General features: G+C 47.8%; 2 protein-coding genes and 1 long non-coding RNA gene across 5 annotated transcripts; 1 reads left to right on the forward strand and 2 right to left on the reverse strand.

Annotated features, from left to right (window-relative positions):
• The first annotated feature begins 15278 nt into the window (after positions 1-15278).
• APPBP2 (amyloid beta precursor protein binding protein 2) lies at positions 15279-56285 on the forward strand. 3 transcript variants are annotated; one of them, XM_068123956.2, is made up of 13 exons: positions 15288-15755; positions 32964-33052; positions 37336-37487; positions 37669-37792; positions 37969-38137; positions 41439-41528; positions 41683-41750; positions 41831-41936; positions 49997-50121; positions 50249-50334; positions 52496-52686; positions 53054-53219; positions 53325-56285. In XM_068123956.2, exons 1-13 carry the CDS (start codon positions 15618-15620, stop codon positions 53552-53554), a joined length of 1734 nt encoding a protein of 577 aa, XP_067980057.1. In that variant the 5' UTR covers positions 15288-15617; the 3' UTR covers positions 53555-56285. The 3 variants fall into 3 exon arrangements, with proteins under 3 accessions (XP_067980059.1, XP_067980057.1, XP_067980058.1); XM_068123957.2 differs by having other exon boundaries at positions 15371-15755; positions 37302-37487; XM_068123958.2 differs by lacking the exon at positions 37336-37487 and having other exon boundaries at positions 15279-15755.
• On the reverse strand, positions 54734-63852 carry RPL23A (ribosomal protein L23a). The gene is made up of 5 exons (XM_068123961.2): positions 63731-63852; positions 60689-60869; positions 56168-56344; positions 55694-55763; positions 54734-54788 (listed from the first exon to the last, which is right to left on the reverse strand). The coding sequence occupies exons 1-5, from the start codon at positions 63837-63839 to the stop codon at positions 54774-54776; spliced, it is 552 nt and encodes a 183-aa protein (XP_067980062.2). The 5' UTR covers positions 63840-63852; the 3' UTR covers positions 54734-54773.
• A 57840-nt stretch (positions 63853-121692) lies between these two features.
• LOC144893135 (uncharacterized) lies at positions 121693-127235 on the reverse strand. The gene is made up of 3 exons (XR_013624202.1): positions 127136-127235; positions 126813-126834; positions 121693-121815 (listed from the first exon to the last, which is right to left on the reverse strand). It is a non-coding gene; the product is annotated as an uncharacterized LOC144893135 (long non-coding RNA).
• Between the last annotated feature and the right edge of the window lie 16944 nt (positions 127236-144179).

A 144179-nucleotide genomic window follows, 5' to 3' on the forward strand; every position in this document is an offset into this window, starting at 1 on the left:
CCACCGAACACTTTGGCACACATTCGTTGGTAGCACACCTCACCAACACACCTCTTCGCACCCCCTCCTCTGTCACCTCCTCTGTGACAACCACAGGTGTGCTCTCATTCGCACACCCAACCACGTGCCTCACCACCAACTCCAGCGTGCATTCCCACTCACGCTCTACCATTCCAGGTGCGCATCCTTCCATCCCAGGTGTACATCCTCGCTCACCTGTCACAACCAACTCACTCTCCTTGTCACTCTCACTACTCTCACCTCCATTCTTGACAGCGCACTCACCCTTACTCTTGACAGCGCACTCTTTCCCCATGCACCTGTCCGTCACACACCTTTCTCGCGCACACTCCTGCGCACACTCTCCCGTCACACCCTCTGTAACACTTACCACACCGCGCTTCCATGTGCTCCCTCGCACACACGCTACGACCGACTCACTCTCGCCAGCACCCTCACTCCTTGGCACACACTTTTTTCCTCACACACCCCAGAGTCGGACTTTCTCGCACACCTCCTTTTTCGCACACCAGACCTGTCGCACACTTCACCCACGGCCTCTCACGAACACCCGGGTCCATCTCGACCCCCAAGCTTCTTAAATCCCCTGGCGCATCATACGCACGACCATATTGGTCACCACTTACACCGGGTCCTCTTCCTCTTCGCTTCTCCTCCATCACCTGCGAATCCCTCATCCGGTTAATGAGCACATCATCACGATCCAAACACAGACTTTGGACCAATTCTTTTATCTCCTCTTTTATTTCTTTCTTATCCTCTCTCCGTCGCTTTTTAATTTCGCTCACCCCCTCTTCCACTTCTTCTAATTTCTGCTTCACCTCCTTCATCTCCTCGTGCGCCCCTTTAAGTTCTTCCTCTAACTCCACTTTATTTTTTTCTATGTGCTCCCGCACCTCCCGCTCTTTAACCTCCATCACCTCTACCACTTTGTTCATTTTTCTCGTCAAGTCCTCATGTACCGTCTGACACTCTTTTTTAATTTCCCCTACGTCCTTTTTTATCTCTTTCTGCGTCGATTTTAAACCTCCTAATACCGCAGTGTTCCTTTGAACCTGCTCCACTAACTCCGTCTGTCCCACCGTCAGCTGTTCTACTCCCAGCGTCAACTCCTCTATACCACTTTGCAATTTTACAGTCCCCTTTCTCACCTCCTTCTCCATGCGCTCCTTACAGTGCCTCACCTCCTCGCGCACTCCTCCGACCTCCTCACTCACACCTCTTCTGATCTCCTCTCCCATCACTTGCATCTCCTGCCCAGATGCCACCCTCATCTGCTCCATTTCCTCCCTGTGAGCATCCAGTTTAGTTTCTACCCCCATTCTGACCCCCTCTATCTGCTGCCCCATTTGGTTAACTTCCCTTTCCGCTTGGTCCCTCATGTCCCTCAATTTGCCTTCCATCCTGTTTTCTAACCCCTCTAACCCATTTTTCACTCCCTCTATCTGATTCTCCTGGGCAGCCATTCTATTTTCTACCCCCATTAACCCATTTTTCACCTCTTTTATCCCGTTGTCTAACCCCTCAAATTTGTCGTCTAACTTCCCAAATTTCTTGTCTAAACCCTTAAAATTATTGTCTAACCCCTCAAATTTGTCGTCTAACTTCCCAAATTTCTTGTCTAAACCCTTAAAATTATTGTCTAACCCCTCACCGGTACCCCTCGCTTCGTCCCTCATTACCCCCATTTGGTTTCCCATTACCCCCAATTGGCCCTCCAATCGCTCACTCTGAGCCCTCATTTGCTCGCTATTCTGGGCCATAAGGGCCTTCATTTGTATGAAAAAAAGGTCCAAATTTACCAGCGGCGCCACTACGGTCGCGGGCGTGGACGCCGTGGCCACCTCGTGCGCGACAACGCTATTTTGCGACCCTGCCGCCCTCACTGCTTCGCTCTCCTCCTGTCCCTCATGTCCCTCAATTTGGTCCTGGACCGACCCTGCCTCACTCTCCCCTACCGGACCCCAGCTGTCTTGATCCGCCATAGCGCGACTTTCAAAATTCGGGTTTTTATTTCCGTAAAACAAATCAAATTTCGCCGTTATAATTTCGAGCGCGGGAAACGCGCTCCGGATCGAATTCTACATCCCCAACACCAATTGTTACCCTAGTGGTACAATTGGTGTTCCAAAATTTGGGCCTAATAAATTTAGTCCCAGGTCCGAATTCCACTCCTCGACACCAATTGTTACAGACGCGGTTGTGGATGTTGGTTCACCGAGCGGTTTGGTATGACCGCGCCTGCACGTTTACCCGATTATGCTCGAACGTTGACTAAGTCGCGCTATGCTAAATCAATGATGGAAAAGACACAACGGCTGGATTAAAATGACACGACACCAAGGGTTCAGTTCTCAAGACCTCCGGAGGAGGTTATATTAGGGCGGAAGGTCAGATTACAACGACAAGAGGGACAGCATAGGAAGACAGGCACTTAGACACAGTCTTATCTAGCCCCGACAGACGACAGATAAACGGGACAAAAACTGACACACGGGGATTGATGGCAAGGAGGGGCAGGTCTTCGATGGCTCAAGGTGCACCTTGGCTCAGGGGCAAAATCGACCCGGTCCAGTCCAAGATGCGGGAGGTCTCACTCAGCGCTCGGAGATGGTGACTTGTCTGCTCAAGCTGGGGGCGCATCTCACGTCACGTCCGGCAAGTGGCTGCGTATATCCGGCGGGGAGGGACACGCCCTCGGCTAGTTAGCTCCGCCCCAGATGGAATCGGTCCGCCCTTCTTATTGGGTGCGGGGGGGTTACTGGCTCCGCCCCTGACGAGGAGCTGACAGCCAGCCCCTTCGTGGTAACCCCGTGGAGCGCATGGGCAATGGCGGCTAACCACGCCGGTGTGAGGACGCACACTCCCCGCACGCCGCGCCGCGCCCCTCTGTTGTTGTAGTTGTTGTTGTAGTTGTTGTTGTAGTTGTTGTTGTAGTTGTTGTTGTAGTTGTTGTTGTTTCATGGGGAAGATGGGAGGAGGTGTGGGGAGGTCCTAAACTCACTACTGGTGCCATACAATCACATTCTGGTGCAACGAAGAGTCAGAATTAATGGAAACGAGTCCTTAACTGACATAGACTAAGAATAACTAGCAAGATGTCCTATAGTTGTCTACGTGAGATGCGGTGAACCTGGGCACGACATTTAATGGGGGAAAAAGGGGAAGGTCGGTTCTACAGAGTGTTATTTACAGGCAATGGGACTAGGGAATGGGGGATTGGGGATAGTTGGGGAGTATTGGGGAAATAGGGGAGTATTTACAAGCGGATATTGAGGCCAAGTCCCATATCCGCAACATTGCACCCTTCTCTACCCTCGGGGCGTCCCGACCCGATAAATTTTTACCTATTTTAGTGTGGCACTCAGATGTAGTTCCCTCTACTATTAACTCTACCCTGAGTGCGACAGTTTTACAGATGTTCACAAATGAGTAAATATGTCCCCCTGCGACGTTGCACCCTTCTCCTCACAGAAACATACCCACAGGATAACCGAATTGCGGAAAGAATTCGCAAACTAAACATACAGCCGGTAGGGAGCATTATTTACACAAGACTACGCTGATATTTACACTACGATCCAGGACCTGTTTTTGGAGGAACACATGCAGATGTTATGCATAGAGAGAGCACGCATGCCAGCATCGATACACCAACCCACGAGTGCTCTGTGGCCTTATGGCCTTTAATAATGTGCAGAGCACCCCTTCCAAGCATCAAAAGCACCACCCCATAACACAGTCAGCACCATCCGGTGCACCAATAAAGTGTTTATAAATCACCGGTGGTGTCGCAGCCGGCCGATGTTCTGCCGCTGGTCTTGCCTTCGTGTGGTGCACTTGGTGTTCTTGCCTCTTTCAAAAAAAATAAAGAAAGGCGCCAACCGCGTCCATTTCTCTATTGTGGCCGTCAGGGGGCCAACTGTTAGTGGTTCACCTTGTATGGCATAGGTGCCACGTTGACCCATAGGTCCATCCACGGGTGGTGCTTGGCCGCAAAAGAACTGCGGTCCATTGTGGGTGGCCACCAACATTGCGGTCCATATGGTGTATCGATCCAGGCAGCAAGCAGCGAAAGTGCAGGCCCACAACTGCGTAGCCAGCACCTCTCTCTCCTCTCTCTCTACCCCAAAGCCAGATCCTCGGAGGTGGGAGACAAAAGAAGCAGACAAGTGAGTAAGGTGGTAAGGGCGCAAAAGTGCACGCAATGTAAGGTAATGCACACTGGGGGCACATGGGAACCAGGTGAGACAGGTACGTTCCTACCGTACGCTCCCCCCCCCCCCCCCCCACCAGGTAACCTACATGGCCCCTCCCTTACCCCTTACTGTATCCACAAAACACAACACTACCCATAAACATCTATTTTACAAATCAACAAACATCCCTACTGTCTTCCCCGTTCCTCCCATAAACCAAATTCGTCTTCTCTCCCTCCTCAATCAAATTTGCCATTTTCAACTCCCATCAAAATTTGCCATCTCCAACTGAACATCAAAATTTGCCATTACCAATTCATAATCCGTCCCTCCTAAGGAGGGAGAGATGGAATCACCCCAATGTCTCATCCACGTCGTGATGCGTCTCACAAATCCAACAGCAATTCTCATTTCCTGCACCAAAACAAAGAAAACACAGGTGTGGAGTCATCATCATCACCACAGGTAAGTGGCTGCGTATGGTGCGACAGGTTCATCAATCCTAACTATTTCCTAAATGACTTTAACAACTTTACATTACCCGGGGTCTTTCTCCGGCCAAACCATTGGCCCTCTTACACTATGGGTTCTAAAAACCAATTCCCATTGGCCAAACTGTGGTGCTTTTCAATTTGGGGTCTCACTCCCCCGATTCATCTCCCGGTGCCCTCGCACAATTTCTGGGCTGTGGCGTGTACCTCTCCCAGTGGGTCTACCCACCTGCACACCTCCACCACTGCAGTTGCCTCCGAGCTTACCTGCTCCTTACCCTAACCTAACTACCTGGGGAAGGCCCTCTGGCGCTCTCCCCACTCGGTGCCCTCTCTGGCACTGGGCTACCCGATCCACACCCGGGATCCTCAGGCACCCACCCACAACTCTACCGGCTCCCAGAGCCCACCTGCGGCCTCACCTGGCCGACATCCTCACAGTGGTGGAGTGCCCAACCAACTACACGCACTAACAGGCTACACGCCCAGCCATTTCCACAACACTAATGCACCCATCCACAGTACCATTCTGCAACCGCACCACAAATGCCAATATCCAACCACAATTTACCTGTACCCTCTACCTAACACTTACACTACCCGCCCCGGGTATCCGTGATGGGGGTCCACTCTTCCCCCATTCACACCTTCGCACCATGCACACCACTCCGTACCACTTACTCCAACTCTCTCCACACACCTGTACTTGCACACCTGTGCTCTCACACCTGGTGCCGCCTGCACCCTTCTCTCCCCAAGCGCATTCGCGCTGATCCACAACACTCATTACTCACACACTGCTCCACACACCTGTCCAGTTGCACACCTGTGCAATCACACCTGTTCAATTCTCACACACACGGCATCATCTCATCTAACTACTCCCCTCTGAAACTTGCGCTTCCCAGTCGTCCCTTTAAACTATTGCGCTCCCACGTCATTATCATCCACACTAATCTACCTGCGTCCCCACTACAGGTATCAGTCACTAACTAAACTTAACGTCACCTAATGTCATCTTCGCTAGATCCCTACAATATAACCTAACCCACCCGGGCTAGTTTTCACTGCCATACACCCCATAAGCTATTGCTCCTTTGCCCCCACTATGGGAAGGGTGGCAGGGATGCCCCCCTTACCCACCGGGCCCATCGCTCACTACCAATTTTGCACATCAAATTTCAACAAATCAAAAATTTGCCAATCACTGCCCATCATCTGCCAATCACTACTGCCAATCCCTTGCCAATCATCAAATTTTGTTTTTCTCTAATTTCGGGGCCAAAACACTATCCTCATCACACAGTCTACTCACTACTGCCTCTCGGTGCGCCAATTCCTGTCCAAAGCCAGGCTTCGTAAAGCCAAGCCATGAATGCGGGTTGTTCTGTGCCAGCGGCTGGATACGTCCGGCACTCGGTGCAGGGACGGGGGCTTACCCGGGCCGAGATCCCACGCACCATCTCGGCGTGGAGCCATCCAATGTCCCGATCTCGACCTGCCGGAATGCCTCAACAAAAAGTGGTCGCCATGACGACCCTTTCTATCGGGCTGCCCGCTCCGCCTAGTGGAGCACGGACGCGGCCGTTCAAAGCGAGGCCCAGCACGCACCGAGGGCCTGATTCGGCTAAAAGTCGCTCTTACCTTTAACCCGGTTACCGTCGATGCTTCACCTGGATGCTTACACCCCGCAGCCCGTTCCTTGCTCACACATCCAGCCGTGCCCATGCTCCTCGTACCTTTCCTTACACACCCAGGTACCCTCATTCCACTCACAGCCTTGGTCACACACCTGACCACCGAACACTTTGGCACACATTCGTTGGTAGCACACCTCACCAACACACCTCTTCGCACCCCCTCCTCTGTCACCTCCTCTGTGACAACCACAGGTGTGCTCTCATTCGCACACCCAACCACGTGCCTCACCACCAACTCCAGCGTGCATTCCCACTCACGCTCTACCATTCCAGGTGCGCATCCTTCCATCCCAGGTGTACATCCTCGCTCACCTGTCACAACCAACTCACTCTCCTTGTCACTCTCACTACTCTCACCTCCATTCTTGACAGCGCACTCACCCTTACTCTTGACAGCGCACTCTTTCCCCATGCACCTGTCCGTCACACACCTTTCTCGCGCACACTCCTGCGCACACTCTCCCGTCACACCCTCTGTAACACTTACCACACCGCGCTTCCATGTGCTCCCTCGCACACACGCTACGACCGACTCACTCTCGCCAGCACCCTCACTCCTTGGCACACACTTTTTTCCTCACACACCCCAGAGTCGGACTTTCTCGCACACCTCCTTTTTCGCACACCAGACCTGTCGCACACTTCACCCACGGCCTCTCACGAACACCCGGGTCCATCTCGACCCCCAAGCTTCTTAAATCCCCTGGCGCATCATACGCACGACCATATTGGTCACCACTTACACCGGGTCCTCTTCCTCTTCGCTTCTCCTCCATCACCTGCGAATCCCTCATCCGGTTAATGAGCACATCATCACGATCCAAACACAGACTTTGGACCAATTCTTTTATCTCCTCTTTTATTTCTTTCTTATCCTCTCTCCGTCGCTTTTTAATTTCGCTCACCCCCTCTTCCACTTCTTCTAATTTCTGCTTCACCTCCTTCATCTCCTCGTGCGCCCCTTTAAGTTCTTCCTCTAACTCCACTTTATTTTTTTCTATGTGCTCCCGCACCTCCCGCTCTTTAACCTCCATCACCTCTACCACTTTGTTCATTTTTCTCGTCAAGTCCTCATGTACCGTCTGACACTCTTTTTTAATTTCCCCTACGTCCTTTTTTATCTCTTTCTGCGTCGATTTTAAACCTCCTAATACCGCAGTGTTCCTTTGAACCTGCTCCACTAACTCCGTCTGTCCCACCGTCAGCTGTTCTACTCCCAGCGTCAACTCCTCTATACCACTTTGCAATTTTACAGTCCCCTTTCTCACCTCCTTCTCCATGCGCTCCTTACAGTGCCTCACCTCCTCGCGCACTCCTCCGACCTCCTCACTCACACCTCTTCTGATCTCCTCTCCCATCACTTGCATCTCCTGCCCAGATGCCACCCTCATCTGCTCCATTTCCTCCCTGTGAGCATCCAGTTTAGTTTCTACCCCCATTCTGACCCCCTCTATCTGCTGCCCCATTTGGTTAACTTCCCTTTCCGCTTGGTCCCTCATGTCCCTCAATTTGCCTTCCATCCTGTTTTCTAACCCCTCTAACCCATTTTTCACTCCCTCTATCTGATTCTCCTGGGCAGCCATTCTATTTTCTACCCCCATTAACCCATTTTTCACCTCTTTTATCCCGTTGTCTAACCCCTCAAATTTGTCGTCTAACTTCCCAAATTTCTTGTCTAAACCCTTAAAATTATTGTCTAACCCCTCAAATTTGTCGTCTAACTTCCCAAATTTCTTGTCTAAACCCTTAAAATTATTGTCTAACCCCTCACCGGTACCCCTCGCTTCGTCCCTCATTACCCCCATTTGGTTTCCCATTACCCCCAATTGGCCCTCCAATCGCTCACTCTGAGCCCTCATTTCCTACCTCATTTGCTCGCTATTCTGGGCCATAAGGGCCTTCATTTGTATGAAAAAAAGGTCCAAATTTACCAGCGGCGCCACTACGGTCGCGGGCGTGGACGCCGTGGCCACCTCGTGCGCGACAACGCTATTTTGCGACCCTGCCGCCCTCACTGCTTCGCTCTCCTCCTGTCCCTCATGTCCCTCAATTTGGTCCTGGACCGACCCTGCCTCACTCTCCCCTACCGGACCCCAGCTGTCTTGATCCGCCATAGCGCGACTTTCAAAATTCGGGTTTTTATTTCCGTAAAACGAATCAAATTTCGCCGTTATAATTTCGAGCGCGGGAAACGCGCTCCGGATCGAATTCTACATCCCCAACACCAATTGTTACCCTAGTGGTACAATTGGTGTTCCAAAATTTGGGCCTAATAAATTTAGTCCCAGGTCCGAATTCCACTCCTCGACACCAATTGTTACAGACGCGGTTGTGGATGTTGGTTCACCGAGCGGTTTGGTATGACCGCGCCTGCACGTTTAACCGATTATGCTCGAACGTTGACTAAGTCGCGCTATGCTAAATCAATGATGGAAAAGACACAACGGCTGGATTAAAATGACACGACACCAAGGGTTCAGTTCTCAAGACCTCCGGAGGAGGTTATATTAGGGCGGAAGGTCAGATTACAACGACAAGAGGGACAGCATAGGAAGACAGGCACTTAGACACAGTCTTATCTAGCCCCGACAGACGACAGATAAACGGGACAAAAACTGACTCACACGGGGATTGATGGCAAGGAGGGGCAGGTCTTCGATGGCTCAAGGTGCACCTTGGCTCAGGGGCAAAATCGACCCGGTCCAGTCCAAGATGCGGGAGGTCTCACTCAGCGCTCGGAGATGGTGACTTGTCTGCTCAAGCTGGGGGCGCATCTCACGTCACGTCCGGCAAGTGGCTGCGTATATCCGGCGGGGAGGGACACGCCCTCGGCTAGTTAGCTCCGCCCCAGATGGAATCGGTCCGCCCTTCTTATTGGGTGCGGGGGGGTTACTGGCTCCGCCCCTGACGAGGAGCTGACAGCCAGCCCCTTCGTGGTAACCCCGTGGAGCGCATGGGCAATGGCGGCTAACCACGCCGGTGTGAGGACGCACACTCCCCGCACGCCGCGCCGCGCCCCTCTGTTGTTGTAGTTGTTGTTGTAGTTGTTGTTGTAGTTGTTGTTGTAGTTGTTGTTGTAGTTGTTGTTGTTTCATGGGGAAGATGGGAGGAGGTGTGGGGAGGTCCTAAACTCACTACTGGTGCCATACAATCACATTCTGGTGCAACGAAGAGTCAGAATTAATGGAAACGAGTCCTTAACTGACATAGACTAAGAATAACTAGCAAGATGTCCTATAGTTGTCTACGTGAGATGCGGTGAACCTGGGCACGACATTTAATGGGGGAAAAAGGGGAAGGTCGGTTCTACAGAGTGTTATTTACAGGCAATGGGACTAGGGAATGGGGGATTGGGGATAGTTGGGGAGTATTGGGGAAATAGGGGAGTATTTACAAGCGGATATTGAGGCCAAGTCCCATATCCGCAACAATATATATTGTTACGGATCTCGGTTTTGGCACTCCCCTTACCGAGGGGGGTTTAATCCCCTCGTCTATCACACTGGCCGTCCGAGTCCTGGAGCTATGACGTCACTTCCGGTCTGTGGCGAGTAGGGTTGTAAGCCCAATCCGTCTTACTACCTAATTACCACCACCGGCCGTAAGCGAGGAAATGAGCTCCGCCCGAGCCGCGGCTGTAATGGATACGCCGAGCGAAGCGAGCTGCGACTCGGGCCGTTAACAAGAGACTAAACCCGATTATAGTGGTTGGCCGAATCGTGCCACAGGTACTCAATTGGAAGAAACGATGGAGGCGATCGAATGAGAGGAAACCAGAGTAAGGGAAGAACAAAGAGTGGGTTTATTAATTATATACAAAAAACCAAAAGAAGAGGAAATGAAAGCAATATACAGAGAAAAAGGACACAGGGAAAGCTTAACTATACAGTCTTACAACCCTGGACAAACAAACAGACTTACACGGATAGGGACTGGCAGGAAGGGATGGCTGGAAGGGGGAGAAGGTCCAAGCAGATGGCAGGGCAGGAAGGTCCGGGCAGATGCGCAACGTCGAGGTCCGCTCCAGTCCATGCTCCGGGCTTGAGGCGAAACCCGGCGGCAGCTGCACGTATGGTTTCACGCGGTCGGACAATGCGTATATACTGCGGTATTGTCGTCGTCAATGGACCCACTCTCCTGCCTTACGATTCGTCGTGTTCTCATCTGGTACCTCGTACTTCGGACCTTCGCACTCATCTCTCGAAGCAGTCCCTCGCAGCCGCTTTTATAGGGCGTTGCTGTATCCAGCTGCCGGCTCCTATGACACGCCTACCGGTCGACTCACCTCGGCCGTGGTTGGCCGGGGAGGGCTCGCTGGCTCCACCTCTGATGGTGAGTTGATGTGCCACACCTTGTTCTTGTGTCCCGCCCCCTTTTTCCTCGGCCTGAGACCGCATGTTCAATGGCGGCTTGGGGCCATCAAACAAACCAAGACAAGGGGCAGCGAACGCTGCCTTACCGCTACTGCACTTTGAAGAGAGGGAGATGATTGGGGAAATTGAAGGGGCCTATCTTATTTGATTAATGCAACGTAGATTCAACTATTGGGAACAGATCCTTAACTAAAACACATAATAATGAGATAACTACAGAGAGGTCCTATGGTGATCTACGTGTTGTATATGGACTAACGAGGGTGCGATCTTTAATATTTGCCAAATAATGGGGATATTTACAAGGGATTATTTATAAGGGAACATTTACCAAAATTTACACAGTGAAGGTTCTAAAAACCATAACAGTATATATACACACATATACATATTGTGTCTGTTGTGAACAATGTTAAAATAATAGTCAACTTCATGAATCACTCGTACAGCCTTAATCTCATATAAACTGCATTTGCATTTTATGACCGAGGGGTGCCTGGCGTCTTGTCTCCATCCCTGCAGGCAGCGCGACCCTATTATTTGCCATATACAGTTGTAAATGGAATTTATATACAAGCACTCTCAATTTTACCACTAAAGACAAGAATTTAGAGTCTATGGATATATTTGTGTAGTATAAAATGTATAAACTTATATGTATCATGGTAAATAGTTTAAATTTCTCGCTGTTGTAATGGTGACATAAAAAAACCCAATTCTACCCAATGCCAGTGATAACTTGCCTCCTGAAGACAACTTTTAACTACTGGATGGAAGTCATAAAAAAAAATTGTACATGAGGTGAGTAGGTCTGACTTGTACACACACGATTTTGACTGGAATAAATTTGTAGCCCAGGTTGTGGCTCAAGGAAATCACTCGGTTCACAAATACATTTTACACTTCCACAGAAAATTACTGCGACATTTATTGCGAAGGCCTTGATTAAATATTTCACCCTGGTTGGCCTACCTCAGGTCATCCAGTCTGATCAGGGTTCCAACTTCATGTCAAAGCTTTTTCAGCAAGTGGTACACCTGTTGGGAGTGAAGTAAGTGAGGTCGAGTACTTACCATCCCGAGAGCCAAGGGTTCTTGGAAAGGTTTCACCAGACATTAAAGAATATTTCCCGTGAAAATAGGTTTCCCGTGAAAGGGATTGCCCACGACATCGTCATATATTGCGAGTGCAATCAAACCTGCGTCTCAGGTTTTATCACCAAGTGTGCATCATTGTTGGAGGGAGCCAGGGCCTCCATTACAGGCCTATACACCATTTTGTCCTCAAAAAAGAAGAGGCTGTCCGCTTGATGCATTTTGTTTTGGTCATTGGGATTCCCATATAGACCTCACCGTGGGGATTTCCGTTGGTTTACCTATCGGCTCAATCCCCATATCGACCTCTCACCTCGTAACTCCTCATCCACAGCCACGCCAATACCTGCCTGTGGTTTAGCTGTTCTGCACGATTTCAACCTTCACCGCGTGTGGAGATTCGTGCACGGACTTTGGGGAATGTTACATTCCACTCACGTTTGTCGTATCATGAGTTCCTTGCTTTGAGAGCATTGGGGAATGATGGTACTGAAGGAGCTGTGCTCCTACGCGAGTCGAAAGGATTGACGCGACAAAAGACGGGAATTCGTCCGAGTTTCTTTATTGAGCAAAACCAAAACTCGGGTACTCTGAAAAGCCCGTTTATCAGGCAGCAATATATATATGCAATCAAACACGTCATGCCGGAGCGTTTGCCCGGGAAAGGCGAGACTGGGCATGCCCGGGAAAGGCGAGACCGGGCGTGCCTGGGCGGCCTGGGCGAGCCCGGGAAAGGCGAGTGGGCATGCCCGGGAAAGGCGAGACCGGGCGTGCCCGGGCGGCCTGGGCAAGCCCGGGAAAGGCGAGTGGGCATGCCCGGGAAAGGCGAGACCGGGCGTGCCCGGGCGGCCTGGGCGAGCCCGGGAAAGGCGAGTCCGGGCATGCCCGGGAAAGGCGCGTCTGGGCATGTCCGGGCAGCCTGGGCGAGCCCGGTACAGTGATCGCTCCCTGGTTGCGTCTTCGGCAGGTGTAAGGCGATTGTGTATGCTCAGCGGCAACCGCTACAGTACCATCATATGTATTGTTCATTTGATGCAAGTGATATTTTCCTGGTACTTTCTTGAATAGTGTTATTATTGTGTATGTGATAGTTCTTAATACAATTACTTGTTTTTTTTCCACAAGTGCATTGATGTAGTTTTACCATGGTTTATTAGAACACTCAAAATAACAAATCTTTCTGCCGTGTTCCCACTCGAGACTCTGAGGTGCACCGTAACCGGGGTTTGGGGATGTAATACGTAACACTTAGTATAGGTATGTATAATGATGTAAATATTAACTGATTAGACTTTGGGGTCAAAGGTCAAAGTCTGTAATAGGTCTATAACTTGAGAATGGCTGACATGATCCAATTCAAACTTGGTACAGATATGTATAATGATGTAAAGATTAACTGTTAATTGTGGGGCCAATAGGCCAAAGGTCAGAGGTCATGTCAGATAAAAATGTGATAACTTGAGAACAGCTAAATGGATGTAAAGCAAACTTGGTGCAGGTATTATAATGATGTAATAATGTGGGCGGAGGCATATCGGTCAGTGTCGTGACGTCGAAGAGTGTCGTTCTAGTTGAATTTTGAATTTTTGGGGTTAAATAAGTTTCTGGTACATGGTATTTTGTATTCCACATCAATTGGCAATCAGCACAATGATCTAAATGGTAATAATGAGTTTAAGTAAATAATCTATCTTCCGATAGTCACGTGGTGATTGTGATTGGTTAAATAGTAAATGTTATTTCACATTTTCCAATCAACAATATCGAGCCTAACCCCAAGAAGGTGGTGTGCTCTGTGTGTGTGTGTGTCTGTATGTGTGTGTCTGTATGTGTGGGTGTATGTATATGTGTGTGTGGGTGTATGTGTGTGTGTTTTGTGTGTGTGTGTGTGTGTGTTTGTGTGTGTGTGTGTCTGTATGTGAGTGGGTGCATGTGTGTGTGTTTTGAGTGTGTGCATGTGTGTGTGTATCTGTATGTGTGTGTTTTGTGTGTGTGTATTTGTATGTGTGCGGGCTGTGTGTGTGTGTGTGTGTGTGTGTGTGTGTCTGTGTGTGTGTGTGTCTGTATGTGTGTGTGTGTTTGTCTGTATGTGTGTTTGTGCGTGCTGTGTGTGTGTGTCTGTTGTGTGTGTGTGTGTTTGTGCGTGCTGTGTGTGTGTCTGTTGTGTGTGTGTTTGTGTTTGTGCGTGCTGTGTGTGTGTGTTCTTGTGTTTGTGTGTGTGTGTGTGTGTGTGTGTACATGTGCACCCGGTAGCACATTTTTCGTTGTTATTTCCACAAATGAATAATCGAGTGTCCATGTTGGCATTTTCTCCATCATCAATTCCAGCAGCTTGTGTTGTGACAGCCGAGCTCGTCCCGTAGATCCCTTCCCGTCCCATGGATCCCTTCCCGGAGCTGGAGCTCGTCCCGTAGATCCCTTCCCGGAACTGGAGCTCCCCTTGCTGGCAGTAACAGGTCCATTGAAGGTGTCCAAATACGGTCCTGACACGATGGGCATTCACTCGCTTTGTCTGTGTAAACATGTCATTTATGGGCGAGCGGGACGAACACTAATCGGCACCTGGCGGCGACTACAAGGTCGATTTGGGGTCCACTGAGACCGACATCATGAATTCATATTGATAACCGTTATTATACTTATTGACACTTAAATCGGCGGACAGTCTCACATGGAATAATGGTGGACGTGCTGGAGCTGGAGAGATATCAGTAAACACGACGAAGGGGTTAAAGGGACAGCGGAGAGATAAGGACAAAAACAAGAGGCGTGTTGTGTGTGCGAGGAGGAGGAAGGGGAGGAGGAGGAAGGGGAGGAGGGGAAGGGGAGGCGGAGGAGAGGAAGAGGGGGAGAAGAGGGGGGGGAGGAGAAGAGGGGGGGGGAGGAGAAGAGGGGGGGGGAGGAGAAGAGGGGGGGGAGGAGAAGAGGGGGGGAGGAGAAGAGGGGGGGAGGAGAAGAGGGGGGGGAGGAGAAGAGGGGGGGGAGAGGAGAAGAGGGGGAGGGGGAGGAGAAGAGGGGGGAGGGGGAGGAGAAGAGGGGGAGGGGAGGGGGAGGAGAAGAGGGGGAGGGGGAGGGGGAGGAGAAGAGGGGGAGGGGGAGGGGGAGGAGAAGAGGGGGAGGGGGAGGGGGAGGAGAAGAGGGGAGGGGGAGGGGGAGGAGAAGGGAGGGGGAGGAGAAGAGGGGGAGGGGAGGGGAGGAGAAGGGGAGGGGGAGGAGAAGAGGGGGGGGAGGAGAAGAGGGGGGGAGGAGAAGAGGGGGGGAGGGGAAAAGAGGGGGGGGAAGAGGGGGGAGGGGAAGAGAGGGGGGGAGGGGAAGAGAGGGGGGGGAGGGGAAGAGAGGGGGGAGGGGAAGAGAGGGGGGGAGGGGAAGAGAGGGGGGGAGGGGAAGAGAGGGGGGGAGGGGAAGAGAGGGGTGGAGGGGAGGAGAGGGGTGGAGGAGGAGGGGTTTGGGGAAAATTGATGGGGGAGGAGGAGGGGTTTGGGGAAAATTGATGGGGAGGGTGGTGGGTGGGAGACGAGGGACGGTTACCTTGATCGTGTACGTGTTTAACATGGTCAGTACGTGAGGACGCGCAAACTGGAGGGACGACGGGAGGTTAACGGGAAAGAGGCGGTTGTCGGCTGGAGGTGATTGGGAAAGAGGAGGTTGTCGGCTTGAAGTGATTGGGAAAGAGGAGGTTGTCGTGACGGAGAGAACGGAAAAGAGGAGAAAAGGGGCGATCTTCGGTGCTCCGGTGATTATGGCGGCAGCGGATCTCCAGTGGGTTCCCGAGACTTTGTACATCACCGCCATCTCGGCTCTTGTGGACGGCTATGAGACGTCTCGGAGGGATGTCCGCACTTTACCAGACAACATACAATTCGACGTGTACTACAAGGTACGGACACATAACAAGGCCCCAGGCTGCTAAACTAGTACTAGTAGGCCTGGCGTTAGCCGTCGTTTATAACACTTTGTATTTGTACATGTATGTAGTGTACCTCATTTGTATTTGTACATGCATGCATATACTGTACCTCATTTGTATTTGTACTTGTATGTACTGTACTTCATTTGTATATATGCATGTATGTAGTGTACCTCATTTGTATTTGTACATGCATGTACTGTACTTCATTTGTATTTGTACATGTATGTACTGTACTTCATTTGTATTTGTACATGCATGTACTGCACTTCATTTGTATTTGTACATGTATGTACTGTACTTCATTTGTATTTGTACATGTATATTGTATGTACTGTACTTCATTTGTATTTGTACATGTATGTACTGTACTTCATTGTAAGTAGTTTTCTAACACCACAAGCGGGTTTGAGATTGGGGTCCGTCTGGGGTCCATCTGTGCACCTTGTTACCCCGAGCAGGTTTGGTGGTGTTCATCTGTGCACCTTGTTACCCCGAGCAGGTTTAGTGGTGTTCACCTGTGCACCTTGTTACCCCCGAGTAGGTTTGGTGGTGTTCACCTGTACACCTTGTTACCCCCGACCCGAGTAGGTTTGGTGGTGTTCACCTGTGCACCTTGTTACCCCTGAGTAGGTTTGGTGGTGTTCACCTGTGCACCTTGTTACCCCCGAGCAGGTTTGGTGGTGTTCACCTGTGCACCTTGTTACCCCGAGCAGGTTTGGTGGTGTTCATCTGTGCACCTTGTTACCCCAAGCAGGTTTGGTGGTGTTCATCTGTGCACCTTGTTACCCCCGAGCAGGTTTGGTGGTGTTCATCTGTGCACCTTGTTACCCCAAGCAGGTTTGGTGGTGTTCATCTGTGCACCTTGTTACCCCCGAGCAGCTTTGGTGGTGTTCATCTGTGCACCTTGTTACCCCCGAGCAGGTTTGGTGGGGTTCACCTGTGTACCTTGTTACCCCCGAGCAGGTTTGGTGGTGTTCACCTGTGCAACTTGTTACCCCCGAGTAGGTTTGGTGGTGTTCATCTGTGCACATTGTTACCCCCAAGTAGGTTTGGTGGTGTTCATCTGTGCACCTTGTTACCCCCGGGTAGGTTTGGTGGTGTGCACCTGGTTACCCCCGAGTAGGTTTGGTGGTGTTCACCTGTGCACCTTGTTACCCCCGAGCAGGTTTGGTGGTGTTCACCTTTGCACCTTGTTACCCCTGAGCAGGTTTTGTGGTGTTCACCTGTGCACCATGTTACCCCCGAGCAGGTTTGGTGGTGTTCACCTGTGCACCTTGTTACCCCTGAGCAGGTTTGGTGGTGTTCACCTGTGCACCATGTTACCCCCGAGCAGGTTTGGTGGTGTTCACCTGTGCACCTTGTTACCCCTGAGCAGGTTTGGTGGTGTTCACCTGTGCACCATGTTACCCCCGAGCAGGTTTGGTGGTCACCTGTGCACCTTGTTACCCCAAGCAGGTTTGGTGGTGTTCATCTGTGCACCTTGTTACCCCCGAGCAGGTTTGGTGGTGTTCACCTGTGCAACTTGTTACCCCCGAGTAGGTTTGGTGGTGTTCATTTGTGCACATTGTTACCCTCGAGTAGGTTTGGTGGTGTTCATCTGTGCACCTTGTTACCCCCGAGTAGGTTTGGTGGTGTTCACCTGTGCACCTGGTTACCCCCGAGTAGGTTTGGTGGTGTTCACCTGTGCACCTTGTTACCCCCGAGCAGGTTTGGTGGTGTTCACCTTTGCACCTTGTTACCCCTGAGCAGGTTTGGTGGTGTTCACCTGTGCACCATGTTACCCCCGAGCAGGTTTGGTGGTGTTCACCTGTGCACCTTGTTACCCCCGAGCAGGTTTGGTGGTGTTCACCTTTGCACCTTGTTACCCCTGAGCAGGTTTGGTGGTGTTCACCTGTGCACCATGTTACCCCCGAGCAGGTTTGGTGGTGTTCACCTGTGCACCTTGTTACCCCTGAGCAGGTTTGGTGGTGTTCACCTGTGCACCATGTTACCCCCGAGCAGGTTTGGTGGTGTTCACCTGTGCACCTTGTTACCCCTGAGCAGGTTTGGTGGTGTTCACCTGTGCACCATGTTACCCCCGAGCAGGTTTGGTGGTCACCTGTGCACCTTGTTACCCCAAGCAGGTTTGGTGGTGTTCATCTGTGCACCTTGTTACCCCCGAGCAGGTTTGGTGGTGTTCACCTGTGCAACTTGTTACCCCCGAGTAGGTTTGGTGGTGTTCATTTGTGCACATTGTTACCCTCGAGTAGGTTTGGTGGTGTTCATCTGTGCACCTTGTTACCCCCGAGTAGGTTTGGTGGTGTTCACCTGTGCACCTGGTTACCCCCGAGTAGGTTTGGTGGTGTTCACCTGTGCACCTTGTTACCCCCGAGCAGGTTTGGTGGTGTTCACCTTTGCACCTTGTTACCCCTGAGCAGGTTTGGTGGTGTTCACCTGTGCACCATGTTACCCCCGAGCAGGTTTGGTGGTGTTCACCTGTGCACCTTGTTACCCCCGAGCAGGTTTGGTGGTGTTCACCTTTGCACCTTGTTACCCCTGAGCAGGTTTGGTGGTGTTCACCTGTGCACCATGTTACCCCCGAGCAGGTTTGGTGGTGTTCACCTGTGCACCTTGTTACCCCTGAGCAGGTTACCCCCCCCCCCCCCCCCCCCAAAGTCAGCCCTGCCGCGTGTACACACACACACCCATACCCATACTCATACACATACACATACATATATATACACACACCCACACACACACACACACACACACACACACACACACACACACACACACACACACACACACACACACACACACACACGTGTGCGATTGTGTTGTTTGCTTCACATAATGTCCAAATATGTGCAAGAAACATTCAGCAGATATAAATCGTCCACGTCTAGCTCGCACACCTTGTCATTCACTGTAAACACACATGTCACGTACGATTCTGAATTTCGTTTAAAATCGTTTTTGTACATGGCAATGATTGATCAATTGATCGACCATCATGATCGGTGTTCAAAGCAACTCGGCGTTTCTGCCTTCCATCAATAACGTTGTTACCGTCGTGATTGCATAACTCGATGTGATCTCTCTCCCGTATTAGTTGTTGCTTCATCGCTTTGTTATTGAGACAATCGTCACTGCGCAACGGAAGCTTGTGGACAAGTCACCATTCATTCTCTGTTGTAAAAACATCTCGGTTATTCGGCAACATTTGCTTTTGGGAATCTTGTTCTCATTTTGGAGACTTTCAAATGCGCAATGTCTCGAGGTTGATGTGTACGTAATATTGTGTGTTCCTATAACAAGGGCTGGTAGGGCCAGTGGAGCGCCCTGCGAGTGGTAGGGCCAGTGGAGCGCCCTGCGAGTGGTAGGGCCAGTGGAGCGCCCCTGCGAGTGGTAGGGCCAGAGGAGCGACCCTGCGAGTGGTAGGGCCAGTGGAGTGCCCCTGTGAGTGGTAGGGCCAGTGGAGTGCCCCTGCGAGTGGTAGGGCCAGTGGAGCGCCCCTGCGAGTGGTTGTGCCAGTGGAGCGTCCTGGTGAATGGTAGGGCCAGTGGAGTGCCCCAGCAAGTGGTAGGGCCAGTGGAGTGCCCCGGCGAGTGGTATGGCGAGTAGAGTTTTTAATTAATTATGGGTCATTCTTATCTAATCATTGTATCAATTGTATCATTTAAGTTGTATCATTCTAATGTTTGTATCATTCTTATGTTTAAGTTGTATCATTCTTATGTTATCTAATTCTTATCTAATTGTGGTTATCTAATCTCTCATTTGGAGGAAAATGCTGCCGAGGCTGTAATCTTATGGCATTACTGCAGTGAGTCTTAAAGATGCAAAGTAGGCTTCCCATACAGCTCCCAAGGTGAACCCATACAAGGTTCCAAACTCAACTCGATCCATTAAATTCCAAGGTCCACCAGTGATTGAACTGACACGGAAATTCTGGCCAAGTGGGGAATTTTTCTGGGTGTCCAATTTGCAGACGGAACATCTGGCTTCATAATCCCCTCCGAAGGAAGAAAATGCTGCTTCTGTGCATATTTCAAGAGTTATCTGTGGATGTTCTATTTAGAGGTTACTCCGATTACCTTATTTGTGCCAGTACTCAAAAAAGTATTTGACTTTGTTGACTCCTAGATGCCTCCTCCCCGATCGAAGTGTCAAATGTGAAGTTGCAGAAGGAAAAGTGTGATATTTACATCATATGATGACCTTACCGAGTTGACACATTACGTAGCCAAAATTGAGTGATCCAGGGTTGTTTTCCTGCTTGAGTTTGTTGGTTATCTTTCTTCTGCTGCAGTTTCCAGTTCATCCTGTACTCGCCAAGGGATGATGGGGAAAGGCTTGAGAAGAGTTTAAATAATCTAACGATGGCACTCTCCACTATAGATTTTGAGGATCATTGAAAAGTCGAACACTTATGGGTGGGGGAAGTTGCAAGTGACCTGATTGGCGGAGTCCTTTCAAAGAGAAGCCATTGAAAAGTAATGCAGGTACAACTTGAGATTGGAAAGGTTGGTTTGTGATTTGGGATTGAAGAAAGGGTAGGACTATATAGTCTACTTGCCAGCAATGTGAACCCGGAAATGTTGAGTACCCCAAAGTTTTCAGTTAGAAATGTACAGTATGGGTCCCCAGCACTTAGAAACTGCCGGATGCTAACTTGCATATGTTGGGCAATTAGCAAAATTAGTATTAATAGCATTAACCCTATCTAACATAGGCCTGGGACACTGAAATTTCTGTTCTCTCTATTGCTCCACTTTTATTCACAGGTATTAGAGGTAACAAAGGCAAGTACCATACCAAACTAGAATAATATGACTATGGGTAAATAATATCCTCAAAATTAATACACAAGTATACCCAAAATTATCAGAGCTGAAAAATATGTGCACTAGTTACACAACATAAAACTTCCATCAAGAAAGAGCGTTTTGCACTTCTACTACTCTGCACTGTTATAAAGCATATCCTCATCATAAAACTCATCCTCATCCTCATCGTCTTCATCCTCTTCTCCTGACTCTACATTCTTGTCATATTGCTCTTCTTGCTGTGAGTGTGTGAGTGTGTTGCAACATCTACTATCAGAGCCTTTGCAGAAGCAGTAGCTGGTACAGGCCAGGCCGGCAGCTATGCAGCTGCACTTTGCTGTTAAACAGGGCTTTAACCCAGCTTTGCAGCTACAGCTGATCATTTCCAACACGGCAGGAGGAGCAACGGGGCTTGCATCCAGGATGGGCATGATGACTTCCTCTCCCTTCTCGCCTTCCTTCTTATTCTATCCAAACTCTGTTATGTCCACAGCTGGTGGGTCAGGGCAGTCTGCTGCTTTCCAAAGCAGCACCTGTAGATGGGCACGCCGTCCATGGAGGAGAGCGTTGCGCTCTGTAGGAGGCAGTGTCTTCAGTGCTGGGGGGGTTTTGCGCTTTCGGTAGATGTCATATCTGGCGACGTTCAGAGATGCCGACTCCCTCTCGTTGTACAGAGCCAGGAAGAAACCACTCACTGCCTCTGTAATCTGTAAATCAGTAGCTCCCTCCTCTCCGATGAAGTGAAGCAGGTCACCAGGTACTACTCTCATGGCCTTGAGTGCGGACACCTTCCCTTTCCCCGTGGGATAGGAGGTGGTGTCACATCCGGAGAGAGCATGCATAGCCAGGATGGAGCGACACTGCTCACTGAGATTCTCTACTGTCGAATTGATGTTGAGAATAGTGCCATCCCATCTCTCCATCTGCAGGTTACATGTGATACCCACCTTCCAGCACCAATAGACCATGAGTACGAAAACATCAGTGTCGTCGCTGAGAATGCGGACAGTTTCAGCTCCGCGACTGGCTGCATCCAACATGTATGAGATGAGGGAGACGTCAGCCTCATCATGAGTGACAATACTGTCTGCTTTGCTGACCATCTTGATGTGATCTCCTATGCTGTGTGTGCACAGGAGCTCACACAGTCTCCGTTTGTTTGTCTTGTTCTTCATCACTTTGTCGCGGCTAGGTAGAGGGGTTGTCAGTGAGAGTCGGTACTCTGTTGAGCTCTCCCCAGCTCTTCTCTGCCTCTCGTGGTCTTTGGCAGAGACTTGCTCATACCGGTCAAAGATGACAAATGTTTCGGTGATGTAGCGATTAAGCCGGCGCCCCATGCTGGCTGCGAGGTCAGCCACAGTGCCTGACGATGGCCACACCACGTGGTAGATGAGCTGCGATGCATCAACGAGTACAACATGTGGTGGGTGGGGATTGGGGGCAAGGATTCCAAGACGCTGGACGATCACAGACTTGTTACCCTTCCTGAGGCATCCATACTCATCGATGATGGATGCAGGGACCGGGCCGAGCTCGTAGTCAAAGAGGGCAGAGAGCTCCATTCTTCTCTTGCTGCCCACCACCAGCAGCCGAGCAAACAGCGCCTCAAGGTCACATATGATCTTCGCATTGACCTTCACTCTTTTTTTGGTGAATGTCATTGTCACCACCTTATTTGAGATGGGTGCATGAAATCTCTCAGGAAGTGATGAAGAGAACAGTGTGCTCATGTCCTGTCCGATCTTCAATGCATCTTGCACATTCACCTTTTCATCTGCCACCTGGCCATTTATGATATGGTGGAGGGTCGCGGTCTCTATGGTGAGTGGATGGGAGTTTTCCTGTAGCACTCTCAGGATTTTAGCCCGGTCCTCCGCGTCCAATTCCCGCCGTCCTTTACCCTCTTCTTTGTGTCTGTTGGGCTTCATTGTCTTATCCGGTGCTTCAGCATCGTCGTAAATCTCATCCAATGACTTGGAGAGATAGGAGCAGATGCCGAAAGATTGGATCCACACGGCGACCTGCTCAGGGTTGGTGGAGATGCCCTTCATGCCTCCAACTCATTTCCCTTGCTTGATGCATGTCTGCTCCCCAAACATGTCTCCACTCACTGCAGCTGCACCATCAGAGTGGCGGCACACATGGCTTCCAGTGTAAAGGTCATCCTTGGCAGTAGCAGGAAGGGACTGCATGTCGCGCAGATGCCATGTGATCCATCTTGCGTAGTGGTGATGACCGGCAGCAAAGAAATAGGGCAGCATCTCTTCAAGGCAGTGTTGTTGCAGCATCCAATCACCCTCTCTTTCTGCTTGCCAGAACCTGTGAGCTATTAGGGTAGGGGTGATGAAACAATCCACCCATAACCGGACTAAAAATTAATCTAAATACTCAATATCTCAAAAACGATAGCAGCTAGCGAGATGGGGCTTAGTGCGTTGAACGTGCCAGGTTACGATCTGTTCAAATAAACACCAACATTGAAACTGTAGCTCAACATGAGAGTAGGGGCACTAACCGCGCAAAAAAATGTTGGGTGAAAAAAAATCCACGGCTTTTACATCCCTTTTTCACATGAAATTTTGATTGCAGGAAATTTTTATAAGAACACTCACGGAAAGCATATCTGTCTAAGTGTATTATGTCCAAATTTCATACAGATCCTTCAAATAGTTTGCTCACACGAAGCATTCAAACGGAGCAATAGAGCGAAACAGAAATTTCAGTGTCCCAGGCCTATGTTAGATAGGGTTAATGCTATTAATGCTAATTTTGCTAATTGCCCAACATATGCTAGTTAGCATCCGGCAGTTTCTAAGTGCTGGGGACCCATACTGTACATTTCTAACTTAAAACGTTGGGGTACTCAACATTTCCGGGTTCACAAGAGGGCTCTATAGGCTTGGCAAGTAGACTAATATCACATATACAGTGAGTGCCCTCCATAAGTACTGGAGTTAAATTTGTTATTATTGCTATATACTCAAGAGATTTGGATTCGAGATCAAAATATTAATACAAGGCAAGAGTACAGAAGGTCAGCTTTTATTTCTTGGCATTTCTATGTATACATGTTTTACCGTTGTAGAACAATAACACTTTAAATGTTCAGTTCCCCCATTTTAGGTAAGCACAAGTATAGGAACAGACCAAGTTAAAGTAAATTAAAGTCGTGCAATAGTTAGTATTTGGTTACGTATCCCTTACATGCAATAACTGTATTGAGCCCGTGACCCATCAACATCACTAAACTCTTCGTATCTTCCTTTGAGATGCTTTACCAAGCCTTACTGCAGCCATTTTCAGTTGTTGTTTGTTTTGGGGGTTTCTGACTTTAGTCTCCTCCAGCAAGTGAAATGCTCCATTTGATTAAAATCAGGAGATTGACTTGTCCGGTATAAAATCTTCCACTTTTTCACCTGATGAACTCCTTGGTTGTGTTGGCCGTGTGTTTTGGGTTGTTGTCTTGCTGCATGAGGAAGCGCTGCCTAATTCGTTTGGAGGCATTTTCTTGTACATACAATATGCATTTTAAAGGCCATTTTCCCTACTAGAGCGGGGGTCATGGGGACCGCAACAAAACCTTGTTTCAACAAAACCTTGTTTCGCGAACGACGCGCGAGGTTCCCAAAATGGCGGACGGCTCTTACTCGAGCCGCAGCCTCTAGACGAGGATTCTCCGGAATCTCACGCCTGTACCTGACTTCGCAGGCTTTTTCACTACTCCAGCGATAACACCGATCGCACGATTCTCCTTTCAAGGACTCAAAGTTCACTCGCGATGTACGCTCGACCACGCTAGGTACGGAGCTTCTACAAACGCGTCTTTCCAATTCCTCCTCTTCCCCTCTTCTTCGTCGTCTTCCGGCTTCCTGTCTCTTTTTCATGAGCGCTGTTAACCTTGTAACCACAATAACCATTTCCCTTAAACAACAATAACCATAATACTTAGAACCAACAATAATAATAATAATAACAACAATAATAATTAGTGCCGAATCCGTAACACTTTGCATGGCTGGCCTTGTGGTAGAGGTAAAACTTAGGAAAAGGTCACAGAGGGAATATCACGTCCTGGGGAAAACTAACGTTTCCCTACTTAAATACATCGAGATGTCTCCACGCGTCCACGGTCCATGCTATACCTATACAATCCTATCTGTACTATGGGATTTCATCATCTACCCCCACAAATGTAACACTACTATTCTATCAGGTTTGGTTACAGGCATAGCCGAGATATGACTAATTACCCATGATGGTGTAGAAAGACAGATACACGCAGAGACAGACAGACTGTCTCATTCTAATACTTCGCTAACCCCCTCCAGAACAAAGGTATAAATTGATTCTTCGCCTGAAGATCTGTCACCATATTATTAGCTCTCCAATAGAAAGGGCCCCCATGTGAGGTTTGCAGGGGGCCACCCACATACCCAGCGGAGGCTGTGCCCCGGGCTTATCTGGAAACGTCATGTGAATCAATTGTTGGCTCGCGGTTCCGGTCATTCATACACAACCAATTCCGTTCTGCTGTGTGATGTGTCCTCATCCATTGAGGTGACCACGTTTCCACCAGCTGCCCATCCATCTGTGGAGCCGGATGTTCATGGCAGTGAGAGTAGTGTGATGTTCCTCTCGTTTCGGTTGAGCCTAGTTTGGTGTCTGGTGGGGAGCCGTCATCTGTTTGCAATTCCTCACCGTTGCCGGTCGTGCCCACGGCTCAATGCCCGCGTGTTTCTTCTCGACACATTGTGCGACCAGCATATTTGAAGGACTATGTGACTTAAGGGGGAGGAGTGTAGTGCTGTGAGCGGGGCTGAGCGAGGCTTGTGTTGCCGTTGCCTGGAATAAAGATGGTGCTTGATCCGATCTGCATGTCCGCATCTTCATAACAAAGACACTACAGGACACGTGAACCCGGCGACCTCCTCATGCCGCTCGCCCAGAGCACACCTCGGCCCTCGCACAGAGCACACCTCGGACACGCGAGCCCGGCAACCTCCTCGTGCCACTCGCCCAGAGCACACCACGGACATGCGAGCCTGGTTGACGACGAGAGCGGTTTTTTTTTTTGGTTTTTTTTTTTGTCTACTGAATCGAGGCTCGTGAAAGATGAAAAAGCAATGGCCTATCCTTGCAGAACCGGGCATCTTGACCCAGAGCCGGTCATGGTGTCGTCACCACTCTAAGTTGTCTTACTAAATGTTGACGATGACTCCACACGAGATCCGAAGTTTGATAATTTACATAGGAATCGCAAACCAAAAGGGGGGTTACTAAATGGTGAACTTTGATTGGTGCAGATTGTTAAACACGTCTGTAACGGAAGTGACAGCTTTACTTGTGGTGGGGGGGGGGGGGAGGGGCTTGTGTTTTCTTATTCTGCTCAGTTCACCTGGAAATGCTCCGTTTGCTAATGCACTGTATTTTTAACAGTGCCATGTGCGTTTGCTAATGTACTGTGTTTTTATCACATGCCATGTGCGTTTGCTAAAGTACTAAGTTTTTATCACGTGCCATGTGCGTTTGCTAAAGTACTGTGTTTTTATCACGTGCCATGTGCGTTTGCTAATGTACTGTGTTTTTATCACGTGCCATGTGCGTTTGCTAATGTAGTGTTTTGATCACGTGCCATGTGCGTTTGCTAATGCACTGTATTTTTAACACGTGGCGTGTGCGTTTGCTAATGTACTGTATTTTCATCACGTGCCATGTGCATTTGCTAATGTACTGTGTTTTTATCACGTGCCATGTGCGTTTGCTAAAGTACTGTTGCGGATTTGGGGGTCGGCGCTCCTCTTATCAAGGGGGGGGGGGGGGTTAATCCCCCTGTCTCTTAAGCTGGCCGTCCCCCCCAATCCTGGAAATTATAACGCTCCTCCGCGGTCGAGATTGGCCAGGGTGATTGGTCAATGGAGTCCCAAATACCTGAGTGCCAATCCGACCGCAAAGCAGGGAGATAACTCCCGCTCGGACCACGGACAAGATGGAAATTGCCGAGCGGTTTAGCAATCCGAAGCCCGAGCCATTAACCAAAAAGTCTAAACCCGATCAAAGCGGTTCCTATCGTGCCACAGGTACTCAATGGAGAAAAGACAAAGAGGATCGGAATAGAGGAAACCAAAAGGTAAAGGGAAGAACAAATAAGATTTATTAATTATGTACAATAACCCAAGAAAGAGGAAACGAAAGGGGAAGGATGTACAAGAAGAAGAGCAAAAGGACACAGGGCAAGCTTATCTATACAGTCTTACTTAACCCCAGGACAAAACAGACAGACTTACACGGGAGGGTAGTGGTAGGAGGAGAAGGGTCCAGGCAGATGGTAGGTGTCAAGGTCCGGCTCCGGGTGTTGACTCGTACCGCGGCAAAGAACGGCCGGCAGCTTCGCGTGGCGTGACTGCACGACCGGACCTTTTAGACATAGCGGGGGACTGGGATGCTGCGTACGTAATATGTGCGCCTGCTGCCTCTCTCTCTCTCTCTCTCTCTCTCTCTCTCTGTCTCTCTGTCTCTCTGTCTCTCTGTCTCTCTGTCTCTCTGTCTCTCTCTCCATACGCGCCTTTCAAACGAGATCATTAATCACCAGGTGCGCTCCGCACATTCCGTACCAGTCGAGCTCTCCCCGCGCAGTCCTCTCGGCAGTCTTTTCACAATGGCCTCCCCTCGCGCAGTGCTTACACGATGGCCTCCCCTCGCGCAGTCCTTACACAATGGCCTCCCCTCACGCAGTCCTTACACAATGGCCTCCCCCCGCGCAGTCCTTACACAATGGCCTCCCCTCGCTCAGTCCTTACACAATGGCCTCCCCTTGCGCAGTCCTTTCAATAATCGAGCTCCCTCGCGGTCCTTAATCAATAATGGCTCCCTGCGCAGTTCTTCAGAGGGCTTTTCGTGCTTGCTTATATGGGCAAGCCCAGCGAACCCCCTGGAAGCTCCAGCCACGCCCTTGCCAGGTCATCCCACCTCAGCCCTGATAGGTTCGCGAGGGCTCACCGGCCCCGCCCTCGATGGCTCATTGACGAGGCCACACCTCTTCTCGTGGCTCTGCCCCCATCTTTCCTCAAGCCGATCGCATGTTCAATGGCGTTTGGAGCGTGGCAGCGAACGCTGCTGGCAAGCGACGGCGCGTAATAGAATTGGGAGGGACAGGCCCCGACTGTAGGGGCGCGTACTGGCGTAGCTTGGAGAGAGAGCGGCTGGCAAAGAGGCGAATGGGGCCTATCTTATTTAATTAATGCAACGCAGATTAAACTATTGGGAACAGAGCCTTAACTAAACACAGACTAGGGAAATAACTAAAAGTTCCTATGGTGTCCTACGTGATGCTTGTGGACTAACTCGGGGTGCGACCTTATTAAATGAAGACAATTATTTACAAGAATTATTATTTACAAGTGAGGGGTTCTCAAAACCGCAACAGTACTGTGTTTTTATCACGTGCCATGTGCGTTTGCTAAAGTACTGTGTTTTTATCACGTGCCATTTTGCGTTTGCTAAAGTACTGTGTTTTTATCACGTGCCATGTGCGTTTGCTAATGTTGTGTTTTGATCACGTGCCATGTGCGTTTGCTAATGCACTGTATTTTTAACACGTGCCATGTGCGTTTGCTAATGAACTGTATTTTTAACATATGCCATGTGCGTTTGCTAATGTACTGTATTTTTAACACGTGCCATGTGCGTTTGCGAATGTACTGTATTTTCATCATGTGCCATGTGCATTTGCTTATGTACTGTATTTTTATCACGTGCCATGTGCATTTGCTAATGTACTGTATTTTTAACACGTGCCATGTGCGTTTGCTAATGTACTGTATTTTTAACACGTGGCATGTGCGTTTGCTAATGTACTGTATTTTCATCACGTGCCATGTGCATTTGCTAATGCACTGTATTTTTATCACGTGCCATGTGCGTTTGTTAATGTAGTCTTTTGATCACGTGCCATGTGCGTTTGCTAATGCACTGTATTTTTAACACGTGGCATGTGCGTTTGCTAATGTACTGCATTTTCATCATGTGCATTTGCTAATGTACTGTATTTTTAACACGTGCCATGTGCATTTGCTAATGTACTGTATTTTCATCACTTGTCATGTGCGTTTGCTAATGTACGGTATTTCATCACGTGGCTTGTGCGTTTGCTAATGTACGGTATTTCATCACGTGCCATGTGCGTTTGCTAATGTACTGTATTTTTAACACTTGCCATGTGCGCTTGCTAATGCACTGTATTTTTATCACGTGCCTTGTGCGTTTGCCAAAGTACTGTGTTTTTATCACGTGCCATATGCGTTTGCTAAAGTACTGTGTTTTTATCACGTGCCATGTGCGTTTGCTAAAGTACTGTTGCGGATTCGGGGGTCGACGCTCCCCTTATCAAGGGGGGGGGTTAATCCCCTTGTCTCTTAAGCTGGCCGTCCCCCTCCCCCCTCCCCCCCCCCCGATCCTGGAAATTATAACGCTCCTCCGCGGTCGAGATTGGCCAGGGTGATTGGTCAATGGAGTCCCAAATACCTGAGTGCCAATCCGACCGCAAAGCAAGGAGATAACTCCCGCTCGGACCGCGGACAAGATGGAAATTGCCGAGCGGTTTAGCAATCCGAAGCCCGAGCCATTAACCAAAAAGTCTAAACCCGATCAAAGCGGTTCCTATCGTGCCACAGGTACTCAATGGAGAAAAGACAAAGACGATCGGAATAGAGGAAACCAAAAGGTAAAGGGAAGAACAAATAAGATTTATTAATTATGTACAATAACGCAAGAAAGAGGAAACGAAAGGGGAAGGATGTACAAGAAGAAGAGCAAAAGGACACAGGGCAAGCTTATCTATACAGTCTTACTTAACCCCAGGACAAAACAGACAGACTTACATGGGAGGGTAGTGGTAGGAGGAGAAGGGTCCAGGCAGATGGTAGGTGTCGAGGTCCGGCTCCGGGTGTTGACTCGTACCGCGGCAAAGAACGGCCGGCAGCTTCGCGTGGCGTGACTGCACGACCGGACCTTTTAGACATAGCGGGGGACTGGGATGCTGCGTACGTAATATGTGCGCCTGCTGTCTCTCTCTCTCTCTGTCTGTCTCTCTCTGTCTGTCTCTCTCTGTCTCTCTCTCATATCACCAGGTGCGCTCCGCACATTCCTTACCAGTCGAGCTCTCCCCGCGCAGTCCTCTCGCCAGTCTTTTCACAATGGCCTCCCCTCGCGCAGTGCTTGCACAATGGCCTCCCCTCGCGCAGTCCTTTCAATAATCGAGCTCCCTCGCGGTCCTTAATCAATAATGGCTCCCTGCGCAGTTCTTCAGAGGGCTTTTCGTGCTTGCTTATATGGGCAAGCCCAGCGAACCCCCTGGAAGCTCCAGCCACGCCCTTACCAGGCCATCCCACCTCAGCCCTGATAGGTTCGCGAGGGCTCACCGGCCCCGCCCTCGATGGCTCATGGACGAGGCCACACCTCTTCTCGTGGCTCTGCCCCCATCTTTCCTCAAGCCGACCGCATGTTCAATGGCGTTTGGAGCGAGGCAGCGAACGCTGCTGGCAAGCGACGGCACATAATAGAATTGGGAGGGACAAGCCCCGACTGTAGGGGCGCGTACTGGCGTAGCTTGGAGAGAGAGCGGCTGACAAAGAGGCGAATGGGGCCTATATTATTTAATTAATGCAATGCAGGTTAAACTATTGGGAACAGAGCCTTAACTAAACACAGAGTAGGGAAATAAGTAAAAGTTCGGATGGTGTCCTACGTGTTGCTTGTGGACGAACTAGGGGTGCGACCTTATTAAATGAAGAGATTTATTTACAAGAATTATTATTTACAAGTGAGGGGTTCTCAAAACCGCAACAGTACTGTGTTTTTATCACGTGCCATGTGCGTTTGCTAAAGTACTGTGTTTTTATCACGTGCCATTTTGCGTTTGCTAAAGTACTGTGTTTTTATCACGTGCCATGTGCGTTTGCTAATGTAGTGTTTTGATCACGTACTATGTGCGTTTGCTAATGCACTGTATTTTTAACACGTGCCATGTGCGTTTGCTAATGTACTGTATTTTTAACATGTGCCATGTGCGTTTGCTAATGTACTGTATTTTTAACACGTGCCATGTGCGTTTGCGAATGTACTGTATTTTCATCACGTGCCATGTGCATTTGCTTATGTACTGTATTTTTATCACGTGCCACGTGCATTTGCTAATGTACTGTATTTTTAACACGTGCCATGTGCGTTTGCTAATGTACTGTATTTTTAACACGTGCCATGTGCGTTTGCTAATGTACTGTATTTTCATCACGTGCCATGTGCATTTGCTAATGTACTGTATTTTTATCACGTGGCTTGTGTGTTTGCTAATGTACTGTATTTTTATCATGTGCCATGTGCGTTTGCTAAAGTTCTGTATTTTTTATCACGTGCCAGTCGTGCCATGTGCATTTGCTAATGTATTGTATTTTTAACACGTGCCATGTGCATTTGCTAATGTACTGTATTTTTATCACGTGCCATTTGCGTTTGCTAATGTACTGTGTTTTTATCACGTGCCATGTGCGTTTGCTAATGTACTGTGTTTTTATCACGTGCCATGTGCGTTTGCTAATGGACTGTTTTTATCACGTGCCATGTGCGTTTGCTAATGGACTGTATTTTTAACACGTGCCATGTGCATTTGCTGATGTATTGTATTTTTAACACGTGCCATGTGCAGTTGCTAATGTACTGTGTTTTTATCACATGCCATGTGCGTTTGCTAATGTACTGTGTTTTTATCACGTGCCATGTGCATTTGCTAATGTACTGTATTTTGATCACGTGCCATTTGTTACGGATTCGTAACTTCCGTTATTGGGGTTTTCACCCACTTGACGTAGTTCTGATCTTATGTACTATTATTATCTTCAAAAGGGTTATTGTGGTTAAAAGGTTAAAAAGCGCTCATGATAAAAATGATACCGGAAATCGGACAGTGCACCGGAAGAGGTAGAGCGAAGAAGAAGAGGGCGTGAGGCAGAGGTGAAACGACGGGTTTTGTAAAAGCTCCGTACCTAGCGTGGTCGAGCGTACATGGGGAGTGAACTCTGAGTCCTTGAAGGGAATCTCGTGCGATTGGTGTTATCGCTGTAGTTGTGGAAAAGCCTGCGAAGCCAGGTACAGGTGTGAGATTCCGGAGAATCTTCGCCTCGAGGCTGCGGCTCGAGGAAGAGCCGTCCGCCATTTCGGGGACATCTCGCGTCGTTCGCGGAACCTTGTTTAGCCGCCTCCGCTGGTCCCGCCCTCCGGTGGTTTGCCGAGGATGTGTGTGCGCGACAGCGGCCTTTGAAGAATAAGGTGCGGTTCACGACTGCACGGTGTATGTGCACATTTGGATTGCGTCTTTGGGATTCCTCATTCCACCACCAATTGGGGTTGGCTGGGACCACGTGACGGTCCCCGCCTTGCCTACATCTCCTTACCCGCCTCATCGCCTCTTCGCCGGGAGCATCTTTGTGTTCTAGAGACATTGAGAAGGGCTCTGTTTCAGTCCCTGGGGGGGTGCCGTGAGTTTGAGCTAGGTTACCATCTTAAGATCTTGATTGAATGGTTGATTGCCACCATTGTTGTATGGTTCTTCTTGCGTGCTTTTAATATATTATTTGTTCGTTGACAACCATTGGTGTGGTTTCCTTATTGATTTGATTTTTTCATTTGATGGTTTCATGTATGGTTTCATTAGTGACTAATTTTGAAACTGAATAACTATTCTTTCTGCCGCGACTCCTCTCGGGGTTCGGTCGTATACCGAAACCAGAAGGTCGGGGAGGAACACGTAACACATTTGCGTTTGCTAATGTACTGTGTTTTTATCACGTGCCATGTGCGTTTGCTAATGTACTGTGTTTTTATCACGTGCCATGTGCGTTTGCTAATGTACTGTGTTTTTATCACGTGCCATGTGCGTTTGCTAATGTACTGTATTTTTATCACGTGCCATGTGCGTTTGCTAATGTACTGTGTTTTTATCACGTGCCATGTGCGTTTGCTAATGTACTGTGTTTTTATCACGTGCCATGTGCGTTTGCTAATGTACTGTATTTTTATCACGTGCCATGTGCGTTTGCTAATGTACTGTATTTTTATCACGTGCCATGTGCGTTTGCTAATGTACTGTGTTTTTATCACGTGCCATGTGCGTTTGCTAATGTACTGTGTTTTTATCACGTGCCATGTGTGTTTGCTGATGTACTGTATTTTTAACACATGCCATGTGCGTTTGCTGATGTACTGTATTTTTAATACGTGCCATGTGCGTTTGCTAATGTCCTGTATTTTTAACACATGCCATGTGCGTTTGCTGATGTACTGTATTTTTAACACGTGCCATGTGTGTGCGTAGTTGTACCAACAGGGGAGGTTATGCCAGCTTGGTGGGGAGTTCTGTGATTTGGACGTGTTTGCCAAGGTGTTGCGTGCCCTCGACAAGCGGTGAGTTAATTGCTGTATTGACGCGTTCAGAATAAACCATATGGAATCTGTTGATGAATAATTATTTTGTGCTTGATATTGTAGAACAAACATTGTACATAATTATTGCATCGTGGATTAATTCCCTTTTCATACTACATGGTATTCATAGAATATTTACCCTGTGCAGTCAACTTGGTGCGAGCCAACTCTTCTGTTTTTCAAGGGCTTATTTTTGATCCAATATGGCTGCCAGACCACGTGAGCGATGACATCCTCCATTTATGTTCTGCAATATAATTATTGTGTGGATCACGCTCAATAAATTTTAAACTGATCAGACTAAGCGTTGCCCTGTCGAATTTTGACGTCATAATTACGGCACCAATGACGTCACCGTTAACAACACTTATTCCCCATGTGGTTTTTTTTTTGTTTTGTTTTTTGGATACAAGATCGAGGCTCGTGTAAGAACTAACATTGAATACATAAAACATATAACAAAGCAAGTGGGAGACAAGATTGGGAGAGAGGGGGAAGCACAGAGGTACAACAGTGGAGAACAAAGACATTGACAGATCTGTGGAAGAGAGAAGGTTGATGGCGGGGGGGGGGGGGGGGGGGGCAATTCACGGTATAAAGCAAATTAACACTACTACTAGGAATTTCAGGAAAGAAGCTCTCGGGATTCAAAGAGGCGGATTTGGGGTGTTTTAACGGGGGTAGAAAACATCAAGGTTTTGGATGGGGGAGAGATGGTGTAAGGTGATGTAAGAGATGGTGGTGAAAAGCTGTTTTGAAGACCTCGAGGGAGGCGTGGGATTGAAGAGAGTGTGGGAGTTTGTTCCAGAGGCGGGAGAAAAGAGGAATGAAAGAGTGAAGGTGAGCAGAGAGTCTTTATTTTGGCAGTTTCACCATAAGAGGGTTGCTGGCAGATCTTGTGCGACCTGTAGGAGTATTTGGGAGACAGAGCATAGACAGGGCTGGGGAGCTAGTCGGTAGAAGATAGAAAGACCTGCCTGTGGTGAGCGAGTGAAATGCCCTCAGAATCAGCTTCATCACAGGAGATACCATTGATTCTGAAAGCTTTGATTTCTGCAGCATGAAGACGAGCTATGTGTGAGGCAGGTGCACGTGCCATGTGCGTTTACAGCGTGAAGCCGAGCTAGGTGTGAGGCAGGTGCACCAGCCCAGAGGGGAGAGCAGTATTCCCTTGAGCTGCGGATGAAAGCTTTAAGCTTTGTATGTGGTGAGGAGCTCAGAGGAGCCAAGGAAGGACTTCACACAACGGAGGATGCCCAGTTGGTGACTGGCTTTGGAAGTCGGCGATTGACTGAAATACAATGAGCCACGTTTCAATTTTTTCCATGGAGCCGTTTTGGAGATATAGAGGTGCAACGTTTTTTGATTTTTCCAAGATGGCGCCTGTACCACGTGGCCTATAACGTCATAATTATCATTAAAATATTATACAGGAGGAAGCACTCCCATGGTGAAAGCTGTGTCCATCACATCAAGAATTGCAGAGAAAAAACATTCATACTGATCGAATCAAGCATTGTACTTGTCGAATTATGACGTCATAATTAAGGTACCATGATATCATTAACATATCCCATTCCCCATGTGGATTACTTCACAATGAGCCTTGTTTAAACTTTTTTCCATTGAGCGGTTTGGGAGATATAGAGGTGTAACGTTTTTTCCAAGATGGCATCCATACCATGTGACCTCTGACGTCGTAAACGAAAAAAAATTCTACAGGCAAGGCATTCCTATGGTAAAATTTTATGTCAATCGGACCAACCTTTACCTAGAAAATGAATTTTAAAGATCCAGCCACACGCCACACGTATGTATGCAACCGAATGCCTAACCTTGCTTTTCGCTTCACAAGCGCAGGGTAAAAAAAACAAAAACAAAAAAACTAGAACGGCACTCTGTATAGGGCTCACACCTCCATCAGGTTGAAGAGTTTACGTTTTGTATCACACTCGTCGTCCGGATTTGCATTCGTACCTGAACCAAAATCTAATCAACTTGTTCTTTTCACTGAACCAACTCATCCATCAAGTTTGTCATCCACAACCATTTTTTGTTCGTCCACAACCATTTTTTTTCGTCCACAACCATTTTTTCCCATCCACAACCATTTCAAATGTCGTGTTATATATCGTTTTTTGGCCCTATCTCTCAATTGTGAACAATCACTCGGAGAATTAAAACAACTAGCAACGGTACCCGCCCTACGTGCGGGGCTTCAATTGGAAAGCCCAAATGAAAAGGCAAAATATCAGAAATTGAAGGCTTTTTTTATTTTAAACGATTTATATAAACATCCATTGAATCATATCACATGCAAATCATCAAAATCTAAACAGTACATGGTGCCAATTTTGAAAAAAGATTGAATTCTGCAAAACGGAAGCGGCCGCTACGCGTCTTTCTCAGTCGCACGTTTATGTGTGAAGAGTGGGCGCCGAATCTGTAACATGGAAGCGGCCGCTACACCTGTTTCTCAGTCGCTTTGCACACGCTGCCGTGTTACTTCGGAGCCGCACGTTTATATAGAAAGAGTTCGTCGGAGTCGATCTACTCTCTCCTGGTACGTAGAATTTCAACAAAAGCCACATCACTGTTCATATCGGTAAATATTATTCCATCGTGTTTGGAGAAACTGGAAAATTGGAAAACTTGGAAAAACAATATAGCCTATTTTACTCCACGGGGTCCTAGGATTACCCACCCAAAATATCGTTGCGATCGGTTCAGCCGTTTTTTGCGGTACCTTCGAACGGACGGACGGACAGACATTTTGTGAATTATAGTAAGATTCTCTGATCTGGATCCGGATCTTCACCAAAATCTGATCAATTTTTTCTTGTTACACACCCAACCTGTCCACCACGTTTCATCCAAATCCGTCCACAACGTTTTGAGATATCCTGCTCACAGACAGACAGACAAACAGACAGGGGTGAAAACATATCCATCCTCCATCCACCTTTGGTGGTGGAGGTAATTTGTCTTTCAACATCAACAACAAAGCTGCGTACCAGTAAAACCCTGGCATTTTTCATGCCCAACAACAATCGGCTCTGCCAATTAAAAATGGCCACTTCAAGGGAAGACCGATGATGTTGCCTCATCGGTTTGATTCGTATCATTTTGACGCATCGTCTTGACTCGGTGGAGACCACTGGTGGAGAAAACTCGTATGTACAGTAAGTGGTAAATAAATCATCATAATTTACCTTCCTATCGCAGGTTAAGGCCAATTCATGAGTTGCAACAACTTATTCCAAAGAGTAGAAGGGATTAAGAAGAATTCAATTTACCGATTAATTGATTCACCGAGTATATTGATTAGGGATAGAACTTAAGGGCGATTTCTGCCAATACTGTGTTGATCGAGAATATAATTTTATTGTCAAACAAATTGATTTTGGCAATAAGTTGTCGTCCATACGACACTTGGCCGACCCAATGCAGCTTCACTCTGGCCAGATGCGCCAATATCGGTTTAAAATTTCAAAATGTGCTCAACTTCTCGGTAGGATACAAAGTCGGAATTTGACACTAGTAACGTTGAGCCGTTTAATCCACCTGCCGTACAGGGGAAATCTTTCAGGTCCATAAGTAAGAGTGGAAAGTAATTAATTGTATCCTGAAATACTTGTCAGCTTTGCATAACAGAACTTGGCTTGAGAAGGACTGGAGACAGCTTGGCTTATGACGAGGTCTATGAAATTTCTCAGACTAATGTCGACAGGTTTGCTAACAGCTGGGGGATGGAAGGTGAAGCGACGTTACCTGTATGAGGCCTTCTTCAAAGCAAGAGGACTTGAAGGCATCTTGTTCTGAAGAAGAACTCATGCCTGAAACGTCACTTCACCTTCCTTCTCAAGACCGTCAGCGGACCTCGTCAACATTTGTTGTGGTTTATTTCTTGCAGGTATAGAGCATGGAATCGGAGCTGTCAATAAAGTCTTTTTTTTCTTTTTTTTTTCATCTGGCATCTTATTGGGACATTTATCTGTGGGCCGTAAAAGGAGCGTGTCGTCAACTTGAATGTAATATATGGAATTTGAACCGAGGATCCCAGCACAATGATCCATTGGATCAAATGGATACGCCAAACAAACCGTCAGTGTTCTTCCTTCGGGGATATTCTATCTGATGTCGGCAGCTCCTTGAAAATGCTAAGCTGAATCTTCTCCTTCCTCAAGAAGTGAGATTCACTGTGTGGGCGAACCTTGCGTGGTTGCAGGCTGTGATGTCAGACCCCATGTGGTGTTGTGCAGGCACCTTCTGCATCATTGCTTCCAGGCTCTGATGGACCATGGTGTGAAGGTTGCTTCTGTGCTCGCCCAGTCTTTCAGCCGCCGCTGCTCTTATATGGCAGAGTCTGAGCAACAAAGCAGAGACAAAGCCATACAGCTGGGCCTTGCTCTGGGTGTGTATGTAAATGCCCTTCAAAATGCTTTTTTTTAAACGTCACCATCCCCAAATTTCCACATTGATAACCTATGGAATAATAGCAATAACATAAAGGAAACGAGACAAATTGCTGTTGTCGATGTGGCATAGTTTGTGTTGTCTATGAATAACAAGTTGCGGATTTGTATGTGGTACAGGAGGGTTTTTGTCTGATGCTGGCTGGTACGGAGATGCAGAGAAAGTCATACTGTCATGTCTTCAGTTAACCTCCATGCAAAATGATGTTGCTCACATGAACATTGCCGTGGACTGCTACACAAGGTGTTTAACCTCTTCTCTCTTTCGTTCCGACACCACCAGTAATTTGAGCCACCTCTTAGCTCCCCAAACTCCTTTGCACTCTCCCATCTGCCGCTGACCTCAGCTATACCACTTCCCCATCTACCTGATCTATTGCCTCTTACCTCATCTCCTAACTGCCTAACACAACTTCACAGACTGCTGCACGTGCGGAATGGGAACTGTCGTTATGCGCAAGGCGAGGACACATTTGTGGCGGCTCAGAACCTGCTGCTGTGCCTGCAGAACCAGGGTGTGCAAACCACGAATGCAGCACTCACTGCTGAGCTATGTGCCCTTCTCTTTGCCAAGAGCCAATACGATGAGGTGAGCCTGTCAAACATATATCCATAGGCTATAAATAATAACACCTGTGGGGATTCCGTCACCCTGTAGAACACACACATACACGACACGTGTGGGCACCACGCTCGTGGAACGATTGGCTACCGTTCATTTACCGATTTGTAACCTTGAACTCGAGGCATATATGCTGATGTGACATCTGAAGTTGTTTTCTCATTTAAATGAGTTGGAAATCCTGGCTAATGGATAAATGGGTGCATGAACATTGCGGTTGCTCAGTCCCGCTGTGACAGCTGAATTTACTCCATTTACAGCTGAATACTGTGGAACATCTGATTCGTGTTTCACATAATTGTTTTTCAACAACATTTCGTTGAACTACTTTCTGAAGTCATTTGTCCATCAACAACAACAACAACAACATGCATTTTAAGGCCATTTTCCCTGCAAGAGCGGGGGTTAGCCTTGCGGTCCCCATGACAATCTTCTCCATTTTGCCCTATTTTCTGCATCTCTCCTTGTTAACCCCCTTGCCCGCATGTCTTCTAACACCGTCTTTAGCCAAGTCTTTCTCGGTCTTCCCCGTCCTCTACTTCCTTCTACATTTATTTCCATCACTCTTCTCAACCAGTCACTTTCATCCTTCCTCACACATGACCAAACCATCTCAACCTGTTCCTCTTCACAGCATCAATCACAGGCTCTATTCCCATCATCTTTCGCAATTCATCATTTGTCTTCCTCTCTCTCAGCGACACTCCGCACATCCACCGAACCATTCGCATTTCCACCCTTTCCACCCTTTGTTGCTGCTCGACATTCATGACCCATGTCTCGCTCCCATAAATCATAACACTTCTCACACATGCAGCATACACACCTTTCCCTTCAGCTTCAACCACACTCCCCTCCTCATCAGCACGCCACTCAGTTCCCGAAACTTCTTCCATGCACATCTCACTCTAGCAACCGTTGCCGAGTCTGATCCACCTTCTCCATTCAGCATGTCTCCGAGATAGCAAAATGTTTTCACACCTTCCAGCTTCACGCCGTCTCCAAGATCCAACTCAACATTTCCTCCATCTGCAGCTCCCTCTGTGTACACCTTACATTTGAATGTAGCTGCCACACTGGTTAATGACCCTCTCAGACCACTACATTTTTGATGAACCCACTCAGCGCACATTGTACATTGAATGGAGTTCACTCCGACACCCTTCCTGCACACAGTACATGGCCACTTCCCAGTTCTTTCCACCTCACCACATGCTTTACCACTTGCCATCACCTTCGTCTTTCCTATATTCACCTTCAGACCTTTTGTCTCCATACTTTCCTTCCACTTGTTCATCTTTTCCTTCAGTCCATCCATACTTTCCGCAATCAACACCAGATCATCTGCATACAACAACTCCCACGGTAAACCCTCCTTTACGGTCTGAGCCAGCACCTCCATCACAGCTACAAATAGTAGTGGACTTAGTACCGACCCCTGATGCACTCCCACCTTCACCTCAAACTCACCACTGTTCCCGTCCTTCGTCCTTACAGCTGTGCGCGCTCTATTGTACATTGCCATCACAACTCTGATCAACCATTCCTCCACTTCTAACTTCCTCAATGCCCATGTCAATACTTCACGTGGAACCCTATCGAATGCTTTCTCCAGATCAACAAACCCAAGAAACAACTTCTTCATCTGATTCGTGTTTCGCATAATTGTTTTTCAACAACATTTCGTTGAACTACTTTCTGAAGTCCTTTGTCCATCCTGCTATGATTTTGGCTTCAGCACTTGGCGAGTAGAGCTCTGCATGAGTAATAGCCATGGATTGAAGTGTCGACAATAGGCCACAATAAAGCCTGGTTGAATTGCCCGTCATCTACAATTATAATTGCAATGTGCTCAAGGTCCAGAAACGTGCTCTCATGTATCTGCTAATTAATCGATTACGTGCTGTGTATCGTAAAATTGACAATTGTGGCATTTTATTAATTGTCCAACAAGTGGACATACTCCTTTAGGAAGGAAAAGCAGTTTTTGGGAAAGGGAAGCAAGAAATCCTTTCAACAAGATGGCAACTTGTTGACTCTTTACATGTGCCCACTTCCGATTTGCAGCTGACACAAAGTGGGCATTGAGAGCCGAAGATCGATGGGGTGCTGGAAATTGTGGGCAAATTCGGAGCGTACTTTTCTTGGGTGATTTAACATATCCTTTTTATCATCGAGGATATTGGAAAACATGTTCTGCCATCAGTTTAAACAGCAGCAAAGAGTACGTTTCAGGAGAGAATTGAAGACATTTGGAAACTTGCTTGTGTCAAGCAAGAAGTGACAGCAAAGCTAGAATGCAGGAAACTCAACTTTTGGTTTGTTAATTGGCAATGCAAGAAAAACTAGATGATATTCATAGAATACTTACCCTGCGCAGTCAACTTGGTGCGAGCCAACTCTTCTGTTTTTGAAGGTTTTTTTTTTTCTTTGATCAAATATGGCTGCCAGACCACGTGAGCGATGACATCATACATTTATATTCTCTAATATAATTGTTGCATAGATCACGCTCAATAAATTCCAAACTGATCAGACGAAAAGTTGTCCCTGACGAATAATGACGTCATAATTAAGGCACCAATGACGTCATTGTTAACAACACCGATTCTCCATGCGGAGTTCTTTACAATGAGCCGTGTTTCCATTTTTTCCATGGAGCGGTTTCAGAGATATAGAGGTGCTACGCCCCTGCACCATGTGACCTATGACCTCATAATTATCATTAAAAAAATATATACAGGAAGAGGCACTCCTTCGGTCAAAATTGTGTCCATTGGACTAAGTTGCAGAGAATTTTTTTTCCCCACACTGATCGGATCAAGCGTTGTACTTGTCAAATTATGACGTCATAATGAAGGCATCCATGATATCATAATTAAACATACCTTATTCCCCATGGGGAGTACTTGACAATGAGCCTTGTTTCAATGTTTTCCATTGGAGCGGTTTCAGAGTGTTTTAAAGTTTTTCCCAGATGGCGTCTGTACCACGTGACATATGACGTCATAATTATAAATAAAAAATTCTACAGGCAAAGGCACCCCAATGGTAAAATTTTGTGTCAATCGGACCAACGGTTGCCAAGAAAATGAATTTTTAAAATGCACACGGATGCAACCGATCGCCTACCCCTGCTTTTCGCTTCGTGAGCGCAGGGTAAAAGAAAAATTAAAAACCCTGCAGCATGTGGTTAAATTCAAATCTTTTGTCCCACCTTCTCATTGGTGACACATTGTTTGACCTTTTTCTGTCTTTGTATGGTCAGGCATACAAATGGTGTGTCCATGCCATGAAGGAGCTTGGGCCTACCGTACCGGTGCGCGTCGTGGTGGATGTTCTACGACAAGCCTCAAAGGTATAATTGGGATGCTCATTTGGCACCTCTTGCAAAAATCCGCCGTGGAAAAGGCGATTAACGTCGACACGTGGTTATCTATGTAAAATAAAACATTAATTCATCAGAGGCCATGGTTTTTAAACTCCTCATGGCTTGTTTATTTGCTCTCCAGGCATGTGTCGTGAAGCGGGAGTTCAAACGTGCGGAGCAGCTCATTAAACACGCAGTGTTCTTGGCAAGGTGAGATGCACACATACATGGAGAGCTGATACGGTCATGGCTAATAGTACTTTCCCTGACTGTTATTCATTTTCATGTAGAGAGCATTTTGGGGTGAAACACCCCAAGTACTCTGACGCTTTGCTCGATTATGGATTCTACCTTCTCAACGTGGACAACATTTGTCAGTCGGTCACTGTATACCAGGTAAACTGCACCCTAAGGCGATGGGTCTTTTTTGTAAGCATCGTTGCGCTTGTGTTGCGATTCACCTTTTAAAGGTCCAGGGCAATGGTACGTCAAATGAAATAATAATTTGCTTCAATTTACAATCGGTCTCAGCAATGGAACAGAAACCCAATGTTTTGCAAACTTTTAATAATGTAAATCGAAATAGATCAAGAAAGAACTCCCTAGTCCTTTATGCTACACAAAAATAAATAAACGAAAACAGACTTTGCTTTTGTTGTACGTCGTCGACGTATTTCTTATGTCTGTCTGTGTACAAATGTCAGTTTATGATTGAGGAACAACTTCATGTCCATTGAATGTTATATTTTGAACACAAATCGGAGTTTTTTTAAATTGAAAATATAATTAAAACAATATATAAACGGAGTTCTTTTAATTGAAAATATAATTAAAACAATATATAAACGGAGTTCTTTTAATTGAAAATATAATTAAAACAATATATAAACGGAGTTCTTTTAATCGAAAACGTAATTAAAACAGTATATAAAGGGAGTTCTTTTAATTGAAAATATAATTAAAACAATATATAAACGGAGTTCTCTTAATCGAAAACGTAATTAAAACAGTATATAAAGGGAGTTCTTTTAATTGAAAATATAATTAAAACAATATATAAACGGAGTTCTTTTAATCGAAAACGTAATTAAAACAGTATATAAAGGGAGTTCTTTTAATCGAAAACGTAATTAAAACAATATATAAACGGAGTTCTTTTAATCGAAAACGTAATTAAAACAGTATATAAAGGGAGTTCTTTTAATTGAAAATATAATTAAAACAATATATAAACGGAGTTCTTTTAATCGAAAATATAATTACAACAATATATAAACGGAGTTCTTTTTTTCTTTTTTTCTTTTTTGTATACAAGATCGAGGCTCGTGAAAGAGCGAACATTAATCACACAGAAAGACAAACAGACACATAAAACAAATAACATCGGGAGCGGTAGACAAGATGGGGAGAAAGGGGGAAGGACACAAACACAACATTTGAGAGCAGGGACCGAGAGACATGGAGACATCGAGAGATCTGTGGGAGGGAGAGGGCTTTGGGGGGAGGCATGTGAATGGGGGGGGGGGGGGGGGGGGAGAGGTATAAACATATGGACACTGCCAGGATTTCCAGGAAAGAAGTTGGAATTTCAAACAAGGTGGATCTGGGGTGAATTAGTGGGGGTAGAAAAGATCAAGGTTATGGATGGGGGAAGATAAGAGATGGTGGTGAACAGCTGTTTTAAAGACCTGGAGGGAGGAGAGGGATTGAAGGGAGTGTGGGAGTTTGTTCCACAGGTGGGAGAAAAGAGGAATGAAAGAGTGAAGGTGAGCAGAGAGCCGAGATTTCGGCAGTTTAACTATCAGAGGGTTCCTGGCAGATCTTGTGCGACCTGTAGGAATATTTGGGGGACAGAGCACAGAGAGAGCTGGGGGAGCAAGGCCGGAGAGGAGTCGGTAGAAGACAGAAAGACCACCTACCTGCCTGCGGTGAGTGAGTGAAAGGCCCTCAGAGATAGCTTCATCGCGGGAGATTCCAATGATTTTGAAAGCTTTGGATTCAACAGCGTGAAGCCGAGCCAGGTGTGAGGCAGGAGCACCAGCCCATAGGGGAGAACAGTATTCCATTGAGCTGCGGATGAAAGCCTTGTATGTGGTGAGGAGCTCAGGTGTGCCGAGGAAGGACTTCGCACGACGGAGGATGCCCAGTCGGCGACTGGCTTTGGAGGCCAGCTTGGAAATGTGGTTTTCCCAAGAAAGATCATGGCAGATAGTGAGACCCAAAAGCTTGAGCGACAGAACTTCTTGGAGAGGATTGTTGAGAAAGTAGATGGGAGGGTTGTCCAGTCGATCTTTTCGGAGAGACATAGTAAGAGAGTGAGATTTGTCAGGATTGAAAGACATGTTCCACTTGTTTGACCAGTCTGTGATTTTGTCCAGGTCTTCAGAGAGTGAGGAGGCTGCAGACTGCCGATCTGAGGGAAGAGGAATGGAGCGGCAGAGAGTAGAGTCATCAGCAAAGAGATAGAGAGGATTTTCCAGAGAGTCGGAGAGATCATTGATAAAGACCAGAAAAAGCACAGGGCCCAGGACACTTCCTTGGGGAACTCCAGCCTGAACAGGAAGGGGAGATGAGAGAAATCCATTCAGGGCCACACGTTGACTACGACCAGAGAGGAAGTCCGCAAGCCATGCATGGAGATTTCCATGGATACCATAGGAGGAGAGTTTGGTGAGCAGAGCTGGGTGCCAGACCGTATCAAAGGCCCGTGATATGTCAAGGGAGACAGCTCTGATTTCCTGTTTCGCATTGAGGACCTCCATCCATTGTTGAGACAGCAGAAGCAGCATGTCCAGAGTAGAGTGACCTGGTCTGAAACCAAATTGATGATCAGAGATCAAGCCATTGGAGAAGAGGAAAGATTTCATATCCGAAGCAATGATTGATTCCATGACTTTGCTGATAATTGGGAGCAGGCTGATTGGTCTGTAGTTGCAAGGATCTGTTTTTGCACCTTTTTTGTGTAAAGCGGTAATGTTAGCTGATTTCCAGGATGCTGGCAGATGACCTTGAGCAAAAGATAGGGTGAAAAGAACAGAGAGAGGGTGAGATAGAGCGGCCGAGCAGGATTTTAGGACCCGTGGACTGATGCCGTCTGGTCCAGTTGCAGAATCAGAGTCGAGGTTTGACAAAAACTCCACCTTGTCAGGAGAGAAGGACACAGAGTCCAGGAGCAGTTGGGTTCGACTGGGAAAGGTGGGAACAGAGAGAGATGGGTTTGGGACTAAGGATTTTGAGGCGAACACAGAGTTGAGGCATTCGGCTTTGTCACGTGCGATGTCAACTGTGTGGCCATTTGAGGTAAGGGAGGGGATGGAGGGGGAACAAACACCAGAAACGGATTTGACCAGATGCCACCAGGATTTGGAGGAAGGAGACAGGTTTGAGAGTTCATTCTTGAGTGAGGAGAGATAGTGCTTCCTGGCACTCCTGAGGGTAGACACACACTTGTTCCGAGCTTGGTGGAAGGAACTGAGATTGCCTTCAGTTGGATTAGCCTTCCAAGAGGCAAAGGCAAGTTGTTTCAGGGCAACTGCCTCACCACAAGATTCAGTGTACCATGGGCGGGAGGAAGGGTAAGACAATTGAAGGCGAGATGGGATAAATCTGTGCATGAGAGAGATCAGTTTGCTTTGGAAGAATTCCCAGGAAGAATTGATGTCAGAGGCAGTGGAGATGGGAGACCAATCCAGACGATTGATGGCTGCTTGAAGACCGTCCCAGTCGGCCTGAGTGAAATGCCAGACTCGTCGACGCTGAGGAGGCTCTCTGAGAATGGCCAGAGAGATGTCCACTTTGACAAGCACATGATCAGAAGAACCGATTGGAGCAGAAGAAGAGCAGCAGACATTAGCAGGGAAGTTTGTCATAACCAAGTCTAGAAGAGAAGATACTCCATTGGCTGAGATCCGGGTCGGGAAATTGACAGATTGTGTCAATCCCAGTGAGTCACAGAAGTCCTTTGCTGAGGTGCCTTGACTGGTGAGAGAGGAACCCACACCCAACCAGGTGGCATGATGACAGTTGAAGTCACCACATATGAGGAAGAGAGAGTTGGGATGAGTGGATAGAAGTTGGTCCATGTTGTCAGACAGTGAAATGTAGATGGAGTCATCACTGTTTGGGGGACGGTACAGAACACATATGAACAAAAGGTGGGAGTGGAGAGGAAGCCGTAACCAGAGGTACTCCTGCGGGTGAGGAGGAAAGAGGGCAGTGCAAGGAGAGTGAGGAAGAGAGTTTTTGACAAAGATAGCCACCCCACCACCAGGCCGAGGCTCAGGTCTATCATACCGGAGGAGGGAGTAACCAGGAAGAGATACCAAGGAATCAGAGACATCTTGAAGGAGGAAAGTCTCTGTTAAGCAGATCAAGTCTGGATTGTCAGAAGCAACCTGTATGGAGAGATCAGTCAGGTTTGAGCGAAGGCCCCGGATGTTTGAGGTCCATACCGTTAATGAAGAGAGAGGGGGAGCATCGGGTACAGGACAGGGGAGGGGAGGAGTAGGGCAAGATGAAGGATGAGAGGGGGAGGTAGGGAGAGCAGTTGATAGTGTGTCAGATGTTGCAGAAGAGTTCCAAGAAAGGGAAGGATGAGGAGGATGAAAGGTTTGATGGTGAAGGGATGAGGCACTGTGAGGGGTTGTTTGAGGGGGGGCAGAGGAAAGTAGAAGGTTTGGGGGGGTGGAGGTATGAGATAGAAGGGAGACGAAGTGGGGAGGAGGCAGCTTGGAGGAGGAGGGGGGAGGAGGGAGAATTGGAGAGGAATGGTATGGGGGGAGAATTGAATGGGGGGGAGTTTTGAAGGGGAGGAGTGAGGGGGGAGTTTAGGAGGGGAGGGGCAAGGGGGGAGTTTTGGAGGGAAGGGGCAAGGGGGAAATTTAGAAGTGGAGGGGCAAGGGGGGAGTTTAGGAGTGTAGGGGCAAGGGGGGGGATTTGGAGGGGAGGGGCAAGGGGGGAGTTTAGGAGGGGAAGGGCAAGGGGGGAGATCAGGAGTGGAGGGGCAAGGGGGGGGATTAGGAGGGGAGGGGCAAAGGGGGAGTTTAGGAGGGGAAGGGCAAGGGGGGAGTTCAGGAGTGGAGGGGCAAGGGGGGAGTTTAAGAGTGGAGGGGCAAGGGGGTAGTTTAGGAGTGTAGGTGCAAGGGGGGGGATTTGGATGGGAGGGGCAAGAGGGGAGTTTAGAAAGTGGATGATTAATGAAAGACGAACATTGATAACAAATTGGGTTTGTTGTGATTTTCAAGTTAGCAATCCGATTCAGAACGATGGAGGAGGGATGGAATGAATGTGAATTTAGACCATGTAGTGAGGGAGACGTATAAGATATTGAATTTCTTTTTTTTGAAGTGGAATGAGTTGGAGAGGAAATTGAGAAAAGCCTTTTAAATAGGAAGAAAAACAGCGTGTTGTAATATACCACTGAATAAAACACAGAAGGGGAAAGGTTAAACATATTTAAATAATATTTAAACAGAACTGTGAACAATCTTATATGCACAAAAATACCAACGGGGGGAGAGCCGAGAGGGACCACCACGAGTCACGTGAACAGGGCAAACGGTGGATGGCAAGGAGATAATGGGGGCGGGGCGAACAGCACACCTGGACAGAAAATACAGGATGAGACAACAGTACACGTGGAGAAAATAAAATAAATGTTTTTGTTTTTGGGGGGGAGGAGGGGGGATTTAGAACGTTAGACAGAGTATTATGTTCGGGGTAGAAGGGAAAAAACCAAGAGCCAAGCAAAACACGCTTAAGTTAACAAAACACCGACGGGGGTACAACTACAAGGCCACACACGAGGAGCAGAACACGATTAATTAATTACGAGTTACAGGAAATTCAAACCAAAACTAACTATAATCAAACAATATCGCATGGACGATAAAATAACGAGTTGAAATTTGACAATCTATCTGGGGAAATGGGGGAGAAACACGTGGTCGAAGAACGAACGAACGAATAAGAATGAATAAACGAATGAGCACAGAGAAGGTAATGTCTTTTTTTTTCTTTTTTTTTGAGTTGAGATTTACATAAGGAAGTAGGCTTTGGGGTGGAAAGACTGCGAAAACAGAGAACGAAAGTTATTGGATCACAAACGACAGACCGCTGAGAGAAAAACAAAGCCTCAAGGTTGTACAGTGTACACTGTACAAGGCCTCAAGACGACAAGAATTAACACGATTTTCAATACAGGTATGAAAGATTTGCACCGAAAATCTTTGTCGGGACAATATACGTACATACACCATAAAATAAATACAGTTTTAACGAAAATACAAAATGGGAACAATTACTTAACTTCGATTTTGATGGAGAGCGTGTGGAGCTGCGGAAAAACGAACCCTCGCCAGCAAGACCGGAAACGGAAGACTTTTAATTGAAAATACAATTAAAACAATATATAAACTGAGTTCTTTTAATTGAAAATACAATTAAAACAATATATAAACGGAGTTCTTTTAATTGAAAATATAATTAAAACAATATATAAACGGAGTTCTTTTAATAGAAAACGTAATTAAAACAATATATAAAGGGAGTTCTTTTAATTGAAAATATAATTAAAACAATATATAAACTGAGTTCTTTTAATAGAAAACGTAATTAAAACAATATATAAACGGAGTTCTTTTAATTGAAAATATAATTAAAACAATATATAAACGGAGTTCTTTTAATAGAAAACATAATTAAAACAATATATAAACTGAGTTATTTTAATTGAAAATAGAATGTTACTATAATTCACCAAATGTCCGTCTGTCTGTTTGAAGGTACCGTAAAAACTGCTGAACCGATCGCAAAGATATTTTGGGTGGGTAATCCTGGGACCCCTGGGAGTAAAATAGGCTATTTAGTTTTCCCAATTTCAGCTTTGGTCTCCAGCATTCTCAGGTTGGGACTCCCGCATAACATTCGCGTTCGCATAACGTTCATTGTGACGATGTTCTCATTGTGACGATGTATGTGTTCACGGTAGTGTTTGACGTGACAGTGTGAACGTAATTTCATAAAGTTTTTCGTTTCATAATCCTCGAATGAACGTTTAATGTTAAATGAACGATTAATGTTTAATGAACGTTTAATGCCCTTCGATGTCCGGGGCCACACGCGCGCTACACTGGACGGGCCAGCGTGTACCTTGCCCTTCGCCGTCAGGCTCGTGTAAACCGCTGTGCCCCATCCGTGATGGGGACTGGGGCTTGAGACAGTGTCCCACGAACGAGGAATTCCCAGTAAGCGCGAGTCATCAGCTCGCGTTGATTAAGTCCCTTCCCTTTGTACACACTGCCCGTCGCTACTACCGATCGGACGGTTTGATGAGATCCTCGGATCAGCCCCTACACGGGCCATTCTCGGCTCGTGCCGGTGCACCGAAAAGATGAGCGAACTTGACTGTCTAGAGGAAGTAAAAGTCGTAACAAGGTTTCCGTAGGTGAACCTGCGGAAGGATCATTATCAGGACAACATGAGAGCAAGCGAGACACGAGACGTACGTGATCGTCCATGTACTGTTTAGATTTTGATGATTTGCGTGTGATATGATTTAACGGATGTTTATATGAATCGTTTAAAATAAAAAAGCCTTCAATTTCTGATATTTTATCTTTTCATTTGGGCTTCCCAACTGAAGCCCCGCCCATAGGGCGGGTACCGTTGCTAGTTAAATCTAGAGAGGTTCCAGGGAACCTGAACTCAACTGGTCTATATCAATATGGTTAGAATATTATATGTGTTGAGGTTTGTTACATACTGTCTACACACCAAGTTTCAGCCTTCTAGCTACATTAGGAAGTACCAGATTGACAAAAATTGATTTTTCTATATGGCCGCCCTGCGTCCCCCTTCGCCGATCCCATTTTTAAAAGATGCTGCATAACAAGTTTCATCAAATTCTATCAATATTTGTGACTTTGAGCGGAGACGTCGAATTGTTTCCAGACGACAGACAGACGACAGACGGATGACGGACACTGGGTGTCGACAAAAACTCAGCTGGACATAGTCCAGTTGAGTTAACAATGTATAAACTGAGTTCTTTAAATTGAAAATATAATTAAAACAATATATAAACGGAGTTCTTTTAATTGAAAATACAATTAAAACAATATATAAACGGAGTTCTTTTAATTGAAAATATAATTAAAACAATATATAAACTGAGTTCTTTTAATTGAAAATATAATTAAAACAATATATAAACGGAGTTCTTTAAATTGAAAATATAATTAAAACAATATATAAACGGAGTTCTTTTAATTGAAAATATAATGAAAACAATATATAAACGGAGTTCTTTTAATTGACTAAGTTCTTGGTTTTTTTTTAATCTTGGAGAAAATTAAATCCTCATACATTCTCTGTATGAGTTTCTGTCTGCCCTCAGTACCCATAGAATGTATTTTTTGGACCAGGACTGAAATGCCATGCTCCGGTATGTCCCACAGGCGGCCCTGGACATTAGGCAGTCGGTGTTTGGTGGAAACAACATCCATGTGGCAATCGCTCATGAAGATCTGGCCTACTCGTCGTACGTGCATCAGTACAGCTCGGGAAAGTTTGACAATGCACGGTGAGGTCTTCAACAATGCTGAAGACTTCGACTCCATAACTACTCCTCCCCACCCCCAAGTCATCTTAATTAAAGGTAGCAACTTGGATGCTCTGCTCCGTTTTAAAAGCGTTCAATTTGTGTGCAGGTTTCATGCAGAAAGAGCAATTGAAATAATCACACACATCCTCCCAGAAGATCACCTGCTCCTTGCTTCCTCAAAACGGGTCAAAGGTCAGTAAGAGATTACATCAAAGGAGGTTATTTATTAGCTCAACCTGGCTTTCGACGTTCGGAGAGGAATTTACCTGGCTTCAAATCGATTAACTATTTCGAAATAATAAAATCGATTTTATAATGATTTCCACTCCAACAGGAATATTATTTTCCATGAAATGAATCTGAAGTTGTTTTATGGCTTCTGTAAGAAAAAGGTTAAAAAAAACTGACCATGAATGCTGCACTAATCGTTTCTGTCATCCTGATTCTGAACATGGAGAAAGGAGGATGATGGATGTATGTACAGGTGGTGCAAGTAAGGAGCTGGACGACGTTCCAGCTCCATAGTATAGGTTAAAAAAGGAGGGATTGTTTCCCCCACCCCCAACATGTTCACCTCAATCACCCCCTTAATGTCATGTTCTCCTCCACCTACCCAACATTCTTCCCACTTCTCCTACCTTTCTTACCTTCACCTTCTCACCTCTCAACCATCCTTTAACTCCACTTTTTAGTCCTCCCCCTCATCCTGCTTGCATATTTAATCCGTCGACCATGACTCCCTCTTTAATGGGCTCGATTATCCCCACCTTCTTGTGGGATCGGCCAAGTAACGTTGGTGGCCCAAGTCTTTTATGAACCGTCAAGCCAGGAGATGTCAAGCCATTCAGGGTGTTCCGGCGATGATGCTTCTCGAAAAGTATCGTGGGGTCTTTAACGTACACCAACTAATGCTAGCAAACAGGCTACCTGGCTTAACATCCACCTGAGGGGACGACACACTTTGTGATTCTCTGCCGATGAAGCACCAACCCTAGTTTATATTTTGGTGGGGATCAAACACAGATTTCACAGCTCAAAGGCAGGTGTGCTAGCCTCACACCTTCTTGTTGAAGATATGTGATTCCTTTGGCCTCTTACTGTGGTATAAACTCCCGTTCTCTATCTACATTCTACACTTCCCTTTCCTCATTCATTTGGCTCTGAACGTTCATTGTAATCATCATAATACTAAAATACGGAAATTTGCTGTCTGTCTGTCTGACCGTGATATTCAGCCGTCACTTATCCAATCTCAATCAAACTTGACATGAGGACCAAGGGTCACTTGGCGGAGGTTGTATGAACTTAATCCCCTCCATACTCATCCCCCCCCCTTCCCACTCCAAGGAGTTTACCGTTTTGGGCAAAATCCGTGTTAAGGTGTATATCCACGTTAAGATAGGTAGTCATGGCATTTTTCCAAGGCCGCTTCTAATAACAAAAGTAACAACACCAATGATAATAGCATAATATTAATGTTCTTACAAAACAATATTAGCACTAATAATATCCCTCCTCCCCAATGGGGTTTTTCTTCTTTGGACAAACGCTGTGTTAATGTGTATAAATTGCTTATTGTGACGTTTTGTGATGCACCCCAAAAATATTATAAACCACAAACACGTACGATTACCTTTTCAAATAGTCGCGACCGCTACTGCTATTTAACACCAATCTGAAGGGGAGGAAACTCCGGGTGTGTGTTCAGGTACCAAGCGTATAGCTAGCGCTTGCCAAGCCTGCCGTTCCTTATCAACGGTTTCAAATGGAGTGCTTGCTCGAACGCTTAAACCGCAGGCAAGCTCCATACAATAAACTTGGTAGCTGAACACACCCTCGATGTTATTGAGGCCCAACCCTAGATCTACTGTGATTTATAAGATAGGATAATAACATGACCCTTCCTGCCAATCCCATACGGAGTAGGTGTACCAGTTGTACAAATGCAGAATAAATATTTTTGAGAGTTCACCAATGTTGTGGTGGCATACAGGGTATGATTGAAGATGAGGTCCAGCGATCTTCCCAGGTTTGGCAAGGTTTTATGGATTGAGTCTCACGATCCATTTTCACATCAACTGCACATGTACAGATGAAACCAGAGACCAGGGAAGTTGACATTTGACCAGTTATTCAGTTGAGGAAGGAATGCAACCAAGGCCTAGAGTCTTTATCTCATTGCTTGGTCTTGAGTTACAAGTTACTATTGGAGTGATGAATGAGTCAGGTAAATGCGTTTAATCACTGAATGTAACAAATGGGTGTTTGCTAATCATTTTAGTGTAGCACCGTTTTAGTGTGATTTGTTTTCCATCTGCTTGAATACGAAAGATGGATTTCCGTTCATTTCCAGCTCTAATTTTGGAGGAGATTGCCATCGATTGCCCCAACAAAGAGACCGAGCAGCGTTTGCTGCAGGAAGCACACGACCTTCATCTGACCTCCCTGGAGCTGGCACGCAAGGCCTTTGGAGAGATAAACGTACAAACCGCAAAACACTATGGCAATCTCGGCCGCCTCTACCAGTCCATGCGCAGATTCAAGGTTGGTGGTAGCAGTCGACACGAAGAGCATTGAAACTTGCAGGTTGCATAATTGAAGGTGAATGCCTGTAAAGGATGACTTGGAATGCCAGCAGGTAGTTACCACTTGTACGTTTGGCGGGATTCAAAATCGACGCATGTGTGAAGTTTCCACGTTTTCTGAACGTTTAGTCTTTCACATTCATGCAGGTGACTGGTAATATGTAACGAATCGGGATTGTTCTGTTGGTCTGAAACATCAGCTCCGTGAAACAAGCATTGCAAAAGCTTGCATATCGACGTGAGAATCCCCTGCCCTTTTCCAGTGTTGTACTTTTTTCCCCACAATGAAGTTCTCATACCTGTTCGTAATTTGACGCATCATCCAGGAAGCGGAAGAGATGCACGTGAAGGCAATCCAAATAAAGGAACAACTCCTCGGGCAGGAGGACTACGAGGTTGCCTTGTCGGTGGGACATCTCGCCTCGCTGTACAATTATGACATGCGCCAGTACGGGCAGGCAGAACATCTCTACCTCCGTTCCATTGCTATAGGTAACTGGTTTATTACCCATCTGGTTTATTACACCTTTGAATGTTATATTCTTATGACATAACCATGCTTCCTATTTGTGCTTCATTTCCTCCCACTCCCAACAGGGAAGAAACTATTTGGTGAAGGATACAGTGGCCTTGAGTACGATTACCGGGGCCTTATAAAGCTCTACAATTCTGTGGGGAACCTGCCAAAAGTGTTCGAATACCATGAGATCCTGGCCAACTGGAATCGGCTACGTGACCATCAGTTTGAAGTCACAAACGCACTAGAAGAAGTTACAAGAGCTGAGCAATCGACACAAATGGTCATCCTTTCGTTCCTCAAACGCTAAGCGATGCAACATCGATGGATGTGTTGTTTCGCGAAGCCTTGCCGGCAATTCCAGGTTCCCAATTTGTGGGTGAGTCCTGGAAGTGGACGATTTTTGCGTCACCGACGCGAGACTTTTCCGACTTGCTTTGAGCAGTCCTTGGACTCGAGCGTTACTGTGAAGCGTCCATTTCTTCCGACATACCGTATGGTGTTTGATTTATTAAATGTCCGAACTCATTTCCAACAACTGCTCGGTTTGCTTCCCCCACTCAGTGCTCGTGGACTCGATTTGAGAAATCAATTTTCATAGTCCTGAGGCCGAGCAACAACACGGGCCCTTTAAAAATGGAACTACATTTCAATTCAGCTTTGGTCATCTCCCCAGCTGATGTACAACTCCCCACAACATATCTTCAAGTCGACCTACGAGCTCGTAACAAATGCTGAACCACAATGTTTAGCGGACCAGGTAACAATAGTCTGGGTTGCAGTGGGCTCGTTATTTTGAACACCACAGATTCCAACAAAAGGCTTCGATAAAACATAGTAACATCCTCACCATGATGAAAAAGAATTGTGGATACAAGTTTGAACAGCTGCAGATATTGATTATGACGGCAGAAGCAGCAGCCCCAGGGGGTTGAGGAGTCAATTTGCCTCAGAAGGATCAGTTCCATTAAGTGTTTAAAATGTTACAAATTGGATGCATTTTGTCTCGCTGTGATATTAGCCAATCATCATCATCCACATTGCTGTGATGTGATGTGCACGTGTACTCTATCCATCTTCTGCTGGATTCTTGGGGAAACAACTCGTCTCCAGTTATCAACTGTGACCAATTTGTGTAACTCACCTCCATTCAGAATGGTCAACCCTGTTATCACCTGCCAGGCTCACCTCATCGTGCAACTTGTACAGGGCACACCTGCACTGCACCAGTTCCTCCAGCCCTTCTTATGCCGTCAGTAGGTTTAAGTTTAAAACAAGTAGATTTACATTTGCTTCCTGCCACTGGAGATGACCCGGCTGTTGGTACAATCAAGTTCACTTTTTAATTTCAGCTTACTCCCTCAAACGATTTATTTGCACCATGTTGCATTGGTGTCGATTCTTAAAAAGGAAACAAAATAAAGCATAAAGCAAGCCCTGTGGCCTGGTCTAATCAGACATGCACCTTGAATCAAGTACAAGCAAACCGTTAGATGCTAATCAGATTTATTTTGCTGTAACAAAAGATCTCAGATGATTCCAATCTGCAAAACAAAGCGAGATGGTAAATCACAAAACTGATCAAATATTCCGTCTGCACAAAATACATTCCTTTCCTTCAATCATAAGTCGAAGAAAAGTCATTTACGCTGCAACACGCAGCCGCTGGCAATAGCTCACCTACTCAAGGGCAAGTCAAACAAAAAAAAAACATTTTCATTAAATAATAAATAAAAAATTTAAATTAATTATTGACATCCAATTATACCTTTGGCCAATAGTGAAGAAGAAGAAAATAAAATCCTGCAACGTACATCTTGCACCATTTAATGCACAACAAATGCTGCCTTTGCGTGCAAATGTCCTCCAAACCCACCATTTACTATTGGTGCGCAATCGAGGCTGAAGGTGACTGAGTGGTGCGAGAAATGCTCATTCCACTCGACTGCTCAGAATTGGGACTTTTCCACATTCGACACAATCAACAAAGCCACGCCTACTTTTTGTGCCATGTCGAATCGGTGTTTAACGATAAATGGGCGTTCCAGAAGCGAGGACAATTTCCTGTCCACGTGCAAAAGGAGGAAATTGCTAATTTAAATTGGTTATTTTTTACTATATTTCATCAAGCTCAAATGCCCTGCGGATCACTCGGACGACATTTAGATATTACAATGGGAAGCTTTGATTTGAGACAAAACGAGGAATCTGGTTCAAACTAAGACCAAAACAATCACCATTATAAACACCAGCATTCGGTGACTCGATTAAGATGGGAGGACGGAGGGGGGTGGGGCTGTGCATCAGGTGTTTTCCTTTGATTTCAACATTGCTGTTCTGAGCTGAGAATAAAGTCATCATTTACACAGCACGTGACCCCTTCCCCCGACCTCCCAACTCCACCTTTCAAGGACCAAAGCCAAAAACGCACAATTACTACTGTATTTACCTTGTTGGCAACATCCAGGGCATCAAAGTCAGGAGTCAGGCGTACGTAGGCCTTCTTCTCACCATCAGGCCTGGAAATAAAACATAGTCAGACTTGGTTGTGATTAGAGTCAGCCATCTTGCCCACCACATGCATCCTCCCCTACCCATAATTCCTCCCCACATCCCTGAGGTCCACGTCCCCCTCTGTTTTGTCCCTGCCGTTGCTCTTTGCCCCCACTCGCTCTCAACTGTTCCTTCTGTTCTGTTGCGTCCCGATACGTTCCGTGTTCTAGCTTTCTACGAGCCTCGACTTTGGATAGAAAAAATGACAAATCAAGTTCGTGGTATTTCCAGAGGATAAAAAAAAGTCCTCAAACTGCATCACATCCCAGGTTAATTTGCTTGGGGTAAAGTTCAGCCAATCGGGTTATTGCTAAAGGCCCTACAAAACACACAAGGGGCCGTACGAGGACAAGAAGGAATCCACAATGACCTGATGAGGGTGTTTACTTTCATGACCCCGATGTTGTATAGCTTTTTCACAGCCAGCTTGATCTGGTGCTTGTTCGATTTAACATCCACAATAAAAACCAGAGTGTTGTTGTCTTCAATCTTCTTCATCGCTGCCTCTGTTGTCAGGGGATATTTCACAATGGCATAATGGTCCAATCTGGAAAAGGGGATGGAAGAGGATGGGGCAGCCGTGAGACCGGAGCAAGAGCCAAGCTCAATACAGTTTGTGGCTGCAGTTCAACACAGAAGGTCCATCAAACATCAAAACTGAAAAGCTTCACAAATAAGCAAATTCGGGAGAAATATCAGGAAGAATAGGACTTTCAAATAAAAAGAACAAGAGAGTGAAACACCACAACCCAAGCCCAAATTAGCACACAAAATGCACACACGTGGACTAACCCACCACCGTTAATCAACTCCCACCCCCCAGAGCACAGCAAGAGAATTAAACCCCAAAAACTCACCCAAACCAGACTGACTAGTGCAATGGTTAGAGCGTCTGCTCCATGTCTGGGAATTGCATTCAAATTCCAGCCAAGTCGTACCAATGACTTTTGAAATGGTGCATGCCGCTCCTTTGGTTAACACTCAGCATTTCAAAGGTTAAGAGCACAGGTAATCCCCATAGGTAGGCAGCCGTGGGGGAGGAGGAAATCCTTTAGGAAATGCTCCCTTGAGAAAACTACGTGACGTCGCGAGTACCCAGAGTGCCCTGGGAAGTGACGGCACTTGTCCAAAGCTCAGGGGTTGTGTCTCGCCTTTTTAAACACCTAAATAATCAAATACAACCCCCACGGGCCTTCTCCAGTAGAGCAAGAGGAGGAGCCACCAACTACTCCCCCGCCATGCAGGAGATTGAACCTTCAATCAACAACACCACCACTCCCTCCCCCAGCTTAACTCGGCAAACTAGAACGGCACTCGGTAGAGCGCATACCTCCCCAAGCTGAACACTTTACGTTTTCTATCCACCGATAGGCCGGATCCGTATCGGGACCTGAACCTAAATTGCATCGGTTTGTTCTTGTCGCTGAACAAACTCACCTAGTTTTGTCATCCGTCCACAAGTTTTTGAAATATCATGCTGTACACTCGGACCCCGACATAATAGGGGGGATACGTTCCTGGAAAATGCCGAGAATGTTGAATCCACGAACGTGGGGTCATTGTTTGAATTGTGGGGTGGAGAGGTGTGTGTGGGGGGGATGTTATTTTATTTGTTTTTATACAAAGTAGAGGCTCATGTAAGAGCTAACAGATAAAACACAAAAACATAAACAGAGACACATAAAACATAACAAGTCAAGTGAATCCACTTGGATTCCGCCCAGGTTGGCCTTGGTTGGCCAGGTTGGCCAGGACCCAAATGACCCAGAGGACCCAAATGACCCAGAGGACCCAAATGACCCAGACATCTCTGATGACTGGGTCCTCTGGGTCATTTGGGTCCTCTGGGTCATTTGGGTCCTCTGGGTCATTTGGGTCCTCTGGGTCATTTGGGTCCTCTGGGTCATTTGGGTCCTCTGGGTCATTTGGGTCCTCTGGGTCATTTGGGTCCTCTGGGTCATTTGGGTCCTCTGGGTCATTTGGGTCCTCTGGGTCATTTGGGTCCTCTGGGTCATTTGGGTCCTCTGGGTCATTTGGGTCATTTGGGTCATCTGGGTCATTTGGGTCCTCTGGGTCATTTGGGTCCTCTGGGTCATTTGGGTCCTCTGGGTCATTTGGGTCCTCTGGGTCATTTGGGTCCTATATTCCTATCCTATAACATATATATCCTATAACCTATCCTATATATATCCTATATCATATAACATATATCCTATATATCCTATAACATAACATATAACAAATATATCCTATATTATGTACTAGCGAGCGGCCGCGTACCAGCCAAAGGGGTAGCCCATGGTTAGCCTAAATATAGATTTGATGACGTCATGTTTACACATCTGAGCGACAGAAACTGTCTACACATCTGAGCGACAGAAACGTCTACACTGTTGGAGCTTCACTTTTGGAGAGACAGAAATTCCCAGGCAAACGCTATAACGCACCAGGTTTACAACCTGTGCGTTAATAAAGGGAGACACAAAAGCACAACAGTAGACAACAAGGACGTCGTTAAATCTGTGGAAGGGAGAGGGCCGGGGTGGGGGAGTACACAGTATAAAACAAATGAACACAACTAGGACTTTCAGGGGGAAAAAAAAATTCAGGATTTACTCAGAACTTCAGGATTTTATTTTTTTTAACTCTTCATGCATCGTCTCTGCTCGTGGAAGAGCTATGAGACAACAAATCAGGACACAACATAGCAAAGGGAATAACAAGGAAAGGGGAAACGACAGGGCGGAGGGAGAAAATAGACAGACAAACAAGGGATGCAGGTAACGATGAGAGGTAAGGGAGAACACAAAGGGCGAACAAGGTTGATCCATAAGGAAAGATTTGTGGGGGGTTAGCAGGTGCATAAAAGATCATGATTTTGGATGGGGATGACTTGAGATGATGGTGAAATGTCTTGAACCGGGAGGAAAGAATAAGATCAAAGAGTATGGAAGGTGGTTCCACAGGTGGGGAAAAAAGAATAAATGAGTGGAGATGAGCAGTTTTACTAGGAGGGGGTTGCTACTGGACCACGTGTGTCCTGCATATACGTGAGCAGGACAAAGCAAAGAGAGGGCAAAGTGTGCAAGTCTTGGCAAGGCACCACCAGGTTTTCGAGGAACCACGGCCCTGCCCCTCTTCACCATGGTTGTACCCCTCCTCCTCACCCCCACTGAATGCACATGGGGGGCCAAATCTTCCATCCCCACTCTTTCCTGCTCCCAGATATGTCAGGGCAGTGCAGCCACAGTCAGAGAACGATTGATCTCCATCGGCCATTCTACTCCCCTGTGTCCCTCAATCCCTACATCTCTATCTTGGATCTAGGCCCTGGCATCACAAAGATGGGAAAGGGGTGGGGGGATACACCATCTTGGAATGCGGGGATATCTGAGTCACTCCCAGGCGATCGATGGGTCGTCTCCATATCTTTGGCGTGTTCGAGAGAACCGTTACATGGCTATATGGACAATCTCCCATGCACCCCCCCCCCCTCCCCATCTCCATTTTTATCCTCTCTGTTGCCAACAACTCTCCATTATCAAGACAGAGATCTGTAATCTGGTGGTGAAAGAAGGCCTCATTCCAGTGGATTAGGAACCGAGTACCCTCGTCCCTCTACACAAGGGGAAAGGTGACCCTCTGGACTGTGGCTCGTACCGAGCGATAAAGTTATTGGAGCATGGAATGAAGGTATTGGAAAGGGTGTTGGAGAGGAGGATAAGGAAGAAGGTGAAGATCGACGAAATGCAGTTTGGATTTATGCCAGGAAGAGGAACGACAGACGCGCTTTTTATTGTGAGGCAGTTGCAGGAGAAGTACATGGAGAAGAGGAAGAAGTTGTTTCTTGGGTTTGTTGATCTGGAGAAAGCATTCAATAGGGTTCCACGCGAAGTATTGACATGGGCATTGAGGAAGTTACGAGTGGAGGAATGGTTGATCAGAGTAGTGATGGCGATTTACAAAAGAGCGCGCACAGCTGTAAGGACGAAGGACGGGAAGAGTGGTGAGTTTGAGGTGAAGGTGGGAGTGCATCAGAGGTCGGTACTAAGTCCACTACTATTTGTAGCTGTGATGGAGGTGCTGGCTCGGAACGTAAAGGAGGGTTTACCGTGGGAGTTGTTGTATGCAGATGATCTGGTGTTGATTGGTGAGAGTATGGATGGACTGAAGGAGAAGATGAACAAGTGGAAGGAATGTATGGAGGCAAAAGGTCTGAAAGTGAATATCGGAAAGACTAAGGTGATGGCAAGTGGTAAAGCATGTGGTGAGGTGGAAAGAACTGGGAAGTGGCCCTGTGCTGTGTGCAGGAAGGGTGTCGGAGTGAATTCCATTCAATGTACAATGTGCGCTGAGTGGGTTCATCAAAAATGTAGTGGTCTGAGAGGGTCATTTACCAGTGTGGCAGCTACATTCAAATGTAAGGTGTGCACAGAGGGAGCTGCAGATGGAGGTAATGTTGAGTTGGATCTTGGAGACGGCGTGAAGCTGGAAGGTGTGAAAACATTTTGCTACCTCGGAGACATGCTGAATGGAGAAGGTGGATCAGACTCGGCAACGGTTGCTAGAGTGAGATGTGCATGGAAGAAGTTTCGGGAACTGAGTGGCGTGCTGATGAGGAGGGGAATGTCGTTGAAGCTGAAGGGAAAGTTGTATGCTGCATGTGTGAGAATGTAGAAGGGAGTAGAGGATGGGGAAGACCGAGAAAGACTTCGCTAAAGATGGTGGAAGAAGAAATGTGGGCAAGGGGGTTAACAAGGGGAGATGCAGAAAATAGGGCAAAATGGAGAAGATCGTCATGGGGCCCACAAGGCTAACCCCTGCTCTAGCAGGGAAAATGGCCTTAAAATGCCTGTTGTTGTTGTTGCCAACATCTATCTCTCCCGCTCACTTGTTTCTTCGCGGAGCGCTACGTCGTGGAAACTTTGGCTGCCTCCGGAGTCGCAGTGTCTTTGGCCGGTGAAAGCTTGGAGAAACTCGCACTTTCTTCTTGCGGTGGCTGTGAACCCCCTTCAGCACAGCTTTCTTTGCCTTCAGCGCCTTCGACTTTGCTTCCGTCTTGGCTGGAACAGCTGCAGGTAATAAAATACAAAAACAATTTGTGAAACAGCAATACAAAGTTGAAAACACTTCCTGGCTTTGAAATGCTTGACAACAAAAAGCAAGTTTTATACAATTCACTGCAATCATTGTTGTTCCTTATTCACTCTCAACACAAACCCACCAAATAAAGGGCTGTGGAGGATCATCAAATATGCAAATTAGCACATTAGGCTATGCAGATGCAAGCGCATGGACACACAGATGCACACGCACTGACACAGACACCCAGATGCACGCGTACTGACACGGACACACAGATGCACAGTGCACATGCACGGACACACAGATGAACATGTACTGACACGGACACACAGATGCACACGCACTGACACGGACACACAGATGCACACGTACTGACAGGGACAATCAGATGCACGCGTACTGACAGGGACAATCAGATGCACGCGTACTGACACGGACACAGAGATGCACACGCATGGACACACAGATGCACACATACCGACACGGACACACAGATGCACGCGTACTGACACGGACACACAGATGCACAATTGCACATGCACGGACACACAGATGAACATGTACCGACACGGATACACAGATGCACGCGTACCGACACGGACACGCAGATGCACGCGTACCGACACGGACACGCAGATGCACGCGTACCGACACGGACACGCAGATGCACGCGTACCGACACGGACACGCAGATGCACACGTACCGACACGGACACGCAGATGCACACGTACTGACACGGACACGCAGATGCACACGTACTGACATGGACACGCAGATGCACACGTACTGACACGGACACGCAGATGCACACGCACGGACACGCAGATGCACACGCACGGACACGCAGATGCACACGCACGGACACGCAGATGCACACGCACGGACACGCAGATGCACACGCACGGACACGCAGATGCACACGCACGGACACGCAGATGCACACGCACGGACACGCAGATGCACACGCACGGACACGCAGATGGACACGCAGATGCACACGCACTGACACGCAGATGCACACGCACTGACACGCAGATGCACACGCACTGACACGCAGATGCACACGCACTGACACGCAGATGCACACGCACGGACACGCAGATGCACACGCACGGACACGCAGATGCACACGCACGGACACACACATTTACTAATCTATAAATATTGGGTTCATCACAAAGCAACAATTAACACGCACCTTAAACTGCTATAGCTATTTCATCAAACACAAAACTATAACGAAACAAATTTAAAAAACAAACTTTGTAATTACAAAATCAGCTAAAGTGTTGTTTCCTATTTTGGAACAAAGTTCAATGTAATCTCAGTAAATGGAAAACCTGGTAACTTTGTTTCGTATGAGACTCAGATTTAAAGGTTATTGGGATGAATGCAAGACGGGGTTGTGTAGTTCACATCAAACTTGGCAAGACGGGATTGTGCAGTTTACAAACTTGGCAAGACGGGGTTGTGTAGTTCACATCAAACTTGGCAAGACGGGGTTGTGTAGTTCACATCAAACTTGGCAAGACGGGGTTGTGTAGTTTACATCAAACTTGGTAAGACGGGGTTGTGTAGTTTACATCAAACTTGGTAAGACGGGGTTGTGTAGACTGTAGTTTACATCAAACTTGGCAAGACGGGGTTGTGCAGTTCACATCAAACTTGGCAAGACGGGGTTGTGCAGTTCACATCAAACTTGGCAAGACGGGGTTGTGTAGTTTACATCAAACTTGGTAAGACGGGGTTGTGCAGTTCACATCAAACTTGGTAAGACGGGGTTGTGTAGACTGTAGTTTACATCAAACTTGGCAAGACGGGGTTGTGTAGTTTACATCAAACTTGGCAAGATGGGGTTGTGTAGTTTACATCAAACTTGGTAAGACGGGGTTGTGTAGACTGTAGTTTACATCAAACTTGGCAAGACGAGGTTGTGTAGTTCACATCAAACTTGGCAAGATGGGGTTGTGTAGTTTACATCAAACTTGGCAAGACGAGGTTGTGTAGTTCACATCAAACTTGGCAAGACGAGGTTGTGTAGACTGTAGTTTACATCAAACTTGGTAAGACGGGGTTGTGTAGTTTACATCAAACTTGGTAAGACTGGGTTGTGTAGTTTACATCAAACTTGGCAAGACAGGGTCGTGTAGTTTACATCAAACTTGGCAAGACGGGGTTGTGTAGTTTACATCAAACTTGGCAAGACGGGGTTGTGTAGTTTACATCAAACTTGGCAAGACTGGGTTGTGTAGTTTACATCAAACTTGGCAAGACTGGGTTGTGTAGTTTACATCAAACTTGGCAAGACGAGGTTGTGTAGTTTACATCAAACTTGGCAAGACGGGGTTGTGTAGTTTACATCAAACTTGGCAAGACGGGGTTGTGTAGTTTACATCAAAGTTTGATCCAAGATATTGAGTTCGAATCTAAATACAGGGATGTGTAGTTTACATCGCACCTAACACTATAGTAACACTAGCACTAAACAGGCCCAGAACACGTGGCCTGCAATGTTGAATCCAATCCTAGGTACGTGCAATGTTGAAAATACCAAAATCAAGAAAGATGGAGTTTTCGAGAAAGCAAAATACATAATAATAACAACACACTTAACGTGGATTAGTTTAAGAATGATCGAAAAACACTAAGTAGGCAAATAGGTCTAAATATAACCCAAGCTCACTCACCAGAATATACAAGTCACCTCAGACTCAAGGCCTAAGTTCTGTTAACGTGCAATCCCAACCCCCAACTTTTCATCAAATAAATAAAAGCAATACGAGGTTAAACAGTTGCACAGATTTGCAGTCAATGGTCAATGGATTGAATCAGGAACGCGTGTAATACCTTCCTTCTTCGCTTTGGGAGCCATGTTGGAGAGAAGAGAAAATCTCGCGAGAATTGGAAATATCACGAAAAGGCGAATATCGCGAGAATGCCACGAAAACGCGAACATCGCGAGAATACCACGAAAACGCGAACATCGCGAGAATACCACGAAAACGCGAACATCGCGAGAATACCACGAAAACGCGAACATCGCGAGAATACCACGTAACAGAAAAATATATAATAGTACACACAGAAAACTATAAACACATTTTACTGTCATGCCCTTTAAAGGGTGGAAGAGTTAATAAAATTATATTGTATTCTACACGGAAGGAGGATACAAACAACAACAACAACAACCACCACAGCCCCGACGTTGATAGCAAAAACAACCGACTATAAAAGATTCTCTTTTCGCATTTTACTTCATTTTATATCCTCATCGAGATTCACATTCACAGATATGAAAATATGTTTGTGAAATGCCATTTGCTGTCTGAGTTTTGATTAAAGTGCAACAAGTCAAAGCATCAGCGAAGCGACGGGCGCGAGGGGTTCGCATGCCCCATGGACACAGACTACAGAGGACGTTTCGTATCAGGAAAACGCGAAAAAAAACACGAAACATCACGAGAATAAAATAAAAATAGGATCACGTGTCCTGTAGCTCACTTGGATCAGGAGTAATAATGTAAGCCACAGTCAATGACGTCATAAATATATTATACACCGCTCTTTTCCTATTCCATCTCCAAGCGCTGCATGACGTCATCGTCGAGCACCGAAGGCGGCCGGCGATGACGCGCACTGAATACGACTGGCTCTAGGGGGGAGTTCGTGTCCATCGCAAATGTACGAAGTCACCCATGATTTTATTGTTGTACATATCAAGGCCTTTCAAAAAAGTTTGGGTGACAGGCCCAAATCTGTATACGTTTTGCTACAGACCCCCCACGAAGATTCTCGCTTACCCCCAACTAAGTATACATGAGAAAATCTTAATTTCTCAATATCTCAGCCAATACACATCCAAACCTAACAAACAAGGTGTCTATACCCATGTTTTCAGGATCAAGGATTATGATAAGGTTGGTTTTGTTATGATTGGAGTCATTATGATGTCATAAATATGCAAATTAGATCCAAAATCGGCCTTAAAATGGGTCATTTACTCGAATAATAAATATATTGAAGTGTGGTGCTGCGCACACACAACTTGCTTGCCAAAGAGGTAGGCCACAACGCGTTTGTGAAAACAAAAGAGTTTATTTCGAAAGCTCGAACTGCAGCACTGGGCGGGCCGCGGGCTCAAGCTTACAGCCCGCATATATGTGCCGAGGCCACGCCTAGTCCCCGGGCGTGGCCGATCGGTCGAAGGGCGGGGCATGTGCCATCGGTCCCCGCCTGGGCGCTCACGCCACCCACTGGTGCGCGGAATTATTGCCCCTTGTGCCCGCCACACGCGCCCCACCCAGAATTCCCGCGCACCTGAAGGGTGAGTTTGCGGGGAAGCCGGATGACCCGGCCGAAACGCCCCCTGGCGATGGGTGCGGGGCTGGGGGGTAGCGGGCCGGCGGGGCTGGGGGGTGCCGGGGGTCCGACCACCGGGGGGCGGCCTCGACGCGGAGGCAGAGCTGCTGGCGGGGGTGCCGGGGGTCCAGGCGGCCTCGGCGTGGAGGCAGAGCTGCTGGCGGGGGGTGGTCCGGATTGAGGTGGGCCGGCTTGAGGCGGCCCACGGAAATGCGATCCGGGACACCGCCGATGTCGACCGTGAAAAATTTGTCCCCGGTCTCCAGCACGCGGAAGGGCCCGTCGTACGGGGGCCGTAGCAGTGCCCGGTGGGCGTCGTGCCGGATGAACACGTACTTTGCCGTGCGAAGCTCCGGGGCGACGTGGGAAGGCGGGCAACCGTGGTGTGCCGTTGGCACCGGGGCAAAGCTCTGGCACCGGCGCTCCGCCCTTCAGGGCGAACCTGAAGGGCGGAGCGCTGTTGCGCCGCGGACCAAGGAGCCGTGGAGTCGGGGATAAATTCACCCGGTACCCGCAGTGGTTGCCCGAAGACCAGCTCCGCCGAGGACGCGCGCAGGTCGTCCTTGGGCGCCGTCCTGAGGCCCAGCAGGACCCAGGGGAGTCTGTCGACCCAGCCGCCGTCGCAGAGGCTGGCCCGGAGCGCGGCCTTCATGGAGCGATGAAAGCGCTCGCACAGGCCATTGGCCTGGGGGTGGTAGGCCATGGTGCGGTGTAGTTTCACCCCGAGCCCTTGCGCCACCGCGGCCCAGAGCTCCAAGGTGAACTGGGGGCCGTGGTCGGACGAGATGTCCGAGGGGGCACCGAACCGGGCAACCCAAGTGGCGATAAAGGCTTGCGCCACCTCAGCTGCAGACGTCGCCGCCAATGGGACGGCCTCCGGCCACCGTGTGGTGCGGTCGACCATGGTGAGGAGGTGGGTGAACCCTCGCGAGGGGGGCAGAGGTTCCACCAAGTCGACGTGCACGTGGTCGAACCGCCGCTCGGGCACCGTAAATGGGTCCAACGGTGCCTGGGTGTGGCGGCGGACCTTTGCGCGCTGGCACGCGAGGCACGTCCTGGCCCAGTCGCGGACGTCCTTCCTGAGGCCATGCCAGACGAACTTCGCCCCGACGAGTTTCTGGGATGTCCTTGCGCCAGGGTGGAACAGGCCGTGGATGGCGTCGAACACTGGGCGCTGCCAGCCAGCGGGCACGATGGGGCGAGGCCGGCCGAGGGAGACGTCGCATGGGTGGGCCGTGCCCGCGGCGTCGAACGGCACCTCGGTGACACGGAGGCCCGTGACGGCGGTCCGCAAGGCCTGGGGCCGGGGTCGGCGGTCTGGGCCTCTGCCATCCGGGCATAGTCGACCCCGAGGTGGACCGCGTGCACGACGGACCAGGAAAGGCAATCCGCCACCGGGTTGTCCTTACCCGTCACGTGACGGATGTCCGTCGTGTACTCGGACACGGCAGAGAGGTGGCGCTGCTGCCGTGCCGACCATGGCTCGGCGACCTTGGCCATCGCGAACACAAGGGGCTTGTGGTCAACGAAGGCCATGAACAGGCGGCCCTCCAGCAGATGGCGGAAGTGTTGGACCGCCAGGTGGAGCCCGAGCAACTCGCGGTCGAAGGTGCTGTACCGGCGTTCGTGCGGGCGAAGCTGCCGGCTGAAAAACGCCAGAGGTTGCCAAGCACCACGCACCCATTGCTCGTGCACCGCGCCCACCGCATAGTCCGACGCGTCGGTGGTGAGGGCGATCGGTGCATCGGGCGCCGGGTGCGCCAGCATGGTGGCATCGGCCAGAGCCAGCTTTGCGCCCGCGAACGCCGCGGCCATCGGCTCCGACCATGCGATGTCACCTTTGCCCGGCTTGCCCCGAAGGGCCTCGTGCAAGGGGCGGAGGAGCCGGGCGACGTTTGGCACGAAGCGGTGGTAAACGTTTACCATGCCCAGGAACTCCTGGAGCCCCTTTATCGTGCGGGGCCACGGGAAATCCCTGACCGCCTCCACCTTGGCCGGTCAAGGGACGGTCCCGTGCTTGGTGATGCGGTGCCCCAAGAAGTCGATGGTGGCGACGCCGAAACGGCACTTGGCGGGGTTGATGATTAGGCTATGCTGGCCCAGGCGTTCGAAAAGCGTGCAGAGGTGGAGCAGGTGCTCCTCCCGGGACGCGCTCGCGACTAGGATGTCGTCCAGGTAGACAAACAGGAAAGGTAAGTCGCGCAAGACGCTATCCATAAGCCGCTGGAACGCCTGAGCCGCATTCTTCAACCCGAAGGGCATCCTTAGGAATTCGAAGAGGCCGTCTTCGGGACGTCGTCCGGTTGGACGGGGACCTGATGGTAGCCCCGGATGAGGTCCACCTTAGAAAACACGGTCGTGTTAGCCAACCGGGCGGAAAAGTCCTGAATGTGTGGGACCGGGTAGCGGTCGGGGGTGGTGGCATCGTTGAGCCATCGGTAGTCCCTGCACGGCCGCCATCCCAAGCCGGGCTTCGGCACAATGTGCAGCGGAGAAGCCCAAGCACTGTTGGAGCGCCGTACGATCCCCAGCCGCTCCAGCGTGGCGAACGCCGCTTTCGCCACGTCGAGCTTCGTGGGCTCGAGTCGGCGTGGCCGGGCATAGACCGGCGGCCCTGACCGTGGGGATGTGATGCTCCACCCCGTGTTTAACGGCCACCGCTGAGAAGGTGGGCCGTGTGAGGGCCGGGAAACTGGCGAGGAGGCGGGTAAAGTCGTCCGCTGCCGGAAGCGTGCAAACTAAACTCGCCGGGACGGAACCTTCCAGCAAGCCGCTTGGCAAGCCGCTCGGTGAGCCGCTCAGTGAGCCGCTCAGTGAGCCGCTCAGCGAACAAGTGAGCGAGCTAAAGGTTTCGGCCTAGACGAGCCGTCTGAGCTTCACGTCGACCAACAACCCATTCGCACATAGGAAGTCCGCACCAAGCAATGCCATTGGCACGCTGGCGGTCACGAACGACCATTGAAAGCGCTGCCCTCCACACCGCAGGGAGAGGCAGCGCTTCCTGAATGTGCGGATGGGTGTACCGTTGGCGGCAAGCAATGCGGGGCCCAGGCCCGCGGTTCGCTTGTCGGACGTGGAGGCGGGGATGACGCTTACCTGTGCTCCTGTATCGCAGAGGAAACGGCACCCGGACACGGTGTCCGTAATGAACAGGAGGCTGCCGGAATGGCCGACGCTCAGGGCCGCTAATGAGCGACGGCCCAGTCGTTTCCCGACTTGTGAAAAGAGCATGGCGGGCGACACGTCCTAGCCTTGTGGCCGAACCTGGCGTGGTAAGAGCACCAGGCTTGCGGCGGCGGGGGCGGCGGCGACCGCGGCGGCCGCGGTGTTCTCGGCGGTGGTGGTGGTGGGTGGGGCGCGGCAGCGGCCACGAGGGACGCTGTAGCTTCTGCCCCGGGATCCACGACAGCAGCACCGTAACTCGACCGCGTGTCGCAAGCCGCGAAAAACTTGTCGGCCTCTACGGCCAGGGCACGGGGTTCCTTTATTTCGGAACCAGCCAGCGCAAGGCGTACCTGTAGAGGTAGGTGGCGTAGGAAAAGCGCCCGGAATAAGAAATCCGGGCTTTGGTCACCCAGCAGCGACAGCATAAAATCCATCCGCATGGATGGTCATGTGTCGCCGAGTTTGGGAAGGTCCAGGAGGCGGTCGGCCCGTTCGATCTCTGTGAGGCCGAACGTGGCGATGAGGAGACGTTTGAGCGCCTCGTACTTGTGGTCGACCGGCGGGTGCCGCAGGATGGACACGACTCGGGCGGCAGTGCCGGGCCCGAGGGAGGCGACCACGTGGTAGTAACGGGTCTCGTCCGCCGTTATGCCTCGAAGCTGAAATTGAGCTTCGGCCTGCACGAACCACACGTCGGCCTGTGCTTCCCAAAACTCTGGGAGTTTTACTGCGACGGCGTTGGTGGCCATGGCGCGTTTGGTAGTCAGCGACGGCTGAACCAATCGGGGTCACCAGTGAAGTGTAGTGCTGCGCACACACAACTTGCTTGCCAAAGAGGTAGGCCACAACGCATTTGTTAAAACAAAAGAGTCTTTATTTCGAAAGCTCGAACTGCAGCACTGGGCGGGCTCGAGCTTAGAGCCCGCATATATGTGCCGAGGCCACGCACTATCACGAGGCCACCACGAGGCCACCCACCCACGCACTATCACCTTCCGTAAGCTAAACGCTCTTTCACCTACCTCATTCTCATCCACCCTCTCTGAAAAAATGTCCACTTCTCCCTTCATTGACCTCCACACCCCTTCCGACCTCACTGACGACTACAACCACACTCTCTCCTCCTGCCTTGACCAGCTTGCGCCTGTAAAAACCAAAACAGTTTCTTTCACCCATTCTGCTCCCTGGTTTACCCCTGAACTCCGCCTGATGAAAACTCGTGCTCGCCAACTTGAAAGACTCCGCAATAAAACGGGTCTCACAGTTCACTCCCAAGCCTACAAGGACCACCTACAACACTACAAAGATGCCCTCTCCCGCGCCCGCTCAGCCTACTACTCTCAAATTATCCACTCTGGCTCCGGAAACCCAAAAGCACTCTTCTCGACAATAAACAAACTCCTCCGCCCCTTGAACACCACCACCCAGTCATTCACAGTAGACAACTGCATCTCCTTCCTCTCTTTCTTCCAATGCAAAATTGACAACATCTACAACAGCTTGACGACCGCCGCACCCGCTCCCCCTCCAACCACCTGCCCCCCCTTGTCCTGCCATCCCCTGTCTCGGTTCTCCCCAATCTCCCCTACTGACCTCTCTGAACTCCTCATAGGAATGAAAACTGCCACCTGCACTCTTGACCCCATCCCCTCCAGCTTTGTCAAGGCCTCCCTCCCTGCTCTCTCTCCACTTATCATTGCAACAATAAACTCCTCCCTGTCTACAGGCATTGTCCCACCTTCCCTCAAAATTGCTGCTGTTACCCCCATTCTAAAAAAACCTGGTCTAAACTCTGACACCCTAAACAACTTCAGACCCATCTCCAACCTACCCTTTCTGTCAAAAGTTTTGGAACGCGCTGTAGCCACTCAACTCAAACATCATCTCTCTGCCAATAACCTGTATGAAACATTCCAATCCGGATTCCGCTCCAACCACAGTACTGAAACTGCTCTCCTCAAAATCACCAACGACCTTCTCCTCTCCTCTGACGCTGGCAACCTCAACATTCTCGTCCTCCTCGACCTCAGCGCTGCCTTTGACACCATCGATCACACCATCCTCCTCACCCGACTTGAATCCACCTTTAACGTTACCGGCACTGCCCTCTCTTGGATTAAATCATACCTCTCTGACAGACGCCAGTTCATCTCCATCAATAACTGCAAATCCCCCACTGCTCCCCTCCCCCAAGGTGTCCCCCAAGGTTCAGTTCTTGGCCCCCTCCTCTTCATCCTTTACCTGTCCCCCCTCGGTCACTTAATCCGCCGTCATGGCCTCCAATTCCACTGCTTCGCCGATGACATCCAGCTTTTCATCTCCACCAAGTCCGTCTACACCGACACCCACTCTATCCTGACAAACTGCATCACTGAAATAAAATCCTGGCTTCAAATCAACTTCCTCAAGCTTAACTGTGATACATCTGAAATAATCATCATTGGCCCAAAAACGCTCATAAAATCCACCCATAACTTTGCCCTCAACATCGACGGTATCCCAGTATCCACCTCCCCTCACATCCAGAATCTTGGCGTCATCTTTGACCAAACCCTTTCCTTCGACAAATACACTAAACAGATCACAAAGACAGCCTTCTTTCACCTGAAAAACATTGCCCGTCTCCGCTCATCCCTCTCCTCCACGGCTGCAGAAACCCTCATCCACGCCTTCATCACCTCCCGTCTGGACTACTGCAATAGCCTCCTCTATGGTTCACCCTCAAAAATCACCAATAAACTCCAATACATTCAGAACTCCGCTGCCCGTCTACTCACCCATTCCCGGACCCGTGACCACATCACCCCCGTCCTTTACAAGCTTCACTGGCTCCCCATCCCCCAGAGAATCCAGTACAAAATCCTCCTCTTGACATACAAAGCCCTCCATAACCTGGCCCCATCCTACCTGGCTGACCTCGTCTCCAGACACACTCCCACCCGCAACCTCCGCTCTGCTGGTACCAACCTCCTGACCCCCTCCATCCGGACCAAATTCAGATCCTGGGGGGACAGGGCCTTCTCCATCGCTGCTCCCACCCTCTGGAACTCACTACCTCACACCATCAGAGACTCCTCCTCACTCACCACATTCAAAACATCACTAAAGACCCACCTGTTCAACACTGCATTCAACATTCAACCCACAGCATTTAACCCCTGACTATCTCTTCTCCTTCTCCCTCCTTTTGCTTTAAATATTTCCCTATTGATTCTTGTCTTTTTGCAATTGTTGTTTTCATGTATTGTTATGCATTATGTTTTCCACTCTGTCAAAGCGCCTTTGGGCTTCTGGAAAAGCGCTATACAAAATAAATGAATTATTATTATTATTATTATTATGTTTTCATGGACAAGGATCATGATTGGTCTATTTTAATTTTGATTGGGTAAGAAACTATGTCAGTTATTAGTTTAAGGGTGTCCATCACGAAATTGGTGTTTTTTTTTTTTTTTGTAATTGGTACATTTAAAGGACTTCCTTTAACGAATCAACCCGTTACGTTGTAATCCGCTTTTTTCTTATCTTTTCAGATAAATTCTGAAGACGAGTCCAAATCAACAATCAGCAATGGAGTCTGTACGGCGTTCAGGGTCCGGAGCTGGTGATTTTGACCAGACAAAGTGTGTGAGTTGTCAACAGCCAACGCAGGAAAATTGATCAGCACAACCAATGGGTGTAAACGAATACGGGAAGCTCGTGCCACACGAAATGACTCTGTCATTGTTATGTATTATTGCATTGGATTAACCGGAAGGCGGTCATAGAAAAGGCGGGGCATACTGCATGGCAGAGGAAGCTGGGCCTACGCTGGGCGCTTGTGGTTTTCCCAGCTGCGCAATAAACGACCGATGGTGCAGTCAAACTGTCTTCCCAGCCTGATACATTACATGGCGACGAGGATCGGATTCTGGTGAACGCATGCAAAGCAAGCTGAGCTATTGCAGTTAGCTGTTGGCCTACCAACTCGTTATTTCACGGCATACGCGACTTGATCACCATGTCCTATGGCCGGATTGACGAGTTCAACCCGCGCGAAGGAAGCTGGGAGGCGTACATTGAGCTTCTACAGTATTACTACCAAGCTAACGGCATCGAGGATGATGCCAGGAAGAAAGCAATCCTGATGTCGGTATGCGGCAGCGAGACGTTTACTATTCTGAAGAAACTCGCCATGCCCAAGACCACGATGGATTTAACACACGCCGAGCTTGTCGCAGCTATGAAGGAGCACTGCGAACCTACACCCTCAGTCATTGTGAGTCGATTCAATTTTTACATGTGTCGCCAAACCTCAACGCAGTCCATTTTGGCATTCATAGCTCACCTGAAACACCTTGCCTAGCATTGCCAGTTTGGTGCTACATTCGACGACATGCTAAGGGACTTGCTCGTAGTGGGAGTGGAGCAAGATCGAATTCGCCGGCGCCTACTTGCTGAACGGACTCTGACATTTTCCAGTGCAAAGGACATTGCTATCGCAATGGAGTGTGCGGACAAAAATGCTGCAGATATTGCACGCTCCATCACTTACCAGCCTAGAGCTGACCTGTCTTCTGTCAATCGTGTGGGACAACATCCGACCAGAAAATCCGACGCCAAAACCCCTGGAAACTGCTTGGCAGCTGGTGCTGGCAAAATGTTTCCGCTGAAATGGGGAGCATTCTCCCACTACGTGCCGTTTCAAGAATGCCGCTTGCAACTACTGCCACAAGGTGGTCATATCGCCTCTGCGTGCTTGTCTCGAAAACGGAGGGAAAGGAGAGAGGAATGCAAAACCCACCTCCTTGACTCAGAGCATAACCAAGAAGATGTGACTGATGGAGACAGCCCTAACAGCCACAGTGTTCAGTCGTATGACCTTTTCCACACAAAGTCTGGCAGACAGTCCACTCCAATACTGGTTATAGTAGATATAGACGGACGGAACGTGGAAATGGAGATAGACACGGGTGCTGCCGTCTCACTCATGAGCGAAGCTGCTTTCCGTAACCTGTGGGGGAATTGTGAACAACCCAGCCTCCATTGGTCCCCGATCCAACTCACCACGTATACTGGTGAGTCAATACAATCCCGCGGGTCGTGTGATGTCACAGTAACCTACGGAAACAACACTCACCAATTACAACTCTTGGTCGTCCCTGGGGATGGACCCACACTTCTCGGGCGAAACTGGCTCGATGTTGTCAAACTCAATTGGGAACACATCCACCAACTACAGGCTTACAAGCCAGCAACTGTACTGCAGCACCTCCTCGTGAGATACCCGGACATCTACAATGATGAACCCGGGACATTGAAGGGCTTCACTGCCAAGCTCAACGTTGAGAAAGATGTGTTACATTACAGTAACAAAACGCATAAAACTGATGCCAGCCGAGAGTGACTTCTTCTATCATGTTTCAAACGAGTGCTACAACAAGTACACCAATGCAAATCTGCTCAGACACATCCAGAAAGGAGGGAAATCGCAGAAAACACCGCTGTCCTCAGAAGAAACTGTCAGTCCACATGGGGTTGCGACTCGTTCTCACTGTGCTGTACGTTCACCTCCAAATCCTGCAGATGCGCGAAGCGTTAACTACTTGATGAACTGCATCATTTGTGACAAGAAGTCATACAAACGGGACTTCACAAAATATCGTATATCCGAGTCGAATCGTGCTACTTCACTTTTACAAGCAGAAAACTTCTTCCAGGATGACATTTTCAGTCTAATTTGTGACCTCCAGGATGAGCGTGCAGTTTTTACAGCTGACTTGTATTTTCACAAACCTTGCATGACATTATACCTCCAAAAGTTCGAACATGCTTCACGTTCAACTGGCGAACCACCGGAGCTGAACTCTAAGCAGCGTGCATGGGGCGATGTCGTGTCTGAGTTAGAAGAGGGACTGACAAGTGGCAATGGTTATGAACTCAGAGCGATCAGAGACCGATTGAATAGACTTGTTGATGACGAGCATCGATTTCGAAATATAGACGTGAAGTTTTTTTTTTTTTTGAGACACTTTGGTAGTAGCATTGATTTCACATATCCTGATGAGGTGCGGAAGTCTAACAGTCGACCATACTCAGCCAGCTATGCATGGACATTGGACAGTAACGACTGGCAGTGTATAAAGATTCACAATAGTACAGAACATTACTTGCGGCACCTGCAGTCCACAGTTGAGGAGGCACATCTCCGCATACCCATGCATGTCCTTGATTGTCTCCAGGCAGGTGACAAAACCTGCGTTATCTCCAACGATACAGATGTGATAGTTGCCCTACTGTTTTATGTGCCCATCTTTCTTCAAGAGGGACTGAAGGAACTGTGGGTACGGACAGGGAGAGGCACCACCACCCGTTATGTGCCCCTTCACATTCTGCATGCACGGCTGGGTCCTGATCTATGCACAGTCCTTCCAGCACTACACAGCCTCACGGGGTGTGATATCACCAGCAAGATTGGTACCAAGAAAGCGGCCCTCAAGGCTGGCCCTGAGATCCACTTGCAAGGATTTGGCACAACGGCTCCACTAACTTCTGCAACGATTCAGCATGCAGAACAATATTTGGTGAATGTTGTAGATGCTGGGAGCAAGTCCAGCAATTTCCAAGAACGTCGAGCAGATCAATTTCACTTCTCTAAATCAACCTCACATCAGAATCTGCCACCGACAAGTCAAGACCTTGAACCTCACATCTATCGTGCATTCTACAATGCATACACCACTATGCATGCCCTAGAGCCTAGATAGACGACTCAACGTTGGAACAGGAGACCTTGATCCAGTGGATTACGGATTTGCACTTGAGAATGGGCAGCTTTTGCTATCAACATCATGGAAAACCCTGGAGGCACGTTGGTGCGTGGTCAATGTGGCAAATGCGCTCGTGTAATGCGCCCTCGTCGAGCAGCCCTGGTAAAATGTTCTGTGTTCTGCAAATGCCAGAATACGGAAAACTGTAAAAATCCTTACAACTGAGATGATACATTAGACTCTGTTATGATGCTGACATCTTGGCTGTCATGGGTACAGTGAGTGCACAGCCGATCAAGAGCCTGTACGTTATGTGTCTTTGCTATAATTTTGATATAAATAACTTTTCATTTACGTGTTTAATATCAATGTTGTTTTGTTACCTTAACATTTTAACAATAAAATGAGATTCTTCAATAATGATGGCTTCTAATTAGCATAATTAACGTATTATTGATACAGTTTCTTACCCAATCAAAATTAAAATAGACGAATCATGATCCATGTCCATGAAAACATAGGTGTGGATTCATTGTACATTGAGCTGTTAGGGTTAGGGTTGGATTCATTGTACATTGAGCTGTTAGGGTTAGGGTTAGGGTTGGATTCATTGTACATTGAGCTGTGGTGCAAGTGGATCGAGGCATGAGGGAAAACAAGATTTTTCAGTTTTGTTTTCAATTAATTTGAATATCAAAAGATGGTATGTATACTCATTCATAACCCAAATTATGATGCTAGCAGTCACCCTAGATAGTTTTAAACATTCCAATCAATGTGTGCATGTTCAATGACTACTTTAAGAGGCTATGTTAATCATATATTTATTATTCGAGTAAATGACCCATTTTAAGGCCGATTTTGGATCTAATTTGCATACTTATGACATCATAATGCCTCCAATCATACCAAAACCAACCTTATCATAATCCTTGACCCTGAAAACATGGGTATAGACACCTTGTTTGTTAGGTTTGGATGTGTATTGGCCGAGTTATTGAGAAAATATGATTTTCTCATGTTTGACGATCCGACGGAGGGTTCACGGACGGGCACCCTCTATAGACGCCGCCATAGTTGGGAGGCGTCCGCTTCATTCGGCTTGCTCTCCAGCGGTCAGATTACATGCAGTTACCGGGCTCAGTTCACTTTGCCGAAAGAATATCGTTGCAAAATATATTTGTTTGTTAGATTCATCGGAGAAGATGGAATCGTGGACGATACCACCGGTCCACCGAGCTATACGACCGGTGAGGTGACGGTGTGGCGGCCCGCGCAGAGGTGGATTCTGAGGGAAGAATCCATGTGGGGCGGCAGTGATACACCTGCCGTGACCTGGCCATATGGAAGAGTCGATGAAGCGATAAGGAGCCGGTGAGGCGGCCCGCGCGAAGGGACGGAGGCCCAGTTGGGTCTGCCAGACGAGTTGCGACCCTAGTGATCAAGGAACTTGGGGCTCGGCAGCGGCCACTCGGGGCCTAGCCGTAGTTGTCAGAGGTGGCCGGCCCAGGCGGAGGTGGACTCTGAGGGAAGAATCCATGTGGGGCGGCTGTGGTACGGCCGCCAAGACCTGGCCGTATGGAGGAGTCGTTGAAGGGACGGGCACCTAGTCGGGTCGGTCAGAGGAGTCGTTATCATAGTGGTCAGGAAACTCGGGGCTAAGGCGTAAGGGGGCTCGGCATGGGGTAGCATAGGGTACGCGGTTGCTAACAAAATAGGTTTGGTGCAGGTGGAAGTGGAAACCGGGTACCCCCAGGTGCCAGGTGCCTTCAGGGCGGCCACCGAAAACGGGGTTTGTATCGTGTGCCTTCAGGTGCCAGGTGTCCACGACCGCTCCACACGTATAGAGAAACACTTGAGAACGATGATCACGGACACTTTTCATGTACGATCGCGATGATAGTTGTGCTGGCGCAGCCAGCTGAAGTTAAGTTTGGATCGGGACGCCCTCCAGTAATGGCGGACGCAAGAGCGCCGTCTATCGGTGAAGGGGGCCCGATCGTCCTTATCGAATCGGTCTATACTTAGTGGGGGGTAAGCGAAAATCTTTGTGGAGGGTCTGTAGCAAAACGTATACACATTTGGCCTGTCACCCAAACTTTTTTGAAAGGCCTTGATATGTACAACAATAAAATCATGGGCGACTTTGTACATTTGCGATTAACACGAACTCCCCCCATGAGCCTAGAGTAGAAAGGGAGTACGGTACTGGGTTTTCACTCCGCTTTCTTTCTTTTCTTTATTATCCTGCGCTCGCGAAGCGAAAAGCGGGGTTAAGCATTCAGTTATGTGCGTGTGCCGTGTGCCGTACGTGTGGTGTGTGCCGTACGTGTGGTGTGTGCCTTGTGCCGTACGTGTGCCGTGTGCCGTATGTGTGGTGTGTGCCGTATGTGTGGTGTGTGCCGTACATGTGCCGTGTGCCGTACGTGTGGTGTGTGCTGTGTGCCGTACGTGTGCCGTGTGCCATACGTGCCTGCATTTAACCGTACGTGTGCCGTACGTGTCTGCATTTGAAAAATTCATTTTCTCGGCAACCGTTGGTCCGATTGACACGAAAAGTTACCATAGAAGCGCCTCCGCCTGTATAATTTTTATATTCATAATTATGACGTAATAGGTCACGTGGTACGGACGCCATCTTGGAAAAACTTTACACCTCTATATCTCCAAAACCGCTCAATGGAAAAAATTGAAATATGGCTCATTGTCAAGTACTATATGCTGATGATATGTTGATGATATGTTGATGGTGATGTCATCGTTGCCTCGACACTCATAATTAGACAGGTACAACGCTTGATCTGATCAGTATGAATAAAAAAAAATCCTCTGCAACTGTTAGTCCGATGGACACGAAATTTTCAGAATATGTGCGGCTCCTCCTGTGGATTTTTTAGAATGATAATTATAACGTCATCGGCCACGTGGTACAGACGCCATCTTGGGAAAAATCAAAAAAAATTGCACCTCTATATCTCCGAAACCGCTCCATGGAAAAAATTGAAACATGCCTCATTGTCAAGAACCCCCCTTGGGGAATAAGTTATGTTAATGATGATGTCATTGGTGCCTTCGTTATGACGTCATAATTCGACAACTACAACGCTTATCCGATCATTGTGAATTTTTTTTCTCAGCAACTGTTGGTCTGATGGGCACAATTTTCACCATATGAACGCCTCCTCATGTAGAATATTTTAATGATAATCATGACGTCATAGGTCATGTGGTACAGGCGCCATCTTAGAAAAACTGAAAAATGTTGCACCTCTATATCTCCAAAACTGCTCCATGGAAAAAATTGAACCATGGCTCATTGTAAAGAACTCCATATGTGGAATAGGTGTTATTAACGATGACGTCATTGGTGCCATAATTATGACTTCATAATTCGACAGGGACAACGCTTAGTCTGATCAGTATTAAATGTATTGAGCGTGATCTTTGCAACAATTATATTGGAGAATATAAATTTATGATGCCATCGCTCACGTGGTCTGGCAGCCATATTGGATCAAAAAAAAAATGTTCAAAAACAGAAGAGTTGGCTCGCAACAAGTTGACTGCGCAGGGTAAGTATTCTATCAATACCATCTAGTTTTTACCTTGCACTTGCAAAATGAAAATCAGGGTTAGGCAATCGGTTACGTACGTGTGGCGTACCTGTGACGTACCTGTGGCGTACCTATGGCGTATGTGTCTGCATTAAAAAAAATCATTTTCTCAGCAACCTTTGGTCCGATAGACACGAAATTTTACCATAGGAGTGCCTCCGCCTGTATAATTTTTAATGATAATTATGACGTCATAGATTACGTGGTGCCGGCGCCATCTTGGAAAAACCGAAAAACATTGCACCTCTATTTCTCCGAAACTGCTCCATGGAAAAAATTTAAACGTGGCTCATTGTAAAGAACTCCACATGGAGAAGAGGTGTTATCGATGACGTCATTGGTGCCTTAATTATGACGTCACAATTCGACAGGGACAACGCTTAGTCTGATCAGTTTGAAATTTCTTGAGCGTGATCTACGCAACAATTATATTACAACAACAACAACAACAACAACATGCATTTTAAAGGCCATTTTCCCTGCTAGAGCGGGGGTCAGCCATGACAATCTTCTCCATTTTGCCCTATTTTCTGCATCTCTCCTTGTTAACCCCCTTGCCCGCATTTCTTCTTCCACCATCATTAGCCAAGTCTTTCTCGGTCTTCCCCATCCTCTACTTCCTTCTACATTAATTTCCATCACTCTTCTCAACCAGTCACTTTAATCCTTCCTCAACACATGACCAAACCATCTCAATCCTCTTCACAGCATCCATCACAGGCTCTATTCCCATCATCTTTCGCAATTCATCATTTGTCTTCCTCTCTCTCAACGATACTCTGCACATCCATCGAACCATTCGCATTTCCACCCTTTCCAACCTTCGTTGCTGCTCTACATTCATTACCCATGTCTCGCTCCCATAAATCATAACACTTCTCACACATGCAGCATACACCTTTCCCTTCAGCTTCAATGACACTCCCCTCCTCGTCAGCACGCCACTCAGTTCCCGAAACTTCTTCCATGCACATCTCACTCTAGCAACCGTTGCCGAGTCTGATCCACCTTCTCCAATCAGCATGTCTCCGCGTGAGCAAAATATTTTCACACCTTCCAGCTTCACGCCGTCTCCAAGATCCAACTCAACATTTCCTCCATCTGCAGCTCCCTCTGTGCACACCTTACATTTGAATGTGGCTGCCACACTGGTTAATGACCCTCTCAGAACACTACATTTTTGATGAACCCACTCAGCGCACATTGTACATTGAATGGAGTTCACTCCGACACCCTTCCTGCACACAGCACATGGCCACTTCCCAGTTCTTTCCACCTCACCACATGCTTTACCACTTGCCATCGCCTTCGTCTTTCCGATATTTACCTTCAGACCTTTTGTCTCCATACATTCCTTCCACTTGTTCATCTTTTCCTTCAGTCCATCCATACTTTCCGCAATCAACACCAGATCATCTGCATACAACAACTCCCACGGTAAACCCTCCTTTACGTTCTGAGCCAGCACCTCCATCACAGCTACAAATAGTAGTGGACTTAGTACCGACCCCTGATGCACTCCGACCTTCACCTCAAACTCACCACTGTTCCCGTCCTTCATCCTTACAGCTGTGCGTGCTCTTTTGTACATTGCCACCACTACTCTGATCAACCATTCCTCCATTCCTAACTTCCTCAATGCCCATGTCAATACTTTGCGTGGAACCCTATCGAATGCTTTCTCCAGATCAACAAACCCAAGAAACAACTTCTTCCTCTTCTCCATGTACTTCTCCTGCAACTGCTTCACAATGAAAAGCGCGTCTGTCGTTCCTCTTCCTGGCATAAATCCAAACTGCATTTCGTCGATCTTCACTTTCTTCCTTATCCTCCTCTCCAACACCCTTTCCAATACCTTCATTCCATGCTCCAATAACTTTATCGCTCGGTACGAGCCACACTCCAGAGGGTCACCTTTCCCCTTGTATAGAGGGACGAGGGTACTCAGTTCCCAAGCCACTGGAATGCGGCCTTCTTTCACCACCAGATTACAGATCTCTGCCATTCTCTTCACACCCCAACTTCCTGTGCTGCCTTCAACATATGTCCCACAACTCCCGTCGGCCCTGCCGCTTTTCTACTCTTCATTGCTTTTATCGCTTCCTCAACTTCCTTCTCAGTTATCTTCTCTGCCGGTCCTAAAACTGGGTTACTCTCTCTGTTGCCATCCTATTCATTCTCTGTATTCAACAGCATTTCCATATATCTTTTCCATCTTCCTTTAATTCCATCTGGTTTAATTCCATCTGCCTCTGCTGTTTCTGCTCCCGTACCCTTCGCCTTCTGCCACTCCTTGAACTTCCTCCACTTCTCGTCGATTCTCTTTCCAACTTCATCATCCCACCACCATGTTTCCGAGTGCCTCGGTGGTCCTTTTGTCCATCCACATACCTCACCAACGGCTCCCAACAGACTAGCTTTCATTGAAGACTAGCTCTTTTTTAATGCCTCCCTTACTGTCACCTCTTTCAACCTCCACACCTTCATTCTCGGTTGGTACTTCACACGCCGAGCTCTCCTCGCACCTTTCACCCTTATGTCGCAGACAACCAAGTGGTGCTGTGAAACAGCCTCCTCCCCCGGGATCACCTTTGTGTCCTGGGGGTGCCCCCTATCTCGCCTACGCACCATCAGGTAGTCAACGGTTGTCGTCGACCCACCTGACGTGTATGTAACAAGCTTATTATCCTCTTTCTGGAACTGAGTATTACAAATCAACAAATCAGCTCCATCAGCAAACTCCAAAATCCTTTCACCTTCTCCATTTCTCACACCATATCCGTAACCCCCATGAACTCCCTCAAAACCGTCCATACTCCGTCCCCACATGTCCATTTAGGTCTCCTCCTACCACAACAACTTCCTCATCTTTCACGTTTTCCATCAGCTTCTCTATCGCACACCAGAACTTGTCCTTCTCTTCATCGCTTCGACCAACCTGTGGAGCATAACCCGAGATGACGTTCACCAAGAGCTTTCCAATCATCATTTTCACCATCATCAACCTATCACTCACTCTAGTCACACTCACCACACTGTCTACAAACTCCTCAGAAAACAGGACACCAACACCATTCACGCCCTCCAGGCACCCTTGCCACACAAACTTGTCTTTCTGTCACTGCCTACCCTTCACCATTCTCACACCACTTCCCTTCCATCTCGTCTCTTGCACACAACATATGTCCACTCTTCTTCTGACCAATACTTCCACCACTTCTCCTGATCTCCCTGTCATTGTCCCTACATTCCATGTCCCAAACCTCAGAAACCGATCTCCACTTCGGGCTGTACCCTGCCCATATGTAGTTGTAATTGTCATGGTTCTCTTTCTGAGGCAATGTTTTTATGGCCGGATGCCCTTCCTGACGCCAACCCTCTTAGTCGTCTCTTACGACACGCAGGGATACGGTGTACCTATTCTAATCCAGGGTACACACTGGGAAACGTTTAAAATATGGAAATTCTGGGGGGTGGAGGGGGGTAGGGCGGCGTCAGCATCACGGCTGCGGTTTAAACATATTTAAATAATATTTAAACAAAACCATGCAAAATAATCTGGGAAAAGTCTCTAAGTGAGGACGTGGATTTGAGAAAGAAGGAGCAGAGGTGGAAGAAAAAAGAGATATAGGAGGCGGGGCACAAGTCGAGACGAGGAGGAGAGCGAACAAGCACGTGTCCGGGAGGAGAGAAAGAATTAACAAAGAATTTTTATTTTTTTTTATTTTTTTTTAAACGTTGTTGCAACAATTATATTAGAGAATATAAATTTATGATGTCATCACTCACGTGGTCTGGCAGCATTTATTGATTATAGTCAGTCTATGACTACGGTTAACTTTATCATGATCATGGTCTTGTAATAAAGTAAGACTAACTCGTGATGGTTTGACGTTATATACTCTATGACGTATTGTCCACTACTATACTACTCACGTCAGAAAGGAAATTCCACCATTGCTCTTCCTTTGGTTGGTATACAACTGCATCAAGCGCTGTTTTCCGGCATCTTTCAACTACTTCAGATGCAATTTTGCCCGGAATGATGATGGCGGCCAAGCTTTCTAATGTGGCCACAGATCAATCCAACTACGCCCTCTAGTGGTTGAACTGTAACTCTATGGTCAGACTCGACCAGGAAAGAACGACTTCACTTCGACCGGAACTGAAGAAGAAGCTTTTCTTTGCTAATCAAAAATGATCTTGATCAAAATATAGTTTTGAGCTCCCCGATCAAGAATATGTATCAGAAGAACATATTACTCAAGACCGACCGGAGTCAAGATCTGTCCTAATTAGGGTTAATTAGCGTTCCCAGTACACTTTCGAGCCCAAGCATGAAATTGATGGCAAAATATCCACTGATCTCAGATCACTCGGATATGAGATTGAACACCCCCCCCCCCTTGTGTGTACAGTGCATTCAGAAAGTATTAACACCCCCTTGACTTTCACCTTTTGTCATTACAGCCCGAATTGAAAATGGACTAAATTGAGATTTTTTCTCACTGATCTACAAATAATACCCCACAATATCAAAGTGGAATTTTTTTTTTTAGAAATTGTTACAAAATAATTCAAATTAAAAGCAGAAATGCCTTGAGTCAATAAGTATTGAACGCCTTTGCTATGACACTCCAAATGGAGCTCAGGTACATGCAATTTCCTCTGATCATCCTTGAGGTGTCCTTCCTTCACCCCTCCTAGAGCTGGACGTCCGACCAAACTGAGCAACCGGGCAAGAAGGACCTTGGACAGGGAGGTGACCAATAACCCAATGAACACTCTGACAGAACTACAGACTTCCTTGGCTGAGATGGGAGAACCTGCCGGAAGGACAACAGTCTCTGCAGCACTTCACAAATCTAGACTTTATGAGAGAGTGGACAGACGGAAGCCACACTTGAGAAAAAGGCACTTGACAGCACACCTGGAGTTTGCAAAAAGGCACGTGAAAGATTCAGAAAGAATGAGGCAAATGATTCTGTGGTCTGATTAGACGGAAATTTAACTCTTTGGCCTGAACGCAAAGCACTAGGTCTGGTGGAAACCGAGCACACCTCATCATCCATCTAACACCATCCCCTACCATGAAGCATGATGGTGGCAGCATCATGCTATGGGGATGTTTTTTTGCAGCAGGGACTGGGAGACTTGTTAGGATAGAGGGAACAATGAATGGAGCCAAATACAGGCAAATCCTTGAGGAGAACCTGCTTCAGAGTGCAAAAGACCTTAGACTGTGGTGAAGATTTATGTTCCAACAGGACAATGACTCCAAGCAAACAGCCAAAGCAACCCTTTTTATTTCACTCAGGCCAACTGGCACGGTCTTCAAGCAGCTATCAATCATCTGGACTGGTCTCCCATCTCTACCGCCTCTGACATCAACTCATCCTGGGAATTCTTCCAAAGTAAATTGCTCTCTCTCATGCACAGATTTATCCCATCTCGTCTTCAGTTGTCATACCCTTCCTCCCGTCCATGGTACACGGAATCTTGTGGTGAGGCTGTTGCCCAGAAACAACTTGCCTTCGTCTCCTGGAAAGCAAATCCAACGGAAGGAAATCTCATTTCCTTTCACAAAGCCCGAAACAAGTGTGTGTCCACCCTCAGGAGAGCCAGGAAACAATATCTCTCCGTTCTCAAGACCGAACTCTCTTATCTGTCTCCCTCTTCCAAATCCTGGTGGCGTCTGGTCAAATCTGTTTCTGGTGTTTGTTCCCCCTCCATCCCCTCCCTCACCTCAAACAGCTACACGGCTGACTCCGCACGTGAAAAAGCCGAATGCCTCAACTCTGTGTTTACCTCTAAATCTTGTGCCCCAAACCCATCCCTCTCTGTACCCACCGTACCCAGTCATACCCAGCTGCTCCTGGACTCTGTGTCCTTTCCTCCTAACAAGGTGGAAAATTTTCTGTCAACCCTCGACTCTGATTCTGCAACTGGACCTGACGGCATCAGCCCACGGGTCATAAAATCCTGTTCTTCCGCTCTTTCACTCCCTCTCTTTGTTCTCTTCACCCTCTCTTTTGCTCAAGGTCGTCTGCCATCTGCTTGGAAATCAGCCAACATCACCGCTTTGCACAAAAAAGGTGCAAAAACAGATCCTAGCAACTACAGACCAATCAGCCTTTTCCCAATTATCAGCAAAGTCATGGAATCCATCATTGCTTCAGATATGAAATCTTTCCTCTTCTCCAATGGCTTTATCTCTGATCATCAATTTGGTTTCAGACCTGGTCACTCTACTCTGGACATGCTGCTTCTGCTTTCTCAACAATGGATGGAGGTCCTCAATGCCAAACAGGAAATTAGAGCCGTCTCCCTTGACATATCACGTGCCTTCGATACGGTCTGGCATCCCGCTCTGCTCACCAAACTCTCCTCCTTTGGTATCCATGGAAATCTCCACGCATGGCTGGCGGACTTCCTCTCTAGTCGTAGTCAACGTGTGGCCCTGAATAGGTTTCTCTAATCTCCTCTTCCTGTTCAGGCTGGAGTTCCCCATGGTAGTGTTCTGGGCCCTGTGCTTTTTCTGGGCTTCATCAATGATCTCTCTGACTCTCTTGAAAATCCTCTCTATCTCTTTGCTGATGACTCTACTCTCTGTCGCTCCATTCCTCATCCCTCAGATCGGCAGTCTGCAGCCTCCTCACTCTCTGCAGACCTGGACAAAATCACAGACTGGGCAAACAAGTGGAACATCTATCTATAATTCCAGTAATCTCTGTGTGTTTGTTTGTACGTTTGTACGTTTGTACGTTTGTACGTTTGTTTGTTTGTCTGTGACCGCTGTTTCTCGACAACCACGGGTCCGATATACTTTAAACTTGCCAGGTATATTGCTGGGGACCCGAGGATGTGCCTTTTCAAGGTTTGAAATTAATCGGACAAGTACTTACCGAGCTATGGCGATTTAGCCGTTCGCCGTTCGCTTTGGCGTTGCGAATGGACCAAACCATTGCATGTAAATAGAGGGGGGGGGTTCTGTGGTCGTTGCGAATGGACCAAACCATTCATGTAAATAGAGGGGGGGGGGTTCTGTGGTCGTTACTGCCACGTGGTTTCAAAGTTTTTTTTTGTTGTTGTTGTTTGCACGCATGTTTTTTTGCACCCACGTACGGGCACGCCCTAGGATGTTTACACACACACACCCCTACACAAATTTTTTTTTTTTTTTTTTTTTGGCAAGGAACGGGCACCCACGTACGGGCACGTCCTAGCTTATATATAGTACGGGCATGCCCTAGTATCTTTCAATACTGACAAATCTCACACTCTTACGATGTCTCTTTCCGAAAAGACCGACTGGACAACCCTCCCATCCACTTTCTGAATAATCCTCTCCAAGAAGTTCTGTCACTCAAGCTTTTGGGTCTCACTATTTGCCATGATCTTTCCTGGGAAAACCACATTTCAAATCTGGCCTCCAAAGCCAGTCACCGACTGGGCATCCTCCGTCGTGCGAAGTCCTGCCTTGGCACACCTGAGCTCCTCACCACATCCAAGGCTTTCATCCGCAGCTCAATGGAATACTGCTCTCCCCTCTGGGCTGGTGCTCCTGCCTCACACCTAGCTCGTCTTCACGCTGTTGAAACCAAAGCTTTCAGAATCATTGGAATCTCCCGCGATGAAGCTAACTCCAAGGGCCTTTCACTCACTCACCGCAGGCAGGTTGGTGGTCTTTCGTCTTCTACCGACTCTTCTCCGGCCTTGCCCCCCCAGCTCTCTCTGGGCTCTGTCCCCCAAATATTCCTACAGGTCGCACAAGATCTGCCTGCAACCCTCTTATGGTTAAACTGCCAAAATCAAGACTCTCTTCTCACCTTCACTCCTTCATTCCTCTTTTCTCCCGCCTCTGGAACAAACTCCCTCACTCTCTTCAATCCCACTCCTCCCTCCAGGTCTTTAAAACAGCTGTTCACCACTATCTCTTATCTTCCCCCATCCAAAACCTTGATCTTTTCTACCCCCACTAATTTCACCCCAAATCCACTTTTTTGAAATACCAACTTCTGTCCTGGAAGTCCTTGGTGTCCTTGTGTTTTATACTTCTCCCACCCTCTCTCCTTCCCACGCCTCCTCCCCCCAAGCCCTCTCCCTCCCACACATCTCCCGATGTCCCTGCTCTCAAAGGTTGTGTTTGTTTGCTTCTCCTTCTCTCCCCATCTTGTCAACCGCTCCCTCTTTTTCTATATTTTGTTTGTCTGTTTGATTTGTTTGTGAAATAAATGTTAGCTCTTTCATGAGCCTCGATTCTGTATACAAAAAAACAAAACAAAAAACCCTGGAATGGCTTCAGAACAAGAATGTGAAAGTCCTTAAGTGACCCAGCCAAAGCCCAGACTTCAATCACATTGAGAATCTGTGGAAAGACCTGAAGATTTCTGTTCACCGACGCTCCCCATCTAACTTTACAGAGCTTGAGCAAATCTGCAAGGAATAATGGGAGAAACTCCCCAAATCCAGATGTGCAAAGCTGATGCAGATATACCCAAGAAGACTAGAAGCTGTAATCACTGCCAAAGATGCTTCTACGAGGTATCAACTCAGGGAGTTGTTCAACCTCATGTCGGGATGTTGAATCCCGTGTTACGGTCAATGGACATCTCTCGGGAACCTTCCCTGTCGCTTTTCAGGTCAGGCAGGGCTGTCCTTTTTGTCCCTTGTATTGAAACGTTTGCACGTGTACTCTAGGTTCTGAGTTCTGGGGCAGAAACCCATGGGGACCGCCTAAAGGTGAGCCTGTAATGGACGGCATATCGGTGTTCGTCACGGATGCTGTCACCATGTGCAGGTTGGCGGATTTTTGCGAATATTTGGGGTGGCCTCCTCTTCTAGGGTCAATTCTGGGAAGTGTGCAGTCAGCACAGGACGGGCTCTGTTCTACAAGATGTACAAGACCCAACCTTGGGCAGCATCCAACCACACACAACCTACCACAAACACGGTGCAATCAAAACTCACTTCACCCATCCAAGGAGACTCTACTGTGTTGGCAAACATGAGCCAGTCCCAATTGTTGTTGTTGTTGCAGCTGCTGATGAAGTCTGATCAAAAGTGAATGATTAGTGATTGAACTTTAAGAGAATTGTGGAATTTGTTTACATTCTAAATGACCCTTAAACGAGGTGACTAGTGTCACAGTTGTTATTCTCTTCAAATACTTATGGGGAAAACCAAAACGTGTATTTTACAAAATATTGTTACGGCCCGCGGATAAGATGTTATGTTTGCCGAGCGGATGGCCCCGCGGTTGTACAGTTACCCCGACTAACCCGATTCCCGAGCGTTGGCCGGATCGCGCCACAGATATTCAATAGGGAAAAGACTAAGGCGACACGGATGTGAAGAAGAAGCAGACAACCAAAAGGTTGGAAATACTACTAAATTTATTTCTACTATTTACATGCTCAAAATAACCAAGGAAGAAGGAAAGATAAGAAAATAATATACAGAAGATTTTAGAGACACAGTGAAAATACTAGCTTATCTAACAGGCTTAACTTATTCCCAGGGACAAGACAAAAGACAGACTACGAACACACTTACACGGGGGATGATGATAGGAATGGCAGGAGGTGGATGGCTGGAGGGGGGAGGCCGGTCCACGGATACCGCAGCCCGATCGGCGCGTTTGGCAGCCGCCGTTCCTTTTCGGTCCTGCTCAAAACGTCCGTCTGGTTCCAAGCTGCTGTGGCTGCAGCCGCCACTCTTGTCATGGACCTCTCTTTGTCATGGACCTCTCTTGTCATGGACCTCTCTACGCAACTTCTCACCACTCTTGCGCGCGCGCTTTTATAACGCCTCCGGCGATTAAGCCGCCGGCCTTCAGGACACGCCCATCGGTGTGCTCACCTCGGCCATGGTTGGTCGCACGACCCTCTGGCTCCGCCCTTGATGACGACGGGCGGGCACGCCTTTCTTCCCCGACCCGAGCACATGTTCAATGGTGGTTTTGGAGGGGATGTAATTGGCAAATTGAGGCTTGGCCATGACGAAATGGGAAATGGAGGTTTTTGGGAATGGGAATGAAGAATGAAGGGAATCTATCTTATTTCACTCGGTGCAATGGAGTGTCATTTTAATGGAAGACAAAGCCTTAACCTAATACACAGAATAAGGAAATAAACTACTGAACAGGGATATTATAGTGTCCTTCAATGTATGCTTTATGGAATTAACTACCGGAACGCCCTTTGACCTTTATACACACTGGAGCAAGGAGGGCTCAGACTAAAACAATAATTCACAACCATTTACTATACAATACAACACAATCAAAAAAATACAATCCTCATATCCGCAACAATATGTTATTATTGTACCGAGGATCCCCAGCTGTGGGTAAATAGCATTCGCTGCCTTGTGAGTCTTTGTCCGATCGAGATCGACCTGATGATGATGATGACGACTCCTTGTGAGTCCGGCTCTGGTGAGTCCAAGGCGAAGGGAGCCAACCCCCTAGAGAAAAGTTATGGTAGAGTGGAGCCCCATGAGGTAGATGGTGATCCCTTTAAGCAAGCACCTTCTGGCAGCTCGGACCACCAGACGGTCTCCAGACGTAGGGACTTACATCTTTCCTTTGGATTCAGGTTGATAGGGGGCTCGGATACTGCGAAAGTCTGAGCCCCCCCTCCCGCCCCCGAAACACCCCCAGGCTATGCAACCACAGACACAGACACAGACACACAAACACACACACCCAAAATATGATGAAGAGGACAACTCGTTACTTTGGTTAGTGAGGGAACCAACACCGGTGGTAGCAGTTTACAGGTTATACGTCTAGCTCGATTGGCGTAGAGCAAAGGTGCCATGGGTTACCGCTGATAGTCGGAAGGACCATTGCGTCCTATTGGTCAGTCACCGCCCTCCTGAAGCGAGGCAGCCCCAAGACAGGTATAAGGTACTGTCCCGCCAACGTCTACCTTCCCCTCTGGGTGCGTGAGGATGAGGGATATTTATCCTGACAAGCAGACGGCAAGAGTGCACCCAGCAAACAAAGAGAGAACATTATCCGGATTGGGAGCTGGAACATCAGCACGAAGTGTCATGGCACGAACATCAGCACGATGCGTCATGGCACGAACATCAGCACGATGCGTCCTGGCACGAACATCAGCACGATGTGTCCTGGCACGAGCATCAGCACGATGTGTCCTGGCACGAGCATCAGCACGATGTGTCCTGGCACGAGCATCTGCACGATGTGTCCTGGCACGAGCATCAGCACGATGTGTCCTGGCACGAACATCAGCACGAAGTGTCATGGCACGAACATCAGCACGATGCGTCCTGGCACTAACATCAGCACGATGTGTCCTGGCACGAGCATCAGCACGATGTGTCCTGGCACGAACATCAGCACGACGTGTCATGGCACGAACATCAGCATGACGTGTCATGGCACGAACATCAGCACGATGTGTCTTGGCACGAACATCAGCACGATGTGTCCTGGCACGAACATCAGCACGATGTGTCCTGGCACGAACATCAGCACGATGCGTCATGGCACGAACATCAGCACGATGTGTCATGGCACGAACATCAGCATGACGTGTCATGGCACGAACATCAGCATGACGTGTCATGGCACGAACATCAGCACGATGTGTCTTGGCACGAACATCAGCACGATGTGTCCTGGCACGAACATCAGCACGATGTCTCCTGGCACGAACATCAGCACGATGTGTCATGGCACGAACATCAGCACGATGTGTCCTGGCACTAACATCAGCACTATGTCCTGGCATGAATGAAGACTTATGTGTCCTGGCACGAACATCAGCACTATGTCATGGCATGAATGAAGACTTATGTGTCCTGGCACGAACATCAGCACTATGTCCTGGCCTGAAAGAAGACTCATGTGTCCTGGCACGAACATCAGCACTATGTTCTGGCCTGAAAGAAGACTTATGTGTCCTGGCACGGACATCAGCACTATGTCCTGGCATGAATGAAGACGTATGTGTCCTGGCACGAACATCAGCACTATGTCCTGGCATGAAAGAAGACTTATGTGTCCTGGCACGAACGTTAGCACTGTGTCATGGCATGAATGAAGCCCTATGTGTCCTGGCACGAACGTCAGCACTATGTCCTGTATGTCTTTTTTTTTTGTTGTATACCGAATCGAGGCTCGTGAAAGAGCTAACATTTATTCCACAAACAAATCAACCAGACAAACAAAACATACAAAAAGAGGGAGCGGAAGACAAGATGGGGAGAGGAGGGGAAGCACACAAACACAACACCCGAGAGCAGGGAGAAGCGCGGGAGGGAGAGGGCCTGGGGGGAGGAGGCGTGGGAAGGGGGGAGGGGGGGGGGGGAGAGGTACAAAACACAAGGGGACCAAGGACTTCCAGGACAGAAGTTGGTATCTCAAAAAAGTGTAGGATTTGGGGTGAAATTAGTGGGGGTAGAAAAGATCAAGGTTTTGGATGGGGGAAGATAAGAGATAGTGGTGAACAGCTGTTTTAAAGACCTGGAGGGTGGAGTGGGATTGAAGAGAGTGAGGGAGTTTGTTCCAGAGGCGGGAGAAAAGAGGAATGAAGGAGTGAAGGTGAGCAGAGAGTCTTGATTTTGGCAGTCCAACCATAAGAGGGTTGCAGGCAGATCTTGTGCGACCTGTAGGAATATTTGGGGGACAGAGCCCAGAGAGAGCTGGGGGGCAAGGCCGGAGAAGAGTCGGTAGAAGACGGAAAGACCACCAACCTGCCTGCGGTGAGTGAGTGAAAGGCCCTCGTAGTTAGCTTCATCGCGGGAGATTCCAATGATTCTGAACGCTTTGGTTTCAACAGCGTGAAGACGAGCTAGGTGTGAGGCAGGAGCACCAGCCCAGAGGGGAGAGCAGTATTCCATTGAGCTGCGGATGAAAGCCTTGTATGTGGTGAGGAGCTCAGGTGTGCCAAGGAAGGACTTCGCACGACGGAGGATGCCCAGTCGGCGACTGGCTTTGGAGGCCAGATTTGAAATGTGGTTTTCCCAGGAAAGATCATGGCAGATAGTGAGACCCAAAAGCTTGAGTGACAGAACTTCTTGGAGAGGATTATTCAGAAAGTGGATGGGAGGGTTGTCCAGTCGGTCTTTTTGGAGAGACATCGTAAGAGTGTGAGATTTGTCAGGATTGAAAGACATGTTCCACTTGTTTGCCCAGTCTGTGATTTTGTCCAGGTCTGCAGCTAGTGAGGAGGCTGCAGACTGCCGATCTGAGGGATGAGGAATGGAGCGACAGAGAGTAGAGTCGTCAGCAAAGAGATAGAGAGGATTTGCAAGAGAGTCAGAGAGAGAGCTTTGATGAAGACCAGAAAAAGCACAGGTCCCAGGACACTGCCTTGGGGAACTCCAGCCTGAACAGGAAGAGGAGATGAGAGAAACCCATTCAGGGCCACACGTTGACTATGACTAGAGAGGAAGTCCGCCAGCCATGCATGGAGATTTCCATGGATACCAAAGGAGGAGAGTTTGGTGAGCAGAGCGGGATGCCAGACCGTATCGAAGGCACGTGAAATGTCAAGGGAGACAGCTCTAATTTCCTGTTTGGCATTGAGGACCTCCATCCATTGTTGAGAAAGCAGAAGCAGCATGTCCAGAGTAGAGTGACCAGGTCTGAAACCAAATTGATGGTCAGAGATCAAGCCATTGGAGAAGAGGAAAGATTTCATATCTGAAGCAATGATGGATTCCATGACTTTGCTGATAAATTGGGAGAAGGCTGATTGGTCTGTAGTTGCTGGGATCTGTTTTTGCACCTTTTTTGTGCAAAGCGGTGATGTTGGCTGATTTCCAAGAAGATGGCAGATGACCTTGAGCAAAAGAGAGGGTGAAGAGAACAGAGAGAGGGAGTGAAAGAGCGGAAGAACATGATTTTAGGACCCGTGGGCTGATGCCGTCAGGACCAGTTGCAGAATCAGAGTCGAGGGTTGACAGAAACTTTTCCACCTTGTCAGGAGGAAAGGACACACAGTATCCTGGCACGAACATCAGCACGATGTGTCCTGGCACGAACATCAGCACTATGTCCTGGCATGAGTGAAGACTTATGTGTCCTGGCACGAACATCAGCACGAATGAAGACTTATGTGCCCTGGCACGAACATCAGCACTATGTCCTGGCATGAATGAAGACCGATGTGTCCTGGCACGAACATCAGCACGGTGTCCTGGCATGACTGAAGATTTATGTGTCCTGGCACGAACATCAGCACTGTGTCATGGCATGAATGAAGACGTATGTGTCCTGGCACGAACATCTGCACTATGTCCTGGGATGAATGAAGACCTATGTGTCCTGGCATGAACATTAGCACTTTGTGTCCTGGCATGAATGAAGATGTATGTGTCCTGGCACGAACATCAGCACTTTGTGTCCTGGCATGAATGAAGACTTGTGGGTCCCGGCACAATCAGCACTGTGTCATGTCATGAATGAAGACGTATGTTTCCTGGCACGAACATCAGCAATATGTGTCCTGGCATGAACATCAGCTCTGTCTTGGCATGAATGAAGACTAATGTCTCCTGGCACAAACATTAGCACTGTGTCATGGCATGAATGAAGACCAATGTGTCCTGGCACGAACATTTGCACTATGTGTCCTGGCACGAATGAAGACGTATGTGTCCTGGCACGAACATCAGCACGATGTGTCCTGGCACGATCATCAGCACGATGTGTCCTGGAACGAACATCAGCACGATGTGTCATGGCATAAATGAAGACTTATGTGTCCTGGCACGAACATCAGCACGATGTGTCCTGGCATGAATGAAGACTATGTGTCCTGGCACGAACATCAGCACGATGTGTCCTGGCACGAATGAAGACTCATGTGTCCTGGCACGAACATCAGCACTGTGTCATGGCATGAATGAAGACCTATGTGTCCTGGCACGAACATCAGCACTGTGTCATGGCATGAATGAAGACCCATGTGTCCTGGCACGAACATCAGCACTATGTGTCCTGGCATGAATGAAGAAGACTTACTTTCAACATGTAATGTACGTCATGCACTATGTCCTGGCACTGATTGATGGTGAGATTAACAAGCTTTACATTGACATTTCCGCTCTCCAGGAGACAAAATTGGCGGACACCAGATCTATTCAGGAGACCAACTACACCTTTTACTGGCATGGTAAGAATGCAGAAGATCATTCTCAACATGGTGTAGGCTTTGCAGTCAGAAAAAGAATGATGCAGTCAACCTATGGCGACATCTGAACGTCTTATGTCTCTACACCTTTCATCAAATGGAGGCGTCATCACCATCATCTGCACTTATGCCCCAACTCTGCGTACCAATGCTGAAGACAAATATAACTTCTATGACAAACTTCATGAACTTCTCGAGCATGTCCCTCAGGGGGAAAAGCTTTACATCCTCGGCGACTTCAATGCATGGGTCGGAACAGACATTGATGGACTCATGGCGAATATGCCTAGGCCATCATTGTGTTGGCAAACTCATTGAGAATGAGCAACGGGTGTTTGAGCTCTATGCCCAAAAGGAGCTGTGTGCCCAAAAGGAGCTCTGTGTGCCCAAAAGGAGCTCTGTGCCCAAAAGGAGCTGTGTGCCCAAAAGGAGCTCTGTGCCCAAAAGGAGCTGTGTGCCCAAAAGGAGCTGTGTGCCCAAAAGGAGCTCTGTGCCCAAAAGGAGCTGTGTGCCCAAAAGGAGCTCTGTACCCAAAAGGAGCTGTGTGCCCAAAAGGAGCTGTGTGCCCAAAAGGAGCTCTGTACCCAAAAGGAGTTGTGTGCCCAAAAGGAGCTGTGCGCCCAAAAGGAGCTGTGCGCCCAAAAGGAGTTGTGTGCCCAAAAGGAGCTGTGTGCCCAAAAGGACCTGTGTGCCCAAAAGGAGCTGTGTGCCCAAAAGGAGCTGTGTGCCCAAAAGGAGCTGTGCGCCCAAAAGGAGCTGTGTGCCCAAAAGGAGCTGTGTGCCCAAAAGGAGCTGTGTGCCCAAAAGGAGCTGTGTGCCCAAAAGGAGCTCTGTGCCCAAAAGGAGCTGTGTGCCCAAAAGGAGCTCTGTGCCCAAAAGGAGCTGTGTGCACAAAAGGAGCTCTGTACCCAAAAGGAGCTGTGTGCCCAAAAGGAGCTGTGTGCCCAAAAGGAGCTCTGTACCCAAAAGGAGCTGTGTGCCCAAAAGGAGCTGTGTGCCCAAAAGGAGCTCTGTACCCAAAAGGAGCTGTGTGCCCAAAAGGAGCTGTGTGCCCAAAAGGAGCTGTGTGCCCAAAAGGAGCTCTGTGCCCAAAAGGAGCTGTGTGCCCAAAAGGAGCTCTGTGCCCAAAAGGAGCTGTGTGCCCAAAAGGAGCTCTGCACCCAAAAGGAGCTCTGTCTGTCCAAAAGGAGCTCTGTGTGTCCAAAAGGAGCTCTGTGTGCCCAAAAGGAGCTCTGTGCCCAAAAGGAGCTGTGTGTGCCCAAAACGAGCTCTGTGTGCCCAAAAGGAGCTCTGTGTGCCCTAAAGGAGCTCTGTGTGTCCAAAAGGAGCTGTGTCTCCAAAAGGAGCTCTGTGCCCAAAAGGAGCTATGTGTGCCCAAAAGGAGCTCTGTATGCCCAAAAGGAGCTCTGTATGCCCAAAAGGAGCTGTGTGCCCAAAAGGAGCTCTGTGCCCAAAAGGAGCTGTGTGCCCAAAAGGAGCTGTGTGCCCAAAAGGAGCTTTGTGCCCAAAAGGAGCTGTGTGCCCAAAAGGAGCTCTGTATGCCCAAAAGGAGCTCTGTGTGCCCAAAAGGAGCTCTGTGTGCCCAAAAGGAGCGCTGTGTGCCCAAAAGGAGCTGTGTGCCCAAAAGAAGTTGTGTGCCCAAAAGGAGCTGTGCGCTCAAAAGGAGCTGTGTGCCCAAAAGGAGCTGTGTGCCCAAAAGGAGATGTGTGCCCAAAAGGAGCTCTGTGTGCCCAAAAGGAGCTTTGTGCCCAAAAGGAGCTGTGTGCCCAAAAGGAGCTCTGTGTGCCCAAAAGGAGCTCTGTGTGCCCAAAAGGAGCTGTGTGCCCAAAAGAAGCTGTGCGCCCAAAAGGAGCTGTGCGCCCAAAAGGAGTTGTGTGCCCAAAAGGAGCTGTGTGCCCAAAAGGACCTTTGTGCCCAAAAGGGGCTGTGTGCCCACAAGGAGCTGTGTGCCCAAAAGGAGCTGTGTGCACAAAAGGAGCTGTGTGTTCAAAACACTGTTTTGGAGAATGAAAGGCCTGTTTGGAGAAGAAAAAGAAATATTGTCTTTTATTCAAATATTGTATAACAAATAAATGTACTCTTCATACAATACATATGTGTATACATATATATTGAAGATTTAAACTATAGAACTGAATCTTGTAACAATAATTTGTAACCCTCTGAATCTGAACTCTTGTACTTCTCTTTTCTCCAGGCGGGAGATTGGGACAAAACAGATGTCCTCCATCATACTAGCATATCATTATCTTAAAGAAACAGCGAGCTTTGTTTATATTGCGAGACAGCTAGAATCTCTGTTTGATTTTGCACTCCTGGCCAAAAAGATACAGAGATAGCGACCTGGATGAGGCTGCAGCGCCATGAATGAATCCAATGGATGGCGAGATCATGAATGATTGCTATGCTGAAATGTTATCTCTCCTTCGGCCCAAAATCTATTTTCCCTCCTCCTCTCTGACTCTCTTCTGACCCCTCACGCTTTCATCTGCAACCATAAATAGCCATGTAACAGAAAATTGTTGAGATTCTCAGTCTAGTTTGCCTGTATTGAATGTTGTGTACTGAGCCTGCTTGGAGATTTTATTCTGTTTTTGTATGTGTTACTTTGACGAGATTTCTTACTGAGAATTTGTGTATGGAAATTGAAGTGAGTGTTTTTGTAATACCTTTGTAAAAGTGAATTGAGATCTCCCACGTTTTATTAAAATCAGCCGATTGTCTTCTGAAACAAGTTTGGACCTTGATTTTTGAGTCATTCACTCTATTGAGTCAATGAGTCTATCATTCAAGGCTAAATTAATTAGTTCCACAACACCTGGAAGCTCCTAAGATTAGTGAACTACGAGAGCACAGTAATCACATTTGGAAAAGGAAGAGCCAGCAGGAAAGACTTGTCAGCAGGAAAAGACTCACCAGGAAAGACTCACCTTATCAGGAGAAATGGAGGCAGCCATCGAAGCAAAGAACGCAGCTTACCTGATGCACAACATAAACCCAAATGGTCAAACCCTGCACAGCTTGAGGCTAGCTAAAGCTATTGTGCAAAAGAAAGCAAGGTTTGGTGCAAACAAATATTGATTGATCTTTTCCAAGTGTTACGGATCCGTCACTTCCGCCTTTGTTGTTATTATTTACTTGTAGGATTTTTAGTTTCAGGTGATATTGTTGTTAAGATTTTTGTGTGAAATGGAGATTACTTCAGTAAAAGGTAAAAATAAATGTTTGTGAAGGAAAAAGGAAAATACGGCACAGAGACTGGAAGAAGAGAGATGGATATGGGCAGAGAGAGGAGGAGACAGCTGTGAGTCACGTCAAGGATGCGAGCGGACCTTTTTGATATTGGTCGCGAATGAGTTGAGGTTTCCCGTGAAAGGGATTGCCCACGACATCGTCATATATTGCGAGTGCAATTAAACCTGCGTCTCAGGTTTTATCACCAAGTGGGCGTCATTGTTGGAGGGAGCCAGCACCTCCATTACAGGCCTATACGCCATTTTGTCCTAAAAAAAAGAAGAGGCTGTCCACTTGGTGCATTTTGTTTGGGTCATTGGGATTCCCATATCAACCTCACCTTGGGGATTTCCGTTGCTTTCCATATCGGCTCAATTCCCATATCGACCTCTCACCTCTTAACTCCTCATCCACAACCACGCCAATTACCTGCCTGTGGTTTTGCCGTTCTGCACGATTTCGACCTTCACCGAGTTGGGATTAGTGCATGGACTTTGGGGAATGTTACATTCCACTCACGTTTGTCGTATCATGAGTTCATTGCTTTGAGAGCATTGGGGAATGATGGTACCATCATATGTATTGTTCATTTGATGCAAGTGATATTTTCATTGTACTTTCTTTAATAGTGTTATTATTGTGTATGTGAGAGTTCGTAATACAATTACTTGTTTTGTTCTACAATTGCATTGGTGCGGTTTACCATGGTTTAATAGAACACTCAAGATAACAAATCTTTCTGCCGTATTCCGCTCCAGACTCTGAGGTGCACCGTAACCGGGGTTTGGGGAGGTAATACGTAACACAAGATACTGAGATGGCCTGTGACAACAGAAACCTTCATGCCAGGTATGACAGAATAAAAAGAGCACTTGGTCTGACCATCACCAAAATGGCTCCTCTGAAATCAGCAGATGGTGTGACACTTACCACAGCAGATGGCTCGTTGGGTGGAACATTACCTTGAACCGTACTCCCATGAAACGGATATTTTTCAGCCTGTGCTTAATGCTTCAGTCACATTTGGCTCGGCGGCCATAGGGTCTAAAAAATCTATGGCCACTAGCAATTATAGGGCGGCCGCAGTATTTTCACGGTCACACAATGTAGCAGTCACATATGTTTTTATTTTTCGGGTAGCCGCACGGGGTATATAGAAATTGTGGAGACCGAAAACGTGGGGGTGCCGTACGGTCTTTGATTTGATGTCGCACGGTGACCTTAGGGCGTCCCTGCGGCGGCCATAGAATTTTCAAGGCAGACGCAAGGTAGCCTCAAAGTGCCCGCAAGGCGACCGCAGGGGGGCCCTAAGGCGAACGTGCGGCCAGACGGACGGTAACGAGTGGGTATATATACCAGTTCTGTTTCATATGTATATCATATTTCATATCGTCATGGCTACGGCTTGTCGAATTGCTACGGCCAACCTAGAAATGGAAAAAGTTATAACTCCGCGCTATAATTCCACGGCGACCCCTACGGCCTGTAAAAGATAGCCATACGCCCTAGGGCCACCCTGAGGCCACCTCAGAAACGCTGCGGCCGCCGCACGTTTCTGTCAATTTAGGGGGGGTACGGCCGCCGTATCCTAGCCGTAGAGCAAATGTGACTGAGGAGTAACGCTGTTCCTCAACTATCTGTCATGGATGAGTTGGATGTGGAACCATCATTGGCTGAGCTTGTGAAGGCAATCGATTTACTGGCAAGCAGAAAAGCACCTGGCAAGGATGGAATTACAGCAGAACTGCTTAGGTACGGAAAGCCCTGCCTGCTGCCTTACCTACATGTCTTCCTCGTCTGCTGGAGGGAAGGATCTGTTCCACAAGACATGCGTGACGCAAACATCATCACGTTGTACAATAAGAATTCGGATTCGGACCTGAACGAAAATCGAATCGCCTTGTTCTTCTCACCTTACCAACCTGTCCACCAAGTTTAGTCATAACTCGTCCATAACTTTTTGAGATATCCTGCTAAGTATCGGTTTTTGCTCCATCTCCCAATGGTGAAGAATCACTTGCAGAATTAAATAATTCTCATATCCGAATGCATATTCAGATCTTCACCAAAATCGAACCAATTCTTCCTTGTCAGACACCCAACCTGTCCACCAAGTTTCGTCCAAATCCGTCCACAACTTTTCAAATCCCAATTCGTCCAAAATCCAAATTAGTCCAATCCAAATTCGTCCAAATCACCAAAGTCGAATCTATTTGTCCTTCTCAGACACCCAACCGGTCCACCAAGTTTCGTCCAAATCCGTCCACAACTTTTTGAGATATCGCGCTATGTATCGTTTTTGGCCCTATCTCCCAGTGGTGAAGATTCACTTGAACATTTCTACTAGCCGGATCCGATTCCGCATCTTCACCAAAATCTAATCATTTCGTCCTTATCACATACCCTAAATCTCTGCCAAATTTCGTCTGAATCCGTCCACAACCTATTGAGATATTTTGTTCACAGACAAACAAACAGACAGACAGGGGTGACAACATAACCTCCATACACCTTCTGTGGTGGAGGTAACCACTGTGGCATACCACTCCTCAGTGTTACCGGCAAGGTATTTGATAGAATAATCCTAAAGAGACTCCAGCAATTCGCTACCCGAGTGTATCCTGAGGCACAATGTGGTTTTCGAGGCGGCAGATCCACCGTGGACATGATCTTGTCCGTTCGTCTGCTTCGAGAGAAGTGTCGGGAACAGAACATGCAGCAGCTCTAACTCCCTTTCGTGAATCTCACAAAAAAATTTGGACAATGTTAGCAGAATGGGTTTATAAAAGGTGATAGACTGGATTGGCTGTCCACCCAAACTTCTCAGCCTCATCCACTCTTTCCATGACAACACACATGAGAACATACAGTTTGATGGTCCCACTTCAGAAAGTTTCGAGATCAAAAGTGGAGTGAAACATGGCTGCTCCCTGACTCCAACTCTGTTTGGTGTCTTCTTCTCAGTACTTCTGCGGGACTCCTTCCCTGAAGATATGGAAGGAATCTACCTTCACACCAGGACAGATGGCAAGCTGCATAACCTGTCAAGATTAAGGGCCAAGACAAAATTGAGGCATGTCCTGATTAGAACTCATTTCTCATGGAACCTCATGAACTGATCAGGGAACCTCTCATGAAACCTCATGTCCTGAACAGAGAACCTCTCATAGAACCTCATGTCCTGCTCAGGGAACCTCTCATAGAACCTCATGTCCTGATCAGGGAACCTCTCATAGAACCTCATGTCCTGATCAGAGAACCTCTCATGAAACCTCATGTCCTGAACAGAAAACCTCTCATAGAACCTCATGTCCTGATCAGGGAACCTTTCATGAAACCTCATGTCCTGAACAGAGAACCTCTCATAGAACCTCATGTCCTGATCAGAGAACCTCTCAAAGAACCTCATGTCCTAAACAGTGAACCTCTCATGGAACCTCATGTCCTAAACAGAGAACCTCTCATGAAACCTCATGTCCTGAACAGAGAACCTCTCAGGGAACCTCATGTCCTAAACAGAGAACCTCTCATGAAACCTCATGTCCTGAACAGAGAAGCTCTCATGGAACCTCATGTCCTAAACAGAGAACCTCTCATGAAACCTCATTGTCCTGAACAGAGAACCTCTCATGAAACCTCATGTCCTTATCAGGGAACCTCTCATGAAAGCTCATGTCCTGAACAGAGAACCTCTCATAGAACCTCATGTCCTGAACAGAGAACCTCTCATAGAACCTCATGTCCTGAACAGAGAAGCTCTCATGGAACCTCATGTCCTAAACAGAGAACCTCTCATGAAACCTCATGTCCTGAACAGAGAACCTCTCATGAAACCTCATGTCCTGAACAGAGAACCTCTCATGGAACCTCATGTCCTGATCAGGGAACCTCTCATGAAACCTCATGTCCTGATCAGAGAACCTCTCATGGAACCTCATGTCCTGAACAAAGAACCTCTCATGGAACCTCATATCCTGAACAAAGAACCTCTCATGGAACCTCATATCCTGAACAAAGAACCTCTCATGGAACCTCATGTCCTGAACAGAGAAGCTCTCATGGAACCTCATGTCCTAAACAGAGAACCTCTCATGAAACCTCATGTCCTGAACAGAGAACCTCTCATGGAACCTCATGTCCTGAACAAAGAACCTCTCATGGAACCTCATATCCTGAACAAAGAACCTCTCATGGAACCTCATATCCTGAACAAAGAACCTCTCATGGAACCTCATGTCCTGAACAGAGAACCTCTCATGGAACCTCATATCCTGAACAAAGAACCTCTCATGGGACCTCATATCCTGAACAGAGAACCTCTCATGGAACCTCATGTCCTGATCAGAGAACCTCTCATGGAACCTCATGTCCTGAACAGAGAACCTCTCATGGAACCTCATGTCCTGAACAGAGAACCTCTCATGGAACCTCATGTCCTGAACAGAGAACCTCTCATGGAACCTCTTATCCAAATCAGATCTCATGTTCTGATCAGAGAACTTCTCTATGCAGACGACGCTGCTGTTGTCAACCACAAAGAAGACCAGCTCCAGAAGCTAATTTATCATCTGTCATAATCAGTGTTAAGAAAACCGTGGTGATGGGACAAGGTGTCACAACCAAGCACCTGATTACACGAAACAATACTGCGCTGGAAGTAATCAGCAAATTCAGGTATCCCAGGTGTATAGTGACAAACAACCTGTCTCTCGATGATGAACTGAACGTGCGCATCGGGAAGGGCAGCCACCACCTCTGGTCGTCTAACAAAGAGGGTGTGGAAGAACAGCAAGCTGACCCTCAGGACCAAGATGCTGATCGACAAGGCCTGCATCATTAGCCCCTACTTTATGGCTGTGAAACATGGACAACTTATAGCACCCCAGAACGGAGACTCAACAATTTTCATCTTCGCTGTCTGCGACGCATCCTTGGCATCGCGTGGAAGGACAGACGCACAAATGCAGAAGTCCCTTCCGAGGCAAATCTACCAAGTGTCCTTGCACTTATAAAGCAAAGATGGCTTGGGCACTTATACAGGATGGAAGATGGACGTATCCCAAAGGACGCCCTACATGGGGAGATAGCTGGGGCCAAAAGACCAAAATGGCGCCCGAAGCTGAGGTACAAGGATGTCTGAGTGGGATATGAAAGCCCTGCACATCAATTTTGACACTTGGGAAACTGTAGCAAATTGGGAAACTGAGGCACATGGTGACATCAATTATGAGCTGGAATAAGCCATCGTGATGACCAGTGGTTGGAGCAGCCGCACCATAGACGCTGTCGCCCTCCCACAACTACAGGAGATGCCAACCTCACTGTCTGCTTCAGATGTAGCACCTGTGGTAGACTCTGTCGCTCCCAAATTGACTTGTACAGTCACCAACGGAAGTGTAACACTTGGCTGGCCTCACCAAGAAGTGCTGCACATCCACCATCTTACGTAGATGAGTACCACTGTGTGTACCTAGGATTTGATAGATGCCAGGTGTAAAACCGCCTGATTTGATAGATGCCAGGTGTAAAACCGCCTGATTTGATAGCCGCCGAACGCAACGTCGTTTGTTACCAGGATGATATTCTGGTTACCGGTCGTACGGACGCGGAACATCTACAAAACCTGGATAGAGTTCTGAAGAAAATTTCGGACTCCGGCCTACGTTTGCGTCGAGAAAAAGTGCAAGTTTATGGCGCCATCAGTCACGTACCTGGGTCATACGATTGATGCCGAGGGTCTACACCCGACAGATGAGGAAGTCCGAGCTATCAAGGATGCTCCTGCTCCACGAGACGTGACCGAATTGAAGTCATACCTCGGTTTGCTTCAGTTCTATGGTCGTTACATCCCGAATGTGACCGACGTTTTGGGCCCCCTTTATCGGCTTTTGAGGAAAGGAGTCTCCTGGAGCTGGGGGTCTACTGAACAATCAGCATTCCAGACCTCTAAGGATCTGCTCAAATCGTCCAATGTGCTCGTTCATTTTGATCCAGAGAAGGATCTTGTGCTGACATGCGATGCCTGTCGGTATGGAGTGGGGAGTGTATTATCACACGTGATGCCTGACAGTACGGAAAGACCGGTTGCATTTGCATCCAGAACGTTGTCCCCGGCAGAGAAAAACGATTCCCAACTTGACAAGGAAGGATTGGGAATCGTTTTCGGCGTCGGCAAATTTCGCCAGTACCTTCTTGGACATCATTTCACGATTCGCACTGATCACAAGCTGCTGGTCAGTCTGTTTGGTCCAACTAAGGCGACATCTGACACACTACCGCCCAGGATCATCCGCTGGTCCCTGTTTCTCGCTGCTTATGACTACACCATATGTTATAAGCCCGGTTCGTCTATCACAAATGCAGATGCCATGAGTCGGTTACCCCTTCCAGAATCCGTTGATGATTCGCCTACACCAGGATCCATTATCGCACTGATGGATCATCTGGAAGATTGTGCTGTCGATTCTGGCCAGATCCGCACTCATACTCGACGAGACCCCGTTCTGTCCAGAACTGTCCAGGCTGTACAGCTTGGATGGCATTTGCTACCTGAGGGTGACCCAGATTTTGCAGCTTTTAAAGCACGTAAAAACGAACTCAGCGTGGAAAATGGTTGCCTACTCTGGGGATGTCGTGTCGTGATCCCGAAAAATCTGCATTCCAGGGTCATGGATGAAATCCATGACTGTCACCCCGGGATTGTGAAGATGAAGTCACTCGCCAGAAACTATGTGTGGTGGCCGAATCTTGATGCTGATATCGAACATCATGTTCGACATTGTTACCCCTGCCAGAGCACCCGGAATACACCTGCGAAAGCGCCACTGCATCCCTGGGAATGGCCCAGCGAACCATGGCATCACCTACATCTCGATTATGCCGGGCCTATTAACGGCAGCATGATTCTAATAATTACGGACGCGCACACAAAATGGATTGATGCCTATGTGACGCATGGTACTACGTCAGCCATTGTCATCGAAAGACTCAGACGCTGTTTCGCCACTCATGGTCTGCCCAGGATGATCGTGAGTGATAACGGTTCGTGTTTTTCCAGTGCCGAGTTTGCCGAGTTCACACGTCGGAACGGCATCAAACATAAGTTTGTCAGCCCACATCACCAGGCTTCAAATGGCTTGGCCGAACGATCCGTGGGAATCATCAAATCCGGAATGCAGAAACTTCAGGAGGGAACCCTGGAAACAAAGCTGTCTCGTCTCCTGTTCAAATACCGCATCACGCCACAATCAACAACCGGTGCAGCTCCGTCTGAGTTATTGATGAAACGACACTTGAGATCGACACTTGACAATCTCAAACCAGACATATCATCAAATGTTTATCAGAGCCAGCTTAATCAAAAGTTGGTGCACGATAAGACGTCCAACAGTCGATGTATCAACATTGGAGATCCAGTGTTTCCCCGAAATTTTGGTGCAGGTGTGACGTGGCTACCGGGGGACATCATCGAGAAGCCAGGTCCACTGTCCTGCGTGATTCGCCTGCAGGACGGCCGCGAAATTCGTCGACATCAGGACCACATAACCTACTGTCACTGTGAGTCGATGGAGCCTGCAGCATCGTCATAGTCAGGACAACAGTTCGACCCGCCACTGCCGGAAATCGTCGTGGCCGCTCCAGCCGGCTCGGATGCCAGGAAAACCTCTGCGAACGCTACACCCTTCATGGAGACCAAAGGAATCACCTCGGACTCTGTATCCACTGGTACACCGAGACCCAAAGGGATCACCTCGGACTCTGTATACAATGGTACACCGCCACCCAAAGGGATCACCTCAGACTCTGTATCCACTGGTACACTCTGTATCCACTGGTACACTCTGTATCCACCCAAAGGAATCACCTCGGACTCTGTATCCACTGGTACACCGAGACCCAAAGGGATCACCTCGGACTCTGTATCCACTGGTACACCGCGACCCAAAGGGATCACCTCGGACTCTGTATCCACTGGTACACCACGACCCAAAGGGATCACCTCGGACTCTGTATCCACTGGTACACCACGACCCAAAGGGATCACCTCGGACTCTGTATCCACTGGTACACCGCCATCCAAAGGAATCACCTCGGACTCTGTATCCACTGGTCCACCGCGACGCTCAATGCGTGAGAGAAAAGCACCCGACCGGTTGAATCTTTGAAGATGTTTTTTCACGTTAACACACGTTCTATTTTCACGTTGACACATGTTCTATTTTCACGTTGACACATGTTCTATTTTCACGTTGACACATGTTCTATTTTCACGTTAACACACGTTCTATTTTCACGTTAACACACGTTCTATTTTCACGTTGACACACGTTCTATTTTCACGTTAACACACGTTCTATTTTCACGTTGACACATGTTCTATTTTCACGTTAACACACGTTCTATTTTCACGTTGACACACGTTCTATTTTCACGTTGACACACGTTCTATTTTCACGTTGACACACGTTCTATTTTCACGTTGACACACGTTCTATTTTCACGTTGACACACGTTCTATTTTCACGTTGACACATGTTCTATTTTCACGTTAACACACGTTCTATTTTCACGTTGACACACGTTCTATTTTCACGTTGACACACGTTCTATTTTCACGTTGACACATGTTCTATTTTCACGTTGACACACGTTCTATTTTCACGTTGACACACGTTCTATTTTCACGTTAACACACGTTCTATTTTCACGTTAACACACGTTCTATTTTCACGTTGGCACACGTTCTATTTTCACGTTGACACACGTTCTATTTTCACGTTGACACACGTTCTATTTTCACGTTGACACACGTTCTATTTTCACGTTGACACACGTTCTATTTTCACGTTAACACACGTTCTATTTTCACGTTGACACACGTTCTATTTTCACGTTGACACACGTTCTATTTTCACGTTAACACACGTTCTATTTTCACGTTAACACCCATTCTATTTTCACGTTGACACACGTTCTATTTTCACGTTGACACACGTTCTATTTTCACGTTGACACACGTTCTATTTTCACGTTGACACACGTTCTATTTTCACGTTGACACACGTTCTGTTTTCACGTTGACACACGTTCTATTTTCACGTTGACACACGTTCTATTTTCACGTTGACACACGTTCTGTTTTCACGTTGACAAACGTTCTATTTTCACGTTGACAAACGTTCTATTTTCACGTTGACACACGTTCTATTTTCACGTTGACACACGTTCTGTTTTCACGTTGACAAACGTTCTATTTTCACGTTAACATACGTTCTCTTTTCACGTTGACACACGTTCTATTTTCACGTTGACACACGTTCTATTTTCACGTTGACACACGTTCTATTTTCACGTTGACATACGTTCTATTTTCACGTTAACACACGTTCTATTTTCACGTTGACACACGTTCTATTTTCACGTTGACACACGTTCTATTTTCACGGTGACACACGTTCTATTTTCACGGTGACACACGTTCTATTTTCACGTTGACACACGTTCTATTTTCACGTTGACACATGTTCTATTTTCACGTTAACACATGTTCTATTTTCACGTTAACACACGTTCTATTTTCACGTTAACACACGTTCTATTTTCACGTTGACACACGTTCTATTTTCACGTTGACACACGTTCTATTTTCACGTTGACACACGTTCTATTTTCACGTTGACACACGTTCTATTTTCACGGTGACACACGTTCTATTTTCACGTTGACACACGTTCTATTTTCACGTTGACACACGTTCTATTTTCACGTTGACACACGTTCTATTTTCACGTTGACACACGTTCTATTTTCACGGTGACACACGTTCTATTTTCACGGTGACACACGTTCTATTTTCACGTTGACACACGTTCTATTTTCACGTTGACACATGTTCTATTTTCACGTTAACACATGTTCTATTTTCACGTTAACACATGTTCTATTTTCACGTTAACACACGTTCTATTTTCACGTTGACACACGTTCTATTTTCACGTTGACACACGTTCTGTTTTCACGTTGACACACGTTCTATTTTCACGTTGACACACGTTCTATTTTCACGTTGACACACGTTCTATTTTCACGGTGACACACGTTCTATTTTCACGTTGACACACGTTCTATTTTCACGTTGACACACGTTCTATTTTCACGTTGACACACGTTCTATTTTCACGTTGACACACGTTCTATTTTCACGTTGACACACGTTCTATTTTCACGTTGACACACGTTCTATTTTCACGTTGACACACGTTCTATTTTCACGTTGACACACGTTCTATTTTCACGTTGACACACGTTCTATTTTCACGGTGACACACGTTCTATTTTCACGTTGACACACGTTCTATTTTCACGGTGACACATGTTCTATTTTCACGTTGACACACGTTCTATTTTCACGTTGACACACGTTCTATTTTCACGTTGACACACGTTCTATTTTCACGTTGACACATGTTCTATTTTCACGTTGACACACGTTCTATTTTCACGTTGACACACGTTCTATTTTCACGTTAACACACGTTCTATTTTCACGTTGACACACGTTCTATTTTCACGTTGACAAACGTTCTATTTTCACGTTAACATACGTTCTATTTTCACGTTGACACACGTTCTATTTTCACGTTGACACACGTTCTATTTTCACGTTGACACATGTTCTATTTTCACGTTGACACACGTTCTATTTTCACGTTAACACACGTTCTATTTTCACGTTGACACACGTTCTATTTTCACGTTGACACACGTTCTATTTTCACGGTGACACATGTTCTATTTTCACGTTGACACACGTTCTATTTTCACGTTAACACACGTTCTATTTTCACGTTGACACACGTTCTATTTTCACATTAACACACGTTCTATTTTCACGTTGACAAACGTTCTATTTTCACGTTAACATACGTTCTATTTTCACGTTGACACACGTTCTATTTTCACATTGACACACGTTCTATTTTCACGTTGACACACGTTCTATTTTCACGTTAACACATGTTCTATTTTCACGTTGACACACGTTCTATTTTCACATTGACACATGTTCTATTTTCACGTTGACACATGTTCTATTTTCACGTTGACACACGTTCTATTTTCACGTTAACACACGTTCTATTTTCACGTTGACACACGTTCTATTTTCACGGTGACACATGTTCTATTTTCACGTTGACACACGTTCTATTTTCACGTTAACACACGTTCTATTTTCACGTTGACACACGTTCTATTTTCACGTTAACACACGTTCTATTTTCACGTTGACAAACGTTCTATTTTCACGTTAACATACGTTCTATTTTCACGTTGACACACGTTCTATTTTCACGTTGACACATGTTCTATTTTCACGTTGACACATGTTCTATTTTCACGTTAACACACGTTCTATTTTCACGTTGACACACGTTCTATTTTCACGTTAACACACGTTCTATTTTCACGTTGACAAACGTTCTATTTTCACGTTAACATACGTTCTATTTTCACGTTGACACACGTTCTATTTTCACGTTAACATACGTTCTATTTTCACGTTGACACACGTTCTATTTTCACGTTGACACATGTTCTATTTTCACGTTGACACACGTTCTATTTTCACGTTAACATACGTTCTATTTTCACGTTGACACACGTTCTATTTTCACGTTGACACACGTTCTATTTTCACGTTGACACACGTTCTATTTTCACGTTAACATACGTTCTATTTTCACGTTGACACACGTTCTATTTTCACATTGACACATGTTCTATTTTCACGTTGACACATGTTCTATTTTCACGTTGACACATGTTCTATTTTCACGGTGACACACGTTCTATTTTCACGTTAACACATGTTCTATTTTCACGTATTTTCATTATTCTCATAAGCGTTTGCACACATATTTTCACATGTTTTGGAAATGTTGCTTTTGAAATGTCAATTCTGGAAATCTAGTACGTATTGCTTGCTCTTGGTAATTTTGGACTTAAAGGGGAGGATGTCATGTATGCAGTGCAAATGTTCACCGTTGTATCCCTACACCGTGACCGCATTGTATCCCTACGCCCCAGCTCGGATGGCGCTGCTGTGAATCGGGCCTGTATCGGCAGAGTCAATAAACGTGTGCTACAATCGATCGTAGTCTGTCGAGATACCTTACAGACGCCCTACATGGGGAGATAGCTGGGGCCAAAAGACCAAAATGGCGCCCGAAGCTGAGGTACAAGGATGTCTGAGTGGGATATGAAAGCCCTGCACATCAATTTTGACACTTGGGAAACTGTAGCAAACTGGGAAACCGAGGCACATGGTGACATCAATTATGAGCTGGAATAAGCCATCGTGATGACCAGTGGTTGGAGCAGCCGCACCATAGACGCTGTCGCCCTCCCACAACTACAGGAGATGCCAACCTCACTGTCTGCTTCAGATGTAGCACCTGTGGTAGACTCCGTCGCTCCCAAATTGGCTTGTACAGTCACCAACGGAGGTGTAACACTTGGCTGGCCTCACCAAGAAGTGCTGCACATCCACCATCTTACGTAGATGAGTACCATTGTGTGTACCTAGGATTTGATAGATGCCAGGTGTAAAACTATTTACCATGGCAGTGTAAACGGGTTTATGAATACATAAATGGTGCACATCGGACTTGCTCAGAATCATCGGTGGTTTCCGGAAATTTGGAAGTAATTCATTAATAGATGAAAGTTTTTCTTGATACAAGCGTTGCTGTTATAGATGGTTGAAATTTGCATATTTGTTTCGTTATCGACTTCTACTCACCGCTAAAGGTTGATGACGTTGTCCAGTCTGAGCCCATATCCCATAAGCTGTTAAGGTTAGATAAGTACAGGTGAATACTGTCACAAGATCAATAAGAAGCAAGAAATGGTGCATCACCATTAGGCCAATTCGGCAATGTGTCCACAAAATAACATGATCTACTCGGGCATCGTAAATGACCATTGTCCGTGAAAATAAGCTGAAACTAGATGGTATTGATAGAATACTTACCCTGCGCAGTCAACTTGTTGCGAGCCAACTCTTCTATTTTTGAACATTTCTTTTTTTTATCCAATATGGCTGCCAGACCACGTGAGCGATGACATCGTAAATTTATATTCTCTAATATAATTGTTGCATAGATCACGTTCAATACATTTCAAACTGATCAGACTAAGCGTTGTCCCTGTCGAATTATGACGTCATAATTATGGCATCAATGATGTCATCGTAAACAACACCTATTCCACATATGGAGTTCTTTACAATGAGCCATGTTTCAATTTTTTCCATGCAGCGGTTGTGGAGATATAGAGGTGCAACATTTTTCAGTTTTTCCCCAGATGGCGCCTGTACCACGTGACCTATGACGTCATAATAATCATTAAAATATTCTACAGGAGGAGGCGCTCCTATGGTGAAAATTTCGTGCCCATCAGACCAACAGTTGCTGAGAAAAAGAATTCACAATGATCGGATAAGTGTTGTGCTTTTCAAATTATGAAGTCATATGGAAGGCACCGCTGACATCATCATTAACATATCTTATTCCCGAAGGGGAGTTCTGGACAATGAGGCATGTTTCAATTTTTTTTATGGAGCGGTTTTGGAGATATAGAGGTGCAACTTTTTTCGATTTTTTTCCAAGATGGCGTCTGTACCACGTGACCTATGACGTTATAATTATCATTAAAAAATTCTACGGGAGGAGCCGCACATATTCTAAAAATTTCGTGTCCATTGGACTAACAGTTGCAGAGGAATTTTTTGTTATTCATACTGATAAGATCAAGCGTTGTACTTGTCGAATTATGACGTCATAATTAAGGCACCGATGACATCATCATTAACATATCTTATTCCCCATGGTGAGTACTTGACAATGAGCCATGTTTCAATTTTTTCCATTGCGCGGTTTGGGAGACATAGAGGTGCAACTTTTTTCGATTTTTTCCAAGATGGCGTCCATACCACGTGACATATGAGGTCATAATCTATCTATCTATAATTCCAGTAATCTCTGTCTGTACGTTTGTCTGTGACCGCTGTTTCTCGACAACCACGGGTCCGATATACTTTTAACTTGCCAGGTATATTGCTGGGGACCCGAGGATGTGCCTTTTCAAGGTTTCATATTAATCGGACAATTACTTACCGAGCTATGTCCAAAAAACGATTCAACCAATCAGAGAGCAGCGAACGATCGCGTGTGCCGGCGTTGCGAATGGACCAAACCATTCCATGTAAATAGAGGGGGGGGTTCTGTGGTCGTTGCGAATGGACGAAACCATTTCATGTAAATAGAGGGGGGGGATTGTCACTGTACTCGCAAGCCGTTCGCCGTTCGCTTTGGCGTTGCGAATGGACCAAACCATTTCATGTAAATAGAGGGGGGTGATATAATTTTAGATAGATATATAGTACGGGCATATATATAGTACGGGCATGCCCTAGTCTATCTATAATTCCAGTAATCTCTGTCTGTACGTTTGTCTGTGACCGCTGTTTCTCGACAACCACGGGTCCGATATACTTTTAACTTGCCAGGTATATTGCTGGGGACCCGAGGATGTGCCTTTTCAAGGTTTCATGTTAATCGGACAATTACTTACCGAGCTATGTCCAAAAAACGATTCAACCAATCAGAGAGCAGCGAACGATCGCGTGTGCCGAACGTGGCGGGCACACTCTGCCTCGGATGGCACATTTGAGAGCGTATTCATTTATTTCACGTTTGCAAACTATGTTGGCGTTAAACTATGTTTTACAACTAATAAAAACGAATTTGCGATTCATTCGCTTTCCTGCGCGTTTGTGCACGCGATGGCGATTTCTTTACCAAACTCCGGAAGCCGTTCGCTTTGGACCAAACCATTGCATGTAAATAGAGGGGGGGGATTGTCACCACTCGCAAGCCGTTCGCTTTGGACCAAACCATTTCATGTAAATAGAGGGGGGGGATATAATTTTAGATATAGATATAGTACGGGCATGCCCTAGTATATATAAAACACAGTTTGTGTGTGTGTAATGTTACTGATAGACTCCTAAATGGAGAGGCTCACGTGCTTGATATTTGGCAGAGACATGGCTATTGAGCCTGGGAAGAACATGGCCGACCTAAAAAAAATTATTTCATAATATTTTTTTTACCATATTTTTACTTCAGCGCATTTCAGCGAGGAATATTATGCACGGAATCTGACCGGTGGCAGAGTAGCGCGCTGATTCGCTCAGAGCGATCACGTGATGTTCCTTGCCGCCATTAACTCAGTTACGCGTTCGCACGTATTTCAGAGCGAAAAGCAATTGCGTTTTTTCACATTTCAGCGAGGAACATTGCCATTCACACCACATCGGTTTTTTTTTCTTTCATCTTTACGAGATCCATATTTTTTATTCATATTTACCTCAGCGCATTTCAGCGAGGAATATTATGCACGGAATCTGATCAGGTGGCAGAGCACCGCGCTGATTCGCTCAGAGCGATCACGTGATGCTCCTTGCCACCATAAACTCACAGTTACGCACGTAATTCACACGTTCAAAACAAACGAGATCCACGAAGCGAGTTGGTCGAGTCGTGTTAACCAAGATGGCGACACGGCGGCTTCACTTTTCACTGAGTATGAGCGTTCTATATAATTTCAATTCAGTGTGCCTGACTCGCTCACGTACTTGATTTGTGGCATAGACATGGCCATTGGGCTTTCACGGTGTAATTTGTGCGAGGCTTATGTCCGAGTGAGCTTGAGTCGAGAGGGCGAATGTACGGGTTGGGAATGTACGGGTCTCCCTTCCCCCGCCCGGCAACGCCAGTACTGGAGGGCGTCACAGGATCGGTGAGTCTCCAAAATCCGCTTCGTGCTGTTGCGAAGATGCAGGACGATGTCGCAATTGTTGTACTGCTCTCCGACCATGAGAACTGCAACGTCATTGTTGACTGGCCCTCCCCTTCCCTCCCCCCTCCCCCCTCCGTCCTCCCCTCCCCCTCCCTTCCCCCTCCACCCTCCACCCTACCCCCTCCCCTCCCCCTCCCTTTTTCCCCCTCCCCCTCCCCCCTACCCCCTCCCCTTCCCCCTCCCCCCCTGCCCCTCCCCCCTCTTCTCCCCTCCCCCCTCCTCCCCTCGCCCCCGTTCCCCTCCCCTTCCCCCTCCCCTCCCCTCCCCCGCCCGGTAATGCCGGGTACTTCTTCTAGTTATGTATAAAATAATTCTTCAGGCGGAGGCACTTCTATGGTAACATTTCGTGTCAATTGGACTAATGGTTGCCGAGAAAATGAATTTTTAAAATGCAGACACGGCACACGTACGCACACGAATGCCGAACCCTGCTTTTCGCTTCTGCGATCATTGCTAGCGCAGGGTAATAACTGGAAGCGGTTCGATGATGGGGGTCAGGCAGCTTAGCAAATGGATGTGGACCTTCAGGACCAGAGCGCTAAATTTCCCCCACATGCTACCCATAGCTTTAGGTTTCCATTTTTGGTAGGAACCGCTTCCTCCGGATATCTTTTGCAGTATTTTCAGTGACTATGGGACATTAACAGTATTCCGGGTTTTTTTGTTCACAAGCTCCGCGGGCGAAGATAAGGCCGCAAATGCGGTTTCACTTCAGTGAACTTACGTTTAGCTCCAGCGAATCTCAAGTCCGTGAGTCATTTCCACGAAGGTGTAAATAGCGATCAAACAGGGAAGGTGACCTCACACTCACAATGAAGCCTTTCTTTCCAAGTCAGGGAAGGGGGAGATCATGGAGCCCAATCGTGAAGCGTGGAGCAAAATGATTGGTGAGAAACCAGATAAAAACCACGCCTCTACACTACTGCCATTGGTTGGATAAGTGAATGTAACAAGTTCATCATGGAAAAGTACACTCACTGCAAGTAGCTCCCTCCCTCCGTGCACTACACACCCATCTACATCCATTACCCCGCGTCTGTGTGTCTGTCTGTCTGCCTGTCTGTCCACAAACGTCAGTTTATGATTGAGGAACAACTTGATTTCAATCGATTGCTATGTTTTCAACACGAAACGAAACATGAATCGGAAAACGAACTTGTAGTTCAGCACTACTTTCGGCTAACCCCTGCTCTGGTGGGGAAAAATGGCCTTAAAACGATCATTCATTCATTTTTCATTCATTCATTCATTCAGTTTAGCACTACTTTGGCTATGGATTTGTCCCGATCACACAAGCACAGAGGAGCGAGATGTTTTTTTTTTTACTCCGATTGTCAAACTAAATGGAAAATCATTCTCAACAGCAAATTTACTGTTTTAATGATGTCATAAAGGACACAAACAACATGCGTGAATAACTAATGTAACATGTTAAATAAGGTGGTGTAGAAGAGGGTGCACCAATGCACCATCGTACAGGCATTTTACGAAAACTAGCTGTGCAACCCCACAAATTGCAACAAAAACAAACTCAACGAACTTTGATTCCTGGATACGTCTTCGATCACATGAAAAAAGTCTTAAGGAATCGTCTGGGGGAAAATTATGAAAATCATCGATGTTTAACCGGACCAAAAACTTTTTTTTGCCACAAATCGGTGTTCTTGCATGGTTGTTCAAATGATTTATTAGTATATACCATGCTTAATGTTTGGTGAAGAGGATTTAAATCAATGAAGAATTCAAGTTTATAAAGAAATTCAGAACTTGACATTGTCGTCATCATCATCATCATCATCATCATCATCATCATAATCATCATAATCATCATCATCATAATCATCATAATCATCATCACATGGCATCTGTAGCGAGTTCGCCAGATCCCCTGCAGTTTCCACAAGCTAGAGTACACTCAATGTTATTTTTCTTGCATGTGCATCTCAGGGTGCTGCAGTCAGCCTGACAGTTGCACCTGATCACCTGCAGCAGTTTTTCAGGAGCAGGAGCTAGGGCTGTCTGGAATGGCACAAGCCCCTCGTCACACTCCTGCCACCCCAACTCAGTCGGACGAAGTCCATTCTTGAACTTGCAGGTACACACGCAGGCTGTGGTACATTGCTGCTCCTGCTGTTGGTGGCAACATCTGTGGTTGAACGGGAGATGAGCTTGAAGCCACCTTCTCACAGAAGTGCTGATGACGGAGGAAGTCCAAGGTGTCAGTGGGTTTTCCATTGTAGAGGATCACCAATGCTTTTGCTCCTGCATCTGCGACATCTTGTTTGGAAGCAAAAGGTGTGTCAAACACCTTGGCCTGCTCACGGAATGCGCTGCTTGCTTTGAATCGCTTGAGAGACGCTCCCTTTCCTATTCCATGGAGGCGAGATGTTGTGTCGCATCCAAGAACTGCATGTATAAAGAGCACGTGCTTGCATATGTCTGGACCAAGTAGTTGTTTTGTAGCTTTGATGTTCCAAATGCGAGGCTTCTTTCTGTTCTTTTTTTGGCTCAGGACAAAAGAAGATGTCATGGGATTCCAGACTTGCATGGTAGATGAGGGGGATGAGGTCTGTGTCATCACCAACTAGCTCAGTGTTGGTGGCAGCAGCAGACTGCACGGCCTTCTGCACAATCAGGAGGTCAGCATCCCCTGAAGCATGGTGCGTCTCACAGTTTTTTTTCTGCAGTTCTTCACTCAGCATGAAAATGAATCGCTGCTTATTCTGTTTGTTTGCAAGGAACTGCTCCTTCTTCATTGTAAGAGGCATGTCAGCTGCAAATGTCACAGTTGCGCCAGCATTTCCTTTCGAACGTCTCTGGTGTGTCATGTCCTTTGCCTTGATGCTCTCATAACCATCGAACACGACAATGGCATTTCCATACCTATTCGTCACATATTCCGTGTACTGGTGACAGATGTCTTTGTATGTTGCTCCGCGAGACCATGGGATGCGTTGAAGAAGAGCCCCTCCATCCAAGACATACTGGGTGTCATCATCTGGGATAATTGCAGGAACATCAGATCCGAGGAGATCCCTGATGCCACCAGCAAGGGCTTGTGTGCTTCTCTGAGAAAAAGAGAGGAATCAAAGAGCGCTGGTGGATAGCTGCATAGTTCATGTTGAGGCTGATTCTAGTTCATCAGCTTTTTGTGCAACTGTAATTAGTCTCTGGAAGAGAAGCTGTGGGTCAACCTGGACTTGATCACTATCAATCTTGACAGACGACTTCATGCCGAATGTGACTGCTTGGTCTTTCTTCTTGAAGGTGTACTCAGCTGTTGTTCTTTCATTCATTGACCTAAATATCGATTCCCCAACCGACTGAGCTGAATCGACGTTAACAGTTGGGTGGGCATTGACTCCAGTGGCATTGCTCCGCAGACTTGAGTCATTGCTGAATGGATTTCGCTCTTGTAGATACTCGAGAACTGCCAGAGTGTCCTTCCAGTCACGGGCTTGTCTTGCCGTGGTCATGTCCTGTTTTGTTCGCCGGTGTTGTAGTTCACCCCTGTGAGCTCCTGCATTGCCTGGTTTACCTCTGCACAGGCAGGCATCGAAAGCAGCCACAGCAGGCGTTGTTGCTCCGTCATTCCTCGACCGCGTGTGAGCCCTCCGCTGGTCTTCAGACTTCTCATCAAGACCTGCTCAATGATCAGGTCGGAAGTAAGACCTGCCCACAGGCGATCGCTTCGTCGAATCATGTGGAACCCCTCTTCAAAACGTTGCTGGACATCAGGGTGTTGAGCCTTGAGGTCGGACATCTGCTGCAGATACAACCTGGCTGATTTGGTATACAGATTGTGACCCGAGATAAGGCAGCATGTCTTGGATGGCCTGCAGATGTAATTCCCAGTTTCCAGTACGCTCCGCAGTGATGTATTTACGTAGGATGTCTAGCATGTCTGTGTACTGAAGCCAGAGTGAGCATGAGCATGAGCATGAGCATGACCTCTAATCATCAAAATAAGATCAGAAGCAGATTCCCCACTGCAAAAAAAAAAAAAACCACATAGATGCATTATGCATTATTCTTATCTTGTTGTCCCAAAATGACCTTGATGGTGACCTCGTAGAGTTTCTGTGACCTTATATCACCAAAATAAGATCAGAATTTGATTCCTCGACCCCAAAAACCCATAAAAAGTGGTATTACTCATGATTGTTTTGCTTTTTTAAAATAACAATTGTCACCAAGACGGATAGCGGCCATATTGGATTTTGCCGATTTGAGAACTTCCCCCCAGAGGATCTCTTAAGACTTTTTTGGGGTCAAAGAGGATATATTCAGGGACACAAAACAAGTGAGCGAGTTTTTGTTGCAATTAGTGTGAGGTCTTAAATACAAAATTCCTGTACTACCAACGGCAGTAAACTCTATTTTTTTTACAACTTTTAAAATTTTTATTTGATTTCAAATTTAATTATATACTTGGAAACTCGAACACAAATCGCCTTTTGCCACTTTCAAAAATCTGTTTAGCACTATTTGGAAAAAGATTCGTGCCCTGAGGGCAGAGTAACTATGAGAAAAACTGAGAATCAGCATTCATGCCATCTCATGCCCTGAGGGCAAAATAACTGTTTGAGATTCTGCATTCTGACAAATATGGCGGCACATAGCATTGTGTGGTGTCCGTCATGGCCCGTTACGAAAAGTTCACCAACATAACGAGCGGAGATCGTGCTTTAGGAAGATGCAAAGCAAGACGTTAAACTCGTCCTATGCCCTTTTTCTCCAGATTACGTGGGGTAAGGTGCTCCATGAACTCTCTAATTTGAATTGTAATGGCGTCTTCAGAGCCACAAGGCTCTACATACACCACGAAAAAACAAGCCGGAGCCTTCTGACCTTAAAATATTTTGTACATCTTTTCCCCCGTTTCGTCAACAAGTTTACGTACTACTTTGCAGAATCGAGGTACTTGTGACTCAACAGGTGAAGTACATCTGCAATGGACCGTAAGACAAGGTAGATCTCAGCATCTCATACCAACGGCATTGCTGGTTGTTTGTACGGGGGATTCCAAACCATAGCACATGTACAATGTTAGATTTTACAATAAATAAAACAAGAAGACGTCATGTGGAGCACGATACTTGCAAAGTCCACCCCCACCCGCAAGAAAAAAAATTCCATTGATACAGCAAATTGTCCATTTCATCAAGATTATAATTGACAATCTTGATCAAAGCTCGGGTCAATAGGAAGAAAAGTGCCGATTTTTCAGATGAAAAATGATGATTTTGGAAGGTTGACCTTGAGTTGACCTTTGACCTTTTGACCTCAAAAATAGTTTGTTTCCCTATTTAGTGACTCAATGTGCAAATGCTGTTTAATTTTCAAGTCAATTCGATGAAAATTAAGGATTTTAGAAATATGGCCTATGTTGACCTTTTAGCCAATGTTGACCTAAAATATACTGGGTGTTCACTTCAGTGACCAGATATGCAAGTCCTTTTCAAATTTCAAGTCAGTCGGATGAAAATTGAGGATTTTAGAAATTTGGCAAAGTTGGTGACCTTTGGTTTATGTTGACCTTTTGACCCCAAAAACAAAAGGCTTCTCAATTGGGACGACCTATACAACTTGGTGAAGTTTCGTGACGATCGGTTTAGAATTGCGACCTATAGGCCGGTGACAGACAAACAAACAGACAAAGAGAGACAGCCAGACGACCACAAACGCAACCGACCAATATACTTGAAAATCTTCGACTTTGGCAAGTAACAATATATTCAAATTAATACTGCAGAAAATACAACGAGACGAATGATTGTTTGGCCAAAGTGTCTACATTGCGGTGAGATGTTTTATAAAAAGTGCTGATCATTCGCAAAGTAGCGATACGAAGTAGATTATTTCATGACACATTGCACAAAATCCCTACTGCTAACTAAACCACAGAGAAGAGAGACATAAAGCGTGTTGGACACAGAAGAGAGACATCAAGCGTGTTGGACACAGAAGAGAGACATAAAGCGTGTTTTACAGAGAAGACAGACATGTTGGGTGTTTTACAGAGAAGAGAGACATGAAGCGTGTTTTACAGAGAAGACAGACATAAAGCGTGTTTTACAGAGAAGACAGACATGTTGGGTGTTTGACAGAGAAGACAGACATGAAGCGTGTTTTACAGAGAAGAGAGACATGAAGCGTGTTTTACAGAGAAGACAGACATAAAGCGTGTTTTACAGAGAAGAGAGACATAAAGCGTGTTTTACAGAGAAGACAGACATAAAGCGTGTTTTACAGAGAAGAGAGACATAAAGCGTGTTTTACAGAGAAGAGAGACATGAAGCGTGTTTTACAGAGAAGAGAGACATAAAGCGTGTTTTACAGAGAAGAGAGACATGAAGCGTGTTTTACAGAGAAGAGAGACATAAAGCGTGTTTTACAGAGAAGAGAGACATGAAGCGTGTTTTACAGAGAAGAGAGACATAAAGCGTGTTTTACAGAGAAGAGAGACATAAAGCGTGTTTTACAGAGAAGAGAGACATAAAGCGTGTTTTACAGAGAAGAGAGACATGAAGCGTGTTTTACAGAGAAGACAGACATAAAGCGTGTTTTACAGAGAAGAGAGACATAAAGCGTGTTTTACAGAGAAGAGAGACATAAAGCGTGTTTTACAGAGAAGAGAGACATAAAGCGTGTTTTACAGAGAAGACAGACATGTTGGGTGTTTGACAGAGAAGACAGACATAAAGCGTGTTTTACAGAGAAGACAGACATGTTGGGTGTTTGACAGAGAAGACAGACATAAAGCATGTTTTACAGAGAAGAGAGACATAAAGCGTGTTTTACAGAGAAGACAGACATAAAGCGTGTTTTACAGAGAAGACAGACATGTTGGGTGTTTTACAGAGAAGACAGACATGAAGCGTGTTTTACAGAGAAGACAGACATAAAGCGTGTTTTACAGAGAAGAGAGACATAAAGCGTGTTTTACAGAGAAGACAGACATAAAGCGTGTTTTACAGAGAAGACAGACATGTTGGGTGTTTTACAGAGAAGAGAGACATGAAGCGTGTTTTACAGAGAAGACAGACATAAAGCGTGTTTTACAGAGAAGAGAGACATGAAGCGTGTTTTACAGAGAAGACAGACATAAAGCGTGTTTTACAGAGAAGAGAGACATAAAGCGTGTTTTACAGAGAAGAGAGACATAAAGCGTGTTTTACAGAGAAGACAGACATAAAGCGTGTTTTACAGAGAAGAGAGACATAAAGCGTGTTTTACAGAGAAGAGAGACATAAAGCGTGTTTTACAGAGAAGAGAGACATGAAGCGTGTTTTACAGAGAAGACAGACATAAAGCGTGTTTTACAGAGAAGAGAGACATAAAGCGTGTTTTACAGAGAAGAGAGACATAAAGCGTGTTTTACAGAGAAGAGAGACATAAAGCGTGTTTTACAGAGAAGACAGACATGTTGGGTGTTTGACAGAGAAGACAGACATAAAGCGTGTTTTACAGAGAAGACAGACATGTTGGGTGTTTGACAGAGAAGACAGACATAAAGCATGTTTTACAGAGAAGAGAGACATAAAGCGTGTTTTACAGAGAAGACAGACATAAAGCGTGTTTTACAGAGAAGACAGACATGTTGGGTGTTTTACAGAGAAGACAGACATGAAGCGTGTTTTACAGAGAAGACAGACATAAAGCGTGTTTTACAGAGAAGAGAGACATAAAGCGTGTTTTACAGAGAAGACAGACATGTTGGGTGTTTTACAGAGAAGAGAGACATGAAGCGTGTTTTACAGAGAAGACAGACATAAAGCGTGTTTTACAGAGAAGAGAGACATAAAGCGTGTTTTACAGAGAAGAGAGACATAAAGCGTGTTTTACAGAGAAGAGAGACATAAAGCGTGTTTTACAGAGAAGACAGACATGTTGGGTGTTTTACAGAGAAGACAGACATGAAGCGTGTTTTACAGAGCAGAGAGACATGAAGCGTCTTTTACAGAGAAAACAGACATAAAGCGTGTTTTACAGAGAAGAGAGACATAAAGCGTGTTTTACAGAGAAGACAGACATGTTGGGTGTTTGACAGAGAAGACAGACATAAAGCGTGTTTTACAGAGAAGAGAGACATAAAGCGTGTTTTACAGAGAAGAGAGACATAAAGCGTGTTTTACAGAGAAGACAGACATGTTGGGTGTTTGACAGAGAAGACAGACATAAAGCGTGTTTTACAGAGAAGACAGACATGTTGGGTGTTTGACAGAGAAGACAGACATAAAGCATGTATATCTATGGCTGCTAAAGACCTTTCTTAATTGTTACAATTATTTGCAATGGATTCCACAACCAACACCAATGAACTTTATTTATCAGGAAGGAATCATTTATCATCTTGTTTTGTGAAAGTTTTGAACAGCATTTGTAAATTCACAAGAGCACATAATTATATGATTGGAGTTTATCTGAAAACAATCTAAAGGGCTGCTGGTCTCTCTGATGTTTCTCTTCCAGCTTCCTCCAGAGGCCGAGACAAGTGGACTTCAGCGATGACTTCAACCTCAGTCACTGCTAAATCACCTCTCTCAGCCACTGATTCCATCCTCCAATCAGTCTCAACATCAGCAGCCTCCTCTGAGTCGCTCTTCCTTTGAGTCTCACTCTCGAAATCGCTGCCTGGTTTGGGATCTCTGGCTCGATAACTGCTCGTAGCGGAGTCTGCAGGTCCCGGAGCTCTGCTCGCCAGCTCACTGAAAAATATCCACATGGAAATTTAATATGGCGTGGTCATAAACATTGTGGATATTAATACTCAGCCGTCATCCACATCAACTTTAGTTACAAAATCGCCCCCCAACCCCCCAACGTAACTAATCAAGGAATGACATTGGTAACTTCTGACACCCAGTGGGGGTGCACGGTGCAGGTATACCCAAATTCACCTTTGAACTTCAATACGTTTTGTGTCAATGGAAGGTTAAAGAAGACCAGCAAACAAAAGGCCATGGAGTCTCAAGATAAAGCATCTCCAACCAATCATAGCACCCAATGGCACCAGCACCAAACCGCTATATTGTGGCGGACACAAAAGCCCACTGGCGTGGTGACATCATTCCACGCACCAAGTGGGCGGTGGCCACGCCCGAGGGGTAGGCGTGGCCTCATGATATACACCGGGCGACCAGCCCGGAGGAGTTGAGTGTTACAGTGTAGTCTTACAATAAAGACGTTTATATGTTACCGCTTGTCCGCTTCCTCCTTGCTCACAAGCAGCGCGCGTAACGCCGCGCTTTACTGGTGACCCTCGACGTTGGATCTGCCGTAGCGATCCTTCCGAACACAACGACAAGGCAATGGCGATTAAACTTCCCGAATTTTGGGAGGCCCAGGCCGAAGTCTGGTTCGTTCAAGCCGAAGCCCAATTTCAGCTTCGGCGCCTCACCAACGACGACCTGCGCTACTGCCATGTCGTCGCCTCCCTCGGGCCCGGCACGGCCGCTCGAGTTGTGTCCGTCCTTCGCCACCCACCGGACGGCCACAAGTACGAGGCACTCAAGCGGCTACTCCTAGCCACGTTCGGCCTCACGGACGACGCACGGGCCGATCGCCTCCTGGATCTCCCCGAGCTCGGTGAGACGCGCCCGTTGGTCCGAATGGACCATATGCTGTCACTGTTGGGCGACGAAGCCCCCGGTTCGCTATTCCGGGCGCTTTTCCGTCGCCAACTTCCAGCGCAGGTTCGCCTCGCGTTGGCCGGGACCGGGCTAACGGAACCCCGAGCATTGGCGGCCGAGGCGGACAAGTACTTCGCCACTTCGGACACGCGGGCGAGCGTTGGCGTGGCCGTCACGGCCTTCGACGCTGATGTTCCACAGCATCATCTTCTACAGCACGCTGATGTTCCACAGCATCATCTTCTACAGCACGCTGATGTTCCACAGCATCATCTTCTACAGCACGCTGTGGTTCAGCAGCATGCTGATACGCACCTCGTGAACGCCGCCACGCCCCGCCCACCGCCGCGGCGAAAACCGCCACCGCGGGGAAACCCGTCGACTCCACCGGCCTGGCGGAGCCAGCCGCGCTCCTCCAGCTCCACCACCTGGTGCTGGTTCCACGCCAAGTTCGGCCACGAAGCTCGGCGGTGTCATCCGCCGTGCTCCTTCAACGGGTCGGGAAACGCCCGGGCCGGCGCTCAATTGTGGCGATGAGCGCCGGCCGTTCGAGCAGCCTGCTGTTCATAACGGACACCTTCTCCGGGCGCCGTTACCTGTGCGACACGGGAGCACAGGTGAGTGTCATTCCCGCCGGCACGTCAGACAAGCACGCCGCGGGTGGGGGCCCCGCGCTGCTTGCCGCGAACGGGACGCCCATCCGTACGTACGGAAAACGCTGCCTCTCTCTGCGGTTTGGAGGGCAGGTTTTCCGATGGACGTTCGTCACCGCCGACGTGCCCATGGCACTGCTTGGCGCGGACTTCCTGTGCGCTAATGGGCTCCTGGTCGACGTCAAGCGCAGACGGCTTGTCCAGGCCGAGACGTTCAGCTCGCTCGCATGTGCGTTGCCCAGCTCAACGAGCGGCTTGCCAAGCGGCTTGCCGAACGATTCGGTTCCGGCCACGTTGGTCTTTACGCTTCCGGCAGCGGACGCATTCACCCGCCTCCTCGCCGGCTTCCCGGCCCTCACGCGGCCCACCTTCTCGGCGGGGGCCGTCAAGCACGGGGTGGCCCATCACATCCCCACCGTCGGGCCACCGGTCTACGCCCGGGCACGCCGCCTCGAGCCGACGAAGCTGGCGGTGGCAAAAGCGGAGTTCGCTACCCTGGAGCGACTCGGCATCGTCCGGCGCTCAGAGAGCGCTTGGGCGTCGCCGCTGCACATCGTGCCGAAGCCCGGCGGGGGATGGCGACCGTGCGGGGACTATCGCCATCTCAATGACGCCACGACTCCCGACCGCTACCCCGTCCCCCACATTCAGGACTTTTCCGCCCGTTTGGCGGGCAGGTCCTTCTTCTCGAAGGTGGACCTCATACGCGGCTACCATCAGGTCCCCGTCAGGCCGGAGGACGTCCCGAAGACGGCGGTCATCACGCCATTCGGACTCTTCGAGTTCCTGCGCATGCCCTTCGGTCTGAAGAATGCGGCTCAGGCGTTCCAGCGACTGATGGACAGCGTCCTGCGCGACTTGGATTTTGTCTACGTCTACCTGGACGATATCCTCGTCGCCAGCGCGTCCCGCGAAGAGCACCTACGCCACCTCCGCACGCTCTTCGAACGCCTGGGCCAGCATGGCCTGATTGTGAACCCCGCAAAGTGCCGGTTCGGCGCCGCCACAATCGATTTTCTGGGGCACCGTGTCACCAGGCACGGAGCCGTCCCCCTGCCGGCCAAGGTGGAGGCGGTGAAGGGGTTTCCGCGCCCCCGCACGATCAGAGGGCTGCAGGAGTTCCTGGGCATGGTGAACTTTTACCATCGGTTCCTGCCCCGTATCGCCCAGCTCCTGCGCCCCCTGCACGAAGCTCTCCGAGGTAAGCCGGGCAAAGGCGACGTTACCTGGACCGAGCAGATGGACACGGCGTTCACGGGCGCGAAGCTCGCCTTGGCTAACGCCACCATGCTCGCGCACCCGGCGCCCGATGCACCGATCGCCCTCACCACCGATGCCTCGGACTACGCGGTGGGCGCGGTGCACGAGCAATGGGTGCGTGGAGCTTGGCAACCGCTGGCGTTCTTTAGCCGGCAGCTTCGCCCGCCCGAACGCCGTTACAGTACCTTCGACCGCGAGTTGCTCGGACTTCACTTGGCGGTCAGGCACTTCCGCCATCTGCTCGAGGGCCGGGCGTTCACTGCCTTCGTCGACCACAAGCCGCTGATCTTCGCGATGGGCAAGGTCACCGAGCCGTGGTCGGCCCGGCAGCAGCGTCACCTCTCGGCCGTGTCCGAGTACACGACGGACATCCAGCACGTCGCGGGGAAGGACAACCCGGTTGCGGATTGCCTTTCCCGGGCCGTCGCCCACGCAGTCCACCTCGGCATCGACTATGCCCGGATGGCAGCGGACCAGGCCGCTGACCCCGACGTCCAGGCCTTGCGGACCGCCGTCACGGGCCTCCGCGTCACCGAGGTGCCGTTCGACGGCGCGGGTGCGGCCCTCTTGTGCGACGTCTCCCTCGGGCGTCCTCGCCCCATTGTGCCCGCGGGCTGGCAGCGCCAGGTGTTTGACGCCATCCACGGCCTGTCCCACCCGGGCGCGAGGGCCTCCCAAAGGCTGATCGCCGACAAGTTCGTCTGGCATGGCCTCCGGAAGGCCGTCCGCGGCTGGGCCAGGACATGCCTCGCGTGCCAGCGCGCCAAGGTGCACCGGCACACCCAGGCCCCGTTGGCCCCTTTCACGGTGCCGGAACGCCGGTTTGACCACGTCCACGTGGACCTGGTGGGACCTCTGCCCCCCTCGCGGGGTTTCACCCACGTCCTCACCATGGTGGACCGCACCACCCGGTGGCCGGAGGCCGTGCCCTTGGTGTCGACAACGGCGGCCGATGTCGCGCAGGCTTTCATCGCCACCTGGGTCGCCCGGTTCGGCGCCCCCTCAGACATCTCATCCGACCGCGGCCCCCAGTTCACCTCGGAGCTCTGGGGGGCGGTTGCGCAGGGGCTCGGGGTCCGGCTGCACCGAACCACGGCCTACCACCCCCAGGCTAACGGCCTGTGTGAGCGATTTCACCGCTCATTGAAGGCCGCGCTCCGGGCCACCCTCCGCGACGGCGGCTGGGTCGACAGGCTCCCCTGGGTCCTGCTGGGCCTCCGGACGGCGCCCAAGGAGGACCTGCGCGCATCCGCGGCGGAGTTGGTCTTCGGGCAACCGCTGCGGGTGCCGGGCGAGTTCCTCCCCGACTCCACGGCACCATGGTCCGCGGCACAGCAGCGCTCCGCTCTGCAAGAGACCGCCCAGAGGTTCGCCCCGGTGCCAACGGCATGCCACGGGCACCCACCGACGCACGTCGCCCCGGAGCTTCGCACGGCGGAGTACGTCTTCGTCCGCCACGATGCCCATCGGACACCACTGCGGCCCCCGTACGACGGGCCTTTCCGCGTGCTGGAGACCGGGGCGAAGCACTTCACCCTGGACATCGGCGGTACTCCTGACCGCGTTTCGGTAGACCGCCTCAAGCCGGCCCACCTCGATGTGGACCATCCACCGCCAGTGGCCCGACCCCCACGTCGGGGCCGCCCTCCTGCGGGCAGACCCCCGGCACCGCCCAGCCCCGCCGCCACGTCGCCACCCGGTCCTGCACCCATCCCAGGGGCAGCCAGGGGCATCCCACATGGTATCCCTGCACCCCGGACACCGCCGATCGCCAGGGGGCGCTTCGGCCGGGTCATTCGACTGCCCCACAAACTGGCCCTCCAGGTGCGCGGGAATTCTGGGGGGGCGCGTGTGGCGGACACAAAAGCCCACTGGCGTGGTGACATCATTCCACGCACCAAGTGGGCGGTGGCCACGCCCGAGGGGTAGGCGTGGCCTCATGATATACACCGGGCGACCAGCCCGGAGGAGTGCAGTGTTACAGTGTAGTCTTACAATAAAGACGTTTATATGTTACCGCTTGTCCGCTTCCTCCTTGCTCACAAGCAGCGCGCGTAACGCCGCGCTTTAATATCAGGAATTGTAAACTTGATCAAAACAACCCCATAAAATTGTACAAATTGTCTGTGCTCTCTTCATTATTCATCGGTGTCTATGTACCTTTCAGTTTCTTCAGCAGAACCTGCAAACAAACAAAGAAATTGCTTTAGGCCCAAAAATAACTTTGGAACCAGTTTCAAACGCAGCTGCAGTTTGCGTTCCTGGCCTGATTCAAGCTACAGGCCTAGACTCAGTCTCAATGCTCACTTTCACACACCGATGACACTTGTCACTCCCAAACAATAAACTTCAAAATCAAGTCTAGCGTTCAGAGTTAACTGCAGATGTATCTTGTATCTTTCTAAATCGACGAACAGTGAGTTTTCGTCTACAGTTTGTTATGTGAATGGTGCCTGGATGATCCCACACTTTCCAAGCCTCACCCGTCTTCCGGCCTTTCTGCCTCTCCCTTTTCCGAAGGTGCTGGAAGACGAGGATGAAGGTGGACGCAAGTATGGACAGGGTGAGGAGAAGGCCGAGGGTGGTGCCGACCACGGGAAAGGTACTTCTCTTAGCTGGATAGGTGCACAAGCAGATATCAATAAAAACGTGACGTTCAGGTAATCTCCATATACATACTTCATATGCAATTTCCTTCAATCCATTATAGTCAGGTTCACCATGTTTTTTCGTTCAAAATCGTGGTAGATTAGCAAACCTATACATTTTTGGAAACGTTATTACATGGAAAATCTGAAAATCAATGTTTACATTTGCCAATTCCGAACAATTCGATTCGACCAATTCGACCAATCGACCAATTCCATTCGACCAATTCGACCATTCGACCAATCGCTTCGATCAACCATTCGACCAATTCGATTCGATTCGATTCATCGAATTCGATTCGATCGACCATTCGACCAATTCGATTTGACAATCAATTTGACCGACCTTTGCTTGTGTGGAACGGACTGTGAAAACGATGCGGACTATATTGTCGGATACGACACACAGGACGGTGATGACGAACTCTAAATGGCATATTCTGTAATCGTGTATGTTTGATGCCATTGACTGCCTGTGTAGATGTGAAGTTATACTGACTGCATGTGTATATATGATTTTGCTGACTGCCTGTGTATGTTTGGTGATATGAATTATTGTGACACATTTTGATGTTATTAACTGCCTGTACAAAATGATAACATGTATTTGATTATGCAACTTATCGCGAATATAAAGACAGTATTTTGCAATTCAAAACCTTTGATTCGTGTCTTACCATTCCCCATAGCACTAATTTGATACTTTCATTGGATTCCTTGTCCCTGAAAATATAGGTTTAGTATATTTTAAAACGTTTTTAGGGTAATTAGAGGCAGAAATAGAACAAAATATGTATTTTACAGTGGCCATTGTGAAAATCCAAAATGGCCGCCATACAGGTATCTCTCCAAATGTAAACATTGATTTTTAGTTTCCTTGTGCTATAACCTTTCCAAAAATGTATAGGTTTGCTAATCTAGCATGATTTTGAACGAAATATAATTTATTGACATAGTGAACCTGACTATTACCTTTGAACTCTACACTTTAGGCCACCTCCATAAACTGCATGCCCAAATGTATGTGGACACCCCTTATAATGAGTGGATTCGGCTATTTCAGCCACACCCATTGTTGACAGGTATATATTGTAACGATTTTGAGAAGTGTAGCGGTTTTTGAGAAGTGTAACAATTTTGGAGGAAGTGTAATGAATGTGAAAACGTTACAATGGAAACGTTACAATGTGAACGTTACAAACGTACGGTACCACCCTGTAATGTAAATAATGGTCGCAGTCAGCGTCCTAGTTAATTGCATGAAATATACACGCAGGTCACGATATATCTTTTAAATAGTGTATTTCCTTATTCCATGTAGGCTAAGTATGTGTTTTCCCACTAGATTGACTTTGCATTGTATCAAACAAAATAAGCGTAGGTCCTTCCAATTTCCCCAAAACCTCCCTTCCAATTGCCTTCCGCATTTTGGCCGGTTTTCTTCAAACCACCATTGGCCACGAGGTAAGGTTGGGGAAGAAAGGCGTGTCTCCACCTCGTCGTAAGAGGGAAGGAGTGAACCAGCCCTAACAGCCAATCAACACCGTGGTGAGTGACCCGGTAGGCGTGCCCTCGGAGTCGGCGGCTTGATTTCGCTCGAGGTGATAAAAGCGACTGCAAGGGACTGCTTTACCAGATGACTGGAGAGTGGAGATGAGCTGGAGATGACCCTGGGAGAGGAGCAACGAGGCTGCACCAAAGAGAGGCGGTGAGATGCGAAACGCTCCAAGCCAAAGAGGAGAGGTACTCGGCAAGGAGACCAGCTTTGGAGAGACGCGCTGAAAGGAGGGAGACGGCCCCGCCCCAAGAAGGGGAGCAGGTGTGCCGAACCAGCGCGGGACGTCTACCGCGGTGGATACACGACGGAGGGTTTCCCGCCAAAACCGCGAGGGATTGTGAACTGCGCGCTCCCGACCAAGCGATCCATCTCAAGCCTTACCTGCCTGCAATTATCCCCTGTGTAAGTGTGAACGTCCTGTCCTGTTCGTTTGTCTTGGGGCTAAGTAAAAATGAATAGTGTAAGTTAACCATTCGCTGTGTTACTGCTTCTTCCATCCATCGCTGTGTGTGTATAATAAATCTGTTCTTCCTCCGTATTCTTCTTCTTCTTTTTCCTTCTCTTTCGGTCGCTTTAGAGATTTCCCGATTGAATATCTGTGGGGCGATCTGGTCAACGTCGGGTGGAATCGGGTTCTAATCGGGGAGTAACTGTTCGGACGCGGTTAAATACACCACCGCTCGGTCAATATAACATCTAAAAGCCGCGTCTGTAACATTTGGTTGTCAGGAGTTGGATTCGGACCTGGGCCTAAATTTGTTAGGCCCAAATTTTGGAACACCAATTGTGTTATAGCAGTAACATTTGGTGTCGAGGAGGGAGATCGGACCCGAAATCGGACCCGAAGCACGCTTAACGCGCTCAAAATTACAAGCTGCCGAAATTTATTTTGTTTTATAAAGCAAAACCCGAATTTTGAGATCGCGCCATGGACAATCAAGGCGATCGGATGTCGGTGGGAGAAATAGACAGGGTGGAATCGACCCAGGACCTCGGGGAAATGTATATGGAGGATAGGGAGGAGGAGAAAAATAGCAATGTGGTTGCGGAAGTATCAGACGCGCAAAGTGGCGTCCTCACGCACGTGGTTGAGGGGGCCACGGTCGCGGAACCAATTAGCGCGGCCCAAATACAAGCCTTCATGGCCCAATTCATGGCGGAAATGCAGGAAAAAAACGACAGTATGGAACAAATAAAGGCGCTCATGGTCCAGACAAGTGAAGACCTGAGGAATGACTTGGGAAACCAAATGAGGGACGAAGCGAGGGGTACCGGTGAGGAGTTAGACAAGAAATTTGGGAAGTTCGACAATAATTTTGAGGAGTTAGACAAGAAATTTGGGAAGTTAGACGACAAATTTGAGGGGTTAGACAATAATTTTAAGGAGTTAGACAAGAAATTTGGGAAGTTAGACAATAATTTTGAGGGGTTAGACAACGGGATAAAAGAGGTAAAGAATGGGTTAACGGGGGTGGAAAACAGAATGGCTGCCCAGGAGAATCAGTTAGAGGGGGTGAAAAATGGGTTAATGGGGTTAGAAAATAGGATGGAGGACAAATTGCGGGAAATAGGGGAACAATCTGCCAGGGAAATCAAACAAATGGGAGAGCAGATAGAGGAGGTGAAAATCGGGGTAGAAACCAAACTGGATGCTCAGAGGGATGAATTGGGACAGATGAGGGTGGCATCTACAAAAGAGATGGAGGAAATACGACGAGGGGTGAGTGAGGAGGTTTCGGGGCTGCGCGAGGAGGTAAAGCGAGGTGAGAGGCGTATGGAGAAAGAGGTGAGAAATAATACGGCTAAGTTACAAGGGGGAATAGAAGATCTGACGAAGGGAGTAGAACAGCTGACAGTCGGACAAAGGGAACTAGCGGACCAAGTGGAAAAGAACACTGCAATCATCGGGGGTTTGAAAGCGACACAAAAGGACATTAAAAACGAATTAATAGCAACACAAAAGGAATGTCAGATGGTACATGAGGGGTTGACGAAGAAGTTGGAGGAGGTGACAGAAGTGATGGAGACGAAGGACCGAGAGGTGAGGACGCACATCGAAACGGTTAAGGTGGCGTTAGAGGAAGAAATAGAGGGGACGCACCGAGAAATAAAAGAGGTTAAACAAAAACTAGAGGAAGTGGAAGAAGAGGTGAGTGAAATTAAGAAGAGACGGACAGAAACTAAGAGAGAAATCCAGGAGGAGGTAATGGAATATGTACAAGGTCTGTGTTCAAATCATGATGTGATGCTCACTAACCAAATAAAGAGTTTGCAGGTGGCAAAGGAGGTGCGGAGACGAAGTACGGAGGTGAGTGGCAATGTATATGATGTGGGGAAAGCTTCAGTCGGCTTGGGGATTGGTTTGGATCCGGGTGTTCGTGAAAGGCCGTTGGTGAAGTGTGTGACAGGTCAGGTGTGCGAAAAAGAGGTGTGCGAGAATGTCCGACCATGGGGTGTGTGAGGAAAAAGTGCATGCCGAGGAGTGAGTGTGCCGTCAAGAGTGAGTTGGTCGAAGCGCGTGTGCGAGGGGGTACATGGAAGCGCGGTGTGGTGAGTGTTACGGAGGAAGTAACGAGAGAGTGTACACCTGTGGTGAGTGTTACGGAGGAAGTAACGAGAGAGTGTACACCTGTGGTGAGTGTTACAGAGGATGTAACGAGGAAGTGTACGCCTGTGGTGAGTGTTACAGAGGATGTAACGGGAGGGTGTGCGCGAGAAAGGTGTGTAACGGACGGGTGCATGAGGAAAGAGTGTGCCGTCGAAAGTAAGGGTGAGTGCGCTGTCAAGAGTGGTGGTGAGAGTAGTGAGAGTGACAAGGAGCGTGAGTTGGTTGTGACAGGTGAGCGAGGATGTACACCTGGAATGGAAGGATGCACACCTGGAATGGTAGAGCGTGTGTGGGAGGGCACATTTGAGTTGGTAGTGAGGCACGTGGTTGGGTGTGCGAATGAGGGCACACCTGTGATTGTCACAGAGGAAGTGACCGAGGAGGGGGCGCGAAGAGGTGTGTTGGTGAGGTGTGCAACCAACGAATGTGTGCCAAAGTGTTCGGTGGTCAGGTGTGTGACCAAGTCGGCGAGCGGAATGAGTGTACCGAGGTGTGTAAGGAATGGTACGAGGAGAATGGGAACAGCTGCATGTATGAGCAAGAAAGGGGTAGCGTATGCATGTAAGCGTCCAGGTGAAGCGTCGACGGTAACCGGTTTAGCGGTTAGGGCGACTTATAGCCGAATCGGGCCCTCGGTGCGTGCCGGGCTTCGCGTGCCGCGAGAACCAGCGGGGATCCGAGCCACGGCGGGTTCGAAAGGACCGCCGTGCGCGATCCACGCTGGGCCTCGCGTGGAACGGCCGCGGCCGGGCTCCACTAGGCGGAGCGGGCGGCTGGATAGGAAGGGTCGTTATGGCGACCACGTTTTGTTGAGAGGTGCCGGCAGGTCGAGATCGGGACATTGGATGGCTCCACGCCGAGGTGGTGCGTGGGATCTCGGGCCGGGTAAGCCCCCGCCCCTGCCCCGAATGCGGGACGCATCCAGCCGCCAGCACAAAAGAATTCGCGTTCATTGCTCGGCTGTACGAAGCCGGGCTGTAGATGTGAATTGGCGTGGCGCACCGAGAGGATGTAATAAGTAGACGGATAATAGTGGTAGTGATCTGATACGAAATTTATAATAGTGAATAGAATTGGCAGTAAATGAAATTTTTTTTGAATTGGTTGGAATCTGGACGAACAAAATTGATAGAGAGACCCCCGATGTGGTGGGATGGCAAATCCACCATCCCTCACAGGTGGGGCAAATGCGCGATAGCTTATGGGGTGTATGGCAGTGAAAACTAGCCCGGGTGGGTTAGGTTATATTGTAGGGATCTAGCGAAGATGACATTAGGTGACGTTAAGGTTAGTTAGTGACTGATACCTGTAGTGGGGACGCAGGTAGATTAGTATGGATGATAATGACGTGGGAGCGCAATAGTTTAAAGGGACGACTGGGAAGCGCAAGTTTCAGAAGGGAGTAGTTAGCTGAGATGATGCCGTGTGTGTGAGAATTGAACAGGTGTGATTGCACAGGTGTGCAACTGGACAGGTGTGTGGAGCAGTGTGTGAGTAGTGAGTGTTGTGGATCAGCGCGAATGCGCTTGGGGAGAGAAGGGTGCAGGTGGCACCAGGTGTGCAACGACAGGTGAATGAAGAACAGGTGTATGTGGCTGTGTGGAATAAATGGTAGTGTGGAATATCTGGAGTAGTGGAATGGATGGTCGTGGAGTGAGAATGGTGGAAATTGTGGAGTGGAGTGGATGGTGCGAAGGTGTGAATGGGGGAAGAGTGGACCCCCATCACGGATACCCGGGGCGGGTAGTGTAAGTGTTAGGTAGAGGGTACAGGTAAATTGTGGTTGGATATTGGCATCTGTGGTGCGAGGTGAAAGAATGGTATTTGGATGGGTGCATTAGTGTTGTGGAAATGGCTGGGCGTGTAGCCTGTTAGTGTGTGTAGTTGGTTTGGGCACTCCACCACTGTGAGGATGTCGGCCAGGTGAGGCCGCAGGTGGGCTCTGGGAGCCGGTAGTAGTTGTGTGGATGGGGCCCGAGGATCCGGAGGACGGACCCGGGTAGCCCAGTGCCAGAGGGCACCATGGGGTGACAGAGCCAGGAGAGGGGCTGTCCCCAGGTAGTTAGGTTAGGGTGAGGAGCTAGGTAAGCTCGGGTGGCAACTACAGTGGTGGAGGTGTGCAGGTGGGTAGACCTGTTGGGAGAGGTACACGTCGCAGCCCAGAAATTGTGCTAGAGCACCGGGAGATGAATCGGGGGAGTGAGACCCCAAATTGAGGAGCACCACAGTTTGGCCAATGGGAATTGGTTATTAGAACCCATAGTGTAAGTTGGCCAATGGATTGGCAGGGAAAGACCCCGGGTAGTGTAAAGTGTGTTAAAGTCATTTAGAGGATAGTTAGGATGAAGGATCTCCTCGCACCATCTGCATCCACTCACCTGAGGTGACAGGTACTCCACACCATGCCATGTTTTGATTATTTTTTTTTGATGCAAATGTTTGGATTGTGAGACGCATCATGACGTGGGTGTGACATTGTGCGTAATTCCATCTCTCCCTCCTTAGGAGGATTGATGATGAATTGGTGATGGCAAATTTTGAAGTAAAGGGATTGTGGAGACGAATTTAGTATAGGGGAAATATGGGGAAGACGTGACAGTAGTGACGAATTTGTAAATGTGTAGATCTTTGTACATATGGGGTGGGAACAAGGGTAGGGTAGGGTAGGTGACAGGGGGGTGACGTACGGTAGGGACGAGCTTTCTCACTTCGGCCTCCGTACGCATTTCACTTTTTTTTTTTTTTTTTTTTTTTTTTTTTTTTTTTTTTTTGTTTTTTTTTTTTTTTTTTTTTTTGTTTTGTTTTGTTTTGTTTTGTTTTGTATACAATATCGAGGCTCGTGAAAGAGCGAACATTAATCACACAGAAAGACAAACCGACACATAAAACATATAACATAGGGAGCGGTAGACAAGATGGGGAGAGAGGGGGAAGGACACAAACACAACATTTGAGAGCAGGGACCGAGAGACATGGAGACATCGAGAGATCTGAGAGAGGGCGAGGGCTTTGGGGGGGGGGGGGGAAGGGGGCAGTGGGAGAGGTATAAAACATATGGACACTGCCAGGACTTCCAGGAAAGAAGTTGGAATTTCAAACAAGGTGGATCTGGGGTGAATTAGCGGGGGTAGAAAAGATCAAGGTTTTGGATGGGGGAAGATAAGAGATGGTGGTGAACAGCTGTTTTAAAGACCTGGAGGGAGGAGTGGGATTGAAGGGAGTGAGGGAGTTTGTTCCAGAGGCGGGAGAAAAGAGGAATGAAAGAGTGAAGGTGAGCGGAGAGCCGAGATTTCGGCAGTTTAACCATCAGAGGGTTGCTGGCAGATCTTGTGCGACCTGTAGGAATATTTGGGGGACAGAGCACAGAGAGAGCTGGGGGTGCAAGGCCGGAGAGGAGTCGGTAGAAGACAGAAAGACCACCTACCTGCCTGCGGTGAGTGAGTGAAAGGCCCTCAGAGATAGCTTCATCGCGGGAGATTCCAATAATTCTGAAAGCTTTGGTTTCGTGAAGCCGAGCTAGGTGTGAGGCAGGAGCACCGGCCCATAGGGGAGAACAGTATTCCATTGAGCTGCGGATGAAAGCCTTGTATGTGGTGAGGAGCTCAGGTGTGCCGAGGAAGGACTTCGCACGACGGAGGATGCCCAGTCGGCGACTGGCTTTGGAGGCCAGCTTGGAAATGTGGTTTTCCCAAGAAAGATCATGGCAGATAGTGAGACCCAAAATCTTGAGCGACAGAACTTCTTGGAGAGGATTGTTGAGAAAGTAGATGGGAGGGTTGTCCAGTCGATCTTTTCGGAGAGACATAGTAAGAGTGTGAGATTTGTCAGGATTGAAAGACATGTTCCACTTGTTTGACCAGTCTGTGATTTTGTCCAGGTCTTCAGAGAGTGAGGAGGCAGCAGACTGCCGATCTGAGGGAAGAGGAATGGAGCGGCAGAGAGTGGAGTCATCAGCAAAGAGATAGAGAGGATTTTCGAGAGAGTCAGAGAGATCATTGATGAAGACCAGAAAAAGCACGGGGCCCAGAACACTGCCTTGGGGAACTCCAGCCTGAACAGGAAGAGGAGATGAGAGAAACCCATTCAGGGCCACACGTTGACGACGACTAGAGAGGAAGTCCGCCAGCCATGCGTGGAGATTTCCATGGATACCAAAGGAGGAGAGTTTGGTGAGCAGAGCGGGGTGCCAGACCGTGTCGAAGGCACGTGATATGTCGAGGGAGACAGCTCTAATTTCCTGTTTGGCATTGAGGACCTCCATCCATTGTTGAGACAGCAGAAGCAGCATGTCCAGAGTAGAGTGACCTGGTCTGAAACCAAATTGATGATCAGAGATCAAGCCATTGGAGAAGAGGAAAGATTTCATATCAGAAGCAATGATGGATTCCATGACTTTGCTGATAATTGGGAGAAGGCTGATTGGTCTGTAGTTGCTAGGATCTGTTTTTGCACCTTTTTTGTGCAAAGCGGTGATGTTGGCTGATTTCCAAGCAGATGGCAGTTGACCTTGAGCAAAAGAGAGGGTGAAGAGAACAGAGAGAGGGTGAGATAGAGCAGCAGAGCAGGATTTTAGGACCCGTGGGCTGATGCCGTCGGGTCCAGTTGCAGAATCAGAGTCGAGGGTTGACAGAAACTTTTCCACCTTGTCAGGAGGAAAGGACACGGAGTCCAGGAGCAGCAGGGTACGACTGGGTATGGTGGGTACAGAGAGGGATGGGTTTGGGACACAAGATTTAGAGGCAAACACAGAGTTGAGGCATTCAGCTTTTTCACGTGCGGAGTCAGCTGTGTAGCCGTTTGAGGTAAGGGAGGGGATGGAGGGGGAACAAACACCAGAAACGGATTTGACCAGACGCCACCAGGATTTGGAAGAGGGAGACAGATAAGAGAGTTCGGTCTTGAGAACGGAGAGATATTGTTTCCTGGCTCTCCTGAGGGTGGACACACACTTGTTTCGGGCTTTGTGAAAGGAAATGAGATTTCCTTCCGTTGGATTTGCTTTCCAGGAGACGAAGGCAAGTTGTTTCTGGGCAACAGCCTCACCACAAGATTCCGTGTACCATGGACGGGAGGAAGGGTATGACAACTGAAGACGAGATGGGATAAATCTGTGCATGAGAGAGAGCAATTTACTTTGGAAGAATTCCCAGGATGAGTTGATGTCAGAGGTGGTAGAGATGGGAGACCAGTCCAGATGATTGATGGCTGCTTGAAGACCGTGCCAGTTGGCCTGAGTGAAATGCCAGACTCGTCGACGCTGAGCAGGCTCCCTGAGGATGGTCAGAGAGATGTCCACTTTAACAAGGACATGATCAGATGATCCGATCGGAGCAGAAGAAGAGCAGCAGACATTTTCAGGGAAGTTAGTCATAACCAAGTCCAGAAGAGAAGATGTTCCGTTGACTGAGATCCGGGTCGGGAAATTGACAGATTGTGTCAGTCCCAGTGAGTCGCAGAAGTCCTTTGCTGAGGAGCCATGGCTGGTGAGAGAGGTACCCACACCCAGCCATCTGGCATGATGACAGTTGAAATCACCACATATGAGGAAGAGAGAGTTGGGATGAGTAGATAGAAGTTGGTCCATATCATCAGACAGCGAGATGTAGATGGAGTCATCACTGTTTGGTGGACGGTACAACACACATATGAACAAGAGGTGGGAGCGAAGGGGAAGCCGTAGCCAGAGGTATTCCTGGGGGTGAGGTGGAGAGAGTGCAGTGCAGGGCGAGTGAGGAAGAGAGTTTTTGATAAAGATAGCAACCCCGCCTCCAGGACGAGGCTCAGGTCTATCATACCGGAGGAGGGAGTAGCCCGGGAGAGATACTATGGAATCAGAGACATCATAAAGGAGGAAAGTTTCTGTTAAGCAGATCACGTCTGGTTTGACAGAAGCAACCTGTATGGAGAGATCAGTTAAGTTTGAACGAAGGCCCCGGATGTTTGAGGTCCATACCGTTAATGAAGAGGAAGGGGGAGCATCAGATACAGAACAGGGGGGAGGAGGGGTAGGGTAAGATGTGGAAGAGGTGGAAGAGGTAGGGAGAGCTGTTGAAGGTGTGTCAGAGATTTCAGAATAGCTCGGAGAAAGGGAAGGATGGGGCGGACAAAAGGTTTGATGGTGATTGGGTGAGCCACAATGAGGTGTTATTTGAGGAGGGGGAAGAGCGAGGCAGAAGGTTGGGGGAGATGGAGGTGAGAGTTTGAAGGGGGAAGAAGCGGGGAGGACGCTTTGAGGAGGGGGAGTGAGCGGGGGGAAATTGAGAAGCAATGAGGGTGGGGAGATTTGAAGGGGAGGGGTGAGGGGGGAGTTTGGGAGGGAAGGGACAAGGGCAGGGATTTGAAAGGGATGGGATATGGGGGAGATTTGGAGGGGAGGGGTGAGGCAGGAGTCTAGGAGGGGAGGGGCGAGGGGGCGTCTTGGCGGGGAGGGGTGAGGGAGTAGTTTAGGAGGGAGGGGGCAAGGGGGGAGATTTGAAAGGGATGGGTGATGGGGAAGATTTGGAGGGGAGGGGTGATGGGGAAGATTTGGAGGGGAGGGGTTATGGGGAAGATTTGGAGGGGAGGGGTGAGATTGGATTTTTGAAAGTGTACGATTTATGGGAAACGAACATTTATTGCAAAATGAGTTTCTTGTGACCTTCGAGTTAAAAATACGTTTAAGGACGCTGGATGGAGGATGGAGTGCAGGAGAGTTTAGCGAATGTAGAACAAAGGCACTATAGGAGATGGATATTTTTTTTGGGATGAATTGATTTGGTGAGCAAGTCGAAAGCAGCCTTTTAAAGAAGAAGAAGAAAAAGGTGTTATAAAATATGACGGAATACATAACTTGAGGGGAAAGTGTAAACATTGAAGGTTAATGAGTGAAAACTATCTGGGGAAATGGGGGAGAAACACGTGGTCGAAGAACGAACGAACGAATAAGAATGAATAAACGAATGAGAACAGAGAAGGAAATGTATTTTTTTTTTTTTTTTTTTTTTTTTTTTTTTTGAGTTGAGATTTACACAAGGAAGTAGGCTATGGGTGAAAAGTCTGGGGATACAGAGAACGAAAGTTATTGGATCACAAACGACGGACCACTGAGAGAAAAACAAAGCCTCAAGGTTGTACAGTGCACACTGTACAAGGCCTTGCTCGCGACACGGCAAACAGACGATCAATTTATGAAAGATAAACACCGAGAAACAACCAAAGTTGCACACAATAACTTCACACACCGAAAGATAAATACAGTTTCGACAAAATACAATTGTGAACAGACTTAACTTCGAAAAACGTGGAGACCGTGTGGAGCTTCGAAAATCCCTGCCGCCGTCTCCAAGATCTCGCGAGATCTTCCAACATTATGGACCTTGCATTGCCTTATTGACGTGTACCCTTGTGACCTTACCCCTCGCTCAATTGTCTTTCTTTTGTCTCCCACATGACCTGTGCGCCATTGGGTGCCGATGGGAGCGTGCGTGAGGTGGCCATTGTGCGCCCAAGATTCCCAGAACCAGCATGCATTGCGTTGATGTACCACATTATGGACCGCTGTTCTGCGGCCAAGTACCACTTGATGGACCCCAGGTTCGGGGGCAGGGCACCTCTGTTGGAAACCGGCCATAGTGGCCAGGGAATCTTGCTTGCGGACCTCGGTAAGGTGGCACCTATGCCAAACAGGTGGACCACCCTTAGTTGGCCCCTGAGGCCCTAAATAAAAATGGACACAAGTTGTGCTTTTTATTATGTCCAAATAGGCCGCATGAAGCCAGAAGACGTCGGGAAGAACATCGGCCCAGCAGAGAAAGAGAAGACTACCACCAGTTGTTTTGTTGTGTTTATTATGAACCATGGTGACCGCACCGGATGGTGCTTTTGGGTGCTTTGTGGTGTTTGGGTGCTTTTGGGTGCTTTGGTGGTATTGGTACTGGTGCATCGATGCAATGCGTGCTGTCTCCTCCCTCCCAACAGGAATTTCTTTCTCTTGTTCCCTAAAAAGAAAGAAAAAAAAACAAAAAAAAACACAGGTCCTGGGTTGCGTTGTAAATAAGAAATCACGTCATTGTAAATAATGCTCCCCACCGTAAATGTATAGTTTGAGAATAATTCCGTAATTCGGTTAGCTGTGGGCTTGAGTCTGTTAGACAGGATGCAATGCAATAGGGGGACATACTTATTTGTGTTTTAAAATTGTCACATTCAGGGTCAGGTTAATTGTAGAGGGAATTACACCTACGTGCCACACTAAGTTAAAGTTTAATAGGTCCGAGGACGGACCTGAAGAAAGGGGGGTGCAGTGTAACGATTTTGAGAAGTGTGTAACGAATTTGAGAAGTGTAGCGGTTTTTGAGAAGTGTAACAATTTTGGAGGAAGTGTAATGAATGTGAAAACGTTACAATGGAAACGTTACAATGTGAACGTTACAAACGTACGGTACCACCCTGTAATGTAAATAATGGTCGCAGTCAGCGTCCTAGTTAATTGCATGAAATATACACGCAGGTCACGATATATCTTTTAAATAGTGTATTTCCTTATTCCATGTAGGCTAAGTATGTGTTTTCCCACTAGATTGACTTTGCATTGTATCAAACAAAATAAGCGTAGGTCCTTCCAATTTCCCCAAAACCTCCCTTCCAATTGCCTTCCGCATTTTGGCCGGTTTTCTTCAAACCACCATTGGCCACGAGGTAAGGTTGGGGAAGAAAGGCGTGTCTCCACCTCGTCGTAAGAGGGAAGGAGTGAACCAGCCCTAACAGCCAATCAACACCGTGGTGAGTGACCCGGTAGGCGTGCCCTCGGAGTCGGCGGCTTGATTTCGCTCGAGGTGATAAAAGCGACTGCAAGGGACTGCTTTACCAGATGACTGGAGAGTGGAGATGAGCTGGAGATGACCCTGGGAGAGGAGCAACGAGGCTGCACCAAAGAGAGGCGGTGAGATGCGAAACGCTCCAAGCCAAAGAGGAGAGGTACTCGGCAAGGAGACCAGCTTTGGAGAGACGCGCTGAAAGGAGGGAGACGGCCCCGCCCCAAGAAGGGGAGCAGGTGTGCCGAACCAGCGCGGGACGTCTACCGCGGTGGATACACGACGGAGGGTTTCCCGCCAAAACCGCGAGGGATTGCGAACTGCGCGCTCCCGACCAAGCGATCCATCTCAAGCCTTACCTGCCTGCAATTATCCCCTGTGTAAGTGTGAACGTCCTGTCCTGTTCGTTTGTCTTGGGGCTAAGTAAAAATGAATAGTGTAAGTTAACCATTCGCTGTGTTACTGCTTCTTCCATCCATCGCTGTGTGTGTATAATAAATCTGTTCTTCCTCTGTATTCTTCTTCTTCTTTTTCCTTCTCTTTCGGTCGCTTTAGAGATTTCCCGATTGAATATCTGTGGGGCGATCTGGTCAACGTCGGGTGGAATCGGGTTCTAATCGGGGAGTAACTGTTCGGACGCGGTTAAATACACCACCGCTCGGTCAATATAACATCTAAAAGCCGCGTCTGTAACAATATAATCAAGCACACAGCCATGCAATCTCCATAGACAAACATTGGCAATAGAATGGGCCGTACTGAAGAACTCAGTGACTTTCCACGTGGCACCGTCATAGGATGCCACCTTTCCAACAAGACAATTTGTCAAATTTCTTCCCTGCTAGAGCTGCCCCGGTCAACTGTAAGTGATGTTATTGTGAAGTGGAAACGTCTAGGAGCAACAACAGCTCAGCCGAGAAGTGGTAGGCCACACAAGCTCACAGAAATGGACCGCCGAGTGCTGAAGCGTGTAGGGCATAAAAAAACACGTCTGTCCTCGGTTGCAACACTCACTACCGAGTTCCAAACTGCCTCTGGAAGCAGCGTCAGGACAAAAACTGTTCGTCGGGAGGTTCATGAAATGGGTTTCCATGGCCACAGCCACATCTATTTCCATGTATCCTTTCCATGCATCCGCACACAAGCCGAACATCACCATGCACACTGCGAAGCGTCGGCTGGAGTGGTGTAAAGCTCGCCGCCATTGGACTCTGGAGCAGTGAAAACGCGTTCTCTGGAGTGCTTCACCATCTGGCAGTCGGACGGACAAATCTGGGGTTGGCGGATGCCAGGAGAACGCTACCTGCCCAAATGCATAGTGCCAACTGTAAAGTTTGGTGGAGGAGGAATAATGGTGTGGGGCTGTTTTTCATGGTTCGGGCTAGGCCCCTTATTTCCAGTGAAGGGAAATCTTAACGCCACAGCATACAATGACATTCTAGACGATTGTGTGCTTCCAACTTTGTGGCAACAATTTGGGGAAGGCCCTTTCCTGTTTCAGCATGACAATGCCCATGCACAAAGCGAGGTCCATACAGAAATGGTTTGTCGAGATCAGTGTGGAAGAACTTGACTGGCCTGTACAGAGCCCTGACCTCAACCCCATCGAACACCTTTGGGATGAATTGGAACGCCGACTGCGAGCCAGGCCTAATCGCCCAAAATCAGTGCCCGACCTCACTAAATGCTCTTGTGGCTGAATGGAAGCAAATCCCCACAGCAATGTTCTAACATCGAGTGGAAAGCCTTCTCAGAAGAGTGGAGGCTGTTATAGCAGCAAAGGGGGGACCAACTCCATACTAATGCCCATGATTTTGGAATGAGATGTGTGATGTTCGGGTGTCCACATACTTTTGGTCATGTATCCCTTGATGTCAAAGTTCATGAGAGCAATGAATACCCGCTCAATACGCTGAATAAGGAATGTCAGGCCACTCATGGCCAAAGTAAATTAATGGACATCAAGATTTCAGCATCATAGAGTAAAAGGATGGCCAAACTAGGTGCTGAGAAGGCAGAGGTGTCCTGCAGCCAACAACAACAACAACAACAACAACATGCATTTTAAGGCCATTTTCCCTGCTAGAGCGGGGGTTAGCCTGCAGCCAAATTCAACTGAAACCCTGAAAGACATGAGATGAGGTCTGTTGTTGGTTGTTTGCTTTTCCATGACACAGCCTTCATCTCCGGGAATAATTAGTGGTGTCCTAGTTATCCCCACTGCTACCTTTCTCCCCTCTCCTCCAGCAAAACAATATGCCGGACACTTCCAATCTCAGTGCAACTGGCTGATCTTGCAGAAATGCTTCAAAAGAAACATGCCAGAATGGCAGTTGTTCGTTAAAATGAGCATATACTATTAAATGAGCTTTCCTGCCACTCCTAATTAGTTATTATTATCCTATAGGCTATGACTAACCTAATGTTGGCCTGCAGTCCCATGATCCATGGCGTAAGAGTGGATGTATGGCACGACACACTGCTCCCGCAAGTTCATGCTTCTTAGCAGATGCTGAGGCAACGGACAAGACGAGCGGCGATGCTCCAGCCTCGCCCAACTGATGTCCCTGCTGACCAAACCATTGTAGCAAAGCCGTCGGCTGGCCGCCTGGCCACTGACAGGACAGGAAGGCAGAAGCAGAGTGCTTGGAGAAGTCTGCTTGGCAATGAGGTTCTCCAGGAGGAAGGACTAGGTGGCAGGGTCAATGGGAAACAACAGTGTTTGGCATAAATCTGCATTGCGAATATGTCCAACAAATACAATGTCCATGTCCAGCACCTTGGTTATCCATATCCTGACCATAGATTTAAAAAAATCATAGGAAGCCATACTGGCAAACTTAAAACGTTTTTGACATTTAAATGTCACAAACATTTACAAATGCAAAATAAGGCACTCCAATGTTCGTCCATTTTTATACTCTCTGACACAAGTGTAAGGTTCCAAATAGCATCAGCAGGCAAAGGGTTAAACACCACATGCTCTATTGATCTATGCAACTCAGAGGTAAACCCTTTCTTTTGAGTCCTTGGGCACTTTTGGATCATCCTGGGTCATTTGGATCTTCTGGGTCTCTTGGGTCTTAAGGATCTTGGGAATCTTAATAGGTCTTTAAAAGTCAAAGCGGTCCCAGCAGTGTAAAGGGCTAAAAGGTACTTTACAACAGTATGTAATTAATTAATAGATGTACAGAGTTAAAAGACGCAAAAAGCATGCCTCACACACACATACCAGATGTGAAGATATGACGTGGAATCTTCCAGGAAGACAGTCCTTCCCCCCTTTGTTTTGTCTGGCTCTGGACCCACTAAGTGACCTCATCAATGAACAAGGACACGGGTACACCCTAAAAACCAATAGATGAACATCCAAAGAAATAAGAAAGATGACATCTACGATGCATGGATGATTTAAACCTCTTCTCGCTAAATGACGAAAAATTGGCAGAACAACTAAAACTAGCAAAACTAGCAAAACGGTTTTCCGAGGACATTCAAATGGAATTTGGACTAGACAAGTGTGCCAAGTGCACATTAGTACAAGCAAGGGAAACCATCAAAAACAGACAACATAAAATTTCACCTTGAAACAACAATACAGCTTTTAGAAAACGAAGCATCATACAAATACCTCGGAGTAGAAGAGGGCCACCAAATAGGTCACAAACAAATACGCAAAACAATCGCCAAAGAATACCTATGTAGAACGAAGCTGATCCTGAAAACGTACCTCTCCCTAAGAAACAAAATCAAAGCCATAAACCAGCTCGCAGTACCAGTGTTCCAATACAGCAGCTGAATAATAAACTGGGCCCAATCAGAAATCAACAAGTTAGACTTCAAAACAAGAAAACACCTTCCCATCCACAAAATATTTTACAGAAACCAGTGCATCCCAAGAATGTACCTGCCAAGATGAGA

The sequence above is a fragment of the Myxine glutinosa genome, chromosome 8, assembly GCF_964187855.1.
Source record: "Myxine glutinosa chromosome 8, kmMyxGlut1.1, whole genome shotgun sequence".
Lineage (NCBI taxonomy): Eukaryota > Metazoa > Chordata > Myxini > Myxiniformes > Myxinidae > Myxine > Myxine glutinosa.

Excerpts from the sequence above, each read along its gene's own strand:
- APPBP2 (XM_068123956.2), top strand. The coding sequence starts at position 15,618 with ATGGCGGCAGCGGATCTCCAGTGGGTTCCCGAGACTTTGTACATCACC. Across the intron at positions 38,138-41,438 it reads CCAAGAGCCAATACGATGAG|GCATACAAATGGTGTGTCCA; the intron begins GTGAGCCTGTCA and ends TTGTATGGTCAG. Across the intron at positions 52,687-53,053 it reads AGTCCATGCGCAGATTCAAG|GAAGCGGAAGAGATGCACGT; the intron begins GTTGGTGGTAGC and ends CGCATCATCCAG.
- RPL23A (XM_068123961.2), bottom strand. The coding sequence starts at position 63,839 with ATGTTCGCGTTTTCGTGGCATTCTCGCGATATTCGCCTTTTCGTGATA. Across the intron at positions 60,870-63,730 it reads TCCCAAAGCGAAGAAGGAAG|CTGTTCCAGCCAAGACGGAA; the intron begins GTATTACACGCG and ends TATTACCTGCAG. Across the intron at positions 55,764-56,167 it reads AAAGTAAACACCCTCATCAG|GCCTGATGGTGAGAAGAAGG; the intron begins GTCATTGTGGAT and ends TTTTATTTCCAG.